The sequence below is a fragment of the Cherax quadricarinatus genome, chromosome 47 (genome assembly GCF_038502225.1).
Source record: "Cherax quadricarinatus isolate ZL_2023a chromosome 47, ASM3850222v1, whole genome shotgun sequence".
NCBI lineage: Eukaryota > Metazoa > Arthropoda > Malacostraca > Decapoda > Parastacidae > Cherax > Cherax quadricarinatus.
The window spans coordinates 20077388-20221566 of NC_091338.1; the positions used below are offsets into that span (position 1 = coordinate 20077388).

At 41.4% G+C, this 144179-nt stretch overlaps 2 protein-coding genes across 8 annotated transcripts; both read right to left on the reverse strand.

The window, feature by feature from the left end:
• Positions 1–23780: 23780 nt before the first annotated feature.
• LOC128696499 (beta-1,3-galactosyltransferase 1) lies at positions 23781–83114 on the reverse strand. Of its 7 annotated transcripts, none has more exons than XM_070094751.1 (6): positions 82783–83113; positions 69279–69319; positions 56426–57018; positions 54608–54703; positions 51378–51528; positions 23781–36812 (listed from the first exon to the last, which is right to left on the reverse strand). In XM_070094751.1, the coding sequence occupies exons 4-6, from the start codon at positions 54680–54682 to the stop codon at positions 35800–35802; spliced, it is 1239 nt and encodes a 412-aa protein (XP_069950852.1). In that variant the 5' UTR covers positions 54683–54703; positions 56426–57018; positions 69279–69319; positions 82783–83113; the 3' UTR covers positions 23781–35799. The 7 variants fall into 7 exon arrangements, with proteins under 7 accessions (XP_069950852.1, XP_069950851.1, XP_053643742.1 ...); XM_070094750.1 differs by lacking the exon at positions 56426–57018 and adding an exon at positions 81060–81155; XM_053787767.2 differs by lacking the exon at positions 69279–69319.
• LOC138854029 (anti-sigma-I factor RsgI2-like) lies at positions 51544–53031 on the reverse strand (the record flags this gene model as incomplete). The annotated part of the gene is made up of 1 exon (XM_070094624.1): positions 51544–53031. A coding segment is annotated over one exon (1080 nt), but the record flags the coding sequence as incomplete, so codon positions are not given.
• Positions 83115–144179: the final 61065 nt, after the last annotated feature.

Sequence of the window (144179 nt, forward strand, 5' to 3'; positions counted from 1 at the left end):
GGATGGTGATGTCTTGCATATGTCTTGAGAAAAGTTATAACTACAGGCCACATATTTAAACTCACCATGTAATCTGCATCACTGATAAATGGATATAGTAGGAGAGAATCACACACCATGTGTTGGCGCCCATGACACACACCAAACTGTTGTTGTTGTTAAGGGCCCCAAGAGGTGGTGCAGTATTATCCTGCTGCTGCTCCCCACAGGACCAGTATCACTACAAGCGTAATTAATCTTAAGTTAATTTTAAGTTTACCCAAAATACAAGGGGCTCTTGACATGTACACTCAACTATTATATTCCTTTGCACAACTATGTATCGTGTCAAAATAAAATATTATTATTATTATTATTATTAAAACTTGAACATTACGGGGTCAGAGGATGCTGAATCGATTACCTAAAATCATGTCTTAACAATAGACACCAGTATGTATATACATATGGAGTTGCCTCCACCACACAACCTGTTCTAGTTGGATTATAATCAGAAAGAAGCGCTAAACCACAAGGGTTATACAGCGCAGCAGGGCAGGGAAGGATGCAGGGGTAATGGGTAGCAAGAGGGAGAGGGATGATTATTAGGTTATAAAGTGCAGCGGGGCAGTGCATAGTGCAGGGGTAGAGGGTAACTAGAGATTAAGGTGGAAAGGACTGAGGAGAGTGCCAGAGAAATCAACATCAGAGTTTGTATAGTAAATCATTTGCTGTCAAAGTCAATGAGAGCCTGGATTAAATGAGGGTCCATCAGTAAGAAGGGAAGATAAAGAAAGGGCAGCAGAGCAGAGACGACGTTGGAGGTAAATTCTGCGTGTTCGTTGACAGAGTGGGCAATCCATCAGAATGTGGCTAACAGATACTGGAGCTTAACAATTCTCACAGAGAGGAACAGGACGCTTCTCCATGAGATACCTATAAGACGAATGTGGCCAATGCAAAGACGGGAGAGAGTAGTCGCCCAACTTCGACACCGATGATAATAATTATTATTATTATTATAATCAAGGGGGAAGCGCTAAATCCGGAGGATTATACAGCGCCTGGGGGGGGGATGTGGAAGGCATTCAGGCTTAATTCGGGGAACTGGAGCACAGATCCAATTCCCTAAATCAAGAGCCCCTCGCCAACATCAAGGAACCTTCCTTGAGGGGTACCGATGATAAGACGACCAGAAACCTATACTCCGTTTAATAGAATGAAGTTTGTTATGGAGCAGATCAAACCAACGTTATTGCCAACAGGTGCAAAGATGGGTATCAATTACAGCAAAATAGTCCATGAATGGAACACCTCTATATGAAACCGGGAGGTCAGGTACTGCTGACAGCGCAGCAGTGTCTGCCTGTTCATTGCTCTGTACGTCAATATGCTTTCCTGGGGCTGGGATGGAGGATATTGTTAGCCATCTGGATGACATCATGAGAGGTAATGGGAGCAATCCTATTATGTCTCAGTGCTGGAGGCAACGATGATGGCAGACGTAGAAGTGAAGACCTGATTAGCAGGTATAGGTCAGCAATAGAAATAATTAGGAGTAAGGGTGGGAACCCTGTCATATGTGGTATTTTGCCAAGGAGAGGAGTTCGAAATGAATGGATGTCCAGGGCAATTGGTGTCAATTGCTGGCTGGACAAATACTGTAAGGAAAATGCGGTAACATTCATTGACAACTGGGACCTCTTCTATGGCAGAAGTGACGTGTATGCCAGGGATGGGGTTCACTTATCTAGGTCTGGGATGGTAGCACTGGCAACTGCAGTGGAGGGAACAGTTAGGACTTTAAACTAGGAATAGTTAGTGGTATGGGTTTTGGCAGGAAAACAGTGAAGTCCCAGTGTAGTAATATTACGAGTTCTAGGGGAACTAGTAATAAGCAGAACGAGGTAGATATTGAAAAGCCAGGGACTTTGGGTGATAAGGACAGTAATAGGTTTAGTAGAAAAACAGAAATGAGCAGGAAGGGTAAAGAGGAAGGAGAGTCTTTCAATGTTTATTATGCTAATTGCCGTAGTGCTAGGAATAAGATGGACGAGTTGAGATTAGTTGCTAGTGCAGGTAACATTGATGTATTTGCCTTAACTGAGATGTGGTTTAATTCAAAAAGTCGGGACATGCCTGCAGAATGTCATATTCAGGGTTTTAAATTGTTCCAAGTAGATAGAAGTATTGGGAAGGGGGGTGGGGTGGCATTGTATGTCCGAGATCGCTTGAACTGTTGCATAAAAACGGGTATTAAGTCTGAAGTAACACATACAGAGTCTGTTTGGATAGAATTTTCAGAGGGGCATGAAAAACTGATTTTAGGAGTGATATACCGTCCCCCAAACTTAGATAGGGACCAAGGGAGACTACTATGGGAGGAAATTGTTAAGGCCACAAGGCACGATACTGTAGTAATTCTAGGAGACTTTAACTTTAGTCATATTGATTGGAATTTCTTGACTGGGAATTTAGAATCATACAACTTCTTAGAAGTAGTTCAGGATTGTTTTTTGAAGCAGTTTGTGACAGAACCTACGAGGGGAAATAACCTGCTTGACTTAGTTATGGCAAACAATGAATCCCTTGTTAATAATTTAGAAATTTCAGAGGAACTGGGTGCTAGCGACCACAAATCAATTACATTTAGCATTGAATGGAAGTACGATAGTAGCGATAACTCAGTAACAGTTCCAGATTTTCGCTTAGCAGATTACGATGGGCTTAGAGAACACTTATCATCTGTTGACTGGGGTAACGAAGTGAGCTATCAATATGACAGTTTTCTGAACACTATACATGCTGCTCAAAGAACGTTTATCCCATATAAAGAAATAAGATCAAATAGAAATGGCCCAAAATGGATGAATAATAGGCTCAAATATCTACTAGGGCATAAGAAAGGAATTTATAGGCGTATCAAAAGAGGTGAGGGTCATCTTATGAATCAGTATATTGACATTAAGAGGGACATTAAAAAAGGGGATAAGAAAAGCTAAAAGGGACTATGAAATTAAAGTTGCTAGGGATTCTAAAACTAACCCAAAAAGTTTTTTCCAGGTCTACAGAACAAAAGTTAGAGATAAGATAGGTCCCCTTAAAAATAACTATGGGCACCTTACTGACAAAGAGAATGAAATGTGCTCGAATTTTAATAATTATTTTCTCTCAGTTTTTACACAGGAAGACACTAACAATATTCCAGTAATTAATTTTTATAGTAGGCTAGAAGAAGATAAATTATGTAACATCACAGTCACTAGTGAAATGGTTGTGAAGCAGATAGACAGACTGAAGCAAAATAAGTCGCCGGGTCCTGATGAGGTTTTTTCAAGGGTTCTTAAGGAATGCAAAATGGAACTCTGTGAACCATTAACTAATATTTTTAATTTATCTCTTCAAACAGGTGTAGTGTCTGATATGTGGAAGATGGCTAATGTAATTCCTATTTTTAAAACAGGGCACAAGTCGTTACCGTCAAATTACCACCCAATAAGCCTGACCTCAATTGTAGGCAAATTACTAGTCAATTATAGCTCAGATTATAAGAAGCCATCTCGATAAGCATAGCTTGATTAATGATACTCAGCATGGATTCACAAGAGGCTGGTCTTGTCTAACTAATTTATTAACTTTCTTCAGTAAAGCTTTTGAGGCTGTTGACCACGATAAAGAATTTGATATTATTTACTTAGATTTTAGTAAGGCTTTTGATAGAGTTCCGCACCATAGACTGTTAAAGAAAGTGGCAGCTCATGGCATTGGGGGAAAAGTGCACTCGTGGATCGAGTCATGGCTCACTGACAGGAAGCAGAGAGTGTCCATAAATGGGGTTAAATCCGAGTGGGGATCTGTAACAAGTGGCGTTCCACAGGGATCAGTCTTGGGCCCGTTGTTGTTTATATATATCAATGATCTTGATGAGGGAATTACTAGTGATATGAGCAAATTCGCCGATGACACAAAGATAGGTAGGATAATTGATTCAAACGTAGATGTTATGGAACTTCAGGAGGATTTAAACAAACTCTATTCTTGGTCAGAAAAGTGGCAGATGCAGTTCAATGTAGATAAATGCAAGGTTCTGAAGCTTGGGAGTGCCCATAACCCTAGTACTTATAAGTTAAATGATGTAGAACTTAGCCATACATATTGCAAAAAGGACTTGGGGGTTATGGTGAGCAGCAACCTTAAACCAAGACAGCAATGCCTAAGCGTACGTAATAAGGCAAATAGATTACTGGGATTTATATCAAGAAGTGTAAGCAACAGAAGTCCAGAGGTCATACTGCAGCTTTATACATTATTAGTAAGGCCTCACCTAGATTATGCAGCTCAGTTCTGGTCTCCATATTACAGAATGGACATAAATTCGTTAGAAAACATTCAGCGTAGAATGACTAAATTAATACATAGCATTAGAAATCTTCCTTATGAAGAAAGATTGAAGACTCTTAAGTTACATTCACTTGTTAGACGAAGAATGAGGGGAGACCTGATCGAAGTGTATAAGTGGAAGATAGGTATTAATAAAGGGGATATTAATAAGGTCTTGAGGATGTCTCTCCAAGAGAGAACCCGCAGTAATGGATTTAAATCAGATAAGTTTAGATTTAGAAAGGACATAAGAAAGTATTGGTTTGGAAATAGGGTAGTTGATGAGTGGAACAGCCCACCTAGTTGGGTTATTGAGGCTGGGACTTTGGGTAGTTTCAAATTTAGGTTGGCTAAGTACATGAGTGGGAGGGGTTGGATTTGAGTGGGACTTTCACATCAGAGCTTATTTCTTGGGTGGCATTGAAAATTGGGTTGGGCAAATGTTTTGTTAGTGGGATGAATTGTAAAGGACCTGCCTAGTATGGGCCAACAGGCCTCCTGCAGTGTTCCTCCTTTCTTATGACTGGGGACTCAACAAAAAACAATATATCTGTGTTTGCTAGATACATAGCGTAACCAAAGTTGGATACAAAGAACTAGGGGGCAAGGTCATTCAAATTTTTGTATAGCCTGTAAAGCAATACGGAAGTCTGAAACGACCACAAATGGTGACAGGCATAGATGCAATACAGATAAGTGTTAGAAGAATGGCATGCAATTCAGCTGTAAAAATGCTAGCCGAGGGTAATAAATGCCCTCACATGACTCTGTCCGGAAAAACTGCTGCAAATCCGATGCCATCAGAAGAATACGTAATTGTTGCATAAAAACAGGTATAAAAATAGATGGAGCAGCAACAGAGTCTGTTTGGGTAGAGTTCGTGGAGGGTCAAGAAAAACTAATTCTAGGTGTAATATACCGACCTCCACGCTTGGATCACGATAGAGAGAGACTTCTTTGGGACGAAATTGTTAGGGCTTCTGGACACAGTAACAGTTATAGTAGGGGACTTTAACTTTAGTCAAATTGACTGGAATTCTTTGACAGGTAATCTCGAGTCCAGTGACTTTATGGAAACAGTTCAGGACTGTTTTCTGAAACAGAGCGTATCTGAGCCTACCAGGGGTAATAATTTGCTAGACCTAGTCTTGTCAAATAAGGAAACACTCGTGAATAATCTGGAGATCACTGAAGAGCTTGGCGCAAGTGATCACAAATCCATCACTTTTAGCATTAATTGGGAATGCAAGAATAATGATAATACAGTAAAAATCCCTGATTTTCGTTCTGCCTATTATAATGGACTTAGGGAACATCTGTCTAATCTTGATTGGGGTTATCGAGCTAATGATTTTATTGACGATAATCATACTTATGAATATGAAGGGATCTGCTTTTATGATTTTCTTAATAATGTACACAGTGCCCAGAATATATACATTCCCCAGAGAGAAATTAGGTCTAATAATAACGATCCCAAATGGGTTAACAGGAGGCTAAAGCATCTGTTAGGGGAGAAAAGGGGAATTTATAGGCGCATCAGAAGAGGAGAGGTTAACCTTACTGACCAATATGTTCAGCTTAAAAGAGAAGTAAAAAAGGCGATTAGAAAGGCTAAACGTGACTATGAAATTAGAGTTGCTAATGAATCAAAGACTAATCCAAAGGGGTTCTTTCAAGTGTATAGGACGAAGGTGAAGGAAAAAGTAGGACCTCTGAAAATTGGGAATGGACAGCTGACGGATAACGAACTGGAAATGTGCTCCTTATTTAATGACTATTTTTTTGTCAGTTTTTACACAGGAAGATGTAAATGAGATTCCAGTAATTAACAATTATTTAGTTCCTGATGAATTTAAGTTAACTAATATTACTGTCACGAGGGACATGGTTATTAAACTGACAGACAAACTGAAGCAAAATAAGTCCCCGGGACCCGATGAGCTGTTTTCTAGGGTACTTAAGGAATGCAAGATAGAGCTTAGTCAGCCATTAACGAGTGTATTCAATGCGTCCATCCTTACCGGTGTTGTGCCAGAGTTGTGGAAGATGGCTAATGTGGTTCCTATATTCAAATCAGGGGATAAGTCCACTCCTTCAAATTACCGTCCAATAAGCCTGACATCTATAGTGGGCAAGTTATTAGAATCAATTATAGCTGACATTATCAGAAGTCACCTTGAAGAGCATAACTTGATAAATGAATCTCAGCATGGATTCACGAGAGGTCGTTCCTGCCTGACAAACTTACTGACGTTCTTCAATAGAACATTTGAGGCAGTTGACAGTGATAAGGAATATGATATTGTTTATTTGGATTTTAGTAAAGCCTTCGATAGAGTACCTCACAAGAGACTCTTAAGAAAAGTGGCAGCTCATGGTATAGGAGGTAAAGTTCTAGCATGGATTGAGGCAGAGAGTTACCATTAATGGAGTGAAATCTGAATGGGGATTAGTCACTAGTGGCGTTCCACAAGGATCAGTTTTAGGCCCTCTCTTGTTCATAATTTACATTAATGACCTTGATGAAGGGATTACGAGTGACATGAGTAAGTTTGCTGATGATACAAAGATAGACCGTATAATTCACTCTGAGGAGGACGTCAATGAACTCCAGGAGGATTTGGACAAATTAATGTCTTGGTCTGAAAAATGGCAGATGAAGTTCAATGTGGATAAGTGTAAGGTATTTGTCCTTGGTAATGAAAATAACCCTCGAAGCTATAATCTAGGTGAAGTAGAGCTTGATCATACAGAATGTGAAAAAGACTTGGGAGTCATGGTAAGCAGAAATCTAAAGCCAAGACAGCAGTGCCTTAGTGTGCGCAACAAAGCCAACAGATTACTTGGATTTATCTCAAGAAGTATAAGTAACAGAAGTCCAAAAGTTATTTTACAGCTCTATACATCACGAGTGAGGCCTCATTTAGATTATGCTGCTCAGTTTTGGTCTCCTTACTACAGGATGGACATAGACTCATTAGAGAACATACAGAGAAGAATGACTAAAATGATTTACTGTGTAAGGAACCTCCCGTATGAAGATAGACTTAAAGCCTTAAATCTCCACTCTCTGGAGAGGCATAGAATGAGAGGAGATATCATTGAAGTGTATAAGTGGATGACAGGCATAAACAAGGGAGGTATTAATAAAGTACTGAGGGTGTCGAACCAGGTAAGAACCAGAAATAATGGATATAAGTTGGATAAATTCAGATTTAGAAAGGACATAGGTAAGTACTGGTTTTCTAACAGAGTTGTAGATGCGTGGAACAGTCTTCCTGGTAGGATGTAGCGACGAGGAATGACTGGACAACTAGGTTCAGAAACTGCAGCTGCAATAAGTCCTTGTATGAAACCTTTGTTAAACTCAGAGTAAATGGTTTTTGATCACTGTGTCTAACTCGCATTTAGACTTCGGATTCTGTATCACTGAGAACATAAGAAAGGTTATTGATGATGTCAGCTTGGGTAGCTTTAAGAAGAGACTAGGAAGTGAGGGTGTCGAACCAGGGTGATAGAACAGAGTTGTAGATGCGTGGAACAGTCTTCCTAGTGGGGTGATAGAGGCTAGGACCTTGGGTAGCTTTAAGAAGAGACTGGACAAATATACGAGTGGGAGGGGCTGGGTTTGATTGGTGTCATGGGGTACGGGAGTTATTTCTTGGGTAGCTTTAGGTAGAGACCGTTTTGATAAGGACCTGCCTCGTATGGGCCAGTAGGCCTTCTGCAGTGTTCCTACATTCTTATGTTCTTAGAACCATCGGTGTACACCGCGATGGCATGAGGATGAGAGTGGAAATGGTGAAGAAAAAGAGAGTGGGAAGCCACCAGAGGTAGTTGGGCTTTTGCGCATGGCAGTGGGAAAGAACAGACACGAATAACCGGAATCCCCCAAGGGGGCAGGGAAAAGTAAGACACTACATGAACATAGAGAGGTGGTAACTGAAGAGAAGATGAACGAATGTAAGTGGAGAGAAAAGGGACAGAGTAAACAGGGGCGATGAACAAATAAAAATGTCTACTAACATCAGTGACTATCCTATATACGATAGGATTGTAGACGCCATGAGATCAAACATAATAGCGAAGACAATGAGCATCACGGCGATCAGACAAGGATGGAAAATTCGCTTCTGTATAGAGGCTCTCAACAGGGGATGAACGAAAGGCACCAGGGCACAGACGGAGACCTTGGTGATGAATAGGATCTAACTTAGATTTGCGGGAGAGGCTGCAGAACAGATTTGGTCACATAATCTAGTTTGGACAAGACTAGGGTGGAATGCAAACGGAGGAGAGTGCGACAATCTGCTCCCCATGAACGATGTGCGAGAACCTTAAGGAGATTTAACCGACCATGGCAAGTTGTCTTTAACGAAGAAATGTGGTCTCCACATCAGCTGGCGATCAAAGAGCAGGCCCAGAAACCTGACTGTATCACATGCTGGAATACATGAACCATGTAAGTAAAAGGAAGTACAGTGGACCCCCGGTTAACGATATTTTTTCACTCCAGAAGTATGTTCAGGTGCCAGTACCGACCGAATTTGTTCCCATAAGAAATATTGTGAAGTAGATTAGTCCATTTCAGACCCCCAAACATACACGTACAAACGCACTTACATAAATACACTTACATAATTGGTCACATTCAGAGGTAATCGTTATGCGGGGGTCCACTGTATCTGGTATAAGTGGTCGTCTAGTGAAGGTAATAAATCAGGTTTTCGTACTGGAAAATTTAAAGCCATGAGAAGTGATCCAATGGGAGACTCAGTCTATCACAGCCTGAAGGGAGGTTGCTGCTAGTCGACAGTCAGCACCCGAGTAAGCTATAGTGAAGTCATCAACATAAAGTGATGACCAAATATGTGAAGGAAGAATGGAAGGTAGGTCATTTATAGCTAAGAGAAAAAGAGTAGTACTGAGGACACAACCTTGTACAAAGTCCGAGGAAAGCGAGGCACCAATATGAACCCGAAAATGTCTATCAGACAAGAAAGCAGTGATGAAGTTTGGAAGATTACAGCAGAGGCCTAAGGAGTGGGCTTGGGCTAAAATGTTATACCTCCAAGTGGTGTCATATGCCTTCCTAGATCAAAAAAGACTGCTAGAACAGATTGGTTGTTAGCAAAGGCCTTTCGAATATATGTATCTAAGTGGAGTCTCTCTCTAAGAACCACATCAAACGTCTATTCACCAATCGTTCCATCACCTTGCAGGCCACAATAGTCAGGGTAATGGAACGATAGTGAGAAGTGTCAAGCCCTGAGGCACCCAGTTTGCGAAATGGTAGTACTATGGCTGATTTCCAGTGTTGTGGGAAAACCCCTCGCTCCCAAATTAGATTGAAAAGACGTAAAAGAACGGGAAGGGCTGTAGAATGGAGATGGTGTAGCATACTGATGTGGATATCATCAGGTCCCAGTGCTGGTGGTTGGCACATGGAAAGCGTACACTCTAATTCTAGAAGAGTAAAAGGTATGTTATACAGTTCCAATCCATCGGAGGACAAATCTAAGGGCAACTGCTCTTTGGTAGGTTTAGACGCAAGAAATGAGGGACAGAAGTGAAGCCCTCGGGAGACAGACAAGATAGTTCCTGATTTCTGTGGCAACTTCTAAAGATTCTGCGACATCAACTCCAGCAACCCACAAAATGGGAGCTGGGTCCGGAGTGTACTTACCACTCAATTTCCGCACCTTTTCCCAAATCGCGCACATAGGGGAAGACGAGGTAATGGTAGTCTCGCCAACAAGCATGTTTAGTGTCGCTTATGACTCAGTGAGCAACTGCCTTTGCTGGCTTAAAATCCAACAGACGCTCCGCGGTACAGTTATATCGTTATATCGCTAATGGCCCCACGTAGAACGTTTCAAATGCACTGTGCGGGTGCAAGTAGGAGACCACCAAGGTATGCATGTCTGAGAATGCCTACCTGAGACTTGGGGGATAATCTGCTCAAGCAGATTGGGTCCTTGCCCAATCTGCTTGAGCAAATTGCAAACGAGGGTTACGAAACGGTCACGTACATGTAGCAGAAGAAAGAAGGATAGGAAAGTGATCACTATCATGTAAATCTGGAAGAACAGACCACATGAAATCAAGTGCAATGGGCGAGGAACAGATAAAAAGATCAATGCAGGAGAGAGACTGAGTGTGAGAGTCAAAATGGGTAGGAGCCCCTGTATTTAAAATATGAAGAGGATGAGAAGCGAGAAGTCTCTCCAACTGATCACCATGACAGTTGCAGTGGGACTCTTCCCACAGGTGATGGTGAGCTTTAAAATCACCCAACAATAAGATGGGTGGCGGTAGAGAAGAAATTAAAAATGCGATATCAAAGATACAGAATGCACGGGAGGGAGAAAGATAGAGAGAGCAAACTGTAAACTATCTGTGTAAATAAATCCGAGCTGCAGTATAATGCAGCGGGGAACGAATAAAGACTTCTTGATACAGTATATCAATGTGTACAAGAAGTGTGCTTTCATTAAATGATTCATCAGGTAAAAGATCTGAAGAATGTAATAACACCTAGCCTTAAATGGGGCGAATGACAGCAGAACAAATTTTGGGCTCTTGCAACCCAACACATACTGGGGACAACTGGGAAAGCAACATTTGGAGTTCTCCTCGATTGCCCCTAAGGCCACGAACATTCCATTGTAAAAAATACATTATGTACAGAAATAAAATTTGCAACAATAAGAAACGATAAAACCTATGGGCTTTTAGGATATGTAAAGTCAACAAGTGGGGGTAATGGTAAGCATGTAAGCAAGGAAGAATGTGAATGCTGTGGAGGAACAGAGTGTTGCGAGGGTTGTGAAATAGAAGGGGTAGGAGTTGCATTGGTGTCCATTGGGGGTGTCATATCCACAATATAGCTGGAGACAGTGTCTAATGTCTCTGTTGTTAAGGAAGCTGACGATGCATGATGTCAGAGACAGGAGAGGCATTGCAAGGAAAGATTGGAGTAACTATGGAGGCAACTAAAGAGGTCTGAGGGGGGCAGGGAGTATGAACCTGAAGAAATGCGTCGGCTGGGGTAGAAGAGGCCTGCAGTGTAACAGAAGAGGGAGGAGGTTGGAGGGTAATTATGAAGATGAGGGGGGAACAGGGGACTACACAAGGGGGGTGAACCTCTACCTTCGTGTGAGAGCTGGAAAGGGGGTGAGAACGAGGCTCCAAGGTAGGAGATATATTCTGTGCAGGTGATGGACACAAAGAAAGTGTAGATCTGCGAGGTCTTGTAAACTGAGAAGCGAGTGAGATGAAGAAGTAGAAGTAGGAAGTGGTGTGAAGGTAGGAGTAAGATAAAACTGCAAAAGAATTAGAAACTGGGGCAACCCCAGAAGACAGACACAGAGGGATTGGGAGGACCGTTGAGGTTGGAGGTTTTTGGGCTACCTGAGCATACAGGACATGTGGGAGTTTACCTTGAAGGCAGAGCTGAGAGACAGCCATAGTGTAAGTGAGGCCCTCATGCTCCTTAAAATAACAGATCTCTCATTCATTCTGATAAAACTGGCAACGGCATGAAAAGGAAGGATGAGGTTCCCTGCAATTGAGACAAGTGGGGGAAGACTACAAGACGTATTGGAATGATCTGCTGCACTGCAGACCGGGCATTCTGCCACAGATCTGCAGTGTTTAGCAGGGTGTCCAAAACGCCAGCAATTACGACATTATCGGGGAGTGAGAACTACTTGACGGACCTCTAGGCAATGTCCCACAATATAGACAGAGGACAGAAGTTCATGGCAGTCGAAGGTTAAATGAGGGATGTTACTAGGAAAATGCCTCCGCCTACGAGCAGGCAGTATGTAAAAAATCTACCTTGAGAATAGGGAGGTTCTGAAAGGCTAATTGTTCTAAAGCATCCTTGCCGCAAGACAAAAAATCACTCTGTACAATGGTACACGGTAAGACCACAGTACCACTGCAAGAATTAAGAGTAGCGTGCTTATGAATGGTGACTGGTATGTTATCTATGTAAGTGATCCGGGAGAGAGCATGAGCTTGCTCTGATTTCTGCACTGTTATGACACTCATGCTGCTTCAAAGAACATGGAAGGATATATTTTGGCCAACGTGCTGTAAAAGAGTTTTACCAATTCCGTGATCAGAAAGATACAGTGGACCCCCCAACATTTGATGGATGGCATCGACATTCAATAAATCGGACATTCGATGCATTTTAACGCAAAAATTTCACCTCGACATTCGATGGAAAACCTGACATTCGATACAATTCGTACAAGACGTGTCCACATGTGGCCTGAACTGCCCCGTGTGTGCCAGTGTTTACAAGCCAGCCAGTGTGCGCGCATCTAAGGATACATTCGGTACATTCCATATTATCCATATTATCACTGTTTTTGGTGCTTGTTTCTGCAAAATAAGTCACCATGGGCCCCAAGAAAGCTTCTAGTGCCAACCCTGTGGTAAAAAGGGTGAGAATTAGTATGGAAATTAAGAAAGATTTTGAAGGGTTTGGGGCTAATCCTGAGAAGCCTATGCCAGTTGTGGACTCCATTGTGCCTACTTCAAAAAATGAGGAAATGTGTGCAAAGTGGGTTGAACTGCAAACCTTTATGGATGAAAATCACCCTCACACAGCTATTGCAAGCCGTGCTGGTGACTATTACAATGACAATGTTAGGGCCCATTTTAGACAAATCTTAAAGGAACGGCGACAGAGGTCCAGTGACTCTCAAGCTGGTCCTAGTGGCATTAAAAGAAGAAAGGAAGTAACCCCGGAAAAGGACTTGCTACCTCAAGTCCTAATGGAAGGGGATTCCCCTTCTCAACAGTAACAACTTCGACACTCTCCCCTCCTCCCATCCCATCAATCATCACCAGATCTTCATTAAAGGTAAGTGTCAATTATTCTATTGTTATTATTCTATTGTTATTGTTGTTATTGTAATTATTCTATTGCATTAAACTTAATATTTCATGTGGTAAATTTTTTTTTCATACTTTTGGGTGTCTTGCACGGATGAATTTGATTTCCATTATTTCTTATGGGGAAAATTAATTCGACTTTTGATATTTTCGACATTCGATAGCTTTCAGGAACGGATTAGTATCAAATGTCGAGGGTCCACTGTAATCAGTTTGAGACGTCGTTTGTAAAGAAAAGAATTTTGTTCATTGCGTACTCATTAGTCCAGTATGCAAAGGCAGTGAATGTTGTGTAGGTCATTTTTGAGCGGTCATTGATGAACTGTCATCAGACGTTGTCTTGGACAGTTAGGAGTCGAACCGCAGGCAGTCTGACCCGAGGGAGGTGGGCAATCTGAGAACTGTCGCGCCATATTCAAGGAAGCCGGATGCATTGTGAAGGACCTGCTTCAAGTGCTGCAGCACTTGAAACAGGTGACGATGCGTCAACGGCAGAAGGTACAGGGGTATGAGAAAAGTCAAGAGAATAGTCCAATAACGAAGCCGGGTCAGAACAGGGTGTGGGATCAGAGTGGGGCCTGGGAGGAGGAAGGGTTTCACAGGGCAAAGACTCCATAATAATAGGTGCAACTTCTGTAATATCTACTTTCCTGTTATTTTAAGAAAAAAAGAGAAGAGGAAAGAAAAAAAAAAGGGACAGCGGAGGGACAGTAACTAGGAGGCATGGAGGGGCCGAAAGCTCCTCCCCTCATCGTGTTTCAAGGAGTTTCATGTATATTCCAGCATTTCTAAAACATTGCTGGGACCTGGCAAAAATAATTTCTTATTTATAAATACATTTTTCTTATTTAAAAGCCCGTAACAAAAAAATGGGGTGTTTTTTTGGGGGCTGGAATGAATTAATGGCATTTCAGTTAATTTCAATGAGGAAAATTGATTTGATATACATGTACAAGCAAACTGAGTTACGAGCTAGGACACAGAACGAATTAAACTCTTAAGTCAAGGTACCACTGTATTTCCTTTCTTTGTCTAAATTAAATGCATTCATGTTTGGTATATATTTAGTATAGGTGTGGCAAGTTCCTATATATTTAGTACAATTTGTTAAGGATATAAGAATTTTATTTTTACATTGTTGATGTGTACCACAGTAGGTCCACATTAACTTTCCCCACTCTCTAAATGCTTCAAATAATGATTAGCTTTAACCCTCCTGACATGCTTCAAGTAATGATTAACAGTGTGAGAGGAAAGTCATACAGTACTGTAGCAATTTTTACCATACAGAAAAAAAAAAAAAGTTTGATTGGTAAATCCAGAGTTGGCACTTTACATGTTAATTATTACAAGGGAACAATTGTCAGGAACATATCACACATTATGAGAGATTTTTACTGTAGTAGCATGAAATAATTCTATTTCAATTGGACAATGTACACAGGGCTAAATTGAGACTGGTCTATAGTACTCCAAATAAAATGTAATACCCACCAGATCTTATAAATTAAAAGTCTGGAAATAAAAAAATGACATTCATGTTTATTACTTATTTTACATCTTTTCAGTGCATATATAAAGCATTTTCTGATATGTACATTTGTATACCCTTATATAATTGATAAATATGCATACATATTAATCATTACTGGGCGAGATGAATTCTTCACAAAAATGCTTTAGTCATACCTCATTTTAATGAGAGTATCCTTAATAACAAACTCTCATATCATTTTAACAAGAGTATCCTTAACCCGTAAACGGTCCAAGCAGATCTACGTTCATATGCATAGTGCTCCAAAAGTAGATCTACATTTTTTTACATATTTTCAAATATAAAAAAAAAAAAACGTAGATCAAAGTTTTTTTACACATTTTCAAAAGTAAAAAAATAAAAAAGAAGATCTACTTTTTTTACATACTTTCAAATGCTGAAAAAACATATATACGTTTGAACCGTTTACGGGTTAATAACAAACTCTCAGCCAGATCATTTTAACGAGAGTATCTTTAATAACAAACTCTCAATTAGATCATTTTAATGAGAGTATCCTTAATAACAAACTCTCAGTCAGATCATTTTAATGAGAGTATCCTTAACCCTTTCAGGGTTTCGGCCGTACTAGTATGGCTTACGCACCATGGTTTTTGATGTACTAGTACGCCTAAATTCTAGTGCCCTCAAACCTAATGAGAGAAAGCTGATAGGCCTACATATGAAAGAATGGGTCTATGTGGTCAGTGTGCGCAGTATAAAAAAAAATCCTGCAGCACACAGTGCGTAATGAGAAAAAAAAAACTTTGACCGTGTTTTTGGATTAAAACAGCGACTTTGCACTGTATTTTCGTATGGTATTTATTGTTGTATTCTAGTTTTCATGGTCTCATTTTATAGAATGGAAGACATATTACAGAAATTGAGATGATTTTGACTGGTTTTACAATGAAAAGTACCTTGAAATTGAGCTCAAAGTAGCAGAAATGTTAGATTTTTACCAAAGTGCAAAAGTAAACAAATCATGCTGTGTCTAATACACATCAACTGGTGAGTCTAATATTCTTTCACAAGTGCGCTGATATTATTTATACCATTTCTACACTAATGCAGTAGTTTGCATAACAGTAAATCTTCTATTTTTTTGTGAGAATAAAAATTCAAAGTGGAAAGCAAAAGAATGTAAGAGGGGCATGAGGATGTGACTAATGAACAGAGGAAATGTTATTTTAGTGCCAGGAATGTCTTTCTTGTTTATTCTGGACCCTATTCGGAAATTGGCATCTTTTGAAATTTGTGTGAAATTGGCAAAAATTGCTAAATTCTGACCACTGTACAGTGGACCCCCGGTTAACGATATTTTTTTCACTCCAGAAGTATGTTCAGGTGCCAGTACTGACCGAATTTGTTCCCATAAGGAATATTGTGAAGTAGATTAGTCCATTTCAGACCCCCAAACATACAAGTACAAACGCACTTACATAAATACACTTACATAATTGGTCGCATTCGGAGGTAATCGTTATGCGGGGGTCCACTGTATTGGATAGTTGAAATCAGTAAATGGGTGGTTTCTTGTACTCATTCAATAGAAAAAATGGAGTTCTAGCGAAATAGTTATGATTTTTGTCAACTAGTACACTGTAATTAGCCGAAAATAGGGCTCAAAGTGGGCAAAATCGCCGATGCATAAACATCGTCGAGACCGCTAAATTCGCGAGAGCCTAATTCCGTAAGTTTTCCATCAAATTTCATACTTTTGGTGTCATTATGATATGAAAAGATAGAGAATCTTTTCCCTAAGAAAATTTTTTTTTTTTTTTGAAATTTGGGCGACCCTGAGAACAAGTCTCTGAGAGGGCCTGTCGACCCTGAAAGGGTTAATAACAAACATCTCAGTTAGATTCCTGAGGTGTGACTCACCTGTGTAAATGTGTACAGTATTTACTTTGTAGAGCATTCTGTGAATGCATCCCTCACAGAACAAAAGAAGAAAGTATAAATAATAAAAGGCTTTTAATCTCTATTGTAGAAAATAATGATATATATATACAGTATTTCCCAGAGAAAGAGGATACAGTAAATTATTATTATACAGTGGTACCTTGAGTTTCGAACAGCTCCCAGCTCTAACAATTATTTCAGTGTATTTTTGTAAGTGTATTTTTGGGGGTCAGAAATGGACTAATCTAATTTACATTATTCCTTATGGGAACAAATTCGTTCGGTATCAGCACTCAAACAGCCTTCTGGAACGAATTAAGTTCATAACTCGAGGTACCACTGTATTATTATAATCATGTGGGAGTGCTAATCCCGTAGGATTATACAGCAGGATACAGTAAAACTTTGTTATTCATGGCAATGGCATTCACATAACTGAAATATTCCCATAATGTTCTTATAGTGATCCCATGATTACAATTATTATTCAGTAATATTTCATCTACAGCAAGATAGTGCACCAAAGTTTAAACATTTAAAGGAAACAAATACACATACATCTTTCCTCCGTGAGCCATGCACATTGTAAGAACTGACTAAAATGCCCGGAGCAATGGGCTAGTTACCTTTTCAGTTTGTGTGCAAGGGGCTTGGACATACAGCAGTGTGTGAGTATTGGATAGGAGTGGAGACGAATAGTTTTTGGGACTTGACAAGCTGTCGGAGTGTGAGCAGGGTAATATTTTATGAAGGGATTCAGGGAAACCGGTTATCCAGACTTGAGTCCTGGAGGTGGGAAGTACAATGTCTGTACTTTAAAGGAGAGGTTTGGGATATTTGCTGTTTAAAGGGACATCTACACTGTCATATCTGCATACCTCTGGCAAGACAGTCATACTGTGAATGATTGTGAAAGTGGTTATTTTTAGGTTACTCTGCTTGTAAAGGCAAAGCAATTGATCAACATAGACAATATTATTATTATTATTATTATAATCAAGGGGGAAGCGCTAAACCTGGAGGATTATACAGCAACATAGACAATAAAGTGCAGCGAGTGACTAGCTCCCTTCAGATTTACTATACTAATAGCAGGAGTCTAAGAAATATGATGGGTGAGCTAAGATTACTTTGCAAGTGCAGGTAATATAGATATTATTGCTATAACAGAGACCTGGTTCAACCTGATAGAGAATGCTTTCTGAATGCAACATACAGGGCTATAAACTATTTTACACTGACAGAGTGAACAGGGAGGGTGGTGGAGTGGCAATGTATGTCAAAGATAATTTAAATTGTTGTGTTAGACAAGATATAAGATTAGAAACATTGGTCACAGAATCTATTTGGCTACAATTTCTCGAAGATCATGAAAAATTAATTTTGGGTGTTACCTATAGGCCCCCAAATCTTGATAGGGAGTGAGGTAGGCTGTTATGGGACAAAATTCATAAGATGTCTAGATGTGAAAATGTTGTGTTAATGGGATATTTTAACTTTAGACAAATTGATTGGAACAATGTGACAGGATATCTTGAGTCTAGTGACTTTCTTCATACAGTTCAGGATTGCTTTTTAAAACAGTTTGTGACAGAACCAACTAGAGGAAACAATCTGCTTGGCTTGGCTCTTGCCAACAAGGAATCATTAATTAATTATCTTGAAGTTAATGATGAGCTTGGGGAAAGCGATCACAAATCACTTAGTTTCAATATATCATGGAATTACCCAAATAAGTGCAATCAAGTCTCTGTCCCAGACTTCCGCTTTGCCAGTTTCATGGGACTGAGAAATAACCTAGGTGGGCTGAATTGGAATGACCTGAGTATGGGTCAGGTAGACGGTGATGGTTGCCAGTATGACGTTTCTCAGAGCAAAGTTCTAGCTACCTAGACAACGTACGTTCCAAGAAGGGAAATTAGATCTAACAAAAATGATCCCAGACCATCTCTTTGGTCAAAAGAGAGGCATATATAGGCATATCAAAAGAGGGGGATGGGCAGTTAAGACATCAATATATTTAATAAATAAGGAAATAAGCATAAAGAGATTATGAGACTAAAGTTGCAAGGGATTCAAAGACTAACCCAAAAGGGTTCTTTCAGGTATACAGAAGAAAGATTAGGGACAAGATAAGCCCACTTAAAAGTAACTCAGGTCAGATCACTGACAGCAATAAGGAAATGTGTAAAATTTTCAACACTTCCTCTCAGTTTTTACTCAGGAAGATACTAGTGAAATTTCAGAAATAATAAATTTTGTAGAACAGGATGATGATAAACTATACATGATTGGGGTAACTAGTGACATGGTCCTCAGACAAATAGAGAAATTAAAACCTAACAAATCCCCAGGCCCTGATGAACTGCTTACAAGGGTTTTAAAGGAATGCAAAGAGGAACTTAGCAAACCTTTGGCTAATCTTTTCAACATATCACTACAAACTAGCAAATTGCCATTATTATTATTATAATTAAAAAGGTAGTAGGTTGGTAGACAGCAACCACCCAGGGAAGTACTACCGTCCTGCCAGATGACTGTGAAACAGAAACCTGTAACTGTTTTGCATGATGGTAGGATTGCTGGTTTCTTTTTCTGTCTCATAAACACGCTAGATAACAGGGATATCTTGCTACTCCTACTTACACTTTGGTCACACTTCACAGACACGTACATGCATATATATATACATACATCTAGGTTTTTTCTCCTTTTTCTAAATAGCTCTTGTTCCTCTTTATTTCTTCTATTGTCCATGGGGAAGTGGAAAAGAATCTTTCATCCGTAAGCCATGCGTGTCGTATGAGGCGACTAAAATGCCGGGAGCAATGGGCTAGTAACCCCTTCTCCTGTAGACATTTACTAAAAAAGAGAAGAAGAAAAACTTTATAAAACTGGGATGCTTAAATGTGCGTGGATGTAGTGCGGATCACAAGAAACAGATGATTGCTGATGTTATGAATGAAAAGAAGTTGGATGTCCTGGCCCTAAGCGAAACAAAGCTGAAGGGGGTAGGGAAGTTTCGGTGGGGGGAAATAAATGGGATTAAATCTGGAGTATCTGAGAGAGTTAGAGCAAAGGAAGGGGTAGCAGTAATGTTGAATGATCAGTTATGGAAGGAAAAAAGAGAATATGAATGTGTAAATTCAAGAATTATGTGGATTAAAGTAAAGGTTGGATGCGAGAAGTGGGTCATAATAAGCGTGTATGCACCTGGAGAAGAGAGGAATGCAGAGGAGAGAGAGAGATTTTGGGAGATGTTAAGTGAATGTATAGGAGCTTTTGAACCAAGTGAGAGAGTAATTGTGGTAGGGGATCTGAATGCTAAAGTAGGAGAAACTTTTAGAGAGGGTGTGGTAGGTAAGTTTGGGGTGCCAGGTGTAAATGATAATGGGAGCCCTTTGATTGAACTTTGTATAGAAAGGGGTTTAGTTATAGGTAATACATATTTTAAGAAAAAGAGGATAAATAAGTATACAAGATATGATGTAGGGCGAAATGACAGTAGTTTGTTGGATTATGTATTGGTAGATAAAAGACTGTTGAGTAGACTTCAGGATGTACATGTTTATAGAGGGGCCACAGATATATCAGATCACTTTCTAGTTGTAGCTACACTGAGAGTAAAAGGTAGATGGGATACAAGGAGAATAGAAGCATCAGGGAAGAGAGAGGTGAAGGTTTACAAACTAAAAGAGGAGGCAGTTAGGGTAAGATATAAACAGCTATTGGAGGATAGATGGGCTAATGAGAGCATAGGCAATGGGGTCGAAGAGGTATGGGGTAGGTTTAAAAATGTAGTGTTAGAGTGTTCAGCAGAAGTTTGTGGTTACAGGAAAGTGGGTGCAGGAGGGAAGAGGAGCGATTGGTGGAATGATGATGTGAAGAGAGTAGTAAGGGAGAAAAAGTTAGCTTATGAGAAGTTTTTACAAAGTAGAAGTGATGCAAGGAGGGAAGAGTATATGGAGAAAAAGAGAGAGGTTAAGAGAGTGGTGAAGCAGTGTAAAAAGAGAGCAAATGAGAGAGTGGGTGAGATGTTATCAACAAATTTTGTTGAAAATAAGAAAAGTTTTGGAGTGAGATTAACAAGTTAAGAAAGCCTAGAGAACAAATGGATTTGTCAGTTAAAAATAGGAGAGGAGAGTTATTAAATGGAGAGTTAGAGGTATTGGGAAGTTGGAGGGAATATTTTGAGGAATTGTTAAATGTTGATGAAGATAGGGAAGCTGTGATTTCGTGTATAGGGCAAGGAGGAACAACATCTTGTAGGAGTGAGGAAGAGCCAGTTGTGAGTGTGGGGGAAGTTCGTGAGGCAGTAGGTAAAATGAAAGGAGGTAAGGCAGCCGGGATTGATGGGATAAAGATAGAAATGTTAAAAGCAGGTGGGGATGTAGTTTTGGAGTGGTTGGTGCAATTATTTAATAAATGTATGGAAGAGGGTAAGGTACCTAGGGATTGGCAGAGAGCATGCATAGTTCCTTTGTATAAAGGCAAAGGGGATAAAAGAGAGTGCAAAAATTATAGGGGGATAAGTCTGTTGAGTATACCTGGTAAAGTGTATGGTAGAGTTATTATTGAAAGAATTAAGAGTAAGACGGAGAATAGGATAGCAGATGAACAAGGAGGCTTTAGGAAAGGTAGGGGGTGTGTGGACCAGGTGTTTACAGTGAAATATATAAGTGAACAGTATTTAGATAAGGCTAAAGAGGTCTTTGTGGCATTTATGGATTTGGAAAAGGCGTATGACAGGGTGGATAGGGGGGCAATGTGGCAGATGTTGCAGGTGTATGGTGTAGGAGGTAGGTTACTGAAAGCAGTGAAGAGTTTTTACGAGGATAGTGAGGCTCAAGTTAGAGTATGTAGGAAAGAGGGAAATTATTTCCCAGTAAAAGTAGGCCTTAGACAAGGATGTGTGATGTCACCGTGGTTGTTTAATATATTTATAGATGGGGTTGTAAGAGAAGTAAATGCGAGGGTCTTGGCAAGAGGCGTGGAGTTAAAAGATAAAGAATCACACATAAAGTGGGAGTTGTCACAGTTGCTCTTTGCTGATGACACTGTGCTCTTGGGAGATTCTGAAGAGAAGTTGCAGAGATTGGTGGATGAATTTGGTAGGGTGTGCAAAAGAAGAAAATTGAAAGTGAATACAGGAAAGAGTAAGGTTATGAGGATAACAAAAAGATTAGGTGATGAAAGATTGGATATCAGATTGGAGGGAGAGAGTATGGAGGAGGTGAATGTATTCAGATATCTGGGAGTGGACGTGTCAGCGGATGGGTCTATGAAAGATGAGGTGAATCACAGAATTGATGAGGGGAAAAGGGTGAGTGGTGCACTTAGGAGTCTGTGGAGACAAAGAACTTTGTCCTTGGAGGCAAAGAGAGGAATGTATGAGAGTATAGTTTTACCAACGCTCTTATATGGGTGTGAAGCATGGGTGATGAATGTTGCAGCGAGGAGAAGTTGGAGGCAGTGGAGATGTCATGTCTGAGAGCAATGTGTGGTGTGAATATAATGCAGAGAATTCGTAGTTTGGAAGTTAGGAGGAGGTGCGGGATTACCAAAACTGTTGTCCAGAGGGCTGAGGAAGGGTTGTTGAGGTGGTTCGGACATGTGGAGAGAATGGAGCGAAACAGAATAACTTCAAGAGTGTATCAGTCTGTAGTGGAAGGAAGGCGGGGTAGGGGGCGGCCTAGGAAAGGTTGGAGGGAGGCGGTAAAGGAGGTTTTGTGTGCGAGGGGCTTGGACTTCCAGCAGGCATGCGTGAGCGTGTTTGATAGGAGTGAATGGAGACAAATGGTTTTTAATACTTGACGTGCTGTTGGAGTGTGAGCAAAGTAACATTTATGAAGGGGTTCAGGGAAACCAGCAGGCTGGACTTGAGTCCTGGAGATGGGAAGTACAGTGCCTGCACTCTGAAGGAGGGGTGTTAATGTTGCAGTTTAAAAACTGTAGTGTAAAGCACCCTTCTGGCAAGACAGTGATGGAGTGAATGATGGTGAAAGTTTTTCTTTTTCGGGCCACCCTGCCTTGGTGGGAATCGGCCGGTGTGATAAAAAAAAAAAAAAAAATTAAAAATAAGTGCTAAACCACAAGGGTTACTCAGCACAGCCGGGCATGGAAGGATGCAAGGGTATTGGGTAGCAAAAGGTAGAGGGATGATTATTAGGTTATGGAGTACAGCTGGGAAGTGTATAGTGCAGGGGTAGAGGGTAGCAACAGATTGAGGTAGAAAGGATTGAGGGGAGTGCTAGAGGCATCATCATCAGAGTCTGTGTAGTAAATAAGATGCGGTCAAAAAGTCAATGAGAGAGCCTGGATTAAAGGAGGGTCCATCAGCAAGAAGGGAAGGTAAAGAAAGAGCACCAGAGCAGAGACGACATTGGAGGTAAATTCTGCCTGCTTGTTGATAGAGTGGGCAGTCCAACAGAATATGGCTAACAGATACTGGAACCTGGCAATTCTCAGAGAGAGGAACAGGGCACCTCTCCATGAGATACCTATGAGTAAGACGAGTGTGGCTGATACGAAGACGAGAGAGAGTAGTCTCCCAACCTCGACATTGATGACAAGACAGCCAGAAACCCATACTCGGTTTAACAGAATGAAGTTTGTTTTGGAGCAGATTAGACCAACGCTGTTGCCAACAGGTGCGAAGGTAGGTAGCAATTACAGCAAAATAGTCCATGAATGGAACACCTTATATGAAACTGGGAGGTCATGTACTGCTGACCATGCAGCAGTGTCTGCCTGTTCATTGCCCTGTACGTCAAAATGACCAGGGACCCAACAAAAAACAATATCTTTGTGCTTGGTAGAGATACGGCATAACCAAAGTTGGATATGAAGAACTAGGGGGCGAGGTGTATCAAATTTTCATACAGCCTGTAAAACACTAAGGGAGTCTGAAAAGACGACAAATGGTGACACAGGCATAGATGCAATATGGATAAATGCTATAAGAATGGCATACAATTCAGCCACAAAAATGCTAGCCAAGGATTATAAATGCCCTCGCACGACACTGTCCGGAAACACTGCTGTGAATCCGACGCCAGCAGAAGACTTAGAACCATCGGTGTACACTGCGATGGCATGAGAATGAGAGCGGAAGTGGTCAAGAAAGAGAGAGCAGGAAACTACCGTAGGCAGTTGGGCTTTTGCACATGGCAGTGGGAAAGAACAGACACGAACAGTTAGACCTTCCCAAGAGGGTAGGGAAAAATGACATGCTACATGAACACAGAAAGGTGGTAACTGAAGACAAGACAATAGCAAATGTAGATGAAGAGAAAAAGAACAGAGTAAACAGGGGGGTTGAACAAATAATATCTACTAACATCAGCATAGTGCCAAACAAGTGGAAAATGGCAAATGTAATACTATTTACAGAGCAGGAGACAGATCTTTAGCTTCAAACTACAGACCAATAAGCTTTATCTTCATAATGGGAAAATTTAGGGAATCAATAATTGCCGAGCCAATTTGTAGCCATCTTGAAAGGCATAAATTGATTAATGAATCTCAACATGGTTTTACGAAGGGGTGTTCCAACCTTACGAATTCACTAACTTTTTTCACTAAGGTATTTATGGAAGTAGATCATAGTACAAGTCCACATGCCTTCACACGAAATTCTGAAATTCGAAAAGTTCCGAAAAATGAAGTTTTTTCATGGACTGTGGAGTGCCAGTCATCTCTACATAATTCCAACGCCACCATGTGGCAGCATGACCCAGCACTGACAGCCAGAGTGGCAGGCATAAGTTGTGTCACAGCACTTGTAGTGTTCACACGTGCATCTGCTGTTCATAGATATTTTGTTTTTGCTCTTTTATTTTCTGACTGCTTATTTCACTGTGAAAATGTCAAAAAGAGCTGCAGATACCCCTATGAGTAACAGTGACAAAAAGAAAAGGAAGCATCTGATGTTATTAAAAATGCAGAAAGTAGAATTACTGCAGAAGCTTGATTGTGGTGTGTCAGTGTGGCATCTTACTGAAGAATATGGTGTTGGAACTACCACTGTTGTTAATGCAGTTGCTAATGCTTGGAAAGATGTTGATAAATCAACATTAACAAATGCTTGGCACAGACTTTGGCCTACAATGATGTTAGATGTAAATGAACCTACATATGAAGACTCTGAAGCATTTCATGTCACTGACGAGATGATGATGATATTAAACTTCGTAACTTACACTAAAAGTTTATAGGATGAAAGTGTAAATAAGTTACAGGAAGCCGACATCGAAGAAATGCTGAACATTGACAATGATGCACCTGTTCTACATTCCTTGAGTGATGGTAAAATTGCTGAAATGATGTTAAATACAAATAAGCATGAGAATAATAGTGATGATGATGATGACATTGTGAACACAGGTGAAAAAGTCCCCATAGACGAAATGGTGAAAATGTGTGATCAGTTAATTGCTGGCCTTGAACAACGTGCATTTATCAGTGAGCAAGAGATTATGGCAATTTACTCAGAGAGAGATTGCTTACACAGAAACCTATGTTAATAACACAGATGACACTTGAAGAAGTCTTCAAAAATGACGTCTGTCAATCGTCTTGAGAATCATGTTCCTGGTCTACAATTATCCCATTATTTCATTTATCAATATATTATTCTAAAAATAAACTGTAGTAGTATTTGTAGTCTTTATTTATCCTACTTAGTGTCAGTATTCATATGTTTTTGCTGCAGTGTTAATGCTTGATTGTGGGGTGCTGCTCTAGACCCCACCTTCATTCTGAAATTCGAAAAATTCTGAAATTCGAAACCTGCTGGCCCCAAGGGTTTCGGATAAAGGGATGTGGACCTTTAATGAATATATTGTGAATATGGGTTTCAGTAAGGCTTTCGATGGAGTTCCACATCAGAGGCTATTGAGAAAACCTAAGGCACAGGGAATAGGAGATGAATTTTTTTCCTGGATAGAGGTGTGGTTGACAGATAGGCCGCAGGGAGTCTGCAAAAATGGAGAGAAATCAGAGTGGGGAAGCATCACGAGCGGTGTTCCACAGGGGTCAGTGTTGGGCTCCTTGTTGTTCACAATCTACATAAGGGAATAAATAGCGACATAAGCAAGTTTGCTGATGACACCAAAATAGGCTGTCGAATTCTTTCTGACTAGGACATTAGAGCACTCCAAGAAGATTTGAATGGACTGATTCAGTGGTTGGAGAAGTGGCAGATGCAGTTTTATACAGTGGAACCTCCACTTGCGAGCATATCTACGTTTGAGTTTTTCCAAATATATGTGCAGTTGCTCAGTCAATTTTTTTTTTTCCATACGCGAGCGAAATTTCCGTAAGTGAGTGGGCCTCAAGGGAGGTTCCTTGACGCTGGTGAGGGGCTCTTGCTCTTGATCTAGGAAACTGGATCTCATCTGTTTGTTGGACTATCTTATTGAAACTTGGGCAATGTATGATAGAAAGATGCTTCTTAACATACACCAAAAATGAAGGAAATCGGACCATAAATAATGGAGTTCACTTCTCAGCCGTTAGCCACCCCTTAGCAGTATTTTTGTATGGTTTTAATGGTTGTATTCTTGTTTTTTTGGTCTCACTTGATAGAATGGAAGATATATTACAGAAATACATAAGATTTTGATTGGTTTCATGACGAAAAGTACCTTGAAATTGAGCTCAAAATAGCAGAAATGTTCGATGTTCAAGAGTAAACAAATGTCCATTCCAATATGCAGTCATGAATGGGTTGACATTATTTATACAATTATTACAATAATGCAGTATCCTGCATAACAGTAAATCTTCTATTTTTTGTGTGAATAAAAATTACAAATTATTTACATGTATATTGTAATAATAATAATAATAATAATAATAATAATAATAATAATTATTATTATTATTATAATCAAAAAGAAGCGCTAAGCCACAAGGACTATACAGCGTTGCAATAATAATAATAATAACAATAATACATATAATAATAATACATGTATAATAATACAAGTATAATAATAATACATACAGTGGAACCTCAAATATCGAACTTTCTTCGTTCCAGATGGCTGTTCGAGTGCCGATACCGAATGAATTTATTCCCATCAGGAATAATGTAAATTAGATTAGTTCATTGCAGACCTTTAAAAATACACTTATAGAAGCACTTACAAAAATACACTTACATAACTGGTTGAGTTGGGAGCAGTTCGATATTTGAGGTTCCACTGTATGATAATAATACAAGTATAATAATAATGTACTATATAATAACAATTATAATAACAGATGGCTTCAAAAGGCTGTCACTAGATGTCAGTGAATACCACAACAATACGGGAGCAGTTGTGGATGCCTCCACCTGTCAAATAATGATACATTTTATTCATTCTAGAGTATATATCAGGTTTCTATGTTATTTACATGGTTTATGTCATATTAGATGAATTGTGATAGATAAATAAGCCATAGAGTTGATATCAGGGAAATTATTGGAGTATTTTGTTGTGCCTGGAATTCCATGGGAACAGATTAATTCCATTTCAATTAATTTAAGCGAGGAAAATTGACTCTGCAAATGAGCAAATCAAATGCGAGCAAGGCCACGGAATGGATTAAACTCGTAAGTAGAGGTTCCACTGTATAGACAAATTCAAAGTTCTAAACATTGGAGAGGAAAATAATCATGCCACATACAAACTAAATAATGTAGATCTTAATAGTACTGATTGCAAAAAGGATTTGGGAGTTCTGGTTAGAAGTAATCTAAAACCAAGACAACACTGCATAAGTGTTTGCAATAAAGTGAACAGAATCCTTGGCTGCACATCAAGAAGCATAAATAATAGGAGTCCTCAGGTTGTTGTTCAACTCTATATATCCTTGGTTAGGCCTCGTTTAGATTATGCTGCACAGTTCTGGTCACCATAATACTGAATGGATATAAATGCACTGTAAAACATACAAAGGAGGATGACAAAGTTGAGCCCAGGTATCAGAAATCTTCCCTATGAGGATAGACTGAGGGCCCTGAATCTGCACTCTCTACAAAGGCGTAGAATTAAGGAGGACATGATTGAGGTGTATAAATGGAAAACAGGAATAAAGGGAATGTAAATAGCATGCTAAAATTATCTAGAAAAGATAGGACTCGCAGCAATGGTTTTAAGTTGGAAAAATTCAGATTCAGGAAGGATATAGGAAAGCACTGGTTTGGTAATAGAGTTGTGGATGAGTGGAGCAAACTCTGAAGTACTGTCATAGAAACTAAAAGATTGTGTAGTTTTAAAAATAGGTTAGATAAATACACGAGTGGATGTGGGTGGGTGCGAATTGGACCTGACTAGCTTGTGCTAATAGGTCTGATGCTGTGCTCCTTTAAGTGAATGTAACCTTACCTGACTAGGTTGGGGCACTGGCTTAAGTTGGTGGGAGACTTGGACCTGCCTCGCATGGGCCAGTAGGCCTGTTGCAGTGTTCCTTCTTTCTTCTTATAAATGGGGAAAAATCAGAGTGGGGCAAGTCACAAGTGGTGTTCCACAGGGGTCAGTGTTGGGCCCTTTGTTGTTCACAATTTACATAAACATAGATGAGGGAATAAATAGCAACATAAGCAAATTTGCTGATGACAACAAAATAGGCCATCAAATTAATGCTAATGAGGACATTAGAGTACTCGAGGAAGATTTGAATAGACTGATGCAGTGGTCGAAGTGACGGATACAGTTTAATATTGACAAATGTAAAGTTCTAAATGTTGGACAGGAAAATTACAATGCCACATATAAACTAAATAGTGTAGATCTTAATATTACTGATTGCAAAAAGGATTTATAAGTTTTGGTTAGCAGTAATCTGAAACCAAGACAATCTGTTCGCAATAAAGCGAACAAAATCCTTGGTTTCACATCAAGAAGCATAAATAAAAGAAGTCCTCAGGTTGTTCTTCAACTCTATATATCTTTGGTTAGTCCTCATTTAGATTATGCTGCACAGTTTTGGTCACCGCATTACAGAATGGATATAAGTGTACTGGAAAACGTACAGAGGAGGATGACAAAGTTGATTCAGTGTGTCAGAAATCTTCCCTATGAGGATAGACTGAGGGCCCTGAATCTGCACTCTCTAGAAAGATGTAGAATTAGGGGGGGATGTGATTGAGGTGTATAAATGGAAAACAGGAATAAATAAAGGGGATGTAAATAGCGTGCTAAAAATATCTAGCCAAGACAGGACTCAGCACAATGGTTTCAAGTTGGAAAAATTTAGATTCAGGAAGGATATAGGAAAGCACTGGTTTGGTAACAGAGTTGTGGACGAGTGGAACAAACTCCGAAGTACCGTCATAGAAGCTAAAACGTTGTGTAGTTTTAAAAATAGGTTAGATAAATACATGAGTAGGTGTGACTTGGACATGACTAGCTTGTGCTAGTAGGTCTGATGCCGTGCCCCTTCCTTAAGCGTATGTGACCTGGACCTGAGTAGGTTGGGTCAGTGGCATAAGCAGGTGGGCAACTTGGCCCTGCCTTGCATAAGCCCATAGGCTTGCTGCAGTGTTCCTTCTTTCTTTTCTTATATTTCACTAATTTTGCTAAGAAATATGAAGGAATTAGGTAAAAGTGTATGCAGTACTGCAGGAGAGTCAAAGATGGTTGAAACAGGTTGATTATGAATGCTTGTGCTGGTACTAACCACAGGAATATCACCCTCAAGAATAACAAAATTTTACTGTGTCAATTATATTACTTGCAAACATTTCTTTATTGAGATTCATTACATAACTCTGTTAAGAACTCATTTAATTTTAAGTTTTGTCTTATTATTAAAGGAACTGGGCATACAGTCACAGAATAAGGGCCTCTCTTGCACCTCACCTTAACACTTAACAAATGAGACTGAGTCACTGAGCTATTACTCGGACTTATATCTGGCAAGCACAAACTGCATTTTACACATATTATAATTGAACAACTAAATATTATACTAAACCCTATATTAGTTCGACTAGGATATTCTCATATACAGTATTAATATTTACTATGACTAGGTGCTTTAAAAATATCATGCATCCAAAATTCAGATATACAGTTGCCTCCAAATTTATTTACCTGCATACCCCATGATGAAATGTATTAATTATGAGTCTCTTCAGGAAGATGATTTAGGTAAGTCAATATTTTTCATGACAAATGCATGAGAAAGTAAATATCATTGTAACTATTAATATTGTATTAACAGCCTAACACAATAAGAGATACACTACATGTAATGTAAAATCAACAATGCTTGCATTTACTTGTAACTTGGTAATCAGTACTGTGGTTGATCAAGCTTCCTTTAGCTTAATTACATGGAGGAGGCAGTTTTTGTAGCCTTTAAGATAAGATATCTGGAATTTTACCCAGAGGGGTAGTCAGTGCATCATCGAGGACTGTCTTATTTCCTCTGAAGTCCTTCAATCTTGTCCCCCAGGATGCGACCCCCACCAGTCAACTAACACTACTTGATGCTAGGTGAACACCAGTGTAGGGGAACGAAACACGGACACTCAGTGTGTGAGGCGAGAGCATTGCCAACCAGGCCACAGGACACAATATTTTAGTAGTTGGCAGAGACTGCTCATCAAGGAAGGCACTTCCACACTACCATACGACTCAAAGAAAAGCCTATTAAACATTGTGCACTCTGGCAGGATTCCTGGTCTCTTCTTTCTGTGTCATGAAGATGTAAGAAGACAGGTAAATATTACCAACTTTTACATGCAGTGATTATACACTTAGCTTTACTTTCCTGCATTTCTTTATAGTTCTTGTAACAATATTTCCTTTCCAAGATGCACAAATTTGTGAGTACACAAATTTTACACTTTTCCAAAATTTTCTTTATGCAAGTCAAGATTTTGATTACCATATCTGCTGTTGCTCAACCCTCTCCATACATACATTTATACATCTTGAATAAGTTACAAAAACAGGAAAAGCTGTAAATCCTAATTTAAATTTACTGCAAATGATAATTGAAGGGTACATATTTAATAGCAAAAAATAGCAAAATTTGGGTGACAACTGATATCAATAACCCGTAAACGGTCCAAACGTATATATACGTTTTTACAGCTAGTGCCCCAAACGTATATACGTATACGTTTTATGTGTCATACATTTAACATTGCCACGATAAGCCTGAGTCACCTAGACATGAGAGAATGGGTGTGAGCACTCAGTGTGTGCCATATTAAAATAATTGGGGATGCCTGGGTACCATATGCTCTTTTTTCCTATTAAAACACGTTTCTTTTTTTCTCAAAAAAGTTGGGGCAGTACGGTAGTGAACGTATATATAAGTTTGGACCATTTACGGGTTAAAACTTGATTCAGAGTTTAAAATGCCATGGAACTAAAATGTATGTAAGTAGGTAAAGTGTTTAAAATTAGGAGATGCTGAAATGTTGAAGACATTTACGTAATATTAATCTAATGTTTGAATATTGCCAATGGAAATTAAAACAAAAATAAAAAATATTCAAGACAAAAAATGTGTATTACTGTGTTAGACTAGCTCTATTAAAAAGAAAAAAAGACTAAGTTTGAAGATAAAATTATAATTACAGTATATATAATTTGAGAAGATACTGTATATGTAACTAAGAACCTCGATATGCACAGTGTTCTTTGAGATTTCTTGTGAACTTTGGTACTGTACAGGTGATAGAATCAACTGGCAGATTTTAACAGGTTTTTGGCCCATTTATTTGCACACAAGAAACATCAAAGGGAAACTGTTTTAGGTGTAGTAACTGTGTATTCTGTTAGAGTTACCAAGGAAGCATCTTAAGTAGGGTCAGTCTTATGGCTCAGGATCGTGAAGAGGTAGAGTGGATGGTAGAACATGTGCTTGTCATGCATATTTTCTAAGTCTAGAGATTATATTAAATATGTTGTGTTCTACTCACAATTGAAATTTTATTTGGGGCTGAAGCTACTTTTTATTTGACTCATGAAATCGTAATGACACGATTGCAAACAAACCATACCACGGGCGGGTCTGGAGTTTTGAGACACACTGACCGTGGGTTCAATCCTGCCCATGGTATGGTCTGCTTTTTATTGTTTGATGACTGATTGGAGGTAGTTTGTCATCAATACCCCAAACATAAATGCACACACACAAACACACACACACTCTTTTTTGTGTAGGTGATCAAGATGCATTACTTGGACTGCCTCAGAACAACCCACGAAAGCTAGTGTGGCTTATTTCTATTGAGGTCTTTTTCCCTCCTCAAGAATGTAGCTATTTATTGCAAGGTGAACAAAGGCAGCATATGTATGAAAACATGCCTAACATTTTCACCCACGAAAGTATCAAATGTGTGCATGTCAGATATAGAGTAAGAGCAGTCAAGCTGGGGTGTGTAGCAAATTTTGAAAAGTATACCAATTGTTTTTGAAACTTCCTTACCTATATGCTAAATATGAGTGTTAAAATAATTTTTTGTGTCCAAGTGTATGCCCCAAAATTTACTTTTCTTTTCTTTTTAACTGAGTATCTTAGATTATTAGCTGTCATCCAAGTGCAGGCCTTTTTTATGCAATTTACAGTGCAAGAGCTATTATACTTCCTATGTTCTCAATAAGAATTGGTTTTATAAGTTGGGGAAGATAATCATCTAACATTCAGCTACATGTGCTAGTACTAATTAAATACTGATGGTAACAACTAACCTACATGCTGGAGAGGAAACCTTAGGTGATATCCTGGTCTGTCCTGGACTGTTTTTAAGTTATAATTGAAACAATTGTGGTTTAACCCCTTGACTGTCGCAACCCCCAATCCTGAGGTGTCTCCTGGTGTCGCGAAATTTAAAAAAAAAAAAAATAATTTTTTCTTATGAAATGATAGAGAATCTTTTCCCGATTGTAATGACACCAAAAAAACTAAATTTGATGGAAAACTGACGGAATTACGCTCTCGCGAAGTTAGCGACCTCGGCGATATTTACAAATCGGCGATTTCGCCCACTTTGAGCCCTATTTTCGGCTAATTCCATTGTTCCAGTCGACCAAACTCATAGCTATTTCTTTAGAACTCCATTTTTTCTATCGATTGAGTACAAGAAAATGCCCATTTACCAATTTCAACTACCCAATAACATGGTCAGAAATTTGCAATTTGGCCAATTTAACGAAAATTAAAAAATATGACAATTTCAAAATAAGGTCCAGAATGAACAATGCAGACATTCCTGGCTCTAAAATAACATTTTCTTTGTTCATCAGTCATGTCTCCAGGCCCCTCTGATATTACTCTTGCTTTCTATTTTGAATTTTTATTCAAACAAAAAATAGAAGATTTACTATCACGCAGACTACTGCAATACTGTAATAATTGTGTAAATAACATCAACCCATTCATGACTGCATATTAGAATGGCTAGTTGGACATTTATTAGACAATGACATCATTTGTTTACTTTTGAACATCAGCAAAAATCAAACATTTCCCCTACTTTGAGCTCCATTTCCAGGTTCTTTTTTAGTAAAATCAATCAAAATCACCTCTATTTCTATAATATGTTTTCCATTCTATCAAATGAGACCAAGAAAACGAGAATACAACCATAAATACTATACGAAAATAGATCACAGAGTCAGCATTTTAATTAAAAAAAACGGTTGGAGTTTTTTTTCTCATTATGCACTGCGTGCTCCAGGATTTTTTTATATGGTGCACACTGACCACAAAGACCCATTCTCTCACATGTGGGCCTACCAGCTTTCTCCTTGATTTGAAGCCGCTAGAATTTGTGAGTATATATACGTCAAACACGGTACCTCGTAAGACGTATATATACGGCCGCGACAGTCGAAGGGTTAATAATGGTCCAGAATAGATAAAAATGTTGTCCAAGGTCTTTAGCTGCAAGATGTCCCAGCCACAGTGTTATGACTTGTATTCTTCATTAGGTCACTGATTTGCATACAACACTTTCAATTAATCCAATTACAAAGCATCATCTGACTCAGTCATTCAAATGATTTTACTAAACTCGAGTTTCTCTTTTCTTTTATGCAGTCTTTTTGAAAGAGGTTACTTCCATACAGCACTGCCATGGACACCAGATTCATGACATCAAATGGTCTTGGAAAAATTGTACCCTAATGAATGTCAGTTTTTCTACAGATCCTTAACTGTCACTTGGTCTTTAGAGGCAAGTCTCCTGACCTACTTTTTTGACTGCATGTTTAGGTACAATTCTTCATCTACCTGACAGGATTGCAGCCTTTCATTTATCCTTGAGCCTCTTTATGATGAAGATTATGGTCAAGACCGGAATCTTCTTCACATAAATATATTTTATACAGTCATTAACAGATCTAAAAATGAGTAGTGGACCCTCAACCAATGGTGGCATCGACTAACGCCAAAATTGACTAACGGTGCTCTTTGGGGGTCAAAAAATTGGCTCTACCAATGGCAATATACTCGTCTAAAGACTTGTGGCCCGAACGTGTCCATGGGGCCTGAGTGGGCCCAGCCACTCCAAGACTCCATGTACAGCCAGTGTGCCAGTGTTTACAAGCCGTTTCAATTGATCCCACGTGTACCTGCGATATACAGTGGACCCCCGGTTTACGATATTATTTCATTCCAGAAGTATGTTCAGGTGCCAGTACTGAACGAATTTGTTCCCATAAGGAATATTGTGAATTAGATTAGTCCATTGGTCGAGGGTCCACTGTATCTTATTTTTCCTCCAGAGATTTCCAGACAATTTTCTGAGCCCCTTTTTCATAATAAATAGCAAGAACTTGACTGCTGGTGAGCATGGAGATCTCTCAAACTGTTTGACAAACAGTATTAATTTCCTGATTTTGTAACTGCCCTTATTTTGAGACTAATAACCAGAAGAGTAATGGCATAGCAGTATTAATGTTTGTATTGTGTGTCAATATATATAAAAATATGAAAATAGTATAATTATGTATTTACAAATACAGTATATATAACTACTGTACTGCACTTCTGACTCATGTGATATACAACACTCATGATTTTGCTATTCCAAATTTTGATTTATACCACTGCACAGAATTTGCATTAAAAAATATTGAATCAACACCTGCACAGTCCTGTTGAATCTGATTTTGGTTACATATCATCAAGGGGTATGAATAATTTTGGAGAATAATGTAAATCACGTCTGAACTTTTATATATCAGCAACAGAGATTCTTATCACAGCAATTGCTGAAATAATTTAAAATAATAATATAGAACATTTTTCACAGTTAGTGACTGTTAGAATATTTCATCAGATAAGACAAAAAGGAAAGGCATTATAAAATGCACAAGACATAAAAGAAGCAGATAGATAATATTATATATGTCACCTGTCCTCAGTGACAAAACTTCAACAAAACTGTTATTCATATATGCACATTATTTGCTGTAAGACATATCACAGTAATAAGGACCAAGGCATTTATATGTGCATGATGAGGGGAACGGCACTCTATACCGGCATAAAGTACATGATCACCTAGTAGTAATAAGAATTTTACAATTTTCAAGCAATTTTTTGACATGAATATTACAATCTAGCAAACCCTTGATATAATGACAGGAAGAACAGCTGGCCGGTAACACTGACTGGTGGATGGAGATGAGATCATTGTGCCATCATTGTAACTGACAATACTGTAACTAATGGACTCTTTCTGTTTCAGGAACAACTGACTCTGCAGGGTTAGTTCTGTATTTCCAAAGTACAACATACTGAAGTTCATTATATCCAGGGTTTAGGCATTAAAGTTTTGCTTCATGACATGGTTAGTATTTGAACAATTATTAAATCTCATTCAGTAATGATTACACTGTCAATATAAATTTTGTAATATATGTATATCAGTAACTTGAGACTTTCCTCAATTACTTAAATAGCTCTCAATAAATGTACAATTACTATGAACCATGAAGGAACATTCCATAACAAGAATGCATTAATAATAAAAAGGAATACTGCAAAATTCTTTTAGGATACTAAATCTTATATTCACCTCTAAGCTTCTATGAGTTTGTTTTAGAATTAGAACCACTTCATTTCTAGGAGCACTTTGTTGGATAATGGCGACGTAGTTTTGATTTAATTATTGGATGACATTTGGCAAGAGTCTTTGGCTGGTTGAGCATATTCCAAAGTTTTATCATCTCTGATGGTATCACTCCATGACCCATAATTACCTCTTTGTACACACAAGGACTGACTGCTCGAGGCTGATAGCTAAAGCCAAAGTTGTCCTTTGGATTTACACCAATTTTTCTGGCACATATCCCAGTTAAAAAAACATCTTCCAAATGAAAGTAAGGAGTAGCAAGTGCCATTCTTAGAAGAGGTTTAACCAAGTCTGCTGACATAACATAACCAGTTCCAGAGAGGTAATTTGGATATTTTCCTTCACGAAACATGTACTTGGGGGTGTACCACTTTGACCACTGGTCATGGATTGGTCTTGCACCACATATAAGATTGCCAGTTAAGAGAGGAGCTTTAGTAGTTTGATTAAGGAGGGAATGATGAAGGTTAGGAACATTAACAAAAATATCATCATCTACCTTCATAATAAACTTGACTCCAGGACAATTGTTTTGAACCCATTTGAGCATAAAAACAGACTTGAGAGTTAAGTTTGTGTAAGAATCTACAAAGTCCTCTACAATAATATCTCCGTATGTTTGACTTTCTGCTTGAATTGTCTTGGTAATGGGAGTCTTCCCTCGTGCTTTTCCTAAGAGGAAGACGAGTTTAGACGTCAGAGGAAGCTGAGTCTTTAACTCTGCTATGTTTGCCAGTCCTCCCTTGACACCAATGATCTTCTGAAATATTTGGTCTTCTTTAGATGAGGTCCTTAATGTATTACTCTTGGCCCACTGACCCCAAGTTGCTCTGATAGTTCCTCTTTCCTTAGTGTTATTGATGGCACTAGGGACTACAAAGAGCATGAAAGGAGTCTGACTGCATAAATTACTAGGCTGAAGAAGTGCAGTAAGAAGACCTGGTCTTATGTAGACATTTAAATTTCTTGTAGCATTTGATGACCATGTGAAGGTTGGAGGCACTGAAAAAATTCACACATGATTAGAAATAAACTAGAAAGCAGAACCAAAAAATACAGATTTACACTTTATGGTGCAAACATATTTTTGTTTATTTTACATATCTGTCCTAGAGGAATAATAATAATAATAATAATAATAATAATAATAATAATAATAATAATACGTAGAATGAAAGGGGGTAAAGCAGCTGGAACTGATGGGATCATGACAGAAATGTTAAAAGCAGGGGGGGGGGATATAGTGTTGGAGTGGTTGGTACTTTTGTTTAATAAATGTATGAAAGAGGGGAAGGTACCTAGGGATTGGCGGAGAGCATGTATAGTCCCTTTATTTAAAGGGAAAGGGGACAAAAGAGATTGTAAAAATTATAGAGGAATAAGTTTACTGAGTATACCAGGAAAAGTATACGGTAGGGTAATAATTGAAAGAATTAGAGGCAAGACAGAATGTAGGATTGCGGATGAGCAGGGAGGCTTCAGAGTGGGTAGGGGATGTGTAGATCAAGTGTTTACATTGAAGCATATATGTGAACAGTATTTTGATAAAGGTAGGGAAGTTTTTATTGCATTTATGGATTTAGAAAAGGCATATGATAGAGTGGATAGAGGAGCAATGTGGCAGATGTTGCAAGTATATGGAATAGGTGGTAAGTTACTAAATGCTATTAAGAGTTTTTATGAGGATAGTGAGGCTCAGGTTAGGGTGTGTAGAAGAGAGGGAGAATACTTCCCGGTAAAAATAGGTCTTAGACAGGGATGTGTAATGTCACCATGGTTGTTTAATATATTTATAGATGGGGTTGTAAAAGAAGTAAATGCTAGGGTGTTCGGGAGAGGGGTGGGATTAAATTATGGGGACTCAAATTCAAAATGGGAACTGACACAGTTACTTTTTGCTGATGATACTGTGCTTATGGGAGATTCTAAAGAAAAATTGCAAAGGTTAGTGGATGAGTTTGGGAATGTGTGTAAAGGTAGAAAGTTGAAAGTGAACATAGAAAAGAGTAAGGTGATGAGGGTATCAAATGATTTAGATAAAGAAAAATTGGATATCAAATTGGGGAGGAGGAGAATGGACGAAGTGAATGTTTTCAGATACTTGGGAGTTGACGTGTCGGCGGATGGATTTATGAAGGATGAGGTTAATCATAGAACTGATGAGGGAAAAAAGGTGAGTGGTGCGTTGAGGTATATGTAGAGTCAAAAAACGTTATCTATGGAGGCAAAGAAGGGAATGTATGAAAGTATAGTAGTACCAACACTCTTATATGGATGTGAAGTTTGGGTGGTAAATGCAGCAGCGAGAAGACGGTTGGAGGCAATGGAGATATCCTGTCTAAGGGCAATGTGTGGTGTAAATATTATGCAGAAAATTCGGAGTGTGGAAATTAGAAGGTGTGGAGTTAATAAAAGCATTAGTCAGAGGGCAGAAGAGGGGTTGTTGAGGTGGTTTGGTCATTTAGAGAGAATGGATCAAAGTAGAATGACATGGAAAGCATATAAATCTATAGGGGAAGGAAGGAGGGGTAGGGGGTCGTCCTCGAAAGGGTTGGAGAGAGGGGGTAAAGGAGGTTTCGTGGGCGAGAGGCTTGGACTTCCAGCAAGCGTGCGTAAGCGTGTTAGATAGGAGTGAATGGAGACGAATGATACTTGGGACCTGACGATCTGTTGGAGTGTGAGCAGGGTAATATTTAGTGAAGGGATTCAGGGAAACCGGTTATTTTCATATAGTCGGACTTGAATCCAGGAAATGGGAAGTACAATGCCTGCACTTTAACCCTTTGAGGGTCAACAGGCCCTCTCCGAAACTTGTTCTCAGGGTCGGCCAAATTTCAAAAAAAAAAAAAAATTATTTTTTCTTATGAAAAGATAGAGAATCTTTTCCCGATCATAATGACACCAAAAGTATGAAATTTTATGGAAAACTTACGGAATTATGCTCTCGTGAAGTTAGCGGTCTTGACGATGTTTACGTATCGGCGATTTTGCCCACTTTGAGCCCTATTTTCGACCAATTTCAATGTACTAGTCGACAAAAATCATAACTATTTTGCTAGAACTCCATTTTTTCTATCGAATGAGTATAAGAAACCACCCATTTATCAATTTCAACCATCCAATAAAGTGGTCAGAATTTAGCAATTTTGCCAATTTTACACAAATTTCAAAAGATGCCAATTTCCGAATAGGGTCCAGAATAAACAAAAAAGTCATTCCTGGCACTAAAATAACAAGTTCTCTGTTCGTTAGTCACATCCCCAGGCCTCTCTTATATTTCTTTGGCTTTCCACTTTGAATTTTTATTCTTACAAAAAATAGAAGATTTACTGTTATGCAGACTACTGCATTAGTGTAGAAATGGTATAAATAATATCAGTGCACTTGTGAAAGAATATTAGACTCACCAGTTGACGTGTATTGGAAGCTTGGCATGATTTGTTTACTTTTGAACTTTGATAAAAATCGAACATTTCTGCTACTTTGCGCTCAATTTCAAGGTACTTTTCATTGTAAAACCAGTCAAAATCACCTCAATTTCTGTAATATGTCTTCCATTCTATAAAATGAGACCAAGAAAACTAGAATACAACAATAAATACCATACGACAATACAGTGCAAAGTCGCTGTTTTATTCCAAAAACACGGTCGAAGTTTTTTTTTTCTCATTACGCACCGTGTGCTGCAGGATTTTTTTTATACTGCGCACACTGACCACATAGACCCATTCTTTCATATGTAGGCCTACCAGCTTTCTCTCATTAGATTTGAAGGCACTGGAATTTAGGCGTACTAGTACGTCAAAAACCCTGGGTCGTAAGCTGTACTAGTACGGCCGAAACCCTCAAAGGGTTAAAGGAGGGGTTTGGGATATTGGCAGTTTGGAGGGATATGTTGTGTATCTTTATACGTATATGCTTCTAAACTGTTGTATTCTGAGCACCTCTGCAAAAACAGTGATAATGTGTGAGTGTGGTGAAAGTGTTGAATGATGATGAAAGTATTTTCTTTTTGGGGATTTTCTTTCTTTTTTGGGTCACCCTGCCTCGGTGGGAGACGGCCGACTTGTTGGAAAAAAAAGAAAAACATGAAAGGAATAATTTTCTACAGTTATCCCCAGTAACACATTTTCTCTTGTGTTAGACTAAAGAAAAATTTTGTTCTTGCCGTCACTTGTACAAATTATCTGGCTACGACATGTTTATTTATTCTATTGAGGGGTGTATGTATCATCTTCATATGTTATGTATCGTGTTTATTATATAATTTTGAAAAAATATCATGGATGGATTAATGAAAATGTGTATATTAACGTAATATATGACATTTAATGAGACTCAGTGATTATTATTATTATTTCTAATATGGCGTCGCTTGTACAAGTCGTCTGGCTACCACAACTCATATTTATGTTTATTTATTCTACTGTGGGGTTTCTTTATCATCTTTATATGATTTGCATTGTGTTTATTATATAATTTTGAAAAAATATCATAGATGGATTAATGAAAATGTGTATATTAACGTAATAAATGACATTTAACCCCTTCAGGGTCCAAGGCCAAAATCTGAAGTGGTGCACCAGTGTCCAAGAATTTTCAAAAAAAAAATGTTATTTTTTCTTATGAAATGGTAGAGAATCTTTTTGTGAAGGTAATAAAACAAAAAGTACGAAATTTGATGGAAAATTGATGAAATTATGCTCTCGCGAATTTTGATGTGTCAGCGATATTTACGAATCGGCGATTTTGCCGACTTTGACTCCCATTTTAGGCCAATTACATTATTCCAGTCAACCAAATTCTTAGCTATTTCACTAGTATTACTTCTATTCTATCGATTGAGCACAAGAAATCGCCAAGTCAACTGTTTCAACTACAAATTAAAGTGAGAGGAAATTGTTAATTTGGCCAATTTAACACAAAGTTCAAAATATTCCAATTTCAAAATAGTGTCCAGAATAAACAATGTAGATATTCCTGGAACTAAACTAACATTTTCTCTGTTCATTAGTTATGTTTTGAGGTTTTACAAATAAATTCCATTTTGATTTTTTATTCACATAATGAATTTTTATTCACACCAAAAAATAGAAGATTTACTGTTATGCAATACGGTAATAATTGTATAAATATCATCACCATATTTTTGAATGCATATTAGACCCACCAGCTGGTGTGTATTAGACGTGTGAGGTCGTTTGTTTACTCTTGAATATCGGCAAAAATTTAACATTTCTGCTACTTTGAGCTCAGTTTCGAGCCATTTCCAGTGCTAAAACCAATCAAAATCATCTCTATTTCTGTAATATGCCTTCCATTGTATCAAATGAGACCAAGAAATCGCAAATGCAACTACAAAAAACATACGAAAAAACACTGCAAATTCCCTGTTTTAATCGAAAAATCATGATTTCAGTTTTTTTTTCTCTCATTATACACAGTGTGCTGCAGGATCTGTTTTATGTGGTGCACACATAGCACATAGATGTATTCTCTCATATCACAGTTCATCAGAGTGAGCTGAGCTCATGACGTAGATCTACGGTTTGGACCCTGAACGTAAAGCCGTAGATCTACGGGACGGACCCTGAAAGGGTTAAACGAGACTCGGTGATTATTATTATCATTACTAATATGACGTCTCAAGACATAAGACACTCTTATTGATTTTAATATGTACCTACATGCCAGCACAGTAAGTTTATTTAGGTACAGGTATATATTTTTTTTTTTTATCATCACACTGGCTGATTCCCACCAAGGCAGGGTGGCCTGAAAGAAAAACTTTCACCATCATTCACTCCATCACTGTCTTGCCAGAAGGGTGCTTTACACTACAGTTTTTAAACTGCAACATTAACACCCCTCCTTCAGAGTGCAGGCACTGTACTTCCCATCTCCAGGACTCAAGTCCGGCCTGCCGGTTTCCCTGAACCCCTTCATAAATGTTACTTTGCTCACACTCCAACAGCACGTCAAGTATTAAAAACCATTTGTCTCCATTCACTCCTATCAAACATGCTCACGCATGCCTGCTGGAAGTCCAAGCCCCTCGCACACAAAACCTCCTTTAACCCCTCCCTCCAACCTTTCCTAGGCCGACCCCTACCCCGCCTTCCTTCCACTACAGACTGATACACTCTTGAAGTCACTCTGTTTCGCTCCATTCTCTCTACATGTCCAAACTACCTCAACAACCCTTCCTCAGCCCTCTGGACAAGTTTTGGTAATCCCGCACCTCCTCCTAACTTCCAAACTACGAATTCTCTGCATTACGTATATTCACACCACACATTGCCCTCAGACATGACATCTCCACTGCCTCCAGCCTTCTCCTTGCTGCAACATTCATCACCCATGCTTCACACCCATATAAGAGCGTTGGTAAAACTATACTCTCATACATTCCCCTCTTTGCCTCCAAGGACAAAGTTCTTTGTCTCCACAGACTCCTAAGTGCACCACTCAACCTTTTCCCCTCATCAATTCTATGATTCACCTCATCTTTCATAGACCCATCCACTGACACATCCACTCCCAAATATCTGAACACATTCACCTCCTCCATACTCTCTCCCTACAATCTGATATCCAATCTTTCATCACCTAATCTTTTTGTTATCCTCATTACCTTACTCTTTCCTGTATTCACTTTTAATTTTCTTCTTTTGCACACCCTACCAAATTCATCCACCAATCTCTGCAACTTCTCTTTAGAATCTCCCAAGAGCACAGTGTCATCAGCAAAGAGCAACTGTGACAACTCCCACTTTATGTGTGATTCTTTATCTTTTAACTCCACCCCTCTTGCCAAGACCCTCGCATTTACTTCTCTTACAACCCCATCTATAAATATATTAAAACAACCACGGCGACATCACACATCCTTGTCTAAGGCCTACTTTTACTGGGAAATAATTTTCCTCTTTCCTACATACTCTAACTTGAGGCTCACTATCCTCGTAAAAACTGTTCACTGATTTCAGTAACCTACCTCCTACACCATACACCTGCAACATCTGCCACATTGCCCCCCTATCCACCCTGTCATATGCCTTTTCCAAATCCATAAATGCCACAAAGACCTCTTTAGCCTTATCTAAATACTGTTCACTTATATGTTTCACTGTAAACACCTGGTCCACACACCCCCTACCTTTCCTAAAGCCTCCTTGCTCATCGGCTATCCTATTCTCCGTCTTACTCTTAATTCTTTCAATAATAACTCTACCATACACTTTACCAGGTATACTCAACAGACTTATCCCCCTATAATTTTCGCACTCTCTTTTGTCCCCTTTGCCTTTATACAAAGGAACTATGCATGCTCTCTGCCAATCCCTAGTTACCTTACCCTCTTCCATACATTTATTAAATAATTGCACCAACCACTCCAAAACTATATCCCCACCTGCTTTTAACATTTCTATCTTTATCCCATCAATCCCGGCTGCCTTACCTCCTTTCATTTTACCTACTGCCTCACGAACTTCCCCCACACTCACAACTGGCTCTTCCTCACTCCTACAAGATGTTATTCCTCCTTGCCCTATACACAAAATCACAGCTTCCCTATCTTCATCAACATTTAACAATTCCTCAAAATATTCCCTCCATCTTCCCAATACCTCTAACTCTCCATTTAATAACTCTCCTCTCCTATTTTTAACTGACAAATCCATTTGTTCTCTAGGCTTCCTTAACTTGTTAATCTCACTCCAAAACTTTTTCTTATTTTCAACAAAATTTGTTGATAACATCTCACCCACTCTCTCATTTGCTCTCTTTTTACATTGCTTCACCACTCTCTTAACCTCTGTCTTTTTCTCCATATACTCTTCCCTCCTTGCATCACTTCTACTTTGTAAAAACTTCTCATATGCTAACTTTTTCTCCCTTACTACTCTCTTTACATCATCATTCCACCAATCGCTCCTCTTCCCTCCCGCACCCACTTTCCTGAAACCACAAACTTCTGCTGAACACACTAACACTATATTTTTAAACCTACCCCATACCTCTTTGACCCCATTGCCTATGCTCTCATTAGCCCATCTATCCTCCAATAGCTGTTTATATCTTACCCTAACTGCCTCCTCTTCTAGTTTATAAACCTTCACCTCTCTCTTCCCTGATGCTTCTATTCTCCTTGTATCCCATCTACCTTTTACTCTCAGTGTAGCTACAACTAGAAAGTGATCGGATATATCTGTGGCCCCTCTATAAACATGTACATCCTGAAGTTTACTCAACAGACTTTTATCTTTTTTTTTTTTTTTTTTTTATTATCACACTGGCCGATTCCCACCAAGGCAGGGTGGCCCAAAAAAGAAAAACTTCCACCATCACTCACTCCATCACTGTCTTGCCAGAAGGGTGCTTTACACTACAGTTTTTAAACTGCAACATTAACACCCCTCCTTCAGAGTGCAGGCACTGTACTTCCCATCTCCAGGACTCAAGTCCGGCCTGCCGGTTTCCCTGAACCCCTTCATAAATGTTACTTTGCTCACACTCCAACAGCACGTCAAGTATTAAAAACCATTTGTCTCCATTCACTCCTATCAAACATGCTCACGCATGCCTGCTGGAAGTCCAAGCCCCTCGCACACAAAACCTCCTTTACCCCCTCCCTCCAACCTTTCCTAGGCCGACCCACCTTCCTTCCACTACAGACTGATACACTCTTGAAGTTATTCTGTTTCGCTCCGTTCTCTCCACATGTACGAACCACCTCAACAACCCTTCCTCAGCCCTCTGGACAACAGTTTTGGTAATCCCACACCTCCTCCTAACTTCCAAACTACGAATTCTCTGCATTATATTCACACCACACATTGCTCTCAGACATGACATCTCCACTGCCTCCAGCCTTCTCCTCGCTGCAACATTCATCACCCATGCTTCACACCCATATAAGAGCGTTGGTAAAACTATACTCTCATACATTCCCCTCTTTGCCTCCAAGGACAAAGTTCTTTGTCTCCACAGACTCCTAAGTGCACCAATCACCCTTTTCCCCTCATCAATTCTATGATTCACCTCATCTTTCATAGACCCATCCGCTGACACGTCCACTCCCAAATATCTGAATACATTCACCTCCTCCATACTCTCTCCCTCCAATCTGATATCCAATCTTTCATCACCTAATCTTTTTGTTATCCTCATAACCTTACTCTTTCCTGTATTCACTTTCAATTTTCTTCTTTTGCACACCCTACCAAATTCATCCACCAATCTCTGCAACTTCTCTTCAGAATCTCCCAAGAGCACAGTGTCATCAGCAAAGAGCAACTGTGACAACTCCCACTTTATGTGTGATTCTTTATCTTTTAACTCCACGCCTCTTGCCAAGACCCTCGCATTTACTTCTCTTACAACCCCATCTATAAATATATTAAACAACCACGGTGACATCACACATCCTTGTCTAAGGCCTACTTTTACTGGGAAATAATTTCCTTCTTTCCTACATACTCTAACTTGAGCCTCACTATCCTCGTAAAAACTCTTCACTGCTTTCAGTAACCTACCTCCTACACCATACACCTGGAAATATAAACACAAATGCAGTATAATGTGATCCTTTATTGACAACGTTTCACCCACACAGTGGGCTTTTTCAAGTCACACACGGATCTACCTGGGGTTGGAAGGTACGAGAGTATTTATAGTCATGTTCAGAATGTTGAGGTCAGGTGGAGAATGCTGCATCTGATGATCTACCGGGTGGGGTTATAGAGTTTTGGGTAGCTTGGCAGGGGTATTGGACAAGTTTTAGACCTTCTGCAGTGGTAGATCATCAGATGCAGCATTCTCCACCTGACCTCAACATTCTGAACATGACTATAAATACTCTCGTACCTTCCAACCCCAGGTAGATCCGTGTGTGACTTGAAAAAGCCCACTGTGTGGGTGAAACGTTGTCAATAAAGGATCACATTATACTGCATTTGTGTTTATATTTCCATTGTGTCGGTATTTTATACCATTTATTCCCACCATACACCTGCAACATCTGCCACATTGCCCCCCTATCCACCCTGTCATATGCCTTTTCCAAATCCATAAATGCCACAAAGACCTCTTTAGCCTTATCTAAATACTGTTCACTTATATGTTTCACTGTAAACACCTGGTCCACACACCCCCTACCTTTCCTAAAGCCTCCTTGTTCATCTGCTATCCTATTCTCCGTCTTACTCTTAATTCTTTCAATAATAACTCTACCATACACTTTACCAGGTATACTCAACAGACTTATCCCCCTATAATTTTTGCACTCTCTTTTATCCCCTTTGCCTTTATACAAAGGAACTATGCATGCTCTCTGTCAATCCCTAAGTACCTTACCCTCTTCCATACATTTATTAAATAATTGCAACAACCACTCCAAAACTATATCCCCACCTGCTTTTAACATTTCTATCTTTATCCCATCAATCCCGGCTGCCTTACCCCCTTTCATTTTACCTACTGCCTCACGAACTTCCCCCACACTCACAACTGGCTCTTCCTCACTCCTACAAGATGTTGTTCCTCCTTGCCCTATACACGAAATCACAGCTTCCCTATCTTCATCAACATTTAACAATTCCTCAAAATATTCCCTCCATCTTCCCAATACCTCTAACTCTCCATTTAATAACTCTCCTCTCCTATTTTTAACTAACAAATCCATTTGTTCTCTAGGCTTTCTTAACTTGTTAATCTCACTCCAAAACTTTTTCTTATTTTCAACAAAATTTGTTGATAACATCTCACCCACTCTCTCATTTGCTCTCTTTTTACATTGCTTCACCACTCTCTTAACCTCTCTCTTTTTCTCCATATACTCTTTCCTCCTTGCATCACTTCTACTTTGTAAAAACTTCTCATATGCTAACTTTTTCTCCCTTACTACTCTCTTCACATCATCATTCCACCAATCGCTCCTCTTCCCTCCTGCACCCACTTTCCTGTAACCACAAACTTCTGCTGAACACTCTAACACTACATTTTTAAACCTACCCCATACCTCTTCGACCCCATTGCCTATGCTCTCATTAGCCCATCTATCCTCCAATAGCTGTTTATATCTTACCCTATCTGCCTCCTCTTTTAGTTTATAAACCTTCACCTCTCTCTTCCCTGATGCTTCTATTCTCCTTGTATCCCATCTACCTTTTACTCTCAGTGTAGCTACAACTAGAAAGTGATCTGATATATCTGTGGCCCCTCTATAAACATGTACATCCTGAAGTCTACTCAACAGTCTTTTATCTACCAATACATAATCCAACAAACTACTGTCATTTCGCCCTACATCATATCTTGTATACTTATTTATCCTCTTTTTCTTAAAATATGTATTACCTATAACTAAACCCCTTTCTATACAAAGTTCAATCAAAGGGCTCCCATTATCATTTACACCTGGCACCTCAAACTTACCTACCACACCCTCTCTAAAAGTTTCTCCTACTTTAGCATTCAGGTCCCCTACCACAATTACTCTCTCACTTGGTTCAAAGGCTCCTATACATTCACTTAACATCTCCCAAAATCTCTCTCTCTCCTCTGCATTCCTCTCTTCTCCAGGTGCATACACGCTTATTATGACCCACTTCTCGCATCCAACCTTTACTTTAATCCACATAATTCTTGAATTTACACATTCATATTCTCTTTTCTCCTTCCATAACTGATCATTCAACATTACTGCTACCCCTTCCTTTGCTCTAACTCTCTCAGATACTCCAGATTTAATCCCATTTATTTCCCCCCACCGAAACTCCCCTACCCCCTTCAGCTTTGTTTCGCTTAGGGCCAGGACATCCAACTTCTTTTCATTCATAACATCAGCAATCATCTGTTTCTTATCATCCGCACTACATCCACGCACATTTAAGCATCCCAGTTTTATAGTTTTTCTTCTTCTCTTTTTTAGTAAATGTCTACAGGAGAAGGGGTTACTAGCCCATTGCTCCCGGCATTTTAGTCGTCTCATACGACACGCATGGCTTATGGAGGAAAGATTCTTTTCCACTTCCCCATGGACAATAGAAGAAATAAAGAGGAACAAGAGCTATTTAGAAAAAGGAGAAAAACCTAGATGTATGTATATATATATGCATGTGCGTGTCTGTGAAGTGTGACCAAAGTGTAAGTAGGAGTAGCAAGATATCCCTGTTATCTAGCGTGTTTATGAGACAGAAAAAGAAACCAGCAATTCTACCATCATGCAAAACAGTTACAGGTTTCTGTTTCACAGTCATCTGGCAGGACGGTAGTACTTCCCTGGGTGGTTGCTGTCTACCAACCTACTACCTACCAATACATAATCCAACAAACTACTGTCATTTCGCCCTACATCATATCGTGTATACTTATTTATCCTCTTTTTCTTAAAATATGTATTACCTATAACTAAACCCCTTTCTATACAAAGTTCAATCAAAGGGCTCCCATTATCATTTACACAAGTATAATTATCAGAGTATATATAAAATATGAAATAACTTTTAAAAACACTTGAAATTTTGGAGTTTCCAGACATAATGGAGAGACTTAGTGCTTGCGGATCTCACAGAGAATGTAAACAAACAGGGTGGGGCGCGGTGACCGTATTAGAAAGTCAGGTGGGGGAGCCGTATAGCGAGTTTTGGTCATAATCTGAAATGATCATATTAGCGGAAAGCCGTAAAGCGGGGCCCTACTGTAGTTGTTGTGTAGGGGTGGCACTGTAAGTATGAAGAGTCACCAATGTAATTAGTGTCACCACGACAAATAACACTACCATTCACCACCCTCACTGCCTGTCAATACCCATCCCTTCCTCCCCACCCCACCAACCCACACGGAAATAAATCACTGTCTGAATTTTTTGAGTTATCCTAGGTTGATGGTCTCCTTCCTTTCTTCCCTCCTTCCTTCCTTCCCTCATCTCTTCCTTTCTTCCTCTCATCTCTTCCTTCTTTCCTCCCTTTCTTCTACCTTCCTTCCTTCCTTCAGGTTGGTTCCCTGGGGATTGCTTTTGGTCACAAATTCCTCAAAACCATGAAATTCATCTTCACTGACACTTCCATCTGTGTTTGAACTGTCGCTTGGGAACTAAAGAGCCCCAATTAGCCGAGGAGTGAGGAGTTTCTTACCATTAGACATGGTGAACAAGGTGTAATAAAATGGCTTTCCCACAATGCACCACTTGGTCCCCGATATTTTTTCATACCGCGCACACTGACCATGGAGACCCATTCTCTCGCATCCAGGACTACCAGCCTTTTCCTGCTTGATTTGAGGACGCTATAATTTATGTGTACTAGTACGGCACCAACCTTGGCACATAAGCTGTACTAGCATGGCACCAACCCTGAAAGGGTTAAGGACAAAGTATCTTGAAATTAAACTCAAAGTAATGGAAATGTTTGATTTTTGCCAATATTCCAGAGTACAGTAGGGCCACACTTTAAGGCATTTCACCTGACGGTGTTCCGCTAATACAGCAATTTCAAATTATGACCAAAACTTGCTATACGCCTCCCAGTCTTTCTAATACGACTCGCTCCACCTGGTTTCTTTGCATTCTCTGTGAGCACATCTCTATTATGTCTGGAAATTTTCCAAAATTTCAAGTGTATTAAAGTTATTGCATATTTTATATATACTCTGATAATTATACTTATGTGTACCTGTACCTAAATACACTTACACACTGTGCTGGTGTGTAGGTACACATTAAAATCACAAAGTCTCTCTCTACTCTTGACGCTATATTAATAATCTCTTGGGTGCATTAAATGTTGTATATTACATTAATATAGACATTTCCATTAATCCATCTATGATATTTTTTTTCAAAATTATATGATAAACATGCTACGTAACATATAAACATGATACACGCAGCCACAGTATAAAAACTGACAAATATGAGATGTTTACCAAGTGGTTTGTACTAGTGTTGGAAGAATTATGCTTTCTCAAGTCAAACACCAGTTACTTAACTGCAGAAAAATACTTCTTTCGTATGCTTTCGCTCTATCTATAGCTATTCACGACCCTTGTGGGTTTAGCGCTTCTTGTGATTATAATAATAATATCGTTCACTCTAAAAATGGCGTGTTGCATGAGTGTTGCTGTTTATTTACTCTTCTGTATTAACTTGTCAGAGGATCATTCCTTCAAAAATGATGTTACATGAGAATGGAAGTGTTGCTCTTTATTTATTCTACTGTACCACTGTGGAGACAACTTGTACACAATGTAAGGTGTTTGTATGAATGTGTATCAACCATAACCAGATGCGTTTGTTTACGTATGTACTCTGCGGCTCTATCCTCTTACTTCTTCTCTCTCTCTTGTTCATTCGTTTTTTATCTTCCTTACTTACCTCTCACCCTACATTAAGACTACAAATATTTAAAGGTAAGTAATGAGTGCACTGTACATGCATTTTATCACTCTAGGGTGCTTTAAGTGTCATAGTAGGTTGGGTGGCCAGGCAGGCTACCCTACCTCCCACATCTGACTTCTTACAATAAATGCTACTCACCTTTTGCCCTACATTAAGACAAATATTTTAAGTGTACTACTGTGTGTGTGTATTTTACTTGTTATCTAGCATTTATATGCATTTATAAGTGGAAAAAATGGTGTTCTGCTTTCCAGTGATGTCTGCTTTGCGGTGGCAGCCTGGAACCTAACCTGCCGTATAAGTGGGGCCCTACTGTACACAAATTATGTCACTTGTCCAATACACATTCAGCTGGCCAGTCTAATACTCATTTAGGAGTGCACTGATATTATTTATACAATTATTACAATAATGCAGTAGTCTGCATAACAGTTAATCTTTGATTTTTTTTGTGTGAATAAAAATTCAAAATGGAAAGCAAGTGTAATAAAGAGAGGCCTAGAGACGTGGCTAAGGAACAGAGGAAATGTTTTTTTTAGTGCCAGGAATGTCTACACTGTTCATTCTGTACCCTGCTTTTAAATTGGCAATTTTTGAATTTTTGTGAAATTGGCCAAATTACTGATTTCTGACCACTTTATTAGGTAGTTGAAATAGGTAAATGGGCAGTTTTTTGTACTCTATTGATAGAACAGAAGGAATATTAGTGAAACAGCTATGAGTTTGGTCAACTGAAACAATGGAATTGGTTAAAAATAGGGCATAAAGTGCACGAAATTGCCAATGCTTAAGTATCTCCAAGGCCGCCAACTTTACAAGGGTGTAATTCCATAAGTTTTCCATCAAATTTCATACTTTTGGTTTCATTACCTTCGTAAAAAGATTCTCCATCATTTCATATTTTTTTTTTTGTTTTTTTTTTCAAAAATTCTTTGACACTGAGAGCAAGTTTGAGAGCAGGGACCTTGACCCTGAAAGGGTTACTTAAATACTGTACTACCAATTTCGACCTACACAGTACTGCCATGTTTTCAACTTCCCAAGACATTCATTCAAATCAAATGTACTACATAAGCAAGACTACATATATTAAAGATATATGAGTATGTATACTCTTCTCCACATCCTTATACCTAAATGGTTAAAAGAGTAATGTAAAAACTGACCTGGTTTGTGGGGCACAACGTTGACCAATTGAAAGAAAAGGAAGATAAAGATTGATACAAGGATTAATGCCACAAAGGCAGGCTGTGAACACACAGCTCTGCGGCTAACATAGGAGCGATGGACTGTCCTTCCAAGCCACAGGTTGACCATCTGTAGTGACAAAAAACAGATTGACAAATGTTTTATACAAAGATAACCAAAAATTAGGCAAAAATAGTCTCCAGAGTTTAAACAGGAACAAAGGGAAGGGGTATGAGAGTGGCAGGCAGAGAGGCAGGAAACAAGGGAAAAAGGAGGGAGAGGGAAGAATGAGGGAAGGAGAAGAGGGAGGGAGAGGAATATATGTGGGAAGGGAGTGGTGTGTATAATTGTGTGAAGGAGGAAGAGGTATGGGGAAGTGGCACGTGAGATGGTGTGATGTGAGGGAGGGAGAGGTATGAGGGTGTGGCATGACATATGATGTGATGGTGTGTCAAAGGTGTGGTGTGATGTGATGGAGGGTGTGTCAAGAGTGTGGCATGTGAGGGAGTGTGGCGTGATGTGAGGGTGTGGTGTGATATGATGGAGGATGTGTTATGTGAGGGTGTGGTGTGATATGATGGAGGATGTGTTATGTGAGGGTGTGGTGTAATGTGATGGAGGTTGTATTATGTGAGTGTGGTGTGATGTGAGAGTGTGGTGTGTCAAGGGTGTGGTGTGATGTGAGGGTGTGGTGGTGTGATATGAGGGAGGGTGTAATGTGAGGGTGAGGTGTAATGTGAGGGTGTGGTGTAATGTGAGGATGTGGTGTAATGTGAGGATGTGGTGTAATGTGAGGGTGTGGAGTAATGTGAGGGTGTGGAGTAATGTGAGGGTGTGGAGTAATGTGAGGGCATGAAGTAATGTGAGGGAGTGGTGTAATGTGAGGGTGTGGTGTAATGTGAGGGTGTGGAGTAATGTGAGGGTGTGGAGTAATGTGAGGGTGTGGAGTAATGTGAGGGCATGAAGTAATGTGAGGGTGTGGTGTAATGTGAGGGTGTAGTGTAATGTGAGGGGGGTAATGTGAATGAGGGTGTAATGTGAGGGTGGGTTTAATGTGAGGGTGTAGTGTAATGTGTGTGGTGTAATGTGAGGGTGTGGTGTAATGTGAGGGTGTGGTGTAATGTGAGGGTGTGGTGTAATGTGAGGGGGTAATGTGAATGAGGGTGTAATGTGAGGGTGGGTGTAATGTGAGGGAGTGGTGTAATGTGAGGGAGTGGTGTAATGTGAGGGAGTGGTGTAATGTGAGGGAGCGGTGTAATGTGAGGGTGTGGTGTAATGCGAGGGTGTGGTGTAATGTGAGGGTGTGGTGTAATGTGAGGGTGTGGTGTAATGTGAGGGTGTGAGGGAGTGGTGTAATGTGAGGGAGTGGTGTAATGTGAGGGAGTGGTGTAATGTGAGGGAGTGGTGTAATGTGAGGGAGTGGTGTAATGTGAGGGAGTGGTGTAATGTGAAGGAGTGGTGTAATGTGTGTGGTATAATGTGAGGGTGTGGTGCAATGTGAGGGTGTGGTGTAATGTGAGAGTGTGGTGTAATGTGAGAGTGTGGTGTAATATGAGGGTGTGGTGTGAGGGTGTGGTGTAATGTGAGGGAGTGGTGTAATGTGAATGAGGGTGTAATGTGAATGAGGGTGTAATGTGAGGGAGGGTGTAATGTGAGGGAGGGTGTAATGTGAGGGAGGGTGTAATGTGAGGGTGAGTGTTACTTTCTATCAAGCATTCCAGTAAGGTCAAATCATGTTGTATCATGAACTTTCTTGAAATAATGATTATTTCATATTATTATTATTACAATATCATGTAAATTTATATAGTATTGTTGTGTGTTACATACACAATATAAACATGTTCAATGTATTTTTATTTTTCTATTATTAGTGTCAGTTGTGGCTGAAATCTGCCAGAAATGCTATGAATACAAATGGGTATTTCCTTGAAGGAAATATATTCTTTTAACCTGCTATTGTAATTAACCCCTTGACTGTCGCAACCTCAAATCCTGAGGTGTCTCCTGGTGTCGCAAAATTTCCGAGAAAAAAAAACATGAAATGATAGAGAATCTTTTCCTGATTGTAAGGACAATAAAAGAATGAAATTTGATTTAAAACTGACGGAATTACGCTCTTGTGAAGTTAGCGACCTCGGCGATATTTACGAATTGGCGATTTTGCCCACTCTAAGCCCTATTTTCGGCTAATTCCATTGTTCCAGTTGACCAAACTCATAGCTATTTCTTTAGAACTCCATTTGTTCTATCGATTGAGTACAAGAAACTGCCCATTTACCGATTTCAACTACCCAATAAAGTGGTCAGAAATTTGCAATCTGGCCAATTTCACAAAAATTAAAAAATATGACAATTTCAAAATAAGGTCCAGAATGAACAATACAGACATTCCTGGCTCTAAAATAACATTTTCTTTGTTCATCAGTCACGTCTCCAGGCCCCTCTGATATTAATCTTGCTTTCTAATTTGAATTTTTAGTCAAACAAAAAATAGAAGATTTACTGTTATGCAGACTACTGCAATATTGTAATAATTGTATAAATAATATCAACCCATTCATGACTGCATATTAGAATGGCTACTTGGACATTTATTGGAAAATGACACCATTTGTTTACTTTTGAACATCAGCAAAAATAAAAAATTTCCCCTGCTTTGAGCTACATTTCAAGGTTCTTTTCATAGTAAAACCAATCAAAATCACCTCTATTTCTATAATATGTTTTCCATTCTATCAAATGAGACCAAGAAAACGAGAATACACCCATAAATACTATACGAAAATAGACCACAAAGTCGGCATCTTAATTAAAAAAAAGTCAGTTTTTTTTTTTCTCATTATGCACTGCATGCTGCAGGATTTCTTTTTTATATGGTGCACACTGACCAAAGACCCATTCTCTCACATGTGGGCCTACCAGCTTTCTCCTGCTTGATTTGAAGCCGCTAGAATTTATGAGTACTATATACGTATACGTCAAACACGGTGGCTCGTTAGACGTATATATACGACTGAAACAGTTAAAGGGTTAATGTATTTTCTTGGAAAAAAAAGTCTATTATCATCATGAAAGCATCTCTCTGAAAGTAATGTAATAAAAGCATTAGAAATTTTATGAATGAAAGGAAATATTTTTTGTTTATACATTTCTGCTTGAATTTTACAGGTCAAATGATTTAAGTGAGAGCAAGTGGAATACTTACAGGCTGGTCCTGGTGATCACCATCCATGTTATCAGAGTGTACATTACTAAGGGGCAGATAGGGACACTCAGACATCTCAAGGAATCATGCCATGTGCTGGTGCAGATAAACAAGCTACATGAGAACACAACATGAAAATCATAAAATACCAGATCTCATAAATGGACTGGCAAAATAAATAAAATATGTAGGATACAAAGCAAAGCCAATGAGTAACTATTGTAACATTAAAACAGAGCGCTGCAGAATCTTAGGTAAGAATGATGTTTCATTCTGCTCTGGACCATTGGTACAATGTTCAAAGGCAGACTGAAACACTGTTTCAACTTACCTTTCTAAAGTTTGGTTTATTTGTAACTACAGGTTCTCCACGACTTAGGATGGGGTTATATTAAATGAACCATTGTAAGTCAAAAATATTGTAAGTCTGATACGAGTATATGCTAAATAAATAAGTACATACTGTCATTGAATGAGTAAACAAACAAATAATTACTGTAACTAATTGCTTTTGCACCATCATCAAGTCAGATCATAATTCGAGAAGTGCCTGCACAGTACTTTTAATAAAATTCACTTCATAACAACACAGCCTGAAAGCACAAATTAAGTCTTGCTGTGGGTCCTGAGAAATAATGAACTGTAAGATCTTTTGATACATACACTACAGTGGTCCCTTGATGTATGTACTATATTAGTCCATTCCGTAAGATGTATCATATCTCAAAACTGTTGTAATTTGAGCCCGAAAATACAGCACTATGTGGTTTTATGGTAATTCTTTCTAAGACCCAAGAAATGCAACACTGAAGAGTTAGTGATGTGGTGTTGGGAAGGGGAGGTAGGTCAGAGCTGGCAGGACAGGGCAGGGCAGGGCAGGGCAGGGCAGGGCAGGGCAGGGCAGGGCAGGGCATAACAAGACAACAGAGATTGGTAAAAAGTTGTATACTTAACAATTAACATCTACACTTTCAGAGTCTCCTGCTGCCTGTGTCGGATACACAGTCTTCCTCCTCCTCCTTCCTGCCTGTCTCCCCACCCCACCCCCATCCCTCTCACTCACCCTGTCTTGTCTCTGGGCTGAGGCCCACTCACATACATACATATCAAATTTTTCAATGTAACTCAAAACTGAATTATTTTACATGGGGTAAATCATAACTCAAAATTATCATAACTAAAGACTTTTGTAACTCAAGGGATCTCTGAACTGTATACAGATTGCTATTTTAATTATAATTTTACATTAACTTCAAAAGTTAGACTCTTGAAGAAGCATTTACTTAAGAATCCCACATGGTAATTTACTAACACTTGGAAGCAATACATGCAAAGGTTCATAACTGTCTCAGCAAGAATATACAAATGTGAAAATAAAAGTTGTAGGAAAAAATAGCAGAAAATGAAGGTAATGGAGAAACAGCTTAGATATATGTTTAGGAGTCAAATGTGTAGCATGCTTGGCAGTCAAATGTGTAGCATGCTTGGCAGTCAAATGTGTAGCATGCTTGGCAGTCAAATGTGTAGCATGCTTGTTATTTTCAGCATGCTAGTCAAAGATAATACTTTCCAGGACAGAAATTTCAGTTTGTATCACAAGTCTATGAGTTTTTAACTGGACTGAGAATCTCGTGCTATGCTAAGATTAATGTTATACAGTACAGTATTTTACTTAACCTCCTGAACTGTGCATTCCTGCAAATAAAAATTGTGTGTGGGGAAGATTATGAAAAAAAAAAAAAAACTTTCTTATAGAATAAAAGTGTATCTTTCTGAATGGAATAAGACTAAAATGAGTGGAATCTGATAAAAACTTACAATTTTATGTAACCCCTGTTGAACTTTCTATTTCATGTCATGCCTCCTAGGCCTGGTGCTGCCATCCAGTGGGCTTAGTTCAAATCTAGATCTGAGTCCAAAAGATGCTTCAGCTTCCTCCAGACACCCTACCAACAACATGCCCTTCCCCAACTCTCTCACTAGACTCTCAGCCTTGGTATGGTCTAGCAATCAACCCACTGCCTGTACCATTATAGCCAATGAATTCTAGGATTAGCCTCGGAAGACTATTTTTATATCAGGTACATTTGTTCATTTTTTGGGTATTTTTGGTTAGAGTGGTGGTTGCAGTAGTTATCTTATGCACAGAGAGGAAGGAAGATGGAAGTCACATGGTACTTTATTGTCGCAATCAAGCAGCATCCATCTACCAACAATCTATCCTGTTGGTGTGTCTCCTAGCCACATCACCAAGACACAGGTATATTTAGGATTTATGCCCAAACACACTTAATTGGTACAGGAAATCTTCACAGTATTAAGTGGGTCCCTCGTTGCCTCCAAATGCTGTTTGTTCTTAACCATGTGTTCAGTGCCACCTGCATTGTGCTGACTGCTGCTACACCTCATCACTGGAATTTACAGCATAATAGAAATGAATTTTGTGAGTTTCCCCAACAGTGTGAGCCCTGAACACTTGCATGTGTAGAAGTAGCAAATTATCACCCTGAATAACACCTGTGGAGCCCGGTACTCACACCACCACAACCACTACCACTCTGCTTCACTGTCAGTTCCTTGTGAATTTCTGGACAAAGCTCTGTATACTAGGGCCCCCATTAGTATAGCTCTTAGGTTCCTGACCCCATGCAATACACAAAAATCACTGGCAGGTGGAAAAGAGGTTTTTTCATTATCAAATGCATCTAAAATACCTGAAAATGTGTTTACACTATCATATCAATACAATTAAGCATAAAAAAACAAAGTAAAATCATTTTGCTTAATAATGACACCAAAGTGCAAAAGTAGTGATGCTGACAGTTCTTCAGAGCCTAAAAGAAGTCATGAAGTGCTTCACATCAGAGAAAAAATGCTAATTCTTGACTTATTGTGAGTAATTTATCAATTAAACTATTATATGCATGTAAACGAAAAATGGGGTTTGCTACTATCCAGGGTTTTGGGTATCCATGGTAGGTATTGGAATGTATCCCCCATTGGATATGGGGGGAGTACTGTACACAGTACATACAATACTTACCTTAACCCTTTGACTGTTTTCGTCGTATATATACGTCTTATGAGCCAGTGTTTTTGACGTATTAATATGCAAAAATTCTAGCAGCCTACCAGCGGGAGAAAGCTAGTAGGCCCACACATGAGAGAATGGGTCTGCATGACGAGTGTGACCAGTATGAAAAAAATCGGCGACCTGGTAGGGCACTGTGGGAAGGCCATTTCAGTACGCCTTGTTTCATCATGCCTCGCAGTAAGAAGCTCCTTACACTGCAGCGAACTGGGAGCCTTCTGTTTCCAAGTGATAGTTCTAACACTGATGGAAGTGCCAGTGAAAGTGAATTTCAAGGTTTTGAGGAAGGTGTGACTGAAAGCAGTGCCCAGGATAACATAATTAGTGATAAAAACCCAGATGACCCACAACCTTCCACCTCTTGTGCTGGGCCGTCTTATTCACGTTCATCTGTACCAGGGCGAAAGAGCAAACTATTCCTCTTTCACCTCAGACGTGCACAGTGAAAATGATAGTGATAGTGATTTCCAAGCTAATGAATGCAATTTCAGTAGCGACAGTGAGGGAGAATATTCTCCAGTGAAGTGGCAGCATGTACGACACAGCATGCGTTCTGGTAGTGTGCCACATGCCATTCCAAGGGGAAGTAGTAAATCTCCAAGTACATCCTGTGACCCTACACCAGGAACTAATAGTGAAGGTGATGATGACATTGTTACAGTGGGGATGGATAATGTGCGTGGGGCAGCAGGTGGTGTTGGTGATGGTATGAGTCATGTGGCACCAGCAGCAGCCCATGCTGCTACCCACACCACAAACTCGGCACAGCCACAACAAAGGCCACCCTCGACCACCCCCACAACCTGCACAACCACAACGATCTGTCAATATCCAGTACCCACCAGCAGACTGCATCAGGGATTGGCAGCACAGTGCCAATTTTCTTCCTAATCCCCATCACTTCAATGAAACACAAAGTGGAATACAGCCATCGTGTACACTTGGGAACAATGCCAGTGAACTGGAATGCTTTCAGTTATTCTTCTATGAATCCCTGATGGACACTGTCAAATACACCATGGCAAACAACTGTTTCACCAATATCACGCCTACACAAGTGGAAGGCACAACCGTGGCAGAGATGTATCTGTTCTTTGCCACAATAACAGTTATGCCACATGTGTATAAGCACACTGTTACCACATACTAGTCGACAGAATGCCTGATTTCAACCCCAGGTTTCAGTGACATTATACCAGTGAATCAATTTCTACTACTGTTACATATGCCACACTTCTCAGACAAAACAAGGCCTGACAGAAATGACAGGTTATGTAAGATCAGAAATGTATTTATGTACCTGAAACAAAAGTGCTATATGTATTTTTATCCCTTCAAGAAGCTTGTTATTGATGAATCCTTGATTTTGTTCAAAGGTAGACTGTCATTCAAGCACTATATACCAAGCAAGAGGAAACGCTTTGGTATACAGTTATTTATACCATGTGATTGCAAAAGTGGTCTGGTTTTGAATATAATTGTGTACACTGGTGTACACTGATGTATCTTGCTTATATTAGATCATTGGTTGATTATGCTGCGCCACTACTTGCTCTTGTGTCTGACTGGAAACTTGGAGGGCTGGAAAAACTGCAGAACGAAGCAATGAGGATCATCCTAGGATGCCCTCGTACTGCCAAAATTTTAAATATGCAAAAAGAACTTGATATTCCAAGCATCAGAGATCGTGTTACTGAAAGAAATATCCTAATTGGGGTTAATATGCTCAGGCAAGCTCATTCAAACCCCTGCACAGAAGCCCTCCAAACTTTCCTCAGCACTGGTGAACACTCCTCCAGATGGATCGAAAAGACTGGAACCGACCTCCGCATGAATCAGATACATGATCTATGTCAAGTAAGGCAACAGCGGCACTTCTCCGCTCCATGGAATATTACCCCATTCCAAACTACCATTCCTCCATTTCCCCCCAAACTACTTCTTAAATCACAACCAAAACTTCGCCTTGAAGCCAAACATGAGGCCTTAAGCTGTATTGATAACTTAGTCACACAGCACACACTCTCGCAAATTATTTACGTTGATGGTTCTGTTCACCAATCCACTGGTGCAGCTGGTAGTGCTGCTGTTGTCGTACAGAGTGATGGCTCTCTTAAAGAAATTGGAGCACGCATCAATAATTGGGCCTCAACCCTTCAGACAGAACTGTTTGCCATACTCCTTGCACTGAAATGCATCTATGTATCAAAGATTGACAGTTTAATTGTAACTGATTCTCTGTCATCCATAAATGCTCTCAACTCATTAAGCATAAATTGTGGCATGCTTGTGTCAGAAGCCAGACACAGGTATGGTAGGATTGTGGACAGTGGAGTCAGAGTGCACATGCTGTGGATTCCATCTCACATTGGTCTTCAGATGCATGATAGAACTGATAAATTGGCTAAGCTGTATGCTTTCAAAGAGGGAGTAGATTACAATCTTGGCTTGTCAGGTAGTAGTTTGAGAACAATAATACGAAAAGAACTTCAGCTGAATTTTATGGACTTAAGGCTCAGGGAGATTGACAACAGTGAGTCCATCTATCATCATTCTATCATGCAGGAGGAGCTACATGTCTATGGTGCATCCAACAAAATAAGCAGACTCTTGGATGTCACTACCGCCCGGCTCCGGCTGGGTTACAAGTACATGTATCTTTGGCAGGTTAAATCACCACCACCAGATGTAGACCAAACGAAATGTAAACTTTGCCAGATGGATTATTGTCACACCTTGCGTCATTATGTACTGGAGTGTGATAAAATTAATGAATTTAGAAACAACTCACTCAGAAGTGTTCAAGAAATGGCTAAGTATTTTATCCACAGTGGTATATTACAGACCATTCTGGAAAAATACCCTGACTTTGCTAGCTGTAAATAAAGCATTACCACATATGTGCATGTGTGTGTGTGTGTGTGTGTGTGTGTGTGTGTGTGTGTGTGTGTGTGTGTGTGTGTGTGTGTGTGTGTGTGTGTGTGTGTGTGTGTGTGTGTGTGTGTATGTGTGTGTGTGTGAGTGTGTGTGAGTATGAGTGTGTGTGTGTGTATGAGTGTGTGTGTGTGTATGAGTGTGTGTGTGTGTATGAGTGTGTGTGTGTGTGTGTATGAGTGTGTGTGTGTGTGTGTATGAGTGTGTGTGTGTGTGTGTGTGTATGAGTTTGTGTGTGTGTGTGTGTGTGTGTGTGTGTGTGTGTGTGTGTGTGTGTTTATGTGTGTGTGTGTATGAATTTGTATGTGTGTGTGTGTGAATTTGTATGTGTGTGTGTGTGTGTGTGTGTGTGTGTGTGTGTGTGTGTGTGTGTGTGAGAGAGACTCAGCAATCAACATTTGCACCAATAACTCACTACAGTTGTGACCAGGTGTGGAAGTGTGAATTGCTCATTACTCTAAAATTTGTTCATGATTGCAGCCATGTATAAACGTAAGTAACCATTCTTACAGTATTCATTACCTTTGTAACTTGTGAGTTCATTACCTTTGTAACTTGTGAGTTCATTACCTTGTACCTAGTTCAGCCATCAAAACTTTGGAGCCCGGTCCCTGGACCCATTGTGTACCTCTGTAATCTGTAAATACCTTTGTAACTTGTCATGATTGTGACTAGACCTACCTGGAGTTCATTACCTTTGTAAATTGTGAGTTCATTACCTTTGTAAATTGTGAATTCATTACCTCTGTAACTTGCTCAGCTATCAAAACTTTGAGGCCCAGTCCCTGGACCAATTATGTACCTCTGTAATCTTTTGACTACCGCCCACAGGATGGGTATGGGGTGCATAATAAACATATTAAACTAACACTGGCAAGATGTGGTATGGTGATATCACATCTTGTCGGTATCACCATAACATTTCCTCATTGAAAATTGAGTTGGGCAAATATTCTGTTAGTGTGACGGACTGTGAAGGGCCTGCCTAGTATGGGTCAACAGGCCTACTGCAGTGTTCCTCAGAGGCGTCGCTAGGGTTGGTGTCACCTGAGGCGGAATCTTTGGTGTCACCTGTGGTGGCATCTTTGGTGTCACCCCCATGAAATCCAAGGGCAGGGGGATGGGGGAGTAAACTCCAGTTGCATCAGTACTGCATGACCAATGACTAATGTTTAGCAATGAGAACGTTTAAGGGCCATAAACTGAACAGAATACTTCTCAACTTTATTAATGATAAAATAAATAATTGTAGTAATATTGAGGAAACAAACTCAAATACCACTTTGAGTACAGGCAACAGATCCCAGATTTATTCATCTTCAACAGTGCCCCCCCCAAAAAAAATAAAATTGAAAAACAAAGAAAAACATTGCAATATCAGGGAAACTCTAGTTCCAATTTGACCTTGAGTACAGGTAACATCTAAGTGAATCTAATCTTACATTTCCTTGCCTTCAATCATCAAAATCAATGATTTTCCCTATATAGGCCTATTTGTACTCTGTAATCATACAATAGGCTCTATATAAACGAAGCATTCTTATCCAATGTTGGTGCAGCACTGTTTTGGGCATTAGTGTCACCTTTAGAGGCTATGGTGTCACCTGGGGTGCCCCCCCCCTGCCCCACCCTTATGATGCCACTGGTGTTCCTCCTTTATGTTCTTATAACCATATTAGGCAGACTGTTCCACTCATCAACATAAGAACATAAGAAAGGAGGAACACTGCAGTAGGCCTGTTGGCCTATACTTAGCAGGTCCTTCACAAATCCAACCACTGACAGAATAAATGCTACCCAAGCAATAAGCTTTGATAATTCTATTTACTCACATGCAAGTCCCATTCAAATCTAACCCTTATCACTCATGTATTTATCCAACCTAAATTTGAAACTACCCAAGGCTTTAGCTTCGACAGGACCTTGGGTAGCTTTAAAAAGAGATTGGACAAATATGAGTGGGAGGAGCATGCATGTATATACAATACGTGTATGTATTTTACAATGTTTTCATGTGTTTTCTGATTGTTCATGGTTTAATAAGTTAAGGAAGCAGTATTATATTATATTTCCCTACAATATATTGGGGAACAAAACATTCGCGATTTTTCAACATTCGCGAGGATCTTGATCCCCTAACCCTCGTGAATGTTGAGGGAGACCTGTAGTTTAACCCTCTGACTGTTTCGGTCGTATATATACGTCTTACGAGCCACCATGTTTGACGTATATATACTCATAAATTTTAGCAGCTTCAAATCAAGCAGGAAAAAGCTGGTAGGCCCACATTTGAGAGAATGGGTCTGTGTGGTCAGCGTGCACCATATAAAAAAATCCTGCAGCACGCAGTGCATAATGAGAAAAAAAAACTCCGACTTTTTTTTTTTTAATTAAAATGCAGAATTTGTGGTCCATTTTCATATAGTATTTATGGTTGTATTCTCGTTTTCTTGGTCTCATTTGATAGAATGAAAAACATATTATAGAAATAGAGGTGATTTTGATTGGTTTTACTATGAAAAGAACCTTGAAATGGAGCTCAAAGTTGGGGAAATGTTTGATTTTTGCCAATGTTCAAAAGAAAACAAATGATGTCACTGTCCATGTAGTTATGAATGGGGTGACATTATTTATTCAATTATTACAATACTGCAGTAGTCTGCATAACAGTAAATAATCTATTTTTTGTTTGAATAAAAATTCAAAATAGAAAGCAAGAGTAATATCAGAGGGGCCTGGAGACATGACTGATGAACAAAGAAAATGTTATTTTAGAGCCAGGAATGTCTGCATTGTTCATTCTGGACCCTATTTTGAAATTGACATATTTTTTAATTTATGTGAAATTGGCCAAATTGCCAATTTCTGACCACTTTATTGGGTAGTTGAAATCTGTAAATGGGTGGTTTCTTGTACTCAATCGATAGAACAAATGGAATTCTTAAGAAATAGTTATGAGTTTGATCGACTGGAACAATGGAATTGGCCGAAAATAGGGCTCAAAATGGGGGAAGTTGCCAATTTGTTAATATCGCTGAGGTCGCTAACTTCGCGAGAGCGTAATTCCGTAAGTGTTCCATCAAATTTCATACTTTTGGTGTCATTACCATTGAGAAAAGATTATCATTTCATAAGAATTTTTTTTTTTTTTTTTTAATTTTTGCGACACCAGGAGACACCTCAGGACTTGGGGTTGCGACAGTCAAGGGGTTAAGAGTTAAGATGCCAGGTCAGGCCTGGGTTTTTTAAACTAAAACAACCATCCCGGGTGGATAAGTGGGTACCTACCTATGATAACCCTGGCAGGGCCAGGAGCTGTGATTCAACCCCTGTAACCACAAACAGGTGAGTACAAGGCAGAAATGGATCCCATGAGCTTGTTTCTGTACACTAATGTATCAGGTAATTTAAAGTAAGAGCCAATAGTTATCTATAGTTTACAGAATTCTCATATGGCTGTGGAGGGAGCACTTGTGACCTAGCTAGTAGAATGAAAATTTATGAAGGTTACTGTCTAAATTGTACACATTACTTAATTTTTACATGATTTATGGAGCACAATACAGTTGACCCTCGGTTATTGGCCATAATCCATTCCAGAAAGTCGGACTAAATCCGAAATAATATTTCCCATAAGAATTAATGTAAATTCAAAATGTTTATTTCCTTGCAAGTTTACAATGAGGTTGACATACTGTAGGAAGTATATTTACATGGGTAGTTTACAGTGAGGGTTTACAATGATTTGTAGTGCAAAGGGAGCCACTGTCATGCCTGGGCATTACGGAATAATGAGAGCCTTCAAAACTAGGTATGCCAGGCCCATGACACTCTTCAGGTCACTTGTTATATCTAGGCTGGAATATTGCTGCACACTAACACCACCTTCCAGAGCAGGTTAAATGGCTGACCTAGAAAATGTACAGAGAACCTTCAGGGCATGCATAACTGCAATAAAACACCTCAACTACTGGGAATGCTTGAAGTTCCTCTACCTGTACTCCCTAGAATACAGGTGGGAGAGATACATGATTATATACATTTGGAAAATGCTAGAGGGATTAGTACCAAACTTGCACACGAAAATCACTCCCTACAAAAGCAAGAGACTCAGCAGACGATGCAACATCCCCCCAATGAAAGCAGGGGTGCCACTAGCATGATAAGAGACAACAGAATAAGTGTTAAGGGCCCAAGGCTGTTCAACTGCCTCCCAGCATGCATAAGGGAGATTAGCAACAGACCCCTGGCTGCCTTTAAGCAGGCACTGGGCAGGCACCTAAAGTCAGTACCTTACCAGCCGGGCTGTGGTTTGTACGCTGGATTGTGTGTGGCCAGTAGTAACAGCCTGGTTGATAAGGCCCTGATCCACCATGAGGCCTGGTCACAGACCAGGCCACAGGGGCATTGACCCCCAGAACTCTTCCCAGGTATACTCCAGGTAAGACACTACTCAGTGCCAACAATAACAAAACAGTATTCAATTATAGTGTCAGATCATTAAGCAAGCACTATGATGACTTTCAAGTACTACTCAATTCCCTAAATGTCAGTATGTTTATCATTACTCTCACTGAAACATGGCTAAAACATGATGTTACAAACATCTATTTCATACCTGGCTACACAGCTATACACAACTGTAGGCCAGACCAATTAGGAGGTGGAATGGCTATATACTAGTCTGATGAACTAGAATGTATTAATTCTACTTGCACAAAGGATGAATATGGAGAATATACATTTGCCAAATTTAAATCCAAAGACCTTAAAAAATCTGACAGTTGAAGCAATTTATAGAGTACCTCACTCCAATATTTACTCATTTAGTGAAAAACTAAGAAACATGATAACTGATGCAGAGATGAACAAACACCACCTGATACTTACACGGGACTTCAAATATAAATCTCACCTATGACCATGACCCACAAGTAACTGAATTCACAAACACTATGTACAGCTGCTTACTTTTACCAACAATAACAAAACCTACAAGAATCTCCAAGACAAATGCCTCCTTACTAGACCATATCTGGGCAAACACTATATCTCCATTAAAAGCAAGCATAATCACAGATAACACTACTGACCCCTATCCCATCTTTCTCATAACCAACTTATGTAAATTGCCCCAGGACACAACTAAGATCACCTTCCGACTACATGACAAGACATCTGTTAATAACTTCATTTCAGCATTAAGTGATATTGATTTGCAAAACAAACTAGATGACAACTTTGATATTGATGAATGTTTTAATATTTTTTTACAAAAAACCCAAAACCTCTAAAACATGCATTGCCTAATAAAAACTAAGCAGATCACAGCAAAAAGACTAAACAGCCCCTGGCTTACAAACAGCATCCTCAAATCTATTGATAAAAAACATCTATATGAAAAACAGTACAGAATGGGTCTAATAACAAAGGATCTTGCAAAACGTTACTCGACAATACTAACCAATCTAATAAGGAGGTAAAAAAAAAACTATTATGAAAACAGATTTCATGACATAAAAGGCGATATGAAAAAGACCTGGAAAACCTTATCTGAAATACTAGGATCTAAAAAGCTGGCACAAAACAGAATGGTACACTTAACTAAACCAGAAGAATCTCTCCTTCAACCAACTGACACTGCCAGCAAACTTAATGTCTTTTTCTTGACCATAGGGACAAACCTAGAAAGTAAAATCCCAAACTCAAACATTCAACCAAAAGACTACCTCACTGACAACTACCCAAATACTTTATTTTTAGCCCCAACAAATCCTACTGAAATCTCGCTTAACATCAAAACACTAAAGAACAAGGCACGAAACATAAATAACTTACCACCATTCATGTATAAGAAAGCTTCTCATGTGTTATCACCAATTATTGCAACTCTTTTTAACAAATCCATTGAATCTTCCACCTTCCCATCCATACTCAAGACAGTAAGAGTCACCCTGATCCTCAAAGGAGGTGATCCAACTGAACTGAACAACTATAGGCCTATATCAAACTTGCTCTATCTATAATCTTCAAAACATTAATTCACAAACAGGTCTACTCCTACTGAGTATCCCACAACATGCTCGACCCCTGTCAGCTTGGATTCAGACCGAAAAAAAAGTACCAATGATGCTATTACACATATGCTTGAACTAATATACTCTGCACTCGAAAAAATTAATTTCCCCTGGGATTTTTTATAGTTTTACAAAACACTTTTGATACAGTTGACTATGACCTTCTGCACCTAAAACTCGAACATTACGGGGTCAGAGGACACTCTCTCAATTACCTAAAATCTTATCTTAGCAATAGAACTTCGTATGTGTATATACAAATGGAGCCAGCTCCACTACACAACCTGTTCTTGTTGGAGTCCCACAGGGGAGTGTCCTTGGCCCACTTCTGTCATTTACATCAGTGACTTACCAAATGCATCTAATCTCCTTAAACCCATTTTATTTGCAGATGACACTACTTATGTCTTCTCTCACCTCTCACCTTGGCATTATGGGAAGTTTAAACTTAACAACAGATTACTGATTACTTAACACTAGACGTACAAAACATGGTTTCATCATGTTGCACCACTTATACAATAGGTTATACATCTATTAAATATATGTTCTTTGAGATTTGCATTAGGTTAAAATATGAGAATTTATTGTACTTTGGGCATATACAGTGTACCCCCGGTTTACGATATTATTTCATTCCAGAAGTATATTCAGGTGCCAGTACTGACCGAATTTGTTCCCATAAGGAATACTGTGAATTAGATTAGTCCATTTCAGACCCCCAAACATGCACATACAAACGCACTTACATAAATACACTTACATAATTGGTCGCATTGGGAGCTGATCGTAAACCGGGGGTCCACTGTACTAGGGGAGTAACACAGTGAGCAATCATATTTTGCAGTAGTGGAGAGTGATTTGGTAGCTTCGTAGGTGAAGTTAAGTACGTACATGTACTGAGTATTTAGTTTTGGGTAAGTGGTTTTTAAGAAGAATCTTGAATTGATTTACAGATAGGGTTTCTTTGGTATTCACTGGCAATGAATTCAAAATTTTTGGGCCCTTTATATGCATAAAGTTTTTGAATAGTGCGACATGGACACGGAGAACATCAAAGAGTGATGTGTGTCTTGTGTTATGGCCGTGTGTTCTGTTAAGGTTGGTAAGGGCAAGTTTGAGAGGAGGGTTTATATCTGAGTGAAATGTTCTGTGTGTGTAGTAGGCACAATACTATTAATCTGTTTCAGACACCCAGAAATAAAAAAAAAAAATATATACATTTTTTAAAGATTAACTATAGTTTAACATACACAAAACAATGAGAACTAAATAAAATGACTGATGAAATGGATAAATGAACATTTAACATCACTTTTACCTTTATTGAAGACTCTTGTTGGCACTAATATCAACTCTATGGCTTATTTATCTATCACAATTCATCTGACATAAACAATATTAATAACATAGAAATGTGATAATATACTCTAGAATGAATAAAATATGTTATTGCTTATATGGCTAGTGGTGGTGTGGTGGTTGTTGTTGGGTTTATAAGGGCCACTGACAGCATAAGCCGTATAGTGGTGGTGGTGGTGGTAGTGGCTATCATCACTAGTCATACTACTAGTCACACTGAAACAATGTACATAATTTATAAATAAGAAATATTGTATAAAAACATAATAGAGAATGTAAAGAAATAAAGTGGTTATTGGGATGCTGGCAGACGTTTAGGGTGGTGGAAGATACACAGGGCGGCATATGATGTCAGTGGCCTTATATACCTCCAACAACATTGAAAGAGTTTTGTGTCATCCTTTTTCTATCACTTAATTGCTTAACTTACTTGTTACATTGTTAATGCTAATGGCTGACACTATAGCCTTTATCGACTCCTGCTGCTTTAGTTTCGTACGTATCGTAGAATCACTGAAGGCGGCACATTTTTCCCTCTCTCTCAGCCCTTTACAAAAGGGCTGGCACTAGGAACTTTCTTTGGGCCCATGGTTTATTTTGCAGTTGCATTCAATCAATAACCACAAAAAACAATGGATTATAGTGAAATGTTTGGATGAATGCATGGAGGCTTCCTCACTCACCCAAAGACAACCAGACTGACTCACGAACACGGCAGAGCGGAGGGTGGGCGCATCATTACAGCCGATCACCAAAATAACGGCTGATAACCGGGATAGAATTCCGGCCAAAAAAGCGGGCGAAAACCGAACTGGCCTATTTCCGGAACGGCCAATAACCGAGGGTCCAATGTATTTAGGATTTTTTAGCTTTACCAAAGTAGTGTTCCCATTTTACAATGACATTCAGATAAAATCATGCTATATAGGTTTGTGTTATGAGTGTACTGTAGATACAAACTTTCATAAAGACTGTGTCATTTAAAACTGAAGGTGTAATGTAGTGTATAATACTGTATGTTCATAATCATGTATTCATGCAATTCTTATGAAAAAGTGTCACTTTTGTCCCCAATATTCTATATAATTTAGCATAACATTTTTGCTTCACGTATATAATTTTGTAACACAAGGCAAAAATAATGACAATACAAATAATGACAATACAAAATAATGATTACAGAATACAGGTGTTGTTAGACACTTACTATAATGAAGCATTTGTTGTTAGCAACTTTTCATCTGTTACCTGTTATAAAAGATAAACAGCTGAACTCACAATAATACTGTATAGCTTTGCATCAGTATACAAAAAAAAAGTTTTCATATACAAAAGATAAAGATGATGATGAGAATATTTAGAAATACTGATAAAATGATTCAAGATTTAAGAAGATATAGAACTTAACACTATATAATATGAAGTACAAGAACAGGATAGCCGGATGTTATTGTTCATCAATATTTGTAGTCAAAGCAATCACATGCAAGCTTACAAATAGTAAATATTAAGAAGACTGGAAGGATGTAGTGCATATACAGCTGTGTAATCTAACTATACCAAAATATATCAGCCAGTTTAATAAAGAAATATACTATACACCTCAATGAAGTACTGCAGATTATAAGGTACTGTTCCGAGAAAAAGTTAAAACAGTGTAGGTAGCACTGCTCACGGCTGGTCAGCAGCGCCAGGGGCACTGCTCATGGCTGGTCAGCAGCGCCAGGGGCACTGCTCACGGCTGGTCAGCAGTGCCAGGGGCACTGCTCACGGCTGGTCAGCAGTGCCAGGGGCACTGCTCACGGCTGGTCAGCAGTGCCAGGGGCACTGCTCACGGCTGGTCAGCAGTGCCAGGGGCACTGCTCACGGCTGGTCAGCAGTGCCAGGGGCACTGCTCACGGCTGGTCAGCAGTGCCAGGGGCACTGCTCACGGCTGGTCAGCAGTGCCAGGGGCACTGCTCACGGCTGGTCAGCAGTGCCAGGGGCACTGCTCACGGCTGGTCAGCAGTGCCAGGGGCACTGCTCACGGCTGGTCAGCAGCGCAGGGGCACTGCTCATGGCTGGTCAGCAGTGCCAATGGCACTGCTCACGGCTGGTCAGCAGTGCCAATGGCATTGCTCACAACAGGTCAGCAGTGCCAGTGGCACCGCTCACAACAGGTCAGCAGTGCCAGTGGCACTTCTCACAACTAGTCAGCAGTGCCAGTGGCACTGCTCACAACAGGTCAGCAGTGCCAGTGGCACTTCTCACAACTAGTCAGCAGTGCCAGTGGCACTTCTCACAACTGGTCAGCAGTGCCAGTGGCATGGCTCAACTGGTCAGCAGTGGGAGTGGCACTGCTCACAACTGGTCAACAATGCCAGTGGCACTGCTCACAACTGGTCAACAATGCCAGTGGCACTGCTCACAACTGGTCAACAATGCCAGTGGCACTGCTCACAACTGGTCAACAATGCCAGTGGCACTGCTCACAACTGGTCAACAATGCCAGTGGCACTGCTCACAACTGGTCAACAATGCCAGTGGCACTGCTCACAACTGGTCAACAATGCCAGTGGCACTGCTCACAACTGGTCAACAATGCCAGTGGCACTGCTCACAACTGGTCAACAATGCCAGTGGCACTGCTCACAACTGACCAACAGTGCTAGTGGCACTGCTCACAACTGACCAACAGTGCTAGTGGCATTGCTCACAACTGGTCAACAGTGCTAGTGGCATTGCTCACAACTGGTCAACAGTGCTAGTGGCATTGCTCACAACTGGTCAACAATGCCAGCGGCACTGCTCACAACTGGTCAACAATGCCAGTGGCACTGCTCACAACTGACCAACAGTGCTAGTGGCACTGCTCACAACTTGTCAACAGTGCTAGTGGCATTGCTCACAACTGGTCAACAGTGCTTAACACCAATACTCCATATCTAAACATTCTCCAGTGGATTCCCATTACAGCGCTGTATACAGTAAACAGACTAAATATACGTTTCTCAATATATATTATGTACCTTACCAGTTTATACTAAATAAATATGAAGGCATTACACACATACAAATGTTGAGCAAAATTTAATAAAACTGATAACAACTAAATGACTAATATGGTTAAACTGGATGTTAATGAGAAGGATATGGAGGGTTAGGTTCATCTGCCTTCACACCTGAGTAAACATACGAGTAGTTAGAATACGAAGGGATTAGCAAACTTTTTTGGATATTACCCCAAAACAAATCAGTGTACAGTAAAATCACCCACCAGACTTGAAAGTCCACAGAATCCAAAAAAAAACACAAGGACCATTCAAATTCAATATAGTTTATTGAATCTATTTGTATGGAGAAAGATCATACAAACTGCAAAGTATTTATTATATGTGATAAAGCAACTTTAAAAATAAAACACAAAGTTAACAAAATAATACAATGAAAAATAAACAGCATAAAATAAAAATACTAACCAACAAATTTAATACAAATCTTATTAAGGAACTAAAGAACTTCACTGAAAATTTTTTCACTTCAGGTTTTAGAGCAATGATGTTTCATTTTTGATACATCATCAAAATTAAGGCTTTTTGATGTTAGAGCAGTAAAATATAAATAAATATTACATTGTGCATTCCTAACTGCTATGACAAATCACAAAACACTACCTTATCTTGGTCATTGAAAGTCTTAACCCTTTCACTGTTGGTCCCGTAATATTAAGGCTTGCAAGCCAGTGTCGGTTCTGTAATATTACGCCAAAATTCTAGTGGCTTCAAATCTTGTGGGAGAAAGCTGGTAGGCTTACATATGAGAGAATGGGTCTGAGTGGTCAGTGTGCACAGTATAAAAAAATCCTGCTGCACACAGTGCATGAGAAAAAAAAAACTCCGTCCATGTTTTTGGTTTAAAACACCAAATTTGCGGTGTATTTTCATATGGCATTTATGGTTGTGTTCTTGATCTCATTAAAAAAAAAAAGGAAGATATATTACAGAAACTGAAATGATTTTGAATGGTTTACTGACTAAAAGTACCTTGAAATTGAGCTCAAAGTAGCGGAAATATTAAATTTTTGCCGATGTTCAAAGGAGTAAACAAACTGTGTCACACATCCAATACACGTCAACTGGTGGGTCCAATACGCCTTTGCAAATGTGCTGATATTACAGCCTCTCCTCACTTAACGACGGAGTTCCGTTCCTGAGACTACATCGTTAAACAAATTTGTCTCTAAGTGAGGAGAATACTACACCCTCTCCTCCCTTACCGACGTACTCGTTTACTGACGATTCGGACTTATGATGGGCTCTCTGACCAGTATGCATATTTAAATAGTGTATATTAGAGCTGATTTCTTCTGTTCTGTTTATTACAATGTATAGTAGACCACCAGATAACGTAATTAATCCGTTCCAGAGAGAGTCTTATCCCGAATCTGACTTAATCCGAATTAATTTTCCCCATAAGAAATAATGGAAATCCAATTAATCCGTTCCAGACACCCAAAAGTATTAAAACAAAATAAATTTTTTCATGAAATATACATTTTCCTGCACAGAAAACAATGAGACATGCAGAGTAAAACATTACTAAAATGACACTTACCTTTGTTAAAGACTTATTGATGACTGATGAAATGCGAGGAGGGGAGAGGATGGAGGTGTACTATTGTTTGGAAGGGGAATCCCCTTCCATAAAGACTTCAGGTACCAAGTCCTAATCTGGGGTTACTTCCCTTCTTTGTTTTTTAATGCCACTAGGACCAGCTTGAGAGTCACTGGACCCCTGTCACACAAAATATCTGTCTAGAGAGCTGTTTCTGGCATCTCTAAGATTTCCCTAAAATGGACCACAACATTGTCACTGCAGATGTTGTCAGCACAGCCTGGAACAGCTGTGTCAGATGTGTGTTCATCCATAAATGTTTGCACAAAAGAAAGCAGGAACACTTCAGCAGGCCTGTTGGTTCATACTAGGCAGGTCCTTCACAAACCATCCTACTAACAGAATCATATTTGCCCAACCCAATTTTTAATGCTTCCCAAGCAATAAGCTTTGATAATTCTATTCACTCATGTGCAAGTCCCAATCAAATCAAATCGTGTGTGGGGAAGTACCCTGTCTGGTCTGTGGGGAGGTATCCTGGCTGGTGTGTGGGGAAGTCCCCTGGCTGGTGTATATAAGAAAGCAGGAACGCTACAGCAGACCTGTTGGCCCATACTACCACCCTCTACAACCATTACTACTACCCTCTACCACCACCACTTTTATATCTTTCTACAAACTTTTTCTTGAATTCTATAGTGTTTCTCACCCTCTTTACCAAAGGACTGGCACTAGAAGCTTTCTTTGGGCCCATGGTGGCTTATTTAGCAATTAAAAGCACTAAAAACAATAGAATAATACAAAATACATTGCATGTACGCGTGGAATCGTCCTCACTGGCTGGTAAACAATGGCACACTGGCTGTACATGGAGTGTCTGGGCCACTCACAGTGCATGAACACGTTCAGGATGAATGACTTTTACCAAGTTCAGTGTCGTTAACCGAGCCAATATTTTGACGCAAAAACGTTACTTAACCCTTTGACCGTTTCGGCCGTATATGTACGTCTTACGAGCCAGTGTTTCGGACGTATATATACTCAATAATTCTAGCGGCTTCAAATCAAGCAGGAGAAAGTTGGTAGGCCCACATACGAGAGAATGGGTCTGTGTGCACTGTATAAAAAAATCCTGCAGCACGCAGTGCATAATGAGAGTAAAAAATTCTGACAGTGTTTTTGGATTAAAATGCCGACTCTGAGGTGTATTTTCCTATAGTATTTATGGTTGTATTCTCGTTTTCTTGGTCTCATGTGATAGAATAGAAAACATATTACAGAAACAGAGATGATTTTGATAAGTTTAACAATGAAAACAACCTTGAATTTGAGCTCAAAATAGCAGAAATGTTCAATTTTTACCAATGTTCAAGAGTAAGCAAATCACACCACACGTCCAATACACGTCAACTGGGGAGTCTAATATTCTTTCACTAGTACACTGATATTATTTATACCATTTTTACAATAATGCAGTAGTCTGCATAACAATAAATCTTTTATTTTTAGTGTGAATAAAAAATCAAAATAGAAAGCAAGAGTAATATAAGAGGGGCCTGGAGATGTGACCAATGAACAGAGGATATGTTATTTTAGTTCCAAGAATGTCTGCATTGCTTCTTCTGGACCCTATTTTGAAATTGGCATCTTTTTTAATGTGTAAAACTGGCCAAACTGCCAGTTTCTAACCACTTTATTGGGTAGTTGAAACTGGTAAATGATCAGTTTCTTGTACTGAGTTGATAGAAAAAATGGAGTTCTAAAGAAATAGCTATGAGTTTGGTCGACTGGAACAATGGAATTGGCCAAAAATAGGGCTCAAAGTTGGCAAAATCGCTAGTGCGTATATATCGCCAAGATCACTAAATTCACGGGAGTGTAATTCCCTAAGTTTTCAGGATTGTTTTTTGAAGCAGTTTGTGACAGAACCTAAAAGGGGAAATAACCTGCTTGACTTAGTTATGGCAAACAATGAATCCCTTGTTAATAATTTAGAAATTTCAGAGGAATTGGGTGCTAGTGACCACAAATCAATTACATTTAGCATTGAATGGAAGTACGATAGTAGCAATAACTCAGTAACAGTCCCAGATTTTCGCTTAGCAGAGTACGATGGGCTTAGAGAACACTTATCATCTGTTGACTGGGGTAACGAAGAGAGCTATCAATATGACAGTTTCCTGAACACTATACATGCTGCTCAAAGAGCGTTTATCCCATATAAAGAAATTAGATCAAATAGAAATGACCCAAAATGGATGAATAATAGGCTCAAATATCTACTAGGGTATAAGAAAGGAATTTATAGGCATATCAAAAGAGGTGAGGGTCATCTTATGAATCAGTATATTGACATTAAGAGGGACATTAAAAAGGGGATAAGAAAATCTTAAAGGGACTATGAAATTAAAGTTGCTAGGGATTCTAAAACAAACCCAAAAAGTTTTTTCCAGGTCTATAGAACAAAAGTTAGAGATAAGATAGGGCCCCTTAAAAATAACTATGGGCACCTTACTGACAAAGAGAATGAAATGTGCTTGATTTTAAATAATTATTTTCTCTCAGTTTTTACACAGGAAGACACTAACAATATTCCAGTAATTAATTTTTTACAGTGGGCTAGAAGAAGATAAATTATGTAACATCACAGTCACTAGTGAGATGGTTGTGAAGCAGATAGACAGACTGAAGCAAAATAAGTCTCCGGGTCCTGATGAGGTTTTTTCAAGGGTTCTTAAGGAATGCAAAATGGAACTCTGTGAACCATTAACTAATATTTTTAATTTATCTCTTCAAACAGGTGTAGTGTCTGATATGTGGAAGATGGCTAATGTAATTCCTATTTTTAAAACAGGGGACACGTCGTTACTGTCAAATTACCGCCTAATAAGCCTGACCTCAATTGTAGGCAAATTACTAGAGTCAATTATAGCTGAGATTATAAGAAGCCATCTCGATAAGCATAGCTTGATTAATGATACTCAGCATGGATTCACAAGAGGCCGGTCTTGTCTAACTAATTTATTAACTTTCTTCAGTAAAGCTTTTGAGGCTGTTGACCACAGTAAAGAATTTGATATTATTTACTTAGATTTTAGTAAGGCTTTTGATAGAGTTCCGCACCATAGACTGTTAAAGAAAGTGGCAGCTCATGGCATTGGGGGAAAAGTGCTCTCGTGGATCGAGTCATGGCTCACTGACAGGAAGCAGTGTGTGTCCATAAATGGGGTTAAATCCGAGTGGGGATCTGTAGCAAGTGGCGTTCCACAGGGATCAGTCTTGAGCCCGTTGTTGTTTATAATATATATCAATGATCTTGATGAGGGAATTACTAGTGATATGAGCAAATTCGCCGATGACACAAAGATAGGTAGGATAATTGATTCAAACGTAGATGTTATGGAACTTCAGGAGGATTTAAACAAACTCTATTCTTGGTCAGAAAAGTGGCAGATGCAGTTCAATGTAGATAAATGCAAGGTTCTGAAGCTTGGGAGTGCCCATAACCCTAGTACTTGTAAGTTAAATGATGTAGAACTTAGCCATACAGATTGCGAAAAGGACTTGAGGGTTATGGTGAGCAGCAACCTGAAACCAAGACAGCAATGCCTAAGCGTACGTAATAAGGCAAATAGATTACTGGGATTTATATCAAGAAGTGTAAGCAACAGAAGTCCAGAGGTCATACTGCAGCTTTATACATCATTAGTAAGGCCTCACCTAGATTATGCAGCTCAGTTCTTGTCTCCGTATTACAAAATGGACATAAATTCGTTAGAAAACATTCAGCGTAGGATGACTAAATTAATACATAGCATTAGAAATCTTCCTTATGAAGAAAGACTGAAGACTCTTAAGTTACATTCACTTGTTAGACGAAGAATGAGGGGAGACCTGATCGAAGTGTATAAGTGGAAGATAGGTATTAATAAAGAGGATATTAATAAGGTCTTGAGGATGTTTCTCCAAGAGAGAACCCGCAGTAATGGGTTTAAATTAGATAAGTTTAGATTTAGAAAGGACATAGGAAAGTATTGGTTTGGAAATAGGGTAGTTGATGAGTGGAACAGTCTACCTAGTTGGGTTATTGAGGCTAGGACTTTGGGTAGTTTCAAATTTAGGTTGGATAAGTACATGAGTGGGAGGGGTTGGATTTGAGTGGGACTTTCACATCAGAGCTTATTTCTTGGGTGGCATTGAAAATTGGGTTGGGCAAATGTTTTGTTAGTGGGATGAATTGTAAAGGACCTGCCTAGTATGGGCCAGCAGGCCTCCTGCAGTGTTCCTCCTTTCTTATGTTCTTCTGTAAGTTTTCGATCAAATTTCGTACTTTTGGTGTGATTACCTTCGGGAAAAATTTCTCTATCATTTCATAAAAAAAAAAAAATTTCCAAAAAGTTTGCGACATAGAATGACAGTTTCAGAAATGGGCTTGCGACAGTCAAAGGGTTAAATTTACTAACATCAGCACTTGTTGCAGGTATTTTCTTTACGAGATCGTCATGCAACTGCCTTGCCTTTTCACAAATTATCGACTGCATAACACTATCTCCTGCTAATTGTTTCTCATTGATCCACACCAACAATAATTTCTCAACATCTTCGAGTACTTGCAATCTCATTTTTGTGAATATATTTACCCCTTTCGCAACAGCAGCTTCCTTGATTTCCGTTTTCTAGGCCATGACAGAAGCGATGGTTGTATGGGGCTTCTGATACATCCTGGCAAGTTCTGCCACACGCACTCCACTTCCATATTTTTCAGTGATGTCTTTCTTCAATTCTATCGTGTTTCTCACCTTTACCAAAGGGCTGCCACTAGAAGCTTTCTTTGGGCCCATGGTGGCTTATTAGCAGTTACAAACACTAAAACGAATGGATTACAAAATGTATTGTATGAACACGTGGGATTGTGCTCACTCACTGAAAAACAATGGCACACTGACTGTGAATGGTGTGTGGGGCCGCTCGAGGCCACTCATACGTGTCTGGGACGAACTACTACAGTGGACCCCCGCTTTACAATATTAATCCGTTCCTGAGAGTTCATCATATGCCGAAATTATCGTAAGGCGAATAAGTTTTCCCCCTAAGAAATAATGGAAATCAAATTAATCTGTGCAAGATACCCCAAAGTTTGAAAAAAAAAAATTTTTTTACTTTATGAAATATTAATTTTAATACACACAAACTGAAGAAGACATGCACAGTTAATACTCGACTAAGAATAGAATACATGACACTTGCCTTTATTGAAGATCTGGTGATGACTGATGGGATGGGAGGAGGGGAGAGTGTGGAAGTTGTTATTGTTTAGAAGAGGAATCCCCTTCCATTAGGACTTGAGGTATCAAGTCCTTTTCCAGGGTTACTTCCCTTCTTTTAATGCCACTAGGACCAGCTTGAGAGTCACTGGACCTCTGTTGCACAACATATCTGTCCATAGAGCTCTGTACCTCTCGTTTCTTTATGATTTGTCTAAAGTGGTTCACAACATTGTCATTGTAATAGTCACCAGCATGGCTTGCAATGGCTGTGTGAGGCGTGATTTTCATTCATAAAGGTTCGCAGTTCAACCCACTTTGCACACATTTCCTTAATCTCTTTTTTCAATTCCATACTAATTCTTACCCTTTTTACCACAGGGATGGCACTAGAAGCTTTCTTGGGGTCCATGGTGACTTATTTTGCAGTTACAAGCACTAAAAACACTGGGATAATGTGAAATGTACCGAATGTATGTGTAGATGCGACGCACTAGCTGGCTTGTAAACACTGGCGCTTAGGCCACACGTGGGACACGTCCTGGACGAATCACGTAAGGCGAGGCAAAATTTTTGTGTTAAAATGTATCGTATGGCGGATTTAACGTAATGCAATGCCATCGTAAGGCGGGGGTCCACTGTATTTGAGAGTCAAACGATGATTTGCAAGTCAATACAGTGGACCCCCGGTTAACGATCACCTCCAAATGCGACCAATTATGTAAGTGTATTTATGTAAGTGCGTTTGTACGTGTATGTTTGGGGGTCTGAAATGGACTAATCTACTTCACAATATTCCTTATGGGAAAAAATTCGGTCAGTACTGGCACCTGAACATACTACTGGAATGAAAAAAGTTCGTTAACCGGGGGTCCACTGTATTTTGACGAAAAAATGTTACGACTTGTGAAAATTACAAATTCCGATGATTACGAAAAATGAGGGTATGTACATTACACCTTACTTTGGTCTCACAGGGCACGCAAGTTACTTGAAAAAATAAAATATTGGAAAAATGAAGAAACCCTCAAATGGAAGTAAAAATAATTTTAGTAAAAGGACACAAGTACAACTAATGTGACATTTTTATTGTGGTAACATTTCGCTCTCCAGGAGCTTTGTCAAGCTGGCTTGACAAAACGTTTCCACAATAAAAATGTCACATTAGTTGCACTTGTGTCCTATTACTTTACATATTGTCGGTAATTCTACCAACTTTATTGCAAAAATAATTTTACCAGGTGAGCGGCATTCACCACGGTTGCCATACGCAACTCATTTTCTGCCAACTTTGCACCTCTGTATCTCAGTAAGTACTGATCGCAAAAAATTTTTTCTGCTCTTAAAACGATCAGCAAATTAATCTTAACATTTTGGTAGGAAAGATACTTTTTTTTTTTTAAATATTTTGTGACACAGAGGAAGATTTTAGGATTTGGGGTCACGACAGTCAAAAGGTTAAGTTATTTACCGGTGGCTCATTATGCAGGTGAAATGAGATTTTTCTCGAGTCTTGAGGCAAGTTACATAAGTTGGTTATGAGAAAGGTGGGGTAGTGGTCTGTAGTGTTGTCTGTGATTATACCTGCTTGTAGTGGAGATATCGTGTTGGTCCAGATATGGTCAAGTAATGAGGCACTTATCTCAGAGATTCTTGTTGGCTTAGTTACAGAAGGTAGTAGCAAGCAGTTATTCATAGTGTTTGTGAAATCAGCTACTGTAGGGTCAGTTGCTTAAATGAGGTTTATGTTAAAGCCTTTTGTAAGTATCAGGTGGTGTTTATTCAACTCTGAGGCGGTTACAATGTTTCTAAGGTTACCACTGAAAGTGTAAGTATTTGTGTGTGGAAATCTGTAGACTGCTCCAACTGCTATAGGTTTTTTAAGGCTTTTAACGTGAATTTGGCTATTGTATATTCACTATTGTTGTCCCTTGTGCAAGTAATTTCATACATTCCAGTTTATCAGATTTGAAAAGGTAAAACCTCACCTCACCTTACACCCTCATTACACCAAATGACTCAAATTGGTTTAAAGCTTCATATATATTTGTGTATATGTTTCCATCAAAAAGGCTAGACTTATTACAAAGTTACAGAAGTAAGTTCATTGTGGTACAGGTACACATAAGTACATCATACATAGTTTAACATACGTGTAAATTACCTATAATAACCCAAAGTCAGATGAAGTGACTTATTTCCATTGGGATTCGTTATAAACAGATTTTTTAACTAAGCCTTTATAATACCTCTTTCATTAACATTAAAGCCTTTTTAATGGAAATAAGTCATGCTGTTATAAACTTATTGAATTATCTTAGGTTAAATTTACATTATGTATCATATATGTCAGCAACATCAGTGAGCCCTCATAACCCTTTTCGAGTACACAATTACAATTATCACATAATTACAATTATCATATGTACACATAATTACAATTATCATATGTAGTGTTAATGTGTAGGATAACCCAAAAAAGTCAAGATGACTTATTTCCACTGGGGTCAGAGATAAGAGATAAGATTTTGTTTGGATTTTTAACCCCAGAGAGTTAGCCACCCAGGATAACCCATTGGGGTCCTCAATCCTGTCCCCCCAGGATGTGACCCACACCAGTCGACTAACACCAGGTACCTATCTACTTGCTGGGTGATCATGGGCAATATCAAGCGAAAGCGTTACATACCAGGCCACTGTAAAATCACTGGTGCTAACATTTCCTGTATAACACTGATCTTTCATTAATGTAATTGTTTAAAGCAGCAAGGAAATAAATTTGTAGGTTTCAGTTTAAGCCTCATACAAAATTGTAAAATTTTATAAAGGTTTTACGTGCTACCATCATCATTAGCTATTATTACCAGTACATTTTATATTCATGAAGGAGTGCTAATATATTGCCTGGGGGAATGGAAGACATTCAGGCTCCATTCAGGTAACTGGAGCACAGGTCCAATTCCTTGGATCAAGAGCCCCTTACCATCCCTGGATGGTTTTTAATAGTAAAGTATGTAGAATTTAATCCAGAATAACCCAATAGGACAACAATAAGTAATATACATTTAAGTGTAAATTACCTGGTATAACCAAAAAAAGTCAAACCTAAAAAACAAGAAGAAATTTCTCACCTAGCTGGTAGTAATAAGTTATCACAAGTAATATACACTGATGGATCTAAACAGGAGTCTTCTGGCAGGGCTGCATCTGCTCTTGTTGCCACCTCCCTAGTTAAGAATGATAATAAACTTGTTGAACTAGGCATAAGAATTAACAACTGGGCGTCTACATTGCAAACTGAACTATTTGCAATCCTAATGGCACTAAAGATAACTAATGACACTGAGCTTGACTCTATCATCACTGAATGCTCTTGACTCGTATAATGACTCCAATAACATGCTCATTGGAGAAGCCAGGTATAGATACTCAAAAATCAGGGACAAAGGAATTAATGTACAATTGCTATGGATTCCATCACACATTGAATTACTCCTTCATGATAAAGTTAATATGTTAGCCAAGAAGAGTACCAAGAAGGGGAATGTAGAATATAACTTTGGTATATCTGTGTCTAGCATTAGGAATAATATTAGGAGAGAAGTAAATAATGAAAATGATTGTTATAGGAATGCAATTAGAAGCCTGAGTAGATCTATAACCCACTATGATAACATGAACACAGATAAGTATGTTTATAGAGCAACTTGCAATGTGAACAGACTAACTGATGTAGTGGCCAGGCTTAGACTTGATTACAAGTACTTCTGGCAGTTTGGCAGACACAAAGATGATCACTCTGTCACTCTGTCTGACTTTTTTGGGTTATCCTAGGTTCTCTACACATATGCTGCTATGTATGATAATTCTATGTAACTGTATTTGTGTATACCTGAATAAACTTACTTATCAAACTAAATGTAAATTATGCGATCAGGTATATAGTCACTGTCTTGAACACTATGTGCTTAATTGTCCACTTATTGAGGAATACAGAGATAGACAATATAATAACCTGTGTGACATTCAAGATATCTTATTAATGAAAATAAGATACCAGATATACTAAGCAAATTTCCTAAATTTGCTTGTAACAGATAACTGAACTATAGATATGTAGATATAAATCCATATATATTCCTGTTAACCCTTTGGGGCCTAGTTCCTGGGCCTTTTGTGTATCCATATGCTCTCGCGCTACCCTCCACAGGATGGATATGGGGTGCACAATAAACTAGACACTTCGGTGGCAAAATCTAAATCCTATAAAATATCTGACACTATTTAACGATTATAATCAGAAAAGATTATTATTATTATAATCAAAAAGAAGCGCTAAGCCACAAGGGCTATACAGCATAATCAGAAAAGAATTGTTAAGGATTTGAGTGGCAAATGATGCACATTTAAATTAGGATAAGAATGACACACATTTAATCTAGGATAAAAATGCTTCACATTTTCCCTAGGATAAGAATGGCCCGGTGGTCTGGGTGGCCCGGTGGTCTGGTGGCTAAAGCTCCCGCTTCACACACGGAGGTCCCGGGTTCGATTCCCGGCGGGTGGAAACATTTGACACGTTTCCTTACACCTGTTGTCCTGTTCACCTAGCAGCAAATAGGTACCTGGGTGTTAGTCGACTGGTGTGGGTCGCATCCTGGGGGACAAGATTAAGGACCCCAATGGAAATAAGTTAGACAGTCCTCGATGACGCACTGACTTTCTTGGGTTATCCTGGGTGGCTAACCCTCCGGGGTTAAAAATCCGAACGAAATCTTATCTTATCACATTTACCCTAGGATAAGAATGCTCCACATTTACCCCAAGACAAGGTAACAAGGTTGCAGCACTGACCTGTCACTGCTCTCCCCTCAGACACAGTACAGTGAATACTAGTTACTGAGAGAGAGAGTGTCCCTACATGCATCACTCTGTGACAACCTTGAAAATGATCACATGACTGCTGCTGCTGGCGACCACCGTCAGCAGTCATTGCTGCTGCTGGCGACCACCGTCAGCAGTCACTGCTGCTGCTGGCGACCACTGTCGGCAGTTATTACTGCTGGCGACCACTGTCAGCAGTAACTACTATTGCTGGCTACCACTGCCAGTAGTCACTGCTGCTGCTGACGACCACTGTCAGCAGTTATTACTGCTGGCGACCACTGCCAGCAGTTATTACTGATGGCGACCACTGTCAGCAGTTATTACTGCTGGCGACCACTGTCAGCATTTATTACTACTGGCGACCACTGTCAGCAGTTATTACTGCTGGCGACCACTGTCAGCATTTATTACTACTGGCGACCACTGTCAGCAGTTATTACTGCTGGCGACCACTGTCAGCAGTAACTACTATTGCTGGCTACCACTGCCAGTAGTCACTGCTGCTTTGTTCATGATTGTAGCCAAAGTATAAACGTAAGTAACCATTCTACAGAATTCATTACCTTTGTAACTTCTGAGCTCATTACCTTTGTACCTAGTTCAGCTATCAAAACTTTGGGGGCCCAGTCCCTGGACCCATTACGTACCTCTGTAATCTGTAAATACCTTTGTAACTTGTCATGATTGTGACCAGACTTACCTGGAGTTCATTACCTTTGTAAATTGTGAGTTCATTACCTTTGTAAATTGTGAGTTCATTACCTTTGTAAATTGTGAGTTCATTACCTCTGTAACTTGCTCAGCTATCAAAACTTTGGAGTCCAGTCCCTGGACCAATTATGTACCTCTGTAATCTTTTGACTACCGCCCACAGGATGGGTATGGGGTGCATAATAAACATATTAAACTAACTAACTGCTGCTGACGACCACTGTCAGCAATTACTGCTGCTGCTGGCGACCACTGTCAGCAATCACTGCTACTGCTGGCGACCACTGTCAGCAATTACTGCTGCTGCTGGCGACCACTGTCAGCAATCACTGCTACTGCTGGCGACCACTGCCAGCAATCACTGCTGCTGCTGGCGACCATTGTCAGCAATCACTGCTGCTGCTGCTGGCGACCATTGTCAGCAATCACTGCTACTGCTGGCGACCAGTGTCAGCAATTACTGCTGCTGCTGGCGACCACTGTCAGCAATCACTGCTACTGCTGGCGACCACTGTCAGCAATTACTGCTGCTGCTGGCGACCACTGTCAGCAATCACTGCTACTGCTGGCGACCATTGCCAGCAATCACTGCTGCTGCTGGCGACCACTGCCAGCAGTCACTGCTGCTGCTGGCGACCACGCTCAGCAGTCACTGCTGCTGCTGGCGACCACTGTCAGCAGTCACTGCTGCTGCTGGCGACCACTGTCAGCAGTCACTGCTGCTGCTGGCGACCACTGTCAGCAGTCACTGCTGCTGCTGGCGACCACTGTCAGCAGTCACTGCTGCTGCTGGCGACCACTGTCAGCAGTCACTGCTGCTGCTGGCGACCACTGTCAGCAGTCACTGCTGCTGCTGGCGACCACTGCCAGCAGTCACTGCTGCTGCTGGCGACCACTGTCAGCAGTCACTGCTGCTGCTGGCGACCACTGTCAGCAGTCACTACTGCTGCTGGCGACCACTGGAGTTTACCTGGACCTGGAGTTTACCTGGAGAGAGTTCCGGGGGTCAACGCCCCCGCGGCCCGGTCTGAGACCAGGCCTCCTGGTGGATCAGAGCCTGATCAACCAGGCTGTTGCTGCTGGCTGCACGCAAACCAACATACGAGCCACAGCCCGGCTGATCCGGAACTGACTTTAGGTGCTTGTCCAGTGCCAGCTTGAAGACTGCCAGGGGTCTGTTGGTAATCCCCCTTATGTGTGCTGGGAGGCAGTTGAACAGTCTCGGGCCCCTGACACTTATTGTATGGTCTCTTAACGTGCTAGTGACACCCCTGCTTTTCATTGGGGGGATGGTGCATCGTCTGCCAAGTCTTTTGCTTTCGTAATGAGTGATTTTCGTGTGCAAGTTCGGTACTAGTCCCTCTAGGATTTTCCAGGTGTATATAATCATGTATCTCTCCCTCCTGCGTTCCAGGGAATACAGGTTTAGGAACCTCAAGCGCTCCCAATAATTGAGGTGTTTTATCTCCGTTATGCGCGCCGTGAAAGTTCTCTGTACATTTTCTAGGTCGGCAATTTCACCTGCCTTGAAAGGTGCTGTTAGTGTGCAGCAATATTCCAGCCTAGATAGAACAAGTGACCTGAAGAGTGTCATCATGGGCTTGGCCTCCCTAGTTTTGAAGGTTCTCATTATCCATCCTGTCATTTTTCTAGCAGATGCGATTGATACAATGTTATGGTCCTTGAAGGTGAGATCCTCCGACATGATCACTCCCAGGTCTTTGACGTTGGTGTTTCGCTCTATTTTGTGGCCAGAATTTGTTTTGTACTCTGATGAAGATTTAATTTCCTCATGTTTACCATATCTGAGTAATTGAAATTTCTCATCGTTGAACTTCATATTGTTTTCTGCAGCCCACTGAAAGATTTGGTTGATGTCTGCCTGGAGCTTTGCAGTGTCTGCAATGGAAGACACTGTCATGCAGATTCGGGTGTCATCTGCAAAGGAAGACACGGTGCTGTGGCTGACATTCTTGTCTATGTCGGATATAAGGATGAGGAACAAGATGGGAGCGAGTACTGTCAGCAGTCACTGCTGCTGCTGGCGACCACTGTCAGCAGTCACTGCTGCTGCTGGCGACCACGCTCAGCAGTCACTGCTGCTGCTGGCGACCACTGTCAGCAGTCACTGCTGCTGCTGGCGACCACGCTCAGCAGTCACTGCTGCTGCTGGCGACCACTGTCAGCAGTCACTGCTGCTGCCGGCGACCACTGTCAGCAGTCACTGCTGCTGCTGGCGATCACGCTCAGCAGTCACTGCTGCTGCTGGCGACCACTGTCAGCAGTCACTGCTGCTGCTGGCGACCACGCTCAGCAGTCACTGCTGCTGCTGGCGACCACTGTCAGCAGTCACTGCTGCTGCTGGCGACCACGCTCAGCAGTCACTGCTGGCAGTGACTACAGCCTTAAAATTAATTTATCATTACTAGAAAATTATTTCAATAAAATTTTTTAGAATGTTATAGTTAGCCATATTTAAAATTTAAAAGCTGTATTAAACTGGAATACGAATTAAGTTATTTTGAGATTAATACATGTTGAAATAGACTAGAGGCAAGTGGGAAGATCATTGTAAATGTTAATATGTATTAGATCAATATGTTTGGTAATATTGCATGCATTTTGGGCTGAGTGTTTCAAGGGAGTGGACGAGTGTGTGTGTACTCACCTAATTTTGGTTGCAGGGGTCGAGACACAGCTTCTGGCCCCGCCTCTTCACTGATCGCTATTAGGTCCTCTCTCTCTCTCTGCTTCCTGAGCTTTGTCATACCCCGTCTTAAAGCTATGTATGGTTCCTGCCTCCACTACATCACTTGTTAGGCTATTCCACTTCCTGACGATTCTATGACTGAAGAAATACTTCCTAACATCCCTCTGACTCGCCTGAGTCTTCAGCTTCCAATTGTGACCCCTTGTTTCTGTGTCCCATCTCTGGAACAACCTGTCTCTGTCTACCTTATCTATTCCACGCAGTATTTTGTATGCCGTTATCATGTCTCCCCTGACCCTCCTGTCCTCCAATGTCGTGAGTCCGATTTCCCTTAACCTTTCTTCGTAGGACATACCCCTGAGCTCGAGAACTAGCCTTGTTGCAAACATTTGCAACATGATACAGAGAAGTACAAAGGAATACAGTTATTGAAGTGCAACATGCCAAAGCCCCTTGTATGCAGAGCATTATGGGCAGGCTTAAAATTAACTAAAGATTAACTAAGCAATTATATATTCAGTGGTAAAAACGTTATTGTAAACAGATAACAATTTAGCACAAATAAGTATTACAAAGTTAGTTTAGTTAGTTTAATATGTTTATTATGCACCCCATACCCATCCTGTGGGCGGTAGTCAAAAGATTACAGAGGTACATAATTGGTCCAGGGACTGGACTCCAAAGTTTTGATAGCTGAGCAAGTTACAGAGGTAATGAACTCACAATTTACAAAGGTAATGAACTCCAGGTAAGTCTGGTCACAATCATGACAAGTTACAAAGGTATTTACAGATTACAGAGGTACGTAATGGGTCCAGGGACTGGGCCCCCAAAGTTGTGATGGCTGAACTAGGTACAAAGGTAATGAGCTCACAAGTTACAAAGGTAATGAATTCTGTAGAATGGTTACTTACGTTTATACATGGCTACAATCATGAACAAATTATAGAGTAATGAGCAATTCACACTTCCACACCTGGTCACAACTGTAGTGAGTAAAGACAGGTCATATGGTCATTTACTGTGTTGCTGTGCATTCAATAGAATAGAGTATTCTGTTAGGTAATGTAATTAAAAAATAACAGTTTGACTGGGTCACAGGTTAGACATTTATGAGATAAAATAATGAGAGACATGAGATACAATTATTCAGTATTTATTTAGTTGTGGGTAAGTGATTTTTGAGAAGATACTTGAATTTATAAACAGACAGTGCTTCTTTTATATTCACAGGTAATGAATTCCAGATTTTAGGGCCTTTTATGTGCATTGAGTTTTTGCATAGCATGAGATGGACACGAGGAACATCTGTGCCTTGTGTTATGGTCGTGTGTCCTGTTGAAGTTGGTAAGGAGACGTTTGAGGGGAGGGTTTATATCAGAGTTAAGTGTTCTATGTATGTATTAGGTGTAGTAAAAAGTATGGATGTTTTGTATGGTGAGTAGGTTAAGAGTTTTGAATATTGGTGGAGTGTGCTGCTTGTAGTGGGAATTTGTTATCATTCTGACTGCAGCCTTTTGTTGGGTAATTAATGGTCTGAGATGGTTTATTGTTGTTGAGCCCCATGCACAAATTCCATAGGTGAGATAGGGGTAAATAAGAGAGTGATATAGGACCAGGAGGGCTGACTGTGGAACATAGTACCGTATCTTCGATAGTATGCCTATGGTCTTGGAATTTTTTTTGGAAATTTGTTGTATGTGTGTTTGAAATTTGATATCTACCCTCTACCAGGATACACAGCAATTCACAACTGCAGACCAAACCAAGTTGGGGGTGGTATTGCAATGCATTACTCTAACCAATTATCTTGTATTAGCACCACTTTAGTGATGAATATGGGGAATACATTTTTGCTAATTTTACTGTAAAAAACCTTAAGACACCTATAACAATCGGTGCCATTTACCGGATACCTCACACAAACATCCCAAATTTCAGTGAGAAATTAAAGTCACTAATAAACAGACAAATGAATAAGCACCACCTTCTCTTAGCTGGAGACTTCAACATCAACCTTGGCATACTAGATGATCAGCCTGTAACTAATTTCATCAACAATATGAACAACACACTTCTCATACCAACAATAACTAAAAAACCAGGCTCACTGAGACAAGTGCAACCATAATAGACCACATATGGACCAATATTAGCCCCCCTTAAATCAGGGATAATCACAGATAGCACTACAGACCACTACCCTACCTTCCTCCTGACAAACATTAGTAAACCACCACTTGAATACAACAAAGTCTCATTTAGACTCCATGATGAGGCCTCAATAAGGAAGTTCACAGCTGACCTAGAGACTGTTGACTGGCCTACAGAATTCTCCAAGGCCAATGGTATTGATGACTGGACAGACATTTTTCTTAACAAATTACTCAGACTATACAACAAACATTGTCCTATAAAAACGAAACAGATCACAAACAAACGACTTGGTTGCCCATGGCTAACCAGCACCATTCTGAAATCCATTGACAAGAAACACCAATATGAAAAGCAATATAGACAGGGCTTAATACACAAAGATATTCTTAAACACTATTCATCAGTTCTCACCAAAGTAATAAAGAAAGCCAAACAACTATACTACTCCAATAGATTCACAGACACTAGAGGAGATATAAAAAGTACCTGGAAAACACTCTCAGATTCTAGGGACCCACAAACTGAAAAAAAACAAGAATATTGTCCTAACTAAACCTAATGAAACACCACTACATTTCACTGACACAGCTAACAAGATAAACGACTTCTTCTCAACCACAGGATCTAATCTCGCCAATTATTATTATTATAATCAAGGGGGAAGTGCTAAACCCGGAGGATTATACAGCGCCTGGGGGGGGATGTGGAAGGCATTCAGGCTTAATTCGGGGAACTGGAGCACAGATCCAATTCCCTAAATCAAGAGCCCCTCACCAACATCAAGGAACCTTCATTGAGGGGTAATCTCGCCAATAAAATCCCACATACCAATGCCCATGCCGGGGACTACCTAGATGGGAATTTCCCAAATTCCTTTTATCTTGCACCAACTAAGCCCACGGAAGTCACCGAGATTATAAAGTCACTTAAAAATAACTCAGGGAATCTGTCTCATGTCCCACCATTACTGTACAAGCGAGCGGCCCATGTCCTTTCGCATGCTATTTCATTACTTTTTGACAAGTCACTAGAAACTAGCACCTTCCCGAAACTACTCAAGATGGCAAGGGTTACACCAATACATAAAGGTGGTGACCCTACAGACTTAAACAACTATAGGCCAATATCAAACTTACCATTGCTATCCAAAATCTTTGAGAAACTCGTGCACAGGAGACTATATTCATTTGTAATGGCACAAAACATACCCAACCCCAGCCAATTTGGATTCAGGAAAAATAAAAGCACTAATGATGCAATCATAAAAATGCTAGATCTGCTTTACACAGCATTGGAAAATAAGGAATATCCACTAGGAATTTTTATTGACCTAAGAAAAGCTTTTGACACAGTAGACCACGACATCCTACTCCACAAACTTGACCATTACGGTATAAGAGGCCATGCACTTGCTTATTTCAGGTCTTACCTTACTAATAGGTATCAGTATGTCACCATTAAAGACACAGCATCAACAACACAGCCACTTGATACTGGAGTTCCGCAGGGAAGTGTCCTTGGTCCCCTGCTCTTCCTCATATACATCAATGATCTTCCAAACGTATCCCAACACCTGAAACCCATTCTCTTTGCTGACGACACGACTTATGTCATCTCTCACCCTAATCTTGCCACCTTCAACACCATTGTTAACGAGGAGCTGATCAAAATATTGACTTGGATGACAGCCAATAAACTTACGCATAACACTGACAAAACCTACTATATTATGTTTGGTAGCAGAGCAGGAGATGCACAAATTAACATTAAGATCGACAACACTCTAATTACCAGACATAATGAGGGCAAATTCCTAGGCCTGTACCTTGACAACAACCTAAATTTCAGCACCCATATCCAACAGATAACCAAAAAAAGTATCCAAAACAGTTGGGATCCTCTCCAAGATACGATACTACGTGCCGCAAAATGCCCTTCTCACACTATACCACTCATTTATCACCTATGCTATTTGTGCTTGGGGATCAACTGCAGCAACACACCTAAAGCCAATAATAACCCAACAAAAAGCTGCAGTAAGAATAATCACTAAATCCCATCCCTGGCAACACCCCCCCCCCCACTCTTCATAGATCTAAACTTACTCCCTGTTCAGTACATCCACACTTACTACTGTGCAATCTACATCTACAGGACCTTAAACTCCAATATCAACCTTGACCTAAAACGCTTTCTTGATAGTTGTGACAGAACCCACAGGCATAACACCAGACACAAACATCTCTACGACATTCCCCATGTCCGACTAAACCTTTACAAAAATTCAATGTATGTCAAAGGCCCTAAAATCTGGAACACCCTACCTGAGAACTCTAGAACTGCAGACACATTCATCACCTTCAAAACTACCATAAGATTCCTTTAGCTTAAGTTCGATGTTTGCTATTTCTCTGACCAGTGTCTCCCTACGCATTTCAGATAGATTGACCTCTTTTAGCTGCTCTGTTATTCTTTTCCGTCGCCTGTAAAGGGAGTGCCTGTCTCTTTCTATTTTACATCTACTCCTCCTTTTTCTTAGAGGAATAAGTCTTGTGCATACATCGAGTGCCACCAAGTTAATCTGTTCTAGGCATAAGTTGGGGTCTGTGTTGCTTAGTATATCTTCCCAGCTTATATCGGTTACTTGGTTTACTTGGTCCCACTTTATGTTTTTGTTATTGAAGTTGAATTTGGTGAATGCTCCCTCGTGACTAATCTCATTTTGTCTGTCTGGGGCTCCGCGCATACATGTCTGAACCTCAATTATGTTGTGATCTGAGTATATTGTTTTTGATATGGTGACATTTCTTATCAGATCATCATTGTTAGTGAAGATGAGGTCTAGTGTATTCTCCATTCTAGTAGGCTCTATTATTTGCTGGTTTAAATTGAATTTTGTGCAGAGATTTAAAAGCTCGTGCGAGTGTGAGTTTTCATCAGAGCTGCCTCCTGGTGTTATTACTGCAACAATATTATTTGCTATATTCCTCCATTTTAGGTGCCTTAAGTTGAAATCCCCCAGGAGAAAGATGTTGGGTGCAGGAGCTGGAAGATTTTCCAGACAGTAGTCAATTTTTAACAGCTGTTCCTGGAATTGCTGGGATGTTGCATCCGGAGGCTTGTAGACTACCACAATGACTAGGTTTTGGTTCTCGATCTTTACTGCTAAAACTTCCACTACATCAGGTATTGGGTCTTTTTTTAGAAAATTAATACATTCGTCAATATCTGTATAGATTTCTAGCTCAGTATGCCAGTCAATGTTTGTCACTGCTGCTGTGAAGTTATTAATGGCTGCCTCATTGTGAAGTCTGAAAGTGACGTTATAGTGTCTTGGGGTAATTTGCCAAGATTTGTTATGAGGAAGGTAGGGTAGTGATCATGGTATTATCTGTGATTATGCCTGATTTTAAAGGGGATATGGTGTTGGTCCAGATGTGGTCTAGTAGGGAAACACTAGTCTCTGTAACTCTTGTAGGTTTTGTTACTGTTGGTAGCAACATGCAGTTACTCATAGTGTTTGTGAATTCAATAACTTGTGGGTCCTGGTCTTGCAGGAGATTTATATTGAAGTCACCTGAGAGTAGTAAGTGATCTTTGTTCATGTGTGCATCTGGAGTTTACCTGGAGAGAGCTCCGGGGGTCAACGCCCCGCGGCCCGGTCTGTGACCAGGCCTCCTGGTGGATCAGAGCCTGATCAACCAGGCTGTTGCTGCTGGCTGCACGCAAACCAACGTACGAGCCACAGCCCGGCTGATCAGGAACTGACTTTAGGTGCTTGTCCAGTGTCAGCTGTTTGATTCATTTAAGTCATTCAGTAAGGGGTTGGTATCAGGATCAATGCTTGTTATCATAAGATTTATATTGAATCTATAGTTAGAATTCAGGTGCTATAAAGTAGCACCTGAATTATTTTAACAAATGTAAAAATTTGAGCTAAGGTAGTTCTTTAAAGCTAAAAATAAAGGAGACAATATAAAAGGGACTAAAAAAAAACTGTGGTGAACAAATTAAGTGGTAATCAAATAAATGAGCTTGGGAATATAATGGTAAAATAGTGAACTTATTACACTTTAGCACCTGAGAATAGCACCTTGATTATTTTAACAATTGTGAATATATGAACTAAGGTTATGTAAAGCTAAAATAAAGGAGAAAATATATAAGGAACTAAATTAAATAATGGTAAACAAAGTTAGATTGGCAGATAGTCACTATGATATGATATTGATCTGGGAGTAAGATCTGATTTGTTATATATAATAAGTTGAGCAATTTATTGTACTATAAAAAGTAAAAAATATGAGGTAGTTGGTAGTAGCTAGCAAATTTCTTGACGTGCTTGACCAGGTGTGGGTTCCAAACTGGTGCTGCATACTCCAGTATGGGCCTGATGTACAGTGTACAGTGTCTTGAATGATTCCTTACTAAAGTGTCGGAAGGCTATTCTCAGGTTTGCCAGGCGCTCATATGCTGCAGAAGCTATCTGGTTGATGTGTGCCTCCGGAGACATGCTCGATGTTATGGTCACCCCAAGATCTTTCTCCATGAGCGAGGTTTGCAGTCTTTGGCCACCTAGTCTATACTCTGTCTGCGGTCTTCTTTGCCCTTCTCCGATCTTCATGACTTTGCATTTGGCAGGGTTGAATTCAAGAAGCCGGTTGCTGGACCACGTGTCCAGCCTGTCCAGGTCTCTTTGAAGTCCTACCTGATCCTCATCTGATTTGATTCTCCTCATTAACTTCACATCATCTGCAAACAGGAACACTTCTGAGTCTATCCCTTCCATCATGTCATTCACATATACCAAAAATAGCACTGGTCCTAGGACCGACCCCTGTGGGACCCCGCCTGTCACAGGTGCCCACTGTGATACCTTATCCCGTACCATGACTCATTGCCTCCCTGTCAGGTATTCTCTGATCCATTGCAGTGCCCTTCCTGTTATACGTGCCTGATCCTCTAGTTTCTGCACTAGTCGCTTGTGAGGAACTCTGTCGAAGGCCTTGCAGTCCAAGAAAATGCTACCAACCCACCTCTTTCTCTCGTGTCTTACTTCTGTAACTTTGTCATAAAACTCCAGAAGGTTTGTGACACAGGATTTGCCTTCCATGAATCCGTGCTGGTTGTCGTTTATAATCTTGTTCTGTTCCAGGTGCTCCACCATTCTCCTCCTGATAATCTTCTCCATGACTTTGCATACTATACACGTCAGTGACACTGGTCTGTAATTTAGTGCCTCATTTCTGTCTCCTTTTTTAAAAATGGGAACTACATTTGCGGTCTTCCATACCTCAGGTAGTTGCCCAGTTTCAAGGGATGTGTTGAAGATTGTGGTTAATGGCACACGCAGTACTTCTGCTCCCTCCCTGAGGACCCACGGGGAGATGTCCGGTCCCATTGCCTTTGAGGTATCAAGGTCACTTAGCAGCTTCTTCACCTCCTCCTCAGTTGTGTGCATATCATCCAGCACTTGTTGGTCTATTCCCTGTTGGTGTCCCCCTCTGTCCTGTCTTCCCAGAGTCCTTCCTGTCTCCACTGTGAATACTTCCTTAAATCTCATGTTGAGCTCCTCGCATACCTCTTGATCGTTTCTTGTGAGTTCCCCACCTTCTTTCCTCAGCCTGATCACCTGGTCTTTGACTGTCGTCTTTCTCCTAATGTGGCTAAACAGCATTTTCGGGTCAGAATTGGCTTTCGATGCTATGTCATTTTCGTACTGTCGCTGGGCCTCCCTCCTTATCTGTGCATATTCGTTTCTGGCTGTTCGACTGATCTCCTTGTTCTCCTGGGTCCTTTGCCTTCTATACCTCTTCCATTCTCTAATGCACTTAGTTTTTGCCTCCCTGCACCTTCAGGTAAACCAAGGACTCGCTTTGGTCTTCCCATTGTTTCTGTTGACCTTGGGAACAAACCTTTCCTCTGCTTCCTTGCGTTCTTTACACATATGCTGCTATGTACGATAATTCTATGTAACTGTATTTGTGTATACCTGAATAAACTTACTTATTTAGTTGTTACATATTCCATCCTTTCATCTACTGACCTTCTTACCATTTCTTTGTCCCACTGCACCTCCCGCAGGAAGTTCCTCATACCTGCGTAGTCCCCCCTTTTATAGTTTGGCTTTTCCCGTTCGACTCCTGTTACCCTCTCCACCTGTAACTCTATGTAATCAAAACACAGGACTACGTGATCACTAGCTCCGAGGGGCCTCTCATATGTGATGTCATCCATGTCAGAGCTACACAGGGTGGACACATGGTCCAGGTGTACTCACCTAATTGTGGTTGCAGGGGTCGAGACTCAGCTCCTGGTCCGTGTGTGTGTGTGTGTGTGTGTGTGTGTGTGTGTGTGTGTGTGTGTGTGTGTGTGTGTGTGTGTGTTTGTGTTTGTGTGTGTGTGTGTGTGTGTTTGTGTGTGCTCACCTATTTGTGGTTGCAGGGGTCGATTCACAGCTCCTGGCCCCGCCTCTTCGCTGATTGCTACTAGATACAGCGATTGATAAACAAAGGTGGAGGCTCGACCGTTCGTCATTGTAGGAGTGCCAGCAGTTACCTGGAGTTTACCTGGAGAGAGTTTCGGGGGTCAACGCCCCCGCGGCCCGGTCTGTGACCAGGCCTCCTGGTGGATCAGCGCCTGATCAACCAGGCTGTTGCTGCTGGCTGCACGCAAACCAACGTACGAGCCACAGCCCGGCTGATCAGGAACTGACTTTAGGTGCTTGTCCAGTGCCAGCTTGAAGACTGCCAGGGGTCTGTTGGTAATCCCCCTTATGTGTGCTGGGAGGCAGTTGAACAGTCTCGGGCCCCTGACACTTATTGTATGGTCTCTTAACGTGCTAGTGACACCCCTGCTTTTCATTGGGGGGATGGTGCATCGTCTGCCAAGTCTTTTGCTTTCGTAGTGAGTGATTTTCGTGTGCAAGTTTGGTACTAGTCCCTCTAGGATTTTCCAGGTGTATATAATCATGTATCTCTCCCTCCTGCGTTCCAGGGAATACAGGTTTAGAAACCTCAAGCGCTCCCAGTAATTGAGGTGTTTTATCTCCGTTATGCGCGCCGTGAAAGTTCTCTGTACATTTTCTAGGTCGGCAATTTCACCTGCCTTGAAAGGTGCTGTTAGAGTGCAGCAATATTCCAGCCTAGATAGAACAAGTGACCTGAAGAGTGTCATCATGGGCTTGGCCTCCCTAGTTTTGAAGGTTCTCATTATCCATCCTGTCATTTTTCTAGCAGATGCGATTGATACAATGTTATGGTCCTTGAAGGTGAGATCCTCCGACATAATCACTCCTAGGTCTTTGACGTTGGTGTTTCGCTCTATTTTGTGGCCAGAATTTGTTTTGTACTCTGATGAAGATTTAATTTCCTCATGTTTACCATATCTGAGTAATTGAAATTTCTCATCGTTGAACTTCATATTGTTTTCTGCAGCCCACTGAAAGATTTGGTTGATGTCCGCCTGGAGCCTTGCAGTGTCTGCAATGGAAGACACTGTCATGCAGATTCGGGTGTCATCTGCAAAGGAAGACACGGTGCTGTGGCTGACATCCTTGTCTATGTCGGATATGAGGATGAGGAACAAGATGGGAGCTAGTACTGTGCCTTGTGGGACAGAGCTTTTCACCGTAGCTGCCTCGGACTTTACTCTGTTGACGACTACTCTCTGTGTTCTGTTAGTGAGGAAATTATAGATCCATCGACCGACTTTTCCTGTTATTCCTTTAGCGCGCATTTTGTGCGCTATTACGCCATGGTCACACTTGTCGAAGGCTTTTGCAAAGTCTGTATATATTACATCTGCATTCTTTTTGTCTTCTAGTGCATTTAGGACCTTGTCGTAGTGATCCAGTAGTTGAGACAGACAGGAGCGACCTGTTCTAAACCCATGTTGCCCTGGGTTGTGTAGCTGATGGGTTTCTAGATGGGTGGTGATCTTGCTTCTTAGGACCCTTTCAAAGATTTTTATGATATGGGATGTTAGTGCTATTGGTCTGTAGTTCTTTGCTGTTGCTTTACTGCCCCCTTTGTGGAGTGGGGCTATGTCTGTTGTTTTTAGTAACTGAGGGACGACCCCCGTGTCCATGCTCCCTCTCCATAGGATGGAAAAGGCTCGTGATAGGGGCTTCTTGCAGTTCTTGATGAACACAGAGTTCCATGAGTCTGGCCCTGGGGCAGAGTGCATGGGCATGTCATTTATCGCCTGTTCGAAGTCATTTGGCGTCAGGATAACATCGGATAGGCTTGTGTTAGTCAAATTTTGTGGCTCTCTCATAAAAAATTCATTTTGGTCTTCGACTCTCAGTCTGGTTAGCGGCTTGCTAAAAACTGAGTCATATTGGGACTTGAGTAGCTCACTCATTTCCTTGCTGTCATCTGTGTAGGACCCATCTTGTTTAAGTAGGGGCCCAATACTGGACGTTGTTCTCGATTTTGATTTGGCATAGGAGAAGAAATACTTTGGGTTTCTTTCGATTTCATTTATGGCTTTTAGTTCTTCCCGCGATTCCTGACTCCTAAAGGATTCTTTTAGCTTAAGTTCGATGCTTGCTATTTCTCTGACCAGTGTCTCCCTGCGCATTTCAGATATATTGACCTCTTTTAGCCGCTCTGTTATTCTTTTCCGTCGCCTGTAAAGGGAGCGCCTGTCTCTTTCTATTTTACATCTACTCCTCCTTTTTCTTAGAGGAATAAGCCTTGTGCATACATCGAGTGCCACCGAGTTAATCTGTTCTAGGCATAAGTTTGGGTCTGTGTTGCTTAGTATATCTTCCCAGCTTATATCGGTTAGGACTTGGTTTACTTGGTCCCACTTTATGTTTTTGTTATTGAAGTTGAATTTGGTGAATGCTCCCTCGTGACTAGTCTCATTTTGTCGGTCTGGGGCTCCATGCATACATGTCTGAACCTCAATTATGTTGTGATCTGAGTATATTGTTTTTGATATGGTGACATTTCTTATCAGATCATCATTGTTAGTGAAGATGAGGTCTAGTGTATTCTCCAGTCTTGTAGGCTCTATTATTTGCTGGTTTAAATTGAATTTTGTGCAGAGATTTAAAAGCTCGTGTGAGTGTGAGTTTTCATCAGAGCTGCCTCCTGGTGTTATTACTGCAACAATATTATTTGCTATATTCCTCCATTTTAGGTGCCTTAAGTTGAAATCCCCCAGGAGCAAGATGTTGGGTGCAGGAGCTGGAAGATTTTCCAGACAGTGGTCAATTTTTAACAGCTGTTCCTGGAATTGCTGGGATGTTGCATCCGGAGGCTTGTAGACTACCACAATGACTAGGTTTTGGTTCTCGACCTTTACTGCTAAAACTTCCACTACGTCATTTGAGGCATTAAGCAGTTCTGTGCAAACAAGTGACTCTGCAATGTACAGGCCAACCCCCCCCTTTTGCCTGTTCACTCTGTCACATCTGTATAGGTTGTAACCTGGGATCCATACTTCGTTGTCCAAGTGATCCTTTATGTGGGTCTCAGTGAAAGCCGCGAACATTGCCTTTGCCTCTGCAAGCAGTCCACGGATGAAAGGTATTTTGTTGTTTGTAGCTGGCTTTAGACCCTGTATATTTGCAAAGAAGAATGTTATCGGACTGGTGGTATTGTTGGTACTGGGGGGGGGGGTTTCCGGCATTAGTATCTGTATCTGTTGGTTTGGAGTGGAGGCCATCGACTGTGGTTCCACTCCAGGAATGACTGGATTTGGTGTACGATTTCTGCCATTTCCTGCCAGTTTTTTTTCCTTCCTGGCACTAAAAAACCTCTCCCTCTTGAGTGGCTGTGGCTACCCAGGTTTTCCCATGGCCTGGATGTTTTGTATCTTTTTGTCCCCTTTAGATGGTATGCCTGGCAATTTAAGTTATAGCACAGTCTTTCCTGTACTGAAGAGGTACACATTTCAGGGTGAAAAAGCTTACAGGAAGGGAGTTTGCATTTTCCTGTTTTCATATGGGCATGGCATTTTCTAGGGTGGTCATAGTTGCATGTCCCATCTGTTTTTCCAGATTTCCCATGCCAGCAGATACCAAGTGCATAGTATGTGCACAGGCTTGGTTTCCGCTTGCCTTGGGTTTCTGTGACTGTATTCCCTGTTGGTGCATGTTTCCCTGTCTTACTTCTATCCTCCCTAGCACCAACAATGGAGCTCCCACCAGTTGTTTTTGGTAATTTATCCTCACTATTGCTATTGGAGTCCTCTTGTTTGCTATTTCCTGCGGTATTTCTAGTTTGCAATATTGGTTTTATCTTATCTTTGACTACACTTGTTTCCCTACTATGGCTCCTGTCCCCTATGAGGTCATTTATATGTATTCCTTCCTGCGTATAATTCCCGACTACCTGGACAATATCTCCAGCTTCACCATTTCTGTCTCCCAGGACAGTATCTCCAGCTTCACCATTTCTGTCTCCCAGGACAGCACCTCCAGCTTCACCATTACTGTCTCCCAGGACAGTATCTCCAGCTTCACCATTTCTGTCTCCCAGGACAGCACCTCCAGCTTCACCATTTCTGTCTCCCAGGACAGTATCTCCAGCTTCTCCATTTCTGTCTCCCAGGACAGCACCTCCAGCTTCACCATTACTGTCTCCCAGGACAGCACCTCCAGCTTCACCATTACTGTCTCCCAGGACAGCACCTCCAGCTTCACCATTACTGTCTCCCAGGACAGCACTATCAGCCCCACATTTACTGACTACCAGGACATCACCTCCAGCCTTACAGTTTATGACTACATGGCCAGTATCAAGGGCAGTACCATTCAGCCCAGACATTTTATGTTCCCATCTGTTGTAGAAAGCTTCCAGGTTTTCTATGAAAGCAGCTTTGATGTTGTCCTCTTTTAATACCCTTGTGATTTTAGTCCACAGATTTTCCTCATTTGAGCATACCCAAAAACACTTCTCTGTTTTAATACTGCTTGTAGCTAGTTCTGGGATATCTGCACAAGGGGCGTGACACCAATTTCCACAAAAATGACAATTTATCCATGTGGAAGCCCGTTTGTTTGACTGACCACAGACTACACAGGGCTTCATAATGATTTGAATGGTTGATTTACTGCAATTCTACTAGCAACCTCTTGAAAATTCTATTAATAACCTTAAATGAAGCTCTAGCTATTTGTATTTCTGTTTCTAACTCTTTTTGTATATTGGACAGCTTACCGTCACGTTCCTGATTTTTTAATGTTTGTGTTTATAGGGCGCCTACAACCCCATCCGTTTACAGTCTGCTTTATTGTCCAACGAAACTGTTTGAAACCAGTCCCGGGTTCGGACCAGTCAAGGGTTCGGACCAGGCAAGGGTTCGGGCCAGTCGATCTGCTCTGATCAGTGGGTCACTTATTTAAAACATACTGGTCAGTGATTTGAGCTAACACATGAAGGATCTACTGGAAATTATCTACCCGAGTAATATGTGATTTGACTGATACAAAAGTATAACTTGCGTGTTGAAGAGCCGGTGATATCTGGCAGCTCCTACAATGACGAACGGTCACCTCCTTGTTTATCAATCGCTGTATCTGGCTTTTCTCTTTTTTTTTTTTTTTTTTTTTTCTTTTTTCCGTCTCCACCACAATAAATGCTATATTATCACTATAGTTGACTGGTGCAAATTTTGGAGGAAGGACGCTTTTTCTGTAGTAATAATTGCTTCTCGTTGTGTATATTGCGACTGCTGGTAACTACAGGTTATATGAAATTCACAGTAACGTCTCGTATTTCAAGAAAAAGAAACTAATGAAAGTCACTCCACTCCACTAAGTACCATTATAATACTGGTTAGTTGCTACTACAGCACTGTATTCTGCTAATCACTGGTATCACTAGATTATATGCGAGTACACTGGCAAGCCAGGAAGATTATTAAAAAACAGCTGACCTGTGGTAAGTTCTGGCGACTTCTGGCACCTGCCTCTATAGGCTTATCACTTCATTTACAAATTCACCTGTTTTCAAATGACACTTTAGCCTTTATCATCAATATACTAGGGAGCCACTGTAGTATACACTATACACTATGTATACTCAATGTTATCAGGGAGACTTTCTTTCCTCTGACATGAAAAGTTCAATTATTATTTTTTTCCACACGGGACAGGCCTATGATTCCCCTCTGGCAGTAAACTCTGCTAGTGCACACTAATTCTCCTTTTTTGACTCAGTATATAATGTTTTCCGCCCAAGATTTGTTCCAGGCGCTAGAGGGATGTATCGTATAGGATTGATGACACAAATTAAAGTTCTAGCACGTAAGAGCGACCGTGAAAACACGAAAAACCCGGAGCACAACGAGGCACGCTGACACGCTGGCACGCCAACATCCTCCAACCACCGGCTCTTCAACACGCAAGTTATACTTTTGTATCAATCAAATCACATATTACTCGGGTAGATAATTTCCAGTAGATCCTTCATGTGTTAGCTCAAATCACCGACCAGTATGGTTTAAATAAGTGACCCACTGATCAGATCAGATAGACTGGTCCGAACCCTTGACTGGTCCGAACCCTTGACTGGTCCGAACCCTTGACTGGTCCGAACCCTGGACTGGTTTCAAACGGTTTCGTTGTGCACCACCTAGCAGGTTATTAATAGAATATTCAAGAGGTTGCTAGTAGAATTGCAGTAAATAAACCATTCAAATCATTATGAAGCTGTGTGTAGTCTGTGGTCAGTCAAACAAACGGGCTTCCACATGCATAAATTGTCATTTCTGTGGAAATTGGTGTCACGCCCCTTGTGCAGATATCCAAGAACTAGCTACAAGCAGTATTAAAACAGGGAAGTGTTTTTGGGTATGCCCAAATGAGATAAATCTGTGGACTAAAATCACAAGGGTATTAAAAGAGGTCAACATCAAAGCTGCTTTCATAGAAAACCTGGAAGCTTTCTACAACAGATGGGAACATAAAAAGTCCGGGCTGAATGGTACTGCCCTTGATACTGGCCATGTAGTCAGAAACTGTAAGGCTGGAGATGATGTCCTGGTAGTCAGTAAATGGGGGGCTGACAGTGCTGTCCTGGGAGACAGTAATGGGGAAGCTGGAGGTGCTGTCCTGGGAGACAGTAATGGTGAAGCTGGAGGTGCTGTCCTGGGAGACAGTAATGGTGAAGCTGGAGATGCTGTCCTGGGAGACAGTAATGGTGAAGCTGGAGATTTTGTCCAGGTAGTCGGGAATTATACGCAGGAAGGAATACATATGAATGACCGCATAGGGGACAGGAGCCATAGTAGGGAAACAAGTGTAGTCAAAGATAAGATAAAACCAATATTGCAAACTAGAAATACCGCAGGAAATAGCAAACAAGAGGACTCCACTAGCAATAGTGAGGATATATTACCAAAAACAAATGGTGGGAGCTCCATTGTTGGTGCTAGGGAGGATAGAAGTAAGACAGGGAAACATGCACCAACAGGGAATACAGTCACAGAAACCCAAGGCAAACGGAAACCAAGCCTGTGCACATACTATGCACTCGGTATCTGCTGGCATGGGAAATCTTTGAAAGGGTCCTAAGAAGCAAGATCACCACGCATCTAGAAACCCATCAGTTACACAACCCAGGGCAACATGGGTTTAGAACAGGTCGCTCCTGTCTGTCTCAACTATTGGACCACTACGACAAGGTCCTAAATGCACTAGAAGACAAAAAGAATGCAGATGTAATATATACAGACTTTGCAAAAGCCTTCGACAAGTGTGACCATGGCGTAATAGCGCACAAAATGCGTGCTAAAGGAATAACAGGAAAAGTCGGTCGATGGATCTATAATTTCCTCACTAACAGAACACAGAGAGTAGTCGTCAACAGAGTAAAGTCCGAGGCAGCTACGGTGAAAAGCTCTGTTCCACAAGGCACAGTACTCGCTCCCATCTTGTTCCTCATCCTTATATCCGACATAGACAAGGATGTCAGCCACAGCACCGTGTCTTCCTTTGCAGATGACACCCGAATCTGCATGACAGTGTCTTCCATTGCAGACACTGCAAAGCTCCAGGCAGACATCAACCAAATCTTTCAGTGGGCTGCAGAAAACAATATGAAGTTCAACGATGAGAAATTTCAATTACTCAGATATGGTAAACATGAGGAAATTAAATCTTCATCAGAGTACAAAACAAATTCTGGCCACAAAATAGAGCGAAACACCAACGTCAAAGACCTGGGAGTGATCATGTCGGAGGATCTCACCTTCAAGGACCATAACATTGTATCAATCGCATCTGCTAGAAAAATGACAGGATGGATAATGAGAACCTTCAAAACTAGGGAGGCCAAGCCCATGATGACACTCTTCAGGTCACTTGTTCTATCTAGGCTGGAATATTGCTGCACACTAACAGCACCTTTCAAGGCAGGTGAAATTGCCGACCTAGAAAATGTACAGAGAACTTTCACGGCGCGCATAACGGAGATAAAACACCTCAATTATTGGGAGCGCTTGAGGTTCCTAAACCTGTATTCCCTGGAACGCAGGAGGGAGAGATACATGATTGTATGCACCTGGAAAATCCTAGAGGGACTAGTACCGAACTTGCACACGAAAATCACCCACTACGAAAGCAAAAGACTTGGCAGACGATGCACCATCCCCCCAATGAAAAGCAGGGGTGTCACTAGCACGTTAAGAGACCATACAATAAGTGTCAGGGGCCCGAGACTGTTCAACTGCCTCCCAGCACACATAAGGGGGATTACCAACAGACCCCTGGCAGTCTTCAAGCTGGCACTGGACAAGCACCTAAAGTCAGTTCCGGATCAGCCGGGCTGTGGCTCGTATGTTGGTTTGCGTGCAGCCAGCAGCAACAGCCTGGTTGATCAGGCTCTGATCCACCAGGAGGCCTGGTCTCAGACCGGGCCGCGGGGGCGTTGACCCCCGGAACTCTCTCCAGGTAAACTCCAGGTAGGTCCTCTCTCTCCCTGCCCCATGAGCTCTATCATACCTCGCCTTAAAACTATGTATGGTTCCTGCCTCCACTACATCCCTTTCTAGGCTATTCCACGGCCTGACTACTCTATGACTGAAGAAATACTTCCTAACATCCCTTTGATTCATCTGAGTCTTCAACTTCCAATTGTGACCTCTTGTGTCTGTGTCCCATCTCTGGAACATCCCGTCTTTGTCCACCTTGTCTATTCTGCGCAGTATTTTATATGTCGTTATCATGTCTCCCCTGACCCTCCTGTCCTCCAGTGTCGTCAGGCCGATTTCCCTCAACCTTTCTTCGTAGGACAATCCCCGTAGCTCTGGGACTAGTCTTGTTGCAAACCTTTGCACTTTCTCTAATTTCTTGACGTGCTTGACTAGGTGTGGATTCCAAACTGGTGCTGCATACTCCAGTATGGGCCTGACGTAGATGGTATACAGAGTCTTAAACGAATCCTTACTGAGGTATCGGAACGCTATCCGTAGGTTTGCCAGGCGCCCGTATGCTGCAGCAGTTATCTGATTGATGTGTGCCTCAGGAGATATGCTCGGTGTTATACTCACCCCCAGATCTTTTTCCTTGAGTGAGGTTTGCAGTCTTTGGCCATCTAAACTATATTGTGTCTGCAGTCTTCTTTGCCCTTCCCCAATCTTCATGACTTTGCATTTGGCAGGGTTAAATTCAAGGAGCCAGTTGCTGGACCAGGCTTGTAGCCTGTCCAGGTCTCTTTGTAGTCCTGCCTGATCCTCGTCCGATTTTATTCTTCTCATTAACTTCACATCATCTGCAAACAAGGACACTTCTGAGTCTATCCCTTCTGTTACGTCGTTCACATATACCAAGAACAGAAGTGTGTGTGTGTGTGTGTGTGTGTGTGTGTGTGTGTGTGTGTGTGTGTAGAAGCTTTGTGGGTGATCTGGGCCTACCCAGCTATAAGAAATAAGAATTTTATTTCTTGGCAGATTAGATTTTTTAGATTTTGCCACCGAAGTGGCTAGTTTATTGTGCACCCGATATCCATCCTGTGGACGGTAGCGCGAGAGCATATGGATACACAAAAGGCCTAGGAACTAGGCCCCAAAGGGTTAACAGGAATACATATGGATTTATATCTACATATCTATAGTTCACTTATCTGTTACAAGCAAATTTAGGAAATTTGCTTAGTATATCTGGTATCTTATTTTCATTAATAAGATATCTTGACATGTCACATAGGTTATTATACTGTCTGTCTCTGTATTCCTCAATAAGTGGACAATTAAGCACATAGTGTTCAAGAGAGTGACCATATGCCTGATCACATAATTTACATTTAGTTTGATCATCATCTGTGTCTCTCCCAAACTGCCAGAAGTACTTGTAACCAAGCCTAAGCCTGGCCACTACAACATCAGTCAGTCTGTTCACATTGCAAGTTGCTCCATAAACATACTTATCTACGTTCATGTTATCATAGTGGGTTATAGATCTACTCAGGCTTCTAACTGCATTCCTATAACAATCATTTTCATTATTTACTTCTCTCCTAATATTATTCCTAATGCTAAACACAGTTATACCAAAGTTATATTCTACATTCTCCTTCTGGATACTCTTCTTGGCTAACATATCAACTTTATCATGAAGGAGTAATCCAATGTGTGATGGGATCCATAGCAATTGTACATTAATTCCTTTGTCCCTAATTTTTGAGTATCTATACCTGGCTTCCCCAATGAGCATGTTGTTGGAGTCATTATATGAGCCAAGAGCCTTCAATGATGACATAGAATCAGTAATGATGATAGAGTCAAGCTCAGTGTCATAGGTTAGCTTTAGCGCCATTAGGATTGCAAACAATTCAGTTTGCAGTGTAGACGCCCAGTTGTTAATTCTTCTGCCTAACTCAACAAATTTATTATCGTTCTTGGCACAGTTTACAATGTGCAATTAAAATTTTTGATTTCCTAAGTACGAAGAAAGCAACTGTCGTGCCGGTGCACAGACTTAATTCTATACCCATGATGACACTCTTCAGGTCACTTGTTCTATCTAGGCTGGAATATTGCTGCACTCTAACAGCACCTTTCAAGGCAGGTGAAATTGCCGACCTAGAAAATGTACAGAGAACTTTCACGGCGCGCATAACGGAGATAAAACACCTCAATTACTGGGAGCGCTTGAGGTTTCTAAACCTGTATTCCCTGGAACGCAGGAGGGAGAGATACATGATTATATACACCTGGAAAATCCTAGAGGGACTAGTACCGAACTTGCACACGAAAATCACTCACTACGAAAGCAAAAGACTTGGCAGACGATGCACCATCCCCCCAATGAAAAGCAGGGGTGTCACTAGCACGTTAAGAGACCATACAATAAGTGTCAGGGGCCCGAGACTGTTCAACTGCCTCCCAGCACACATAAGGGGGATTACCAACAGACCCCTGGCAGTCTTCAAGCTGGCACTGGACAAGCACCTAAAGTCAGTTCCTGATCAGCCGGGCTGTGGCTCGTACGTTGGTTTGCGTGCAGCCAGCAGCAACAGCCTGGTTGATCAGGCGCTGATCCACCAGGAGGCCTGGTCACAGACCGGGCCGCGGGGGCGTTGACCCCCGAAACTCTCTCCAGGTAACTCCAGGTATACCTGGGGTATACCTGGAGAGAGTTTAGGGGTCAACGCCTCCCGCGGCTCGGTCTGTGACCAGGCATCATGGTGGATCAGGGCCTGATCAACCAGGCTGTTATTGCTGGCCACACATAATCCAACGTACAAACCACAGCCCAGTTGGTCAGGTACCGACTTTAGGTGCCTGTCCAGTGCCTGCTTAAAGACAGTCAGGGGTCTATTGGTAATCCGTCTTATGTATGCTGGGAGGCAGTTGAACAGTCTTGGGCCCCTGGCACTTATTGTGTTCTCTTTTCGTGCTAGTGGCACCCCTGCTTTTCATTGGGGGGGAATGTTGTTCTAATGCTCTAAACCCATGCTGCCCTGGGTTGTGTAACTGATGGGTATCTAGATGGGTGATCTTGCTTCTTAGAACCCTTTCAAAGATTTTTATGATACGAGATATCAGCACTATCGGTCTGTAGTTCTTTGCTATTGCTTTACTGCCCCCTTTGTCGAGTGGGGCTATGTCTGTTGTTTTTAGTAACTGTGGGACGACCCCAGTGTCCATGCTCCCTCTCCACAGGATGTTAAAAGCACGTGATACGGGCTTCTTGCAGTTCTTGATGAACACGGAGTTCCCCAAGTCTGGGCCTGGGGCAGAGTGCATGGGCATGTCATTTATCGGCTTTTCAAAGTCATTTGGCGTCAGGATAATATCAGACAGGTGTGTGTCTACCAAATTCTGTCTCATAAAAAATTCATTTAGGTCTTCGACTCTCGGTCTAGCGAGTGGTTCGCTAAAAACCGAATCATATTGGGACTAGAGTAGCTCGCTCATTTCCTTGCTGTCATCTGTGTAGGACCCATCCCGTTTAAGTAGGGGCCCAATACTGGATGTTGTTCTAGACTTTGATTTGGCATAGGAAAAGAAATACTTTGGGTTTCTTTCAATTTCATTTATGGCTTTTAGTTCTTCCCGCATTTCTTGACTCCTGTAAGATTCCTTTAGCTTTAGTTCAATGTTTGCTATTTCTCTGACCAGTGTCTCCCTACATATTGCAGATATATTGGCCTCTTGTAGCTGCTCTGTTATTCTTTGCCTTCGCCTGTATAGGAAGCGCCTTTCTCTTTCTAGTTTACATCTCCTCCTCCTTTTCCTTGAGGGAGTATGCCTTTATTTAATTTATTTATTTTATGTCTTTGCAAACAGTACATTGAGATTTTGTATTTACAATAGTGGGTTGCAATGCAAAGAGAGCCTCTATTATGCCTAGGCATTATGGGCCAACTTAACATTACTGAGCATTCCTCAAGTGCCACAGAGTTAATTTGTTCTAGACATAGGGTAGGATCCGAGTTCCTTAGTCTATTCTCCCAGTTTATATCATTTAGGACTTGGTTTACTTGGTCCCAACTTATGTTTTTGTTATTGAAGTTAAATTTGGTGAAGGCTCCCTCGTGACTGATCATATTTTGTCGGTCTGGGGCTCCCCACATACATGTTTGGACCTTTATTATGTTGTGATCTGAGCATATATCAGATCATCATTGTTAGTGAAAATGAGGTCCAGCGTATTCTCAAACCTTGTAGGCTCTATTATTTGCTGGTTTAAAGTGAATTTGGTGCAGAGATTTAAAAGCTTGTGTGTGTGTGCGATTTTTCATCTCAGCTGCCTCCTAGTGTTATCTCTGCTACAACATTATTTGCTGTATTCCTCCATTTTAGGTGCCTTACGTTGAAATCCCCCAGGAGCAAGATGTTGGGGGCAGGAGTTTACCTGGAGAGGGTTTCGGGGGTCAACGCCCCCGCAGCTCTGAGATCAGGCCTCATGGTGGATCAGGGTCTGATCAACCAGGCTGTTAGCTGGAAGATTTTCCAGACAGTGGTCAATTTTCAAAAGCTGTTCCTAGAACTGTTGGGACGATGCATCCGGTGGCTTGTATACAACCACAATGACCAGGTTTTGGTTCTAGATCTTTACTGCTTAAACTTCAACTACATTATTTGAGGCATTTAGTAGTTCTGAGCGTATAAGTGACTGATATACAGGCCAAACCCCCCTTCCCCCTCCACTCTTTTGCCTGTTCACTCTGTCACATCTGTATAGGTTGTAATCCATATTTCGTTGTCCAAGTGATCCTTTATGTAGGTCTCTGTCAAAACCTCGAACATTGCATTTGACTCCGTAAGCAGTCCACGGACGAAAGGTATTTTGTTGTTCGTTGCTGGCTTTACACACTGTATATTTGCAAAGATGAATGTCATCGGACTGGTGGCATTGGTGGTATGGGGAAGAGGGGTCTTTTTTTCCTGGCCATATTGGAGTATGCAGCACCAGTTTGGAACCCACACCTAGCCAAGCACGTAAAGAAACTAGAGAAAGTGAAAAGGTTTGCAACAAGACTAGTTCCAGAGCTAAGAGGTATGGGAAATCAACCTGACGACACTGGAGGACAGGAGAGATAGGGGGGACATGATAACGACATACAAAATACTGGCACCTAAAATGGAGGAATATAGCAAATAATATTGTTGCAGTAATAACACCAGGAGGCAGCTCTGATGAAAACTCACACTCACACGAGCTTTTAAATCTCTGCACAAAATTCAATTTAAACCAGCAAATAATAGAGCCTACTAGACTGGAGAATACACTAGACCTCATCTTCACTAACAATGATGATCTGATAAGAAATGTCACCATATCAAAAACAATATACTCAGATCACAACATAACTGAGGTTCAGACATGTATGCGTGGAGCCCCAGACCGACATAATGAGACTAGTCACGAGGGAGCATTCACCAAATTCAACTTCAATAACAAAAACATAAAGTGGGACCAAGTAAACCAAATCCTAACCGATATAAGCTGGGAAGATATACTAAGCAACACAGACCCCAACTTATGCCTAGAACAGATTAACTTGGTGGCACTCGATGTATGCACAAGGCTTATTCCTCTAAGAAAAAGGAGGAGTAGATGTAAAATAGAAAGAGACAGGCGCTCCCTTTACAGGCGACGGAAAAGAATAACAGCGGCTAAAAGAGGTCAATATATCTGAAATGCGTAGGGAGACACTGGTCAGAGAAATAGCAAGCATCGAACTTAAGCTTAAGGAATCCTTTAGGAGTCAGGAATCGCGGGAAGAACTAAAAGCCATAAATGAAATCGAAAGAAACCCAAAGTATTTCTTCTCCTATGCCAAATCAAAGTCGAGAACAACGTCCAGTATTGGGCCCCTACTTAAACAAGATGGGTCCTACACAGATGACAGCAAGGAAATAAGTGAGCTACTCAAGTCCCAATATGACTCAGTTTTTAGCAAGCCGCTAACCAGACTGAGAGTCGAAGATCAAAATGAATTTTTTATGAGAGAGCCACAAAATTTGATTAACACATGCCTATCCGATGTTATCCTGACGCCAAATGACTTCGAACAGGCGATAAATGACATGCCCATGCACTCTGCCCCAGGGCCAGACTCATGGAACTCCGTGTTCATCAAGAACTGCAAGAAGCCCCTATCACGAGCCTTTTCCATCCTATGGAGAGGGAGCATGGACACGGGGGTCGTCCCACAGTTACTAAAAACAACAGACATAGCCCCACTCCACAAAGGGGGCAGTAAAGCAACAGCAAAGAACTACAGACCAATAGCACTAACATCCCATATCATAAAAATCTTTGAAAGGTTCCTAAGAAGCAAGATCAGCACCCATCTACAAACCCATCAGTTACACAACCCAGGGCAACATGGGTTTAGAACAGGTCGCTCCTGTCTGTCTCAACTATTGGATCACTACGACAAGGTCCTAAATGCACTAGGAGACAAAAAGAATGCAGATGTAATATATACAGACTTTGCAAAAGCCTTCGACAAGTGTGACAATGGCGTAATAGCGCACAAAATGTGTGCTAAAGGAATAACAGGAAAAGTTGGTCGATGGATCTATAATTTCCTCACTAACAGAACACAGAGAGTAGTCGTCAACAGAGTAAAGTCCGAGGCAGCTACGGTGAAAAGCTCTGTTCCACAAGGCACAGTACTCGCTCCCATCTTGTTCCTCATCCTCATATCCGACATAGACAAGGATGTCAGCCACAGCACCGTGTCTTCCTTTGCAGATGACACCCGAATCTGCATGACAGTGTCTTCCATTGCAGACACTGCAAGGCTCCAGGCGGACATCAACCAAATCTTTCAGTGGGCTGCAGAAAACAATATGAAGTTCAACGATGAGAAATTTCAATTACTCAGATATGGTAAACACGAGGAAATTAAATCTTCATCAGAGTACAAAACAAATTCTGGCCACAAAATAGAGCGAAACACCAACGTCAAAGACCTGGGAGTGATCATGTCGGAGGATCTCACCTTCAAGGACCATAACATTGTATCAATCGCATCCGCTAGAAAAATGACAGGATGGATAATGAGAACCTTCAAAACTAGGGAGGTCAAGCCCATGATGACACTCTTCAGGTCACTTGTTCTATCTAGGCTGGAATATTGCTGCACACTAACAGCACCTTTCAAGGCAAGTGAAATTGCTGACCTAGAAAATGTACAGAGAACCTTCACAGCACGCATAACGGAGATAAAACACCTCAATTACTGGGAGCGCTTGAGGTTCCTAAGCCTGTATTCCCTGGAATGCAGGAGGGAGAGATACATGATTATATACACCTGGAAAATCCTAGAGGGACTAGTACCGAACTTGCACACGAAAATCACTCACTACGAAAGCAAAAGACTTGGCAGACGATGCACCATCCCCCCAATGAAAAGCAGGGGTGTCACTAGCACGTTAAGAGACCATACAATAAGTGTCAGGGGCCCGAGACTGTTCAACTGCCTCCCAGCATACATAAGGGGGATTACCAACAGACCCCTGGCAGTCTTCAAGCTGGCACTGGACAAGCACCTAAAGTCTGTTCCGGACCAGCCGGGCTGTGGCTCGTACGTTGGTTTGCGTGCAGCCAGCAGCAACAGCCTGGTTGATCAGGCTCTGATCCACCAGGAGGCCTGGTCACAGACCGGGCCGCGGGGGCGTTGACCCCCGGAACTCTCTCCAGGTAAACTCCAGAGGAATTGACAAGGTGGGCAAAGACAGGATGTTCCAGAGATGGGACACAGCAACAAGGGGACACAGTTGGAAGTTGAAGACACAGATGAATCATAGGGATGCTAGGAAGTATTTCTTCAGCCACAGAGTAGTCAGGAAGTGGAATAGTTTGGGAAGCGATGTAGTGGACTCAGGATCCATACATAGCTTTAAGCAGAGGTATGATAAAGCACACGGTTCAGGGAGAGTGACCTAGTAGCGACCAGTGAAGAGGCGGGGCCAGGAGCTTGGACTCGACCCCTGCAATCTCAACTAGGCGAGTACAACTGAGTACACACACACACACACACACACACACACACACACACACACACACACACACACACACAGGAACAGGAGTATAAATGCCAACCAGCACGGATCAATCAGATAACTGCTGCAGCATACGGGATCAATCAGATAACTGCTGCAGCATACCTACGGATAGCGTTCCGATACCTCAGTAAGGATTCGTTCAAGACTCTGTATACCAATTACGTCAGGCCTATACTGGAGTATGCAGCACCAGTTTGGAATCCACACCTAATCAAGCACGTCAAGAAATTAGAGAAAGTGCAAAGGTTTGCAACAAGACTAGTCCCAGAGCTAAGGGGATTGTCCTACGAAGAAAGGTTGAGGGAAATCGGCCTGACGACACTGGAGGACAGGAGGGTCAGGGGAGACATGATAACGACATATAAAATACTGCGCGGAATAGACGAGGTGGACAAAGACGGGATGTTCCAGAGAAGGGACACAGACACAAGAGGTCACAATTGGAAGTTGAAGACTCAGATGAATCAAAGGGATGTTAGGAAGTATTTCTTCAGTCATAGAGTAGTCAGGCCGTGGAATAGCCTAGAAAGTGATGTAGTGGAGGCGGGAACCATACATAGTTTTAAGGCGAGGTATGATAAAGCTCATGGGGCAGGGAGAGAGAGGACCTAGTAGCAATCAGCGAAGAGGCGGGGCCAGGTGCTGTGACTCGACCCCTGCAACCACAAATAGGTGAGTACACGTACACACACACACACACACACACACACACACACACACACACACACACACACACACACACACACAAACAACAACAACAAAATGGAAGGAGACAGAGGAAAGGTTTGTTCCTAAGGGTAACAGAAATAATGAGAAGACCAGAACGAGCCCGGGGTTCACCCGAAGGTGTAGGGAGGCAAAAACTAAGTGCACTAGAGAATGGGAAAAGTACAGAAGGCAAAGGACCTAGGAAAATAAAGAGATTAGTCGAAGAGCCAGAAACGAGTATGCACAGATAAGGAGGGAGGCCCAGCGGCAGTACGAAAATGACATAGCATCGAAAGTCAAGTCTGACCTAAAACTGCTTTATATCCACATTAGGAGGAAGAACCTGGTAATCAGGCTGAGGAAAGAAGGTGGGAAGTTCTCAAGAAACGACCAAGAAGTATGTGAGGAGCTCAACACGAGATTTCAGGAAGTATTTACAGTGGAGGCAGAAGGGACACTGGGAAGACAAAACAGAGGGGTACACCAACAAGGGATATACCAACAAGTGTTGGATGAAATACACACAACCGAGGAGGAGGTGAAGAAGCTCCTAAGTGACCTTGATACCTCAAAGGCAGTGGGACCGGATATCTCTCCATGGGTCCTTAGAGAGGGAGAAGAGATACTGTGTGTTCCACTAACCACAATCTTCAACACATCCCTTGAAACTGGGCAAATACCTGAGGTATGGAAAACGGCAAATGTAGTCCCCATCTTTAAGAAAGGAGACAGAAACGAAGCACTAAACTATAAACCAGTGTCACTGACGTGTATAGTATGCAAAGTCATGGAGAAGATTATCAGGAGGAAAGTGGTGGAGCACCTGGAACAGAACAAGGTTATAAACGACAGCCAGCACAGATTCATGGAAGGCAAATCATGTGTCACAAACCTACTGGAGTTTTATGACAGGGTAACTGAAGTAAGACATGAGAGGGAGGGGTGGGTTGATTGCATTTTCTTGGACTGCAAGAAGGCCTTCAACACAGTTCCTCACAAGAGATTAGTACAGAAGTTAGAGAATCAGGCACATATAACAGGAAAGGCACTGCAGTGGATCAGAGCATACCTGACAGGGAGGCAACAGCGAATCATGGTACGTGCTGAGGTATCACAGTGGATACCTGTGACGAGCTGGGTCCCATAGGGGTCGATCCTGGGACCAGTGCTATTTTTGGTATATGTGAATGATGTGACAGGGATAGACTTAGAAATGTCCCTGTTTGCAGATGATGTGAAGTTAATGAGGAGAATTAAATGAGATGCAGACCAGACAGGTTTACAAAGAGACATGGACAGGCTGGATGCGTGGTCCAGCAACTGGCTCCTAGAATTTAACCCCGCCAAATGCAAAGTCATGAAGATCGGGGAAGGGCAAAGAAGACCGCAGGCAGAGCATAGGCTAGGCGGCCAAAGACTGCAAACCTCACTCAAGGAGAAAGATCTAGGAGTGAGTATAATACCGAGCACGTCGCCGGAAGCACACACTAATCAGATAACTGCTGCGGCATATGGGTGCCTGGCAAACCTGAGAACAGTGTTCTGATACCTCAGTAAGGAATCGTTCAAGGCTCTATACATTGTGTATGTCAGGCCCATACTGGAGTACGCAGCAAAAGTTTGGAACCCACACCTGGTCAAGCACGTCAAGAAATTAGAGAAAGTGCAAAAGTTTGCAGCAATGCTGGTTCCAGAGCTAAGGGGAATGTCCTACGAAGAAAGGTTAAGGGAAATCGGTCTGACGACACTGGAGGACATGAGGGTCAGGGGAGACATGATAACGACATACAAAATACTGCATGGAATAGATAAGGTGGACAGAGACAGGATGTTGCAGAGATGGAACACAGAAACAAGGGGTCACAATTGGAAGTAGAAGACTCAGATGATTCAAAGGGATGTTAGGAAGTATTTCTTCAGCCATAGAGATGTTAGGAAGTGGAATAGTCTTGCAAGTGATGTAGTGGAGGCAGGAACCATACATAGTTTTAAGACGAGGTATGATAAAGCTCATGGAGCAGGGAGAGGGAGGACCCAGTAGCGGTTAGTGAAAAGGCGGAGCCAGGAGCTGAGTCTCGACCCTTCCAACCACAATTAGGTGAGTACACACACACTGCAATGGATCAGAGAATACCTGACAGGGAGGCAACAACGAGTCATGGTACGGGATGTGGTATCACAGTGGACACCTGTGACGAGCTGGGTCCCATAGGGGTCGGTCCTAGGACCAGTGCTGTTTCTGGTATATGTGAATGACAAGATGGAAGGGATAGACTCAGAGGTGTCCCTGTTCGCAGATGATGTGAAGTTAATGAGGAGAATTAACTCAGATGAGGATCAGGAAGGACTTCAAAGAGACCTGGAGAGGCTGGACATGTGGTCCAGCAACTGGCTTCTCGAATTCAACCCTGCCAAATGCAAAGTCATGAAGATCGGAGAAGGGCAAAGAAGACCGCAGAGTATAGACTAGGTGGCCAAGGAATGCAAACCTCGTTCATGGAGAAAGATCTTGGGGTGACTATAACACCGAGCATGTCTCCGGAGGCACACATCAACCAGATAGCTGCTGCAGCATACGGGCGCCTGGCAAACCTGAGAACAACGTTCCGATACCTTAGTAAGGAATCGTTCAAGACACTGTACACTGTACATCAGGCCTATACTGGAGTATGCAGCACCAGTTTGGAACCCACACCTGGTCAAGCACGTCAAGAAATTAGAGAAAATGCAAAGGTTTCCAACAAGGCTAGTTCCAGAGCTCAGGAGTATGTCCTACGAAGAAAGGTTGAGGGAAATCGGACTGACGACACTGGAGGACAGGAGGGTCAGGGGAGACATGATAACGACATACAAAATATTGTGTGGAATAGATAAGGTAGACAGAGACAGGTTGTTCCAGAGAGGGGACACAGAAACAAGGAGTCACAATTGGAAGCTGAAGACTCAGACGAGTCAGAGGGATGTTAGGAAGTATTTCTTCAGTCATAGAGTCGTCAGGAAGTGGAATAGCCTAGCAAGTGATGTAGTGGAGGCAGGAATCATGCATAGCTTTAAGACGAGGTATGCCAATGCTCTGGAAGCAGAGAGAGGGAGGACCTAGTAGCGATCAATGAAGAGGCAGGGCCAGGAGCTGAGTCTCGACCCCTGCAACCACAATTAGGTGAGTACACACACACACACACACACACACACACACACACACACACACAATGGCGGTGAAGAGGCGGGGCCAGGAGCTAGGACTCGACCCCTGCAACCACAAATAGGTGAGTACACACAGTAGGGACACCGAGCGCGTGAGTCACACCTTTCATGCTCCGGGAATGTGGGTGTTTTTGAGAGCTACCCAAGTGTTCTGCAAGGGTTGCTGAGTGTGTCAGGGTGGTGAACAATCCTAGAAGTGATTTTTAATCTGCCTGAACCACATAAGTGTGGGGAGAGCCACAATTTTGTAAGTGATCTAGAAAATAAAAACGTTGTGGCGCAGAGTGGGCAGGCTAGTGTGGGTGGTAAGGCGACGTTGTCAAGTGTCACCCAAGAAAGATAATAAAGTGAAACAATCGTGTGACCAGTGAAAGAAATACAGTGAATAGGGTACATTATTAACGAGAAGAAATTAAGGTGGATCTAAGCCAGGACGTACATCGAGCTGGATCTACGCCAGGACGTCACATCAACCTGGACAATCTACAGTGCTACAGCTGCACTACAAGTACTGTATCACCTATGAGTGGTTGTTTGGGTGTGGGGTTCCAGGTTCCAATTAACCGCCAAGCTGAATATGAATGGTCTAACTCTCATAGCACGATAAAGAATAGGCACTCAAGTATTCAATAAGGTTTAGCAAATGGTAATCCATTGAACAAGGCGATTAACTCACTATAAGCAGGTCGAGCATAGGCAACACTGTAAGGTTGGGAGTCAGGTCACAAGAGGTTGTGGACACAAGCGACAACTGAGAATCTACATTACACTCCAAGCACAAGCCACCTACTTTTCAGACACATAATAAACCCACACATAATTCGACACATAATTACACACACACACACACACATACACAAACACATGCACACACACACGCACTGTAAGCAAGTGCTGGTAAGTCCCAGGAGGTTGGGGGTCAGGTCACAAGAAGGTGTGGGCAGCCAAGGACCACTGAGACTTACATTACAACGCACAAGCCACCTACCTTTCAGTACATAATAAACCCACACATAATTCCACACAAAATTACACGCAAAATTACACGCAAAATTACACACACACACACACACACACACACACATATCCAGACACACATACACTCCCCCCCTCACCTCCGACATCTCACGACTTCCCCTGATCCCGCCCCTCCCTCGATCACCCTCCCCTCCCCCATTCACCCTAAACCCTCCCCACCCCTCCCCACTCTGCTCCCACATAGCCACAGTTCCTCCACTACTTCCCCCCCCCACACTCTGACATACACACTACTAACCTAACATACAGAACTACATAGGTTTCCCAGTCTGAGGCAATCAGGATAAAACAAAAATTGGTTGCCAGAGAGCAACAAGAAAAACCAAGGGACAGGAGGAGGAAACTGCAAAGGAAGATTGGGCAGCAGAGCTCATAAAAAGGGATCATGAATGGGAAAAGAAACTAGAAGAACTTATCATGAGAATGGAAGAGAGGATAGATATGGAAAGCAGGAAGTGGGAGGTGCATGTCAAAGCAGCAGAAGCTAGGATACAGAGTTTAGAAGAGGAATTGAAAAATCTGAAACAGCCTAAAGAACTAAAGAACATTTTGGGATTGACAACAGAGACTGCTACCTCAGCCACAAATAAGGGGACTGTAGGGAATGAAGGGGCACAACTGCATGGAGAAGCTCTATCAGAGGAGACTGTAGCAAATGAAAGAGCTAAGCTTTATGTGGAGGCCCTAACAGACAACAACAGAGCCCAAGGAAAGCCGAGAAGGGAAAATGATAGGCCACTGAGCCCAAGTACATTAGCCAGTGAAACTGATGAAAGGAAAGCTGCAGTGGAGGAAACCAAATTAAATGAGGGGATACACAGGGATATGCAGTGGGAGAATGAAAGGGTGAGGTCAGTCTTTGTGTATGGGCTCCAGGAAGTCGAAGGGGAAACATATGAAGCAAGAAAACAAGGGAAAAAAAGCAATTGAAAGCATCATGAAAGCAATAGGAGAAGACGATATGACCCAGCTGGAAAATTTTCGGAGAATAGGGGGGTTTGTAGAAAAAAGAACCCGGCCAGTGAGAGTGACCTTCAAGGCAGAAGCGACTCAGACCAGGATCCTGCAGGAGAAAGCAAGATTAAGGGACATGATGGCATACAGGAAGGTGTATCTCGACCGCGACAGAACACAAGAAGAAAGGCAGAAACTGAGAGAGATGGTACAAAGGCGAAAGGATGAAAGAGAGGGGATGGAGAAGACAGACAGGAGATCCCAGACCCAGGAAGAAGATCAAATACAGCCTCCCTCACAACTTCCTATAGAAGCCTCCCAACCAGGTCAACCCCAGTGCAACCAAACACTCTAAATCAAAACACCCATGCCACATCCAATGCCCCCACCCACTACATTACAAACTCCACCCCCACAGCAACAACCCATAGTTCCTTACCAGGTCTCCCACTTCCCCAACCCCAATATACCACCCAGACCACAGTCTTAGAAAAGAAGTTGAAGGTGTGGTATACAAATGCAGATGGAATAACAAACAAGTATGAGGAGTGGCAAGAAAGAATCAAAGAGACATCCCCAGACATAATAGCACTCACAGAAACAAAACTCACCAGAATAATAACAGATTCAATCTTTCCATCCGGATATCAAATCCTCAGGAAAGACAGAGGGAGGAGAGGGGGAGGAGTTGCACTGCTCATTAAAAACCAGTGGGGTTTTGAGAAAATGGAAGGAATGGATGGAATGGGCGAAAGGGACTACTTAGTAGGAACAATCCAGTCTGAGGGACATAAGGTGATAATTGCAGTAATGTACAACCCACCACAGAACTGCAGGAGGCCAAGAGAAGAATACGATGAGAGCAACAGAGCAATGATCGACGCACTAGCCGAGGTGGCCAGGAGAGCAAACATGGGGGGAGCAAAGTTACTAGTTATGGGTGATTTCAATCACAAGGAGATTGACTGGGAAAACCTGGAGCCCCATGGGGATCCCGAAACATGGAGAGCCAAGATGATGGATGTGGTACTGGAAAACCTCATGCATCAACATGTTAGAGACACTACCAGAGATAGAGGAGAGGATGAACCAGCAAGGTTGGACCTTGTATTCACCATGAGTAGTTCGGACATCGAGGGTATCATGTATGAAAGGCCCCTGGGAGCTAGTGATCATGTGGTTCTGTGCTTCGACTACATAGTTGAGCTCCAAGTGGAGAGAGTAGCAGGAATAGGCTGGGAAAAACCAAACTACAAAAGGGGGAACTACTCAGGCATGAGGACCTTCCTTCAAGACATTCAGTGGGAGAGGGAACTGACAGGGAAACCAGTACAAGAAATGTTGGACTATGTAGCAACAAAATGCAAGGAGGCAGAGGAGAGGTTTGTTCCCAAGGGAAACAGAAATAATGGGAAGAACATAACGAGTCCTTGGTTCACCCAAAGGTGTAGGGAGGCAAAAACTAGGTGTACTAGAGAATGGAAAAGGTACAGAAGACAGAGAACTCAGGAAAATAAAGAAATCAGCCGAAGAGCCAGAAACGAATATGCACAGATAAGAAGGGAGGCTCAGAGACAATATGAAAATGACATAGCATCAAAAGTAAAGACTGACCCGAAGCTGTTGTACAGCCACATCAGGAGGAAAACAACAGTCAAGGACCAGGTAATCAGACTGAGGAAGGGTGATGGGGAATTCACAAGAAACGACCGAGAGGTTTGTCAGGAGCTCAACACAAGATTTAAAGAGGTATTTACAGTGGAAACCAGTAGGACTCCAAGAAATCAGAACAGGGGGGCACACCAGCAAGTGCTGGATGAGGTACATATAACCAAGGAGGAGGTGAAGGAGCTGCTATGCGAACTTGACACCTCAAAGGCGGTGGGACCAGACAACATCTCTCCATGGGTCCTTAAAGAGGGAGCAGAGATATTGTGTGAGCCATTAACAAAGATCTTCAACACATCATTTGAAACTGGGCAACTCCCTGAGGTATGGAAAATGGCAAATGTAGTCCCAATTTTTAAAAAGGGAGACAGACATGAGGCACTAAACTACAGACCTGTATCACTAACGTGTATAGTATGCAAGGTCATGGAGAAGATTATCAGGAGGAGAGTGGTGGGGCACCTGGAAAGAAACAAGTGTATAATTGACAACCAGCACGGTTTCAGGGAAGGAAAATCCTGTGTCACAAACCTACTAGAGTTTTATGACAAGGTGACAGAAGTAAGACAAGAGAGAGAGGGGTGGATCGACTGCATATTTTTGGACTGCAAGAAGGCCTTCGACACAGTTCCTCACAAGAGGTTACTGCAAAAGCTAGAGGACCAGGCACACATAACAGGAAAGGCACTGCAATGGATCAGAGAATATCTGACAGGGAGGCAACAACGAGTCATGGTACGCGACGAGGTGTCAGAGTGGGCGCCTGTGACAAGCGGGGTTCCACAGGGGTCAGTCCTAGGACCTGTGCTGTTCTTGGTATATGTGAATGACATAACGGAAGGGATAGACTCAGAAGTGTCCTTGTTTGCAGATGATGTGAAGTTAATGAGAAGAATCAAATCGGACGAGGATCAGGCAGGACTACAAAGAGACCTGGACAGGCTACAAGCCTGGTCCAGAAACTGGCTCCTTGAATTTAACCCTGCCAAATGCAAAGTCATGAAGATTGGGGAAGGGCAAAGAAGACTGCAGACACAATATAGTTTAGATGGCCAAAGACTGCAAACCTCACTCAAGGAAAAAGATCTGGGGGTGAGTATAACACCGAGCATATCTCCTGAGGCGCACATCAATCAGATAACTGCTGCAGCATACGGGCGCCTGGCAAAACTACGGATAGCGTTCCGATACCTCAGTAAGGATTCGTTTAAGACTCTGTATACCATCTACGTCAGGCCCATACTGCAGTATGCAGCACCAGTTTGGAATCCACACCTAGTCAAGCACGTCAAGAAATTAGAGAAAGTGCAAAGGTTTGCAACAAGACTAGTCCCAGAGCTACGGGGATTGTCCTATGAAGAAAGGTTGAGGGAAATCGGCCTGACGACACTGGAGGACAAGAGGGTCAGGGGAGACATGATAACGACATATAAAATACTGCGCGGAATAGACGAGGTGGACAAAGACGGGATGTTCCAGAGATGGGACACAGACACAAGAGGTCACAATTGGGAGTTGAAGACTCAGATGAATCAAAGGGATGTTAGGAAGTATTTCTTCAGTCATAGAGTAGTCAGGCCATGGAATAGCCTAGAAAGTGATGTAGTGGAGGCAGGAACCATACATAGTTTTAAGGCGAGGTATGATAGAGCTCATGGGGCAGGGAGAGAGAGGACCTAATAGCAATCAGCGAAGAGGCGGGGCCAGGAGCTGTGAATCGACCCCTGCAACCACAAATAGGTGAGTACAAATAGGCGAGTACACACACGGACTCGACCCCCGCAACCTCAACTAGGTGAGTACACACACACGTGGTAATGCTTTATTTACAGTGAGCAAAGTCAGGGTAATTCTCCAGAATGGTCTGTAATATACCACTACGGATAAAATACTTTGCCATTTCTTGAACATTTCTAAGTGAGTTGTCTCTAAATTCATTAATTTTATAGCACTCCAGTACATTATGACTCAGGGTGTGACAACAGCCAAACGAAATGTAAACTTTGCCTTACACAGGACGAATGAGTTAGTGCTTGGGCTGCTACATCTAGCTATGAGAATCTTCCCAGTATCACACAGGCGAAATTAATGGACAAATATGATGCAAGGGAGAGACTGATTTGTTTATGCTCAGCATGAAAGATGACTAACTTTCCTTTCACTAACTTTGAACTTGATGCAGCACTAACAAAGGGCAGTTCCACATCGCCTGGGAAGGATGGTATTACTACATACATGCTGTGTCGAGTATCAGGTAATCCTTTATTTGAATTATATAACATGAGCTATGTCACTGGGGAGCTCCCTAAATCTTGGACCAACAATCTCATTATTCCTGTTCCAAAGCCCAATCAACAAAACTCATTTCACCCAATATCTCTTACTAGCTGCTTGTGTAAAACATTCTTAATCGTCTCATGCACAGAAGCAGTTTTTGTCTCCCCGGTTACATGGTTTCATGCATGGAAGGAGTGTGCATCATTGCACTACCACCTTTCTCACTCTGCACACTGACAGCGAATATACGATCTTCCTTGACCTTAAACCTGCTTTTAATGTAGCCAACCGACATGTAATCATTAGTGAACTTGCCAGAATGGATGTTGGAGGATGGCTTCTCTGCTGGATTAAAGGCTACCTGTCCAATATTATTATTATAATAAAAAAGAAGCGCTAAGCCACAAGGATACCTGTCCAATAGAAAGTCGTCTGTGTTGTTCCAGGGACATAGAAGTGTAACTCAAGATTTTGAATTAGGAACCCCACAGGGAGGTGTGCTCAGTCCCATCCTATTCAATATTCTAATTAATGTTTTATTTAATGCTATGTCTAGCCAGCCCCATCATTATATGATTAGTTTTGCTGATGATATAATGATTCACACCACCGGATTCTCCAACACCCAAAACATTCTTAATCGTGTACTAGCCTCGTGTCAGGACCTGGGCTTGATTATCTCTACTGATAAAACAAAGATACTCAACAGGCGTCCTCCTTGACAGAGAGGTACAGTTCGCCAGATCCAGTTGCAGGATGGGTGTCTTCTAGAATAAGTAAGCAGATAGAGGTATCTAGGCTTTGAGGTCCCACTACTTGGACCTGTTGTAACGAGACTTTGTCGCCAATACAAAGAAAGGCTGAGAGCACTTAGAGATGTGGCAGGTTTTCATCCCAGGTATGGAGCTAATGTTAAAATTGTGAAAATGATGTATCTTGCTTATATTAGATCATTGATTGATTATGCTGCGCCACTACTTGCTCTTGTGTCTGACTGGAAGCTTGGAGGGCTGGAAAAACTGCAGAACGAAGCAATGAAGATCATTCTAGGATGCCCTCGTACTGCCAAAATTTTAAATATGCTGAAAGAACTTGATATTCCAAGCGTCAGAGATCGTGTTACTGATAGAAATATCCTCACTGGGGTCAATATGCTAAGGCTAGCCCATTCAAACCCCTGCACAGAAGCCCTTCAAACTTTCCTCAGTATTGGTGATTATTATAATCAAAAAGAAGTGCTAAGCCACAAGGGCTATACAGCGCTGCAGGGTAGGGAAGGAAGCGAGGGTATTGGGCGGTAGAAAGGGGGAGGGATGATCAGTAGGTTACAGAAAACAGCAGGGCAGGGGATAGTGCGGGGGTAGAGGGCAGCAAGAGATTGAGGTAGAAAGGGCTGAAGGTATCATCAGAGTTTGTGAAGTAAGTCAGTTGTTGTCAAAAAGTCAATGAGAGAGTCCGGATGAAAGGTGGGTCCATCAGCGAGAAGGGAAGGTAAAGAGAGAGCAGCGGAGCGAAGACGACGTTGGAGGTATATTCTGCGTGCTCGTTGATAAAGCGGGCAGTCTAATAGAATGTGGCTAACCGATAATGGAACCTGATAATTCTCACAGAGAGGAGCAGGGCGTCTCTCCATGAGATAACCATGAGTAAGATGAGTATGGCCAATGTGAAGATGGGAGAGAGTAGTCTCCCAACCTCGACACTGGTGACAAGAAGACGGCCAGTAACCTATACTCAGTTTAATAGTTTGAAGTTTGTTACCGAGCAGAGTAGACCAACGTTGTTGCCAATGGGTGTGAAGGTGGGTAGCTATTGCAGCAAAATAGTCCCTAAATGGAACACCTCTATATGAAACTGGTAGGTCATGTACTGCTGACCGCGGAGCAGTGTCTGCCTGTTCATTGCCCTGTACATCAACATGACCAGGGACCCAACAAAAAACAATATCTTTATGCTTGGAAGAGATGCGGCGTAGCCAAAGTTGGATACAGAGGACTAAGGGGTGAGGTGTATCAAATTTCTGTATAGCCTGTAAAGCACTAAGGGAGTCAGAGACAACCACAAATGATGACATAGGCATAGATGCAATACGGATAAGTGCTGCAAGAATGGCATACAATTCAGCAGTAAAGATACTAGCCGAAGATAGTAAATGCCCTCGTACGAGGCTGTCCAGAAACACTGCTGCGAATCCTATGCCGTCAGAAGACTTACAGCCATCTGTGTACACTGCAATGGCATGAGAATGAGAGTGGAAGTGGTCAAGAAAAAGAGAGCGGGAAGCTACCATAGACAGTTGGGCTTTCAAGCAAGGGAGTGAGAAAGAACAGACTCGAACAGCTGGAACTTCCCAGGGGGGTAGGGAAAAGTGAGATGCTACATGAACATAGAGGTGGCAATTGAAGAGAAGACAAGAGCGAATGTAGGCGAAGGGAGAAGGGAGGGAGCAAACAGGGGCAACAAACAAATTAAGAATGTCTACTAATATCTGTGACCATTCTATAAATGGAAGGATTGTGGAGATCATGAGAGCGTACATAGTAGCGAAGGCAATGGGCATCACGGCGATCGAATAAGGATGGAACGTTCGCTTCTGCATAGAGGCTCTCAACAGGGGAAGAGCGAAAAGCACCAAGGCATAAACGTTATCCTTGGTGAAGAATGGGGTTAAGGCTAGAGAGAGTAGCAGGAGAGACCGCTGAATAGATCTGGTCACCATAATCAAGTTTCGATAAAATGAGGGCAGAATGTAGGTGAAGGAGAGTTCGGTGATCAGCTCCCCATGAAAGATGAGCAAGGGTTTTAAGAAGGTTCAGCCGGCTGTGACAAGTTGCCTTCAGAGAGGTAATGTGAGGTTTCCAGGATAACCTACGGTCAAAGAGGAGGCCTAGAAACCTGACTGTATCACGTTCAGGGATACGGGAGCCATAGAGGTACAAAGGGTGATCGAAGATGACAGAGCGTCTAGTGAAAGTAATTTGGTGAGTTTTGGTACTGGAAAATTTAAACCCATGTGTGGTGGCCCAATTGGAAACACGGTCGACCGCATGTTGGAGAGAAACTGTAATGAGGTGACAGTCAGCACCTGCACATGCAATAGCGAAGTCATCAACATAGAGTGATGAGCAAATATTGGATGGAAGACTAGAGGCCAAATCCTTTATAGCAAGGAGAAAAAGTGTTGTGCTCAGAACACATCCCTGGGAGACACCTTCAGCTTGGATAAAGTCCAGGGAGAGCACATTATTAACCCGAACACGGAAATGTCTTTCAGTTAAAAAGTTCTTAAGGAAGGATGGTAGATTGCCTCAAAGGCCTAAGGAGTGGGCTTGGGCCAAAATATTATACCTCCAAGTTGTGTCATATGCCTTCTCAAGGTCAAAAAATATGGCAATAACTGTGATTATTTGCAAAGGCATTACGAACATACGTATCCAAGCATAGTAAGGGGCCTATGGTAGATCGGCCCTTACGAAAGCCATATTGACGAGTGGAGAGACTGTTGCATGTCTCTAAATACCACACTAAATGTCTATTTACCAGGCGTTCCATCACTTTGCAAACTGCACTGGTAAGAGGAATGGGACGATAGTGGGAGGCTTCATGTCCCGTAGTACCTGGTATGCGGAAAGGGAGAACAATGGCAGATTTCCACAGCTGTGGAAGAACTCCCTGTGACCAAATAAAATTGAAAAGGCGTAATAGGACTGCAAGGGCTGACTGATGTAAATGTTGTAGCATACGAATATGAATGTCGTTGGGCCCAGCTGCCGATGATCATCAAGCTGAGAGTGTTGCCTCCACTTCCTGAAGTGTAGAAGGCACATTATACTGTTCTTCTCTGAGAGAAGAAAAGTCCAAGGGTGCTAACTCTCTGGCAGACTTTGAGGAAAGAAATGAGGGGCATAGATGGAGCCCCTGAGAAATACAGACCAAATGATTGACAATTTCATTGGCAACATCTAGTGGGTTTGCTATATCAACACCGGCAACCCGCAGAACAGGAGCCGGGTCAGGAGAATATTTACCACTCAGTTTTCGTACTTTTTTCCAGACTGCACTCATAGAGGAAGCAGAGGTGATGGTGGAGACATAATCTCGCCAGCAAGTGCATTTAGCGTCACAGATGACACGGCGAGCAATCACACGCTTCTGCTTAAAATCAAGAAGTCTCTCCGTGGTTCTGTTGTACCGGTACCTGCCCCATGCAGCACGTTTCAAATGTACTGCATGAGCACAAGCAGGAGACCACCAAGGCACGCATTTCTGAGAATGCCTTCCCGAAGTTTGGGGTATAGAATGAGAAGCTGCGAGAAGAGGTGTAAAAGTTCATCAATGGAGGACGAAGAAGGAGCCTCACTAAAAAGTTAGTTGTGAGTAAAGGGTCCAATTTGCCTGATCAAATTGCCAGCGTGGGTTACGAAGAGGTGGTGAATATGAAGGGGAAGTAAGAATGATTGGAAAATGATCACTGTCATGTAAATCCAGGAGAACAGACCAGGTGAAGTCTAATGCGGTGGAGGAAGAGCAGACTGAGATCGATGCAAGAGAGAGTATGAGTCCGAGGATCAAAATGGGTGCGAGTACCTGTATTTAAAACATGGAGGGGGTAGGTAGCAAGAAAAGGCTCTAACTGAATGCCATGGGAATCACAGTGAGACCCCCCCAGAGGAAATGATGGGCATTAAAATCGCCAAGTAACAGAAGTGGTGGCAGTAATGACGAAACAAGAAAGGCAATATCTGGGATAGATAATGCCTGAGAAGGAGATACAAAGAACAGAGTGTATACCACCTATCCAAGTGGATATGGGCTGCTGTGTAATGCAGCGAAGTACGAACAAATAGCTGATGCTATGGAATATCAGTGCGTAGAAGAAGGGCACTTTCATTAAAGGTCCCATCAGGAAAAGGATCTGAAGAATACAATAAATTATAGCCTGAGATAGGATAGATAACGGCAGAGTGTAATTTTGGTTCCTGTAAGCAAACACCAACAGGGGAAACTGGGAGAGCAACATCTGAAGCTCACCCTGATTACCCCTGTGGCCGCGAATATTCCACTATAAATAGGCCATGATTGGCAATGATAAAGATACCTGAAATCCGCAGGTAAGGGTACCTATGGACTAGAGGGGTTAGAAAAGTCCACATGCGGTGGCAAAGGAAAACGTTCAAGTAGCGAAGGAACGGTGCATTGTGAAGAAAGGAGTTGTGCAGATGGAGAAGAGGAAAGAGAAGGAACAGAGGGTGGATCAGTGTCCATTGATGGTTTGGACTCTGCAATATATTCAGAGATTGCTTCAAGTGTTTCGGAGTTCAGAGACGTCGTATGGGAGACGATATTGGAGATGGAAGGAGGAGGAGTTTGAGTAGAGTTCGGAGCTGTAATGGACTGTACCAAGGTAGGGGGGGGCCAAAGGGTGGAGGGTACTGGAGAAGTGTGGGAGGGGACAGAAGAGGCAGAAACCTGGGAGGTGGCAGAAGAGGAAGAAACTTGGGAGGGGACAGGGGAGGAAGGCACAGTACAAGGAGGAGGATGAACCTCCACACTTGCAACAGAGCCAGTGAAAGGGGAAGACTCAGGTACAGAGACCGGGAAGGTAAAATGTGGAGGTGGATGAAGGGGTTAAAGGAGATTTTTTGGGCCTCTGAGAAGTAGAGGGACGACTGGGAGGAGGTGTCGTACGAGGTCTTGTCGATACCGGGGTTTGTGAGGGAGGACACGAAGAAGTGAGGACAGACTGAGGAGTTGAAGTAGAGATGTCTGAGCCCAGGACAGCAAAAGAATTAGACACAGGAGTGACTATGGGACTGGCAACCGCAGAGGAGGCTGCAGAAGATTTTACCCCAGAAGTGGGGGGATGCTTTGAAACACGAGAATAAGAAACACGGGGCAGTCTCCCTTGGAGGCGGAGATGAGAAACTACCATAGCATAAGGGAGACCTTCTGCCTCTTTGAGGCAACGAATTTCCTGCTCATTTAAGTAAACTTGGCAACGGCGAGAGTACGAAGGGTGAGCCTCATGACAGTTAAGGCAAGAGGGAGATCGACTGCAAGACGTATTAGAATGGTCATCGGCACCACAGACTGGGCATTCGGCTATAGATCTGCAATATTTTTTTGGGTGGCCAAATTGCCAGCAATTCCTACACTGTTGCGGTGTAGGGATCACCTTCCAAAATTGTAACCGATGTCCTGTTACATAAAGAGAGGATGGGAGTTCATGGCTGTCAAAAGTTAAACGAGCCACATTGCAAGGGTATCGTCTTCGCCTGTGGGCAGAAAGAACATAAGTGTCTACCTTGAGAATTGGGAGATCTTGGAGTTCCAGCTGTTCGAGAACGTTAATGCCACATGTCTGGAAATTCTGTTGGACTATGGTATGGGGCAGAATAACAGTACCACTACAAGAATTGAGGGAATGATGTTTTTCGATAGTGATAGGAATAGTATCGATATGTGAAAGAAGAGAAAGATCATGAGCTTGGGTAGAATTCTGGACTGTGATGCGCGTACCACTCTTAAGAGCATGAAAGGAAATATCTCTACCAACATGGCGTAGGAGCGCTTTGCCAATACCATGGTCGGAAAGATAGGCAGTAGAAGAAGTCGGTCTTAATGTAAAGAATTTAGTCCATTGTGTGGTCTGAAACCGAGTGTGGAGAGGGAGTGCATGACGTGTCGGTCTTTTCCGAGTAAAAAGGGAAGGTAACAAAGTAACATCATTAGAAGATTGTCGTTGATGTTTAGAAGTGGGACCAGAGTCGGTCCGACATGGGACGGGCCGGCGATTCGAAAATCACCGCACCTTACAGGGAGAAGCTGGAAGCATAGTCAAAGGAGAGCGGAGGTCAGACAAATCGAAGGAGTCAGTGGAAGCCCTGGCACCTGAAGCGGATGAGGAAACAGCACCAGCAAGAGGTACAGGGGCCTTAGGAATGTCCGAAGTGGCCAAAAGACTAGGTGAGGTCAGAACGGGGTGCGGTAACAATAAGGGGCCCAGGGGTAGCGGGGTCATGGATCGGGTACTCCATGGTTAGGTTACTTCTTTCTTTTTGTTTTTTAGAAAAAAAAGAAAGAAAATAAAATAAAAATAAAAAAGAATAAAAAAAGGGGGGACGAGGGAGGGATAGTTCCTAGGAGGAATGAAAGGGCCAGAAATCTTCCTCCACAACCAAGAGGACCTCAGCACCACAAGTAGCGCAGATGCAGCATGGAACCCGTGCCATACGCTACCCATCATGCCAGTAAACCAGCAATCCGGGATAGCAACCTCACATCTGCCGAGCTACCTCGGTGGACAAAAGAGAGGGCGGCCGGATATCCACCACAAAGCATACCTCCTTCAGCCACCACCCCCGGAATCTGAAAGGTGGCTTCCAGAGATGCACCCGTCGCCCGAAAGACACCCAAAGCCACCTCTGGGATACCGGAGAGGGATTGGGACATACCCAGGCAATCCAGATTCCACAGCAAACTACACCACCGCCAAGCACCTCAATGGAATGGGATGGACCCCGGTACCCTTTCCCCTACCTAGGAATTAGCGCGCCCATGGGAAAAAATCCCAAAGGCCAAAAAGGAAGGGCAAAAGGGAGGGGTGGGGAGGAGGAAGAAAGGAAAAAGGGGAGGATGGGGAGGATGAGAGAGGGAAGGGGGATTGGGGGGTAATTAGGTTCGGTCTGAGGAAGGAGACTGACAGGTCTAATTCCTCAGACCAAGAGCCTCTTCACCACACCAAGGAGCCCCCCTTGAAGAGGTAAGTATTGGTGAACATCCTTCCAGATGGATCGAAAAAACTGGAACCTACCTCCTCATGAACCAGCTCCATGATAAGATAAAATAAGATTTCGTTCGGATTTTTAATCCCAGAGGGTTAGCCACCCAGGATAACCCAAGAAAGTCAGTGCGTCATCGAGGATTGTCTGACTTGTTTCCATTGGGGGATGCGACCCCAACCAGTCGACTAACACCCAGGTACTTATTTGCTGCTAGGTGAACAGGACAACAGGTGTAAGGTAACGAGTCAAAATATTTCTACCCCACCGGGAATCGAACATGGGCTCTCCGTGTGTGAAGCGAGAGCTTTGCCAGCCAGGCCACAGGTCACCGATCTATGTCAAGTAAGGCAACAGAAGCACATTCCTGCTCCATGGGATATTATCCCATTCCAAACTACCATCCCTCCATTACTCCCCAAAGCTCTTCATAAATCACAACTAAAGCTTCGTCTTGGAGCCAAATAGGATGCTTAAAGCTGAATTGATTACTTAGTATGGGCCAACAGGCCTGCTGCAGTGTTCCTCCTTTCTTATGTTCTTATGTTCTAAATACTGTCGGAAGGAGAGGTGCAGAGTAGTAGTAGTAGTAGTAGTGAAAATGTAGCCACAAATTATTTACATTGATGGTTCCATACACCAATCCACTGGTGCAGCTGGTAGTGCTGCTGTTGTACAGAGTGATGGCTCTCATAAAGAAATTGGAGCACGCATCACATCAATAACTAGGCCTCTACCCTTCAAACAGAGCTGTTTGCCATACTCCTTGCACTGAAATGCATCCATGTATCTAAGGTTGACACTTTAATTGTAAATGATTCTCTGTCATTCATAAATGCTCTCAACTCATTAAGTATCAATTGTAGCATGCTCGTGTCAGAAGCCAGACATAGGTATGGTAAGATTGTGGACAGTGGAGTCAGAGTGCACATGCTGTGGATGCCATCTCACACTGGTCTCCAAATGCATTATAGAACTGATGAATTAGCTATGCTGTACGCTTTCAAACAGGGAGTAGATTACAATCTTGGGTTGTCAATTAGCAGTTTGAAAACAATAATACGAAAAGAACTTTAATTGAACTTTTTGACTTAAAACTTATGGAGATTGACACCGGTCAGTATGTCTATCATCATTCCATCATGCAGGAGGAGCCACATGTCTATGGTGCATCCAACAAAATAAACAGACTCTTGGATGTCACTACTGCCCGGCTCCAGCTGGGTTACAAGTATCTATGGCAGGTTAAATCACCACCACCAGATGTAGACCAAACGAAATGTAAACTTTGCCAGATGGACTATTGTCACACCCTGCATCATTATGTACTGGAGTGTGATATAATTAATGAATTTAGAGACAACTCACTCAGAAATGTTCAAGAAATGGCAAAGTATTTTATCTACAGTGGTATGTTAGACCATTCTGGAGAAATACCCTGACTTTGCACACTGTAAATAAAGCATAACCATGTTGTGTGTGTGTGTGTGTGCGTGCTTGTGTGTGTATATATGGTTGTATGCTCGTGTGCGTGTGTGTCTGTGTGTGAGCTCTCGTGATTGTGTGTGTGCGCACCCATGTGAGTAAATGACTCGCTTAATATAAGAATATAAGAAAGAACATAAGAAAAAAGGAACACTGCAACAGGCCTACTGGCCCATGCAAGGCAGGTCCAAGTCCAAGCTTTCAAACATCACTAAGGAAACCTTTGAAACAGCAAGAAATATAAGGGCCAATCTGCTGATTGACTACCGCACTGCTGAACACATTCTCAGCATATTCACCACAACCGCAACAGTGTGTGCTCGTGTGTGACCCAATTAATATTTGCACTAATAACTCATTACAGTTGTGACTGGGTGTGGACTTGTGAATTGCTCATTACTTTGTAATTTGCGACCATGTATGACGTATGGATGATTCATTACCTTTGTAACTTGGTCATGATTGTGATTAGATCTACCTGGAGTTCATTACCTTTGTAACTTGTTCAGCTATCAAAACTTTGGGGCCCAGTCTCTGGACCCATTATGCACCTCTGTAATCCTCTGACTACCGCCCACAAGATGGGTATGGGGTGCATAATAAAGATATTAAACTAACTTCTCCACAACCAACCTCTAACAGAAGATTAAACTCAATCGTAAACTTCAGTACCTCTGCACTAGCTGCCGATGGAAGGAAATGGGCCGAGAATCCTTGATCAACAACCTATTGGCACAAACCTACGAGAAGAGAAACAAACATTGAGTCTAGGACTCAAATTTACCACTAACCTATGCAAACCAAACAACCAACTGGACTTAGTCACCAGAAACCACAGGGCATTCTCACTGCAGCCTTATGTGAACTTTCTACTAATCTTCCTAGACGGTATATAACTGCCCTTAAGGACCTTACCAATGATCCAAATAAATATTATCGTCACCACAGCCGACAAAGGAGGAATTATACTTAACACCAGCTACTATATTATTATTATAATAAAAAAGAAGCGCTATGCCACAAGGGCTCTACAGCACCAGCTACTATAACACTGAAATGATGGGGCTTTTGAGCAACCAGTCTACATACGAGCCCATCAGCACACAACAGTGGGAGACACTCGCCAATGACTTTCTTAACAAAATCAGACAAATACTTAGACGCACCAGTGAAGGGAAGAAATTTCCACACTTGACACCCAGCAACTCTAAACCTGCACACATGTATGGACTACTTTAGACCCATAAACATAATATTACTTTGAGACTCATCACATCAGGTATAGGCACTGCACCATACAAATTAGCCGGGGTTCTCACCAAACATCTTTCTTGCTTTCTGGGACCATCAGCCCCACCATCTAAAACATTGAGGCATCCTCCTCAACTGCATCAAAGACCTCTCCATCCAAGACAAGAAACTAAGTAGTTTAGATTTAACTTCCCTCTTCACTGAAGTATCCATCACATAAGCCATTGACATTCTCTGACAAAGTCAATCAGGATCTTAATCTTCCTCTACCTCATGGAAATTTCATTGACCTGATTGAACTCTACATTAATTTCAACTGCTTTTCTTTCAGTAACAGGCTCTACAAACAAACCTATGGTATAGAAATAGGGTCCCCCATCAGTGCCATCTTAGCTAACTTGTGTATAGAATACCTGGAAGCTGAATGCTTTGCCAACATCCCCACCAGTGCCACTTGGTTAGGTTACGTGGACAACGTCCTCATAATAACTCCCAAACTTTTCGATGTGTGGAATTTTCAAGACTCATCGCAGTTGAACCAACTATCCAGTTCACACTTGAAGGAGAGTCCAATGACATGTCACCTTTTCTAGATGTCCTCGTTAACAAAGTAGATAACATTAAACCATACCACGGGTGGGGTTTGAACCCGTGGTCAGTCTCAAAACTCCAGACCATAGCGTTAGCCACTAGGCCAGCTAGCTACAATAAGAATCATCCAACTAGGTATATTTATACACCATAGGAAGGTTAGCATAGGCACCACTGTGACCACAAGTGCAAGTTTTTACAGACGAATCTCCAGCAGGTTCAAACCATACCCGTGGTATGGTTTGTTTGCAATCATGTCATTACAATTTCGTGAGTCAAAGATAACATTAAGGTTTCAAGTTTACAGGAAGCCTACAAATAAAAATGACCTCAAACACTTCTCTTCCAGTCAAGATACTAAGACCAAAAGAGGCATCATCATTGGATTTTTCCTAAGATCATACCGAATTTGCAGTCCAGAGTTTCTTGATGAGGAGTGTACATACATAAACCAAACCTTCACTGATCTACAGTTCCTTTTTTTTTTCCATCAAAGACTGTAAGGAAAGAGCCCTTCAGATCAATTATCCACTCACTAACACCACTCCTAACGAAGTTATAGTCCTTCCCTACAGTCAGGTTGCACTAAATGTCTCTAAAGTACTCACACAAGCTAACACTAGAGTTGCCATCACACTCAGTACTTCCATAAATTATCTGACTAGGACGAAAATGAAGAACATTGAACTATCAATGAAAGGGTTTATACTATCCCTGTGAAGGTTGTGACAAGATATACATAGGTGAAACAGCAAGAAACCTCGAAACACATCTCAGTGAACACATTAATGCATGTAGGAACAGTAACTTGAACAATGCCTGTATACAACACCGGATTATTATAATCAAAACGAAGTGCTAAGCCACAAGGGCTATACAGCACTGCAGGGCAGGGAAGGAAGCGAGGGTATCGGGTGGCAAAAGGAAGAGGGACGATTAGTAGGTTATGGAGAACAGTGGGACAGTGGATAGTGCAGAGGTAGAGGGTAGCAAGAGATTGAGGTAGAAAAGGCTGAGGGGAGTGCTAAAAGAATCATCATCAGAGTTAGTGGAGTAAATCAGTTGTCAAAAAGTCAGTGAGTGAGTCCAGATTAAAGGAGGGTTCATCAGCAAGAAGGGAAGGTAAAGAGAGAGCAGCAGAGTGGAGACAACGTTGGAGGTAAATTCTGCATGCTCGTTGATAGAGTGGGCAATCTATCAGAATGTTGCTAACCGATACTGGAACCTGACAATTCTCAGAGAGGAACAGGGTGCCTCTCCATGAGATACCCATGAGTAAGACGAGTGTGGCCAATGTGAAGACAGGAGAGAGTAGTCTCCCAACTTCAACACTGATGACAAGAAGATGGCCAGTAACCTATACTCAGTTTAATAGAGTGAAATTTGTTATTGAGCAGATCAGACCATTGTTGTTGCCAATGGGTGTGAAGGTGGGTAGCTACTACAGCAAAGTAGTCCATGAATGGAACACCTCTATATGAAACTGGAAGGTCATGTACTGCTGACCGCACAGCAGTGTCTGCCTGTTCATTGCCCTGTACATCAACATGACGAGGGACTCAACATATTACTCAATATTACGAGTTCTAGGGAAACTAGCAATAATAAGAACGAGGTAGATATTGAAAAGCCAGGGACCTTGGGTGATAAGGACAGTAATAGGTTTAGTAGAAAAATAGAAATGAGCAGGAAGGGTAAAGAGAAAGGAGAGTCTTTCAATGTTTATTATGCTAATTGCCGTAGTGCTAGGAATAAGATGGACGAGTTGAGATTAGTTGCTAGTGCAGGTAACATTGATGTACAGTGGACCCCCGGTTAACGAACTTTTTTCATTCCAGTAGTATGTTCAGGTGCCAGTACTGACCGAATTTATTCCCATAAGGAATATTGTGAAGTAGATTATTCCATTTCAGACCCCCAGACATACACGTACAAACGCACTTACATAAATACACTTACATAATTGGTCGCATTTGGAGGTGATCGTTAAGCGGGGGTCCACTGTATTTGCCTTAACTGAGACGTGGTTTAATTCAAAAAGTCGGGACATGCCTGTGGAATGTCATATTCAGGGTTTTAAATTGTTCCAAGAAGATAGAAGTATTGGGAGGGGGGGTGGGGTGGCATTGTATGTCCGAGATCGTTTGAACTGTTCCATAAAAACGGGTATTAAGTCTGAAGTAACACGTACAGAGTCTGTTTGGATAGAATTTTCAGAGGGGCATGAAAAATTGATTTTAGGAGTGATATACCGTCCCCCAAACTTAGACAGGGACCAAGGGAAACTACTATGGGAGGAAATTGTTAAGGCCACAAGGCACAATAATGTAGTAATTCTAGGAGACTTTAACTTTAGTCATATTGATTGGAATTTCTTGACTGGGAATTTAGAATCATACGACTTCTTAGAAGTAGTTCAGGATTGTTTTTTGAAGCAGTTTGTGACAGAACCTACAACGGGAAATAACCTGCTTGACTTAGTTATGGCAAACAATGAATCCCTTGTTAATAATTTAGAAATTTCAGAGGAACTGGGTGCTAGCGACCACAAACCAATTACATTTAGCATTGAATGGAAGTACGATAGTAGCGATAACTCAGTAACAGTCCCAGATTTTCGCTTAGCAGAGTACGATGGGCTTAGAGAACACTTATCATCTGTTGACTGGGGTAATGAAGAGAGCTATCAATATGACAGTTTTCTGAACACTATACATGCTGCTCAAAGAGCGTTTATCCCATATAAAGAAATTAGATCAAATAGAAATGACCCAAAATGGATGAATAATAGGCTCAAATATCTACTAGGGTATAAGAAAGATATTTATAGGCGTATCAAAAGAGGTGAGGGTCATCTTATGAATCAGTATATTGACATTAAGAGGGACATTAAAAAGGGGATAAGAAAAGCTAAAAGGGACTATGAAATTAAAGTTGCTAGGGATTCTAAAACTAACCCAAAAAGTTTTTTCCAGGTCTATAGAACAAAAGTTAGAGATAAGATAGGTCCCCTTAAAAGTAACTATGGGCACCTTACTGACAAAGAGAATGAAATGTGCTTGATTTTAAATAATTATTTTCTCAGTTTTTACACAGGAAGACACTAACAATATTCCAGTAATTAATTTTTACAGTGGGCTAGAAGATAAATTATGTAACATCACAGTCACTAGTGAGATGGTTGTGAAGCAGATAGACTGAAGCAAAATAAGTCGCCGGGTCCTGATGAGGTTTTTTCAAGGGTTCTTAAGGAATGCAAAATGGAACTCTGTGAACCATTAACTAATATTTTTAATTTATCTCTTCAAACAGGTGTAGTGTCTGATATGTGGAAGATGGCTAATGTAATTCCTATTTTTAAAACGGGACAAGTCGTTACCGTCAAATTACCACCCAATAAGCCTGACCTCAATTGTAGGCAAATTACTAGAGTCAATTATAGCTGAGATTATAAGAAGCCATCTCGATAAGCATAGCTTGATTAATGATACTCAGCATGGATTCACAAGAGGCCGGTCTTGTCTAACTAATTTATTAACTTTCTTCAGTAAAGCTTTTGAGGCTGTTGACCACAATAAAGAATTTGATATTATTTACTTAGATTTTAGTAAGGTTTTTGATAGAGTTCCGCACCATAGACTGTTAAAGAAAGTGGCCGCTCATGGCATTGGGGGAAAAGTGCTCTCGTGGATCGAGTCATGGCTCACTGACAGGAAGCAGAGTGTGTCCATAAATGGGGTTAAATCCGAGTGGGGATCTGTAACAAGTGGCGTTCCACAGGGATCAGTCTTGGGCCCGTTATTGTTTATAATATATATCAATGATCTTGATGAGGGAATTACTAGTGATATGAGCAAATTCGCCGATGACACAAAGATAGGTAGGATAATTGATTCAAACGTAGATGTTATGGAACTTCAGGAGGATTTAAACAAACTCTATTCTTGGTCAGAAAAGTGGCAGATGCAGTTCAATGTAGATAAATGCAAGGTTCTGAAGCTTGGGAGTGCCCATAACCCTAGTACTTATAAGTTAAATGATGTAGAACTTAGCCATACAGATTGCGAAAAGGACTTGGGGGTTATGGTGAGCAGCAACCTTAAACCAAGACAGCAATGACTAAGCGTACGTAATAAGGCAAATAGATTACTGGGATTTATATCAAGAAGTGTAAGCAACAGAAGTCCAGAGGTCATACTGCAGCTTTATACATCATTAGTAAGGCCTCACCTAGATTATGCAGCTCAGTTCTGGTCTCCGTATTACAAAATGGACATAAATTCGTTAGAAAACATTCAGCGTAGGATGACTAAATTAATACATAGCATTAGAAATCTTCCTTATGAAGAAAGATTGAAGACTCTTAACTTACATTCACTTGTTAGACGAAGAATGAGGGCAGACCTGATCGAAGTGTGTAAGTGGAAGATAGGTATTAATAAAGGGGATATTAATAAGGTCTTGAGGATGTCTCTCCAAGAGAGAACCCACAGTAATGGATTTAAATTAGATAAGTTTAGATTTAGAAAGGACATAGGAAAGTATTGGTTTGGAAATAGGGTAGTTGATGAGTGGAACAGTCTACCTAGTTGGGTTATTGAGGCTGGGACTTTGGGTAGTTTCAAATCTAGGTTGGATAAGTACATGAGTGGGAGGGGTTGGATTTGAGTGGGACTTTCACATCAGAGCTTATTTCTTGGGTGGCATTGAAAATTGGGTTGGGCAAATGTTTTGTTAGTGGGATGAATTGTAAAGGACCTGCCTAGTATGGGCCAGCAGGCCTCCTGCAGTGTTCCTCCTTTCTTATGTTCTAAAAAACAATATCTTTATGCTTGGTAGATATACAGCGTAACCAAAGTTGGATACGGAGAACTAGGGGGTGAGGTGTATCAAATTTTCGTATAGCCTGTAAAGCACTAAGGGAGTCTGAAACAACCACAAATGATGACACAAGCATAGATGCAATATGGATAAGTGCTGCAAGAATGGCATACAATTCAGCAATAAAAATACTAGCCGAGGATAGTAAATGCCCTCGCACGACACTGTCCAGAAACACTGCTGCAAATCTGCTGCCATCAGAAGACTTAGAGCCATCTGTGTACACTGCAATGGCATGAGAATGAGTGTGGAAGTGGTCAAGTAAAAGACAGCGTGAAGCTACTGTAGGCAGTCGGGTTTTCGCACAAGGGAGTGAGAAAGAACAGACTCGAACAGCTGGAACTTCCCAGGGGGGCAGGGAAAAGTAAGATGCTACATGAACATAGAAAGGTGGTAACTGAAGGGAAGACAAGAGCGAATGTAGGCGAAGAGAATAGGGATGGAGCAAACAGGGGCGACAAACAAATAAAGAATGTCTACTAACATCGGTGACTATTCTATATCTGGAAGGATTGTGGAGATCATGAGTATGAATATAGTAGCGAAGGCAATGAGCATCATGGTGATCGGACAAGGATGGAATGTTCGCTTCTGCATAGAGGCTCTCAACAGGGGAAGAGCGAAAAGCACCAAGACATAAACATAATCCCTGGTGATGGATTGGATTAAGGCTAGAGAGAGTAGCAGGAGAGGCCGCTGAATAGATCTTGTCACCATAATTGAGTTTCAATAAAATGAGGGCTGAATGTAGGCGAAGGAGAGTTCGACAATCAGCTCCCCATGAAAGATGAACAAGAGTTATAAGAATGTTCAGACGGCTGTGACAAGTTGCCTTCAGAGAGGTAATTTGAGGTTTCCAGGATAACCTAGAGTCAAAGAGAAGGCCTAGAAACCTGACCATATCACGTTCAGGGAAACGTGAGCCATAGAGGTACAAAGGATGATCAGAAATGACAGAGCATCTAGTGAAAGTAATTTGGTGAGTTTTAGTACTGGAAAATTTAAACCCATGCGTGGTGGCCCAATTGGAAACATGGCTGACCGCATGCCGGAGAGAAACTGTAATGAGGTGACAGTCAGCGCTTGCACAAGCATTAACAAAGTCATCAACATAGTGATGAGCAAATATTGGATGGAAGAAGAGAGACCAAATCATTTATAGCCAGGAGAAAAATCGTTGTGCTCAGAACACATCCCTGGGGGACACCATCAGCTTGGACTAAGTCCAGGGAGAGCATATTATTAACCCGAACACAGAAATGTCTGTCAGTTAAAAAGTTCTTAAGGAAGGATGGTAGATTGCCTCGGAGGCCTAAGGAGTAGGCTTGGGCCGAAATATTATACCTCCAAGTTGTGTCATATGCCTTCTCAAGGTCAAAAAATATGGCAATAACTGAGTGGTTATTTGCAAAGGCATTACGAACATACGTATCCAAGCGTAGTAAAGGGTCTATGGTAGAACGGCCCTTACGAAAGCCATATTGACTAGTGGAGAGACTGTTGTGTGTCTAAGCACCACATTAAACGTCGATTTAACAGATGTTCCATCACTTTGCAAACTGCACTGGTAAGAGCAATGGGACGATAATGGGAGGCATCATGTCCCGTAGTACTCAGTTTGCAGAAAGGGAGAACAATGGCAGATTTCCACAGCTGGGGAAGAACTCCTTGTGACCAAATAAGATTGAAGAGGTGGAAGAAGACTGCAAGGGCTGACTGATGTAAATGTTGCAACATCCGAATATGAATGTCCTCTGGCCCAGCTGTCGGTGATCGGCAAGCTGAAAGTGTCACCTCCTGAAGTGTAAATGGCACATTATATGATTCTTCTTGGAGAGAAGAAAAGTCTAAGGGCACTAACTCTCTGGCAGACTTTGAGGAAAGAAACGAGAGGCATAGATGGAGCCCCTGAGAAATATGGACCAAATGATTACCAATTTCAATGGCAACGTCAAGTGGGTTTGCTATATCAATACCGGCAACCTGCAGAACAGAGGCCAGGTCAGGAGAGTACAGTGGACCCCCGCATAACGATGGCATCGCATAGCGATTTTTCCGCATAACGATTACTTTTATCGGAAAATTTTTGCCCCGCATACCGATTAAAAACCCGCATACCGATTTTCGTCCGAGACGCGTCCAATGTGCCCTCAGCCAGCCTCACATGTGCCGCTCCGTCCCATTGTTTACCAGCCAGCCTCCGCGGTAACATCCAAGCATACACTCGGAATATTTCGTATTATTACAGTATTTTCGGTGCTGTTTCTGGAAAATAAGTGACCATGGGCCCCAAGAAAGCTTCTAGTGCCAACCCTACACCTCAAAGGGTAAGAATTACTATAGAGATGAAGAAAGAGATAATTGATAAGTATGAAAGTGGAGTGCGTATAGCCGACCTAGTCAAGCTGTACAAGAAACCCCAATCAACCATCGCTACTATTGTGGGCACCAGAAAGACAATCAAGGAAGCTGTTCTTGCCAAAGGTTCAACTGTGTTTTCGAAACAAAGATCGCAATTGATGGAAGATGTTGAGAGACTCTTATTGGTGTGGATAAATGAAAAACAGATAGCAGGAGATAGCGTCTCTCAAGCGATCATATGTGAAAAGGCTAGGAAGTTGCATGACGATTTAATTAAAAAAATGCCTGCAACTAGTGATGATGTGAGTGAATTTAAGGCCAGCAAAGGTTGGTTTGAGAGATTTAAGAAGCGTAGTGGCATCCATAGTGTGATAAGGCATGGTGAGGCTGCCAGTTCGGACCACAAAGCGGCTGAAAAATATGTGCAGGAATTCAAGGAGTACATAGAAACTGAAGGACTGAAACCTGAACAAGTGTTTAATTGTGATGAAACAGGCCTGTTCTGGAAGAAAATGCCAAGCAGGACCTACATTACTCAGGAGGAAAAGGCACTCCCAGGACATAAGCCTATGAAAGACAGGCTTACTTTGTTGATGTGTGCCAATGCTACTGGTGATTGCAAAGTGAAGCCTTTATTAGTGTATCACTCTGAAACTCCCAGAGCGTTCAGGCAAAAGAATGTCCTCAAGGATAATTTGTGTGTGCTGTGGAGGGCAAACAGTAAGGCATGGGTCACTAGGGAATTTTTCTATAACTGGTTACACCATGCATTTGCCCCCAATGTGAAAAATTACCTAACTGAAAAGAAATTAGAACTTAAGTGCCTCCTGGTGTTAGACAATGCCCCTGGTCATCCTACAGACGTGTCAGAGCGACTTTATGGGGACATGAGCTTCATTAAGGTGAAGTTTTTGCCTCCTAATACCACTCCTCTCCTGCAGCCCATGGACCAGCAGGTTATTTCCAACTTCAAGAAACTGTACACAAAAGCTCTGTTTGAAAGGTGCTTTGTAATGACCTCAGAAACTCAACTGACTCTAAGAGAGTTTTGGAGAGATCACTTTAACATCCTCAATTGTGTAAACCTTATAGGTAAGGCTTGGGAGGAAGTGACAAAGAGGACCTTGAACTCTGCTTGGAAGAAACTGTGGCCAGAATGTGTAGAGAAAAGGGATTTTGAAGGGTTTGAGGCTAACCCTGAGAATCCTGTGCCAGTTGAGGAATCCATTGTGGCATTGGGAAAGTCCTTGGGGTTGGAGGTTAGTGGGGAGGATGTGGAAGAGTTGGTGGAGGAGGACAATGAAGAACTAACCACTGATGAGCTGCTAGATCAACTTCAACAGCAAGAGGCCACACCTGAGGAAATTGCTTCGGAGGAGGGGAGAGAGAAATTGAAGAAGTTGCCTACTTCAAAGATTAAGGAAATCTGTGCTAAGTGGCTTGAAGTGCAAACCTTCATGGATGAAAATCACCCTCACACAGCTATTGCAAGCCGTGCTGGTGATTATTACACTGACAATGTTGTGAAACACTTTAGGCAAGTCATAAAGGAACGAGAGGTACAGGCCACTATGGACAGATATCTTGTGCGAAAGAAGTCCAGTGACTCTGAAGCTGGCCCTAGTGGCATTAAAAGAAGAAGGGAAGTAACCCCAGAAAAGGACTTACTACCTCAAGTCCTAATGGAAGGGGATTCCCCTTCTAAACAGTAAGAAGATATTGCTCTCCCCTCCTCCCATCCCATCAATCATCACCAGATCTTCAATAAAAGTAAGTGTCATTTAATTGTGCATGCCTTTTTCAGTTTGTGTGTATTAAAATTAACATTTCATGTGGTAAAAAAAATTTTTTTTCATACTTTTGGGCGTCTTGCACGGATTAATTTTATTTCCATTATTTCTTATGGGGAAAATTGATTCGCATAACGATTATTTCGCATAACGATGAGCCCTCTTGCACGGATTAAAATCGTTAACCGGGGGTCCACTGTATTTACCACTCAGTTTCTGTACATTTTTCCAGACTGCACTCATAGAAGAAGCAGAGGTGATGGTGGGAACAATCTCGCTAGTGAGACCCCCCAGAGAAAATGATGGGCATTAAAATCATCTAGTAACAGAAGTGGTGGTGGTAAGGACGAGACAAGAAAGGCAACATCCGGGATAGATAATGCCCGAGAAGGAGATAGATACAAAGAACAGATTGTATACCACTTATTCAAGTGGATGCGGGCTGCAGTGTAATACAGCGATGAACAAAAAGCTGACAGTACGGAATATCAGTGCGTATAAGAAGGGGAGCCCTTTGATTGAACTTTGTATAGAAAGGGGTTTAGTTATAGGTAATACATATTTTAAGAAAAAGAGGATAAATAAGTATACAAGATATGATGTAGGGCGAAATGACAGTAGTTTGTTGGATTATGTATTGGTAGATAAAAGACTGTTGAGTAGACTTCAGGATGTACATGTTTATAGAGGGGCCACAGATATATCAGATCACTTTCTAGTTGTAGCTACACTGAGAGTAAAAGGTAGATGGGATACAAGGAGAATAGAAGCATCAGGGAAGAGAGAGGTGAAGGTTTATAAACTAAAAGAGGAGGCAGTTAGGGTAAGATATAAACAGCTATTGGAGGATAGATGGGCTAATGAGAGCATAGGCAATGGGGTCGAAGAGGTATGGGGTAGGTTTAAAAATGTAGTGTTAGAGTGTTCAGCAGAAGTTTGTGGTTACAGGAAAGTGGGTGCGGGAGGGAAGAGGAGCGATTGGTGGAATGATGATGTAAAGAGAGTAGTAAGGGAGAAAAAGTTAGCATATGAGAAGTTTTTACAAAGTAGAAGTGATGCAAGGAGGGAAGAGTATATGGAGAAAAAGAGAGAGGTTAAGAGAGTGGTGAAGCAATGTAAAAAGAGAGCAAATGAGAGAGTGGGTGAGATGTTATCAACAAATTTTGTTGAAAATAAGAAAAAGTTTTGGAGTGAGATTAACAAGTTAAGAAAGCCTAGAGAACAAATGGATTTGTCAGTTAAAAATAGGAGAGGAGAGTTATTAAATGGAGAGTTAGAGGTATTGGGAAGATGGAGTGAATATTTTGAGGAATTGTTAAAAGTTGATGAAGATAGGGAAGCTGTGATTTCGTGTATAGGGCAAGGAGGAATAACATCTTGTAGGAGTGAGGAAGAGCCAGTTGTGAGTGTGGGGGAAGTTCGTGAGGCAGTAGGTAAAATGAAAGGGGGTAAGGCAGCTGGGATTGATGGGATAAAGATAGAAATGTTAAAAGCAGGTGGGGATATAGTTTTGGAGTGGTTGGTGCAATTATTTAATAAATGTATGGAAGAGGGTAAGGTACCTAGGGATTGGCAGAGAGCATGCATAGTTCCTTTGTATAAAGGCAAAGGGGATAAAAGAGAGTGCAAAAATTATAGGGGGATAAGTCTGTTGAGTATACCTGGTAAAGTGTATGGTAGAGTTATAATTGAAAGAATTAAGAGTAAGACGGAAAATAGGATAGCAGATGAACAAGGAGGCTTTAGGAAAGGTAGGGGGTGTGTGGACCAGGTGTTCACAGTGAAACATATAAGTGAACAGTATTTAGATAAGGCATTTATGGATTTGGAAAAAGCGTATGACAGGGTGGATAGGGGAGCAATGTGGCAGATGTTGCAAGTGTATGGTGTAGGAGGTAGGTTACTGAAAGCAGTGAAGAGTTTTTATGAGGATAGTGAGGCTCAAGTTAGAGTATGTAGGAAAGAGGGAAATTTTTTCCCAGTAAAAGTAGGCCTTAGACAAGGATGTGTGATGTCACCGTGGTTGTTTAATATATTTATAGATGGGGTTGTAAGAGAAGTAAATGCGAGGGTCTTGGCAAGAGGCGTGGAGTTAAAAGATAAAGAATCACACACAAAGTGGGAGTTGTCACAGCTGCTCTTTGCTGATGACACTGTGCTCTTGAGAGATTCTGAAGAGAAGTTGCAGAGATTGGTGGATGAATTTGGTAGGGTATGCAAAAGAAGAAAATTAAAGGTGAATACAGGAAAGAGTAAGGTTATGAGGATAACAAAAAGATTAGGTGATGAAAGATTCAATATCAGATTGGAGGGAGAGAGTATGGAGGAGGTGAACGTATTCAGATATTTGGGAGTGGACGTGTCAGCAGATGGGTCTATGAAAGATGAGGTGAATCATAGAATTGATGAGGGAAAAAGAGTGAGTGGTGCACTTAGGAGTCTGTGGAGACAAAGAACTTTGTCCTTGGAGCCAAAGAGGGGAATGTATGAGAGTATAGTTTTACCAACGCTCTTATATGGGTGTGAAGCATGGGTGATGAATGTTGCAGCGAGAAGGCTGGAGGCAGTGGAGATGTCATGTCTGAGGGCAATGTGTGGTGTGAATATAATGCAGAGAATTCATAGTTTGGAAGTTAGGAGGAGGTGCGGGATTACCAAAACTGTTGTCTACAGGGCTGAGGAAGGGTTGTTGAGGTGGTTCGGACATGTAGAGAGAATGGAGCGAAACAGAATGACTTCAAGAGTGTATCAGTCTGTAGTGGAAGGAAGGCGGGGTAGGGGTCGGCCTAGGAAAGGTTGGAGGGAGAGGGTAAA

Excerpts from the sequence above, each read along its gene's own strand:
- LOC128696499 (XM_053787766.2), bottom strand. The coding sequence starts at position 54,682 with ATGTCTGAGTGTCCCTATCTGCCCCTTAGTAATGTACACTCTGATAAC. Across the intron at positions 51,529-54,607 it reads GTGATCACCAGGACCAGCCT|ATGGTCAACCTGTGGCTTGG; the intron begins GTAAGTATTCCA and ends TTGTCACTACAG. Across the intron at positions 36,813-51,377 it reads CGTTGTGCCCCACAAACCAG|TGCCTCCAACCTTCACATGG; the intron begins GTCAGTTTTTAC and ends GAATTTTTTCAG.